The sequence below is a fragment of the Anomalospiza imberbis genome, unplaced genomic scaffold (assembly GCF_031753505.1).
Source record: "Anomalospiza imberbis isolate Cuckoo-Finch-1a 21T00152 unplaced genomic scaffold, ASM3175350v1 scaffold_50, whole genome shotgun sequence".
Classification (NCBI taxonomy): domain Eukaryota; kingdom Metazoa; phylum Chordata; class Aves; order Passeriformes; family Viduidae; genus Anomalospiza; species Anomalospiza imberbis.
The window spans coordinates 18,330-162,508 of record NW_027100109.1 but is presented as its reverse complement, the minus strand read 5'-3'; the positions used below and the strand labels follow the sequence as shown (position 1 = coordinate 162,508).

At 40.6% G+C, this 144,179-nt stretch overlaps 4 protein-coding genes and 2 long non-coding RNA genes across 11 annotated transcripts; 4 read left to right on the top strand and 2 right to left on the bottom strand.

Moving 5' to 3' along the window:
• Nucleotides 1-49,936: 49,936 nt before the first annotated feature.
• LOC137466999 (3'-5' RNA helicase YTHDC2-like) lies at nt 49,937-74,240 on the top strand. The gene is given in 26 exon segments (XM_068178576.1): nt 49,937-50,135; nt 50,883-50,973; nt 51,347-51,540; nt 53,148-53,347; nt 53,947-54,113; nt 56,549-56,651; nt 57,869-58,025; nt 60,161-60,268; nt 61,366-61,514; nt 61,900-62,035; nt 62,389-62,515; nt 63,486-63,551; nt 64,309-64,487; nt 64,646-64,742; nt 64,818-64,905; nt 65,006-65,086; nt 66,027-66,109; nt 66,976-67,081; nt 67,218-67,337; nt 67,690-67,962; nt 68,463-68,589; nt 69,036-69,241; nt 69,928-70,123; nt 71,716-71,813; nt 73,263-73,552; nt 73,955-74,240. Coding segments are annotated over 26 exon segments (3,888 nt in total). The 5' UTR covers nt 49,937-49,960; the 3' UTR covers nt 74,226-74,240.
• An 11,305-nt stretch (nt 74,241-85,545) lies between these two features.
• LOC137467018 (uncharacterized) lies at nt 85,546-102,363 on the bottom strand. Of its 3 annotated transcripts, XR_010995374.1 has the most exons (4): nt 101,473-102,363; nt 99,996-100,136; nt 94,991-95,087; nt 85,546-85,771 (listed from the first exon to the last, which is right to left on the bottom strand). It is a non-coding gene; the product is annotated as an uncharacterized lncRNA (long non-coding RNA). The 3 variants fall into 3 exon arrangements; XR_010995373.1 differs by lacking the exon at nt 94,991-95,087; XR_010995372.1 differs by lacking the exon at nt 85,546-85,771 and having other exon boundaries at nt 94,571-95,087.
• LOC137467016 (large ribosomal subunit protein mL50-like) lies at nt 91,385-110,888 on the top strand. Of its 4 annotated transcripts, none has more exons than XM_068178589.1 (2): nt 91,385-91,551; nt 110,002-110,888. In XM_068178589.1, exons 1-2 carry the CDS (start codon nt 91,400-91,402, stop codon nt 110,396-110,398), a joined length of 549 nt encoding a protein of 182 aa, XP_068034690.1. In that variant the 5' UTR covers nt 91,385-91,399; the 3' UTR covers nt 110,399-110,888. The 4 variants fall into 4 exon arrangements, with proteins under 4 accessions (XP_068034690.1, XP_068034689.1, XP_068034692.1 ...); XM_068178588.1 differs by having other exon boundaries at nt 109,999-110,888; XM_068178591.1 differs by lacking the exon at nt 91,385-91,551 and adding an exon at nt 109,092-109,231.
• On the top strand, nt 97,845-100,313 carry LOC137467015 (post-GPI attachment to proteins factor 4-like). The gene has a single exon (XM_068178587.1). The coding sequence runs from the start codon at nt 98,119-98,121 to the stop codon at nt 99,139-99,141; it is 1,023 nt and encodes a 340-aa protein (XP_068034688.1). The 5' UTR covers nt 97,845-98,118; the 3' UTR covers nt 99,142-100,313.
• Nucleotides 110,889-113,926: 3,038 nt separating the features above from the next.
• On the top strand, nt 113,927-124,453 carry RIOK2 (RIO kinase 2). Its single transcript, XM_068178586.1, has 10 exons — nt 113,927-114,132; nt 114,704-114,842; nt 115,536-115,652; nt 116,477-116,652; nt 118,178-118,266; nt 119,402-119,593; nt 119,975-120,067; nt 121,080-121,616; nt 122,490-122,586; nt 124,144-124,453. The coding sequence occupies exons 1-10, from the start codon at nt 114,067-114,069 to the stop codon at nt 124,303-124,305; spliced, it is 1,668 nt and encodes a 555-aa protein (XP_068034687.1). The 5' UTR covers nt 113,927-114,066; the 3' UTR covers nt 124,306-124,453.
• A 9,618-nt stretch (nt 124,454-134,071) lies between these two features.
• LOC137467010 (uncharacterized) lies at nt 134,072-139,117 on the bottom strand. Its single transcript, XR_010995368.1, has 4 exons — nt 138,370-139,117; nt 136,884-136,967; nt 135,798-136,403; nt 134,072-135,098 (listed from the first exon to the last, which is right to left on the bottom strand). It is a non-coding gene; the product is annotated as an uncharacterized lncRNA (long non-coding RNA).
• Between the last annotated feature and the right edge of the window lie 5,062 nt (nt 139,118-144,179).

The window sequence follows — 144,179 nt, the reverse complement described above, 5'->3', positions numbered from 1 at the left end:
TACTTTAAGAAATTATTTGCTTATTGTTTCTAGTGTTTACTTTCAGATAAGGCTCTATCAACCAACTAAACCAAGTAAAATAAACAACCCCATGTCTCATACAAAAATAAGTCTTGTTTGTTCTGCCTTCACAATTCAAAATCCTGGCACAAGATAATTCATGATTATGAAAAAACACCTACCACCCATGTGGGTGCTACAGAAACAAAGACTTTTCCCTCCTTTTCTATAATGTATATCAGAAAATCAGTATTTATGTAAAAATTAGATTCAAACAATAATATGCATTTATAATCTCTTAAAAATTCAGAGAATAGAAAGATTCAATGTCTTTTTCTCCAGTCACATTCCTAAAATTATAGCTTCAAGCAGGTAAATGAATAAAAAACTCAGTGCAGGAAATTACAGATGGCTATTTGGCTTAAAGGCATGAACCTCACTTGAGTATCTCAGTGAGGTGAACTTAGTTAATTATGAACTCTTCACAGAACAGACAATGCCCTTCCTGAAAAAGCAAAATTTACTTTGGTTGCTTCATATCAGAAAGAAAAGTGGAGTTGGAGTTTACTAATTCACTGCAACACAGCTACAGTCATAAACTGTCTCTCAGATGAGAAGTGATAATGTAGATTTCTAGCCCAAAATGGAGCGATCATGCTGAAACAATTTTTAACATAAAGTAAGAACAGTATTTACAAAGAGCACCTGTGTATAAGTACTCCCCTCCCATTTTCACAGTACTAGAACCAAAACAGTTCCCCAAAACAGCTGTGCTGACACCCACACAGTCATTTAAAAAACATCACAACACAAAGAGGAGTGGGGTGTTTTAACAGTGGCAGCATCTTGCACAGCCTCAGGTCAGTGTCTCAGGCCTGACAGTGGCAGAGAAACAACTCCAAGGAACAGGAGGATCTTGATGAATTTTACTGTGTCACTGACAGGTTTCTATGGGAACTCTGCCTTGCCTCTCTGGGTTGGCAGGATAACAGCTGATTACTCCGTTATAACTAAACTAGCACTGAATTGCAAAAGTACTTAAGAGAGTCCATTTTCAACTGTGCACTGCAATGAAGATTTTCACTTTATTACCGAAATCCTGTATTACATGTAACCAGAACACAAGGGGCTAGTGTATGTGTAAGAAAAAGGACAATGAGTCATCTCCCCATCTTTTTAAAAAATGAGGACTCACCAAAGTCCAGCATTGCCAACTTAAACTAAAGTCAGCAGCTCGCACTCAGAGAGCAAGCAGAAAATCTGGTGAAAATAAAAAAACCCTGTGACAAGAGGTAGGTGGTAATCTTTCTGGCACACCAGAAGGCAGGAGGGTAATCTTGCTCCACCAGACTAACCCTGGCCCTCAGACTCAGCTTGCCACTGCTAATAATAACAATATTAACGCTATATTCTGTATAGCTGTGTGCAATGATGCTGGCCCATTGTACCAGGTGAATTGCTCTTCATCTCAGACAACTGGATTTGGAAAAGCAAAAATATCTGAACACCTGCACTAGAAGTAGAGCTTCCTTGAGTACAGCAAAGAAAATTGGATACATAAGGGCATTTTCTGAGCAATGAGGGAAAAAATACGAAGTCCTTGCAACTAAGTTAAATCAGAAGTTTTGAAACCTTCAAAACATCTACTTAAACACCCTTGTTAAGACCCTCTTTCCTACAGTGCCTGATTGCCATATGCCATTTCACATCACCCAAACTAGGTCAAAACCCATCACTCTCTGCACTTCATCTCTGTCATATGCTTGTAAGAGACTGTTCGACTGTCATGTAAAAGAGCCAATTAAAAGCCTCAGTCAAAAAAGATTAAGTCTGCCTGAAAAAATGTGACCTGTGGTGACATCCATCACACTGTGCTATGATTGTCTGCAGATGGTAATAGTAACAGAATTTTAAATATATATATATATATATTTATATATATATATATAATTTGCCATTTGCTCACCTCTATCTCTGTTATAATGTTGGAAATTCAAAAGACAGCAAAACGACACTTCATATAAAATAGGTGAGTCCTGGCAGACCTAATCCAGAACATCCATTTTAAGAGAAAAACTAAAAATTGACAATGATTTTAGAGGGCTATAGAAGCCAGGCCTCTACAAACAAAATGCATAATCCCATTACAGCTGATGCCTGCTTGAGACAAACAAGGTCCATTACAATGCTGGCTTGAGATCAAGGTGCTAACAGCTTCCCACACCCCTAAACATAAAGTCTGTCAGACAAAACTGCCTTTGTGCCTGCTTTTGGACAAGCCAAACCTCCTGAATCTATATTCCGATAATCAGTTCTTGCTTTAATGGAATTCTTGGATTCTGTTTTTAGCCTGGCAGAAAGGAAACTATGCTTGGTTTGGAAGCACATACACAGAAGGCAAGATTATCCTGGGCACAAAGCTTTTGTCGAAGGCTCAACTGTCCACGCCACTAGAATCTTCAATTTCAGTTCTTTCTACCTATTTCAGTAGACTGAAGGCATGATTAGACTACATTTCTGTAGCGATGATTTTTATTGACATGAAAAAGAAATTGCATACAGAATATGGGAAAAGCATGGCTGCAAGGGGAGAAGAGGAAGAGTGGAAGCTCTTGTGGTTTATTGTATGTACTAGTTCCCAAATATGGAACAGAGACCCCAGATATGCTCCAAATATGGAACATAACTCATGAAAAAGCAGTCTCTACACAAGCAACCAAATTCCAACACATCCCACAAAGTGCCTATGTACTGGATAAATTCCTCAAAATACATAAAATCTAAGTATTTCCTATCCACAGTAGGCTCATGCAGAGGGCTAGAAAGACATTACTTTGTCCCATTCAAAAATAAGTGCCTTGAGAGCATGGGATATCTGATGCTTTGGGGCCCATTTTCCTGACTTGCAAGGGAAGGGGTGGGGAAGCTGAAGGAGCAGAGCTTCCCACACTAAGGCAAAAATAAAATTATTTTAAAACAGAGTAGATTTGGAGAGAAGGGTTGGGATAAAAGGGGCAGACTTTGCCAGAAAAGGACAAAGCAATATTAATGAGTTCTAAAACCATAAAAGTGTCAGAAATTAAATGAGAAATTTTGAAGTAGATTCTCATAACAGCTACACCAAACAAAAGTAGCCTACAAACCAACCACGGAATTCCCTTTCTCACAGTACAATTTTATTTTCAGACTTCTTGCTACTTTCCCTTAAAAGATCACTTCCCAAAATAATTTCCACAGGATTGCCATTTAATTTACAACTAGTGCCTGTAAATTAGCAAAAGAGAAAATGGTTCACATTTAGGAGAGATACAAGAGTATCCATAGACTGCCACAAATCTCTAGGAATCCCTTTTTCCCTCATCCCCTGCAAAAGTAACTTTGCTTTCTTATGTAACCAGACAATCCTTCCTGTTTCTAAGGAGTCAATTTTAAAATCCACATTTACTTGCTTAGTTAAAATGAGCCCAAAATGTAGTCTAAAAAAAAAAAATCACACTACACAGACGAGGTGTACATCTTTTTGGAGGGTGAATGATACCATGTTTTTAAGCAGTATAATTTTTAACCTCTAAACACATTAATATTACACTGACTTGTGCCACATAAAAGTTTGCATATATAAGATGAACATGCAGACATCCTTTACCATCAGGTAATGTGAACTTCAGTCTTTGTAATGAAAGTCTGTTGGTCATGTAGGCACATGCCCTGATAGTCACACAGCAAAGGACAGTAGAAATATCAGCTGGCTATCTAACAGTCAAGGTAGGAGGTAAGGTAAGAAGTAACAGAACAATTGATGTATTGTCAAATTGCCTGATGTGCTGGAGAAAGGACCAGACAAAGACATTAAATTCAGTGCTTTGAATTTCATCACAGAATATCACATATGAGCATACGCCATATACCAAGCACCTCTGAGATATTCTACTTCTAAAGTACTAAGTACATTTTTTAACATTAAGGAATTACAAGAAACTATTATATGCTCAATAACATGACAGCAATATGGAATTTACATGTAAATCACTTAATTTACACTTACATGTACTTCAGAGCACATAAATGCTTATTGTGACTCAGGATGAAGCAGGGCATAGATAATGTTTGAAGCAATTATCCAGAACAAGCCTCACTACAGCCTGACATAAATGTAAACACAATGATAATATTAAGTGTGCTCTTTTATACACAAAAGCTATTAATATAAGTAGACCACAGCACATTAGGTTTGCCTGATTAAGGAGCAGATCCAGGTAGGAAAGGAAAAGTCATGTGTTCCCGAAAAATGCAATCGAGACTTTCAGAATACTATTGCTCAGTATAAACTATGTCAACTAAAAAGAATAGCCTTCTCAAAACAGTGGTTCTGTCTGTCATAACTTGCAGCTCAATGCTCTCCAGGAAGAAAAATTAGCAAGGCAGACATTCACTGAGTCTGACTAATAAAGAGGTATTGCAGTAAGGATATCTATTGTCAGATAACATGACGCTTCCTAAAACAAAGACATTGAGTTCTCAACTGCTAGTGATCATGCTGAGAAGCTAATGCTAACACAACTGTATGTTGCTTTGTTACATGTATTTTCAGTTTAACTTTGTACTTTACAAACTTCTGGGCTATGTACACAATAGAGATGGTATCTGCATTTGATAGAGTCCATAGCTAGAACTAAATCCAGTTTAGTTGCTTTAATTCTGCTGTACATAAAGCATACTTTGTCACAAATATGCAAATTAACAGTCCATTCTCAACCCCAGTGCTGTCTTTAGTATCTCCAGATGAGATTCAAACACATGCAAATCAGACAGGGGGAGATATGTAAGGGCATATACCAGAGCAGTTACAGGAAGATGCATTAAGAACATTTTTGTACTAGTTTGCTGTTTGTACTTGATAGACACATTCCAAAAACCAGCTCCTCTTGAGATGAGAAGTGCAGATTTGGCAGGTGGAGCAGTCTGCACCAACACCCTCCCACCTAGACACATCCATCTTGCATTGACAGCCCTGCACAAGATAAAAAGCAGGATTATGCACACTTTGTGGTTGGCCAGAAGAGTGAGATGTTGCAGGAAGTAATTCTGGCAACTCTGTAAATAAGCTCTTCTCTCTAAGAATAACCACATATGTGGCATGGCTGCATTGAGGAGGAAATAGCAACACAGCCTCCGAAAACATGGTCATAACGAAATTCTACCACACTCTGTTCTCAAAAATACAGCTGTACCCTTCCCCTCTGTAAGACAACCATATTCTCATCAAATCTTTTCCAGGTAAAAAAGCTCTGGCAAGGAAGGTGCTGTCCAAGAGGTTCTAGCACAGCGGGAGTGTCTTTGGATGGAAAAATCAAAGTGTTCTGAATCTCACCAGACCAGGGAATGGATAGTTAAAAAAATACCACATATCAACATACTTGGGGTCACATTTTAAAGACTTTTCTCGGCAGACCAGATGTATTTCCAGCTAAAATAATAGAGATCTTATCATTGAGGCAAATGAAACAGACCCAATGGGTTTTTATTTATGTAAATGAAGTTACCTTCTGACAATAAATACATTCATCTTCAAACCTCATTTAGGCAACAGAAACCAGCCTTAGGCACACATACATGCATTACCATTTATATGCACACATTCTATTAAAAAAAGTGTATTCTAATCACATGCAAAGAGAATATGAAAAGGGAATTAAGCAAATCTTATTTCTTCTGCTTATTAAACTTCAGTGGAATTTTAATGTGAAATATGCCTATTATATTGAGATATTGCCTGTGTGATGTTGTCATAGAACAGCAATACTGCATTTGCTGGATCAGAATTCCATCCCTTCTTGTGGCACTGTAGGGTGCACACTGAGATCCCATGGCTGCTCCCAAACATCCACATGCACCAACAAATCCTTCGAAACGCTTGCATTCTTTTCTGTCCATGAAGATTTAATTTATTTACAGCTCCCAAACACACACACACATGAGGACACTTATTGGCACAAATAGGTACATCACCAGTAAATAGTGACAAGTCATGTGAAAGGTTAATATTTTAGTCATAAATGTTGGTACCAAGGGGAAAGAGTTATAAAGAGGAATGAGTTCTTAATATTTAAGTTTAATAATGCAAATCTGGAAAATGCTGAAAGGGATTAACACCCTATAAAGATTACAGAATAATTTATTTAGGTAAAACAAAAGCTGAATTTGAACACGGCTTAATAAATCAAATTATAGCAAAATGATACAAAATTAACAATGATAGAGAGACATAATGTCCAAGATTGAGAAGCAGGGTGTTTTCTATTTCCATCTGTGCAGCAGCTGTCTTTTGGACAGTTTTCCTTATCTCTTGTTAGTAGACCCATCAATGTCTTACCACATGACTCAAAGATAGCTCCCTCAAAAGCCATTTCTGTTTAACAGGTGATCAATGACCCACCTCATGACTCAGAATGATATCAGCCCATTGTGAGATGCTCCGCCCAGGGGGGAGGAGCCAAGCATTCCCGCCTAGATATATTCTGGGATTTTCAGACAGGCAGGCAGTCTGTCTTCCCACAGGTTTCCAAGAGGACACAGCTAGGGTTTCCACTGGACGACTACACCTTTTCTACAGGACCACTGCTCCAACAGAAACCACATCTGCCACTCCAGGAGGACTGCAGCCACTCCAATTTGGACTGTGACCAACAGTCTGGCCAAAGGGGTGTCAGGTTGTATTCTGACTTTGTCAGTGGTCTTCCTTTTGTATTATTGCATGTATTTTGTTTCTTTTCCCTTTTCCCAATAAATTGTATTTCTGACTTAGAGTCTCTCACTTGTTTTGCTTTCAAACCAGAACACATATGAATGAGTATAAATGGCTAAATTTCAAATAGCACTGTTTAAAAAATTGCATCACTCCTGTGATGAAGAATAATGCTTCAGGGCAGGCATTATGTTTTCATAAAATGCTGTAGAGCTGCATGTTCCCAAAAATATAAAAATGCATTTTTAAAAAAGTTTCCCTTATAAAATTATTTTCTTTCCTATGCATAGTGGACTGGTGTTCATTTAGCTTTTGCAAATGGAAAAATCCTAAATGTTAAGGACAGCATGGACACCTTCTGTCTTGACTGAGGGATATATAAGCTATGCTGTAGGAGTACATTATCACCACAAGGGATGTCTTTAGCCTGACTGCACAGTTTAAAATCAAAATGAGGCTAAAAAAAACTTGCCAGAAAGTAAACCAGGACATTAGTAACAAGAATTGACACTTGACTAATTAACTGAATTCAACTTTTAAGAATGGGAAAGCTGAGATCTGTAATATCTGAGAATGAATGCTAGGGAGCAGCTTGCTTCCAGTGTGGCAAACACAGCTCAGTAAAAAATCTGAGAAAGAAACAGAGAAGGAAGAACCTATATTAAATCTCAGCTCTGTGAAGGCTATGTTTATCTCTTTGAAGAGCCTAAATTTAGACTGCAGAAAGCATGCCCTATAGTATTAAATTTTGCGGAAAGATTAATAAATACTGAAACCCAAAGTAAACAATCTCTCAATTTTCTCCCACTCCTTTCTCTCTCCATTTTAATAAAGCCAAAGCAAAAATTTACATATGACCCATGACACCAGTGCTCAGCAGGAGTCAAATGAAAATGTTCTTGTATTCATCTACATATAAACGAGAAACTGATGACTCTAGTGTGGTTTTGAAAAGCACAGAAGAAATACTCTAAAGCAGAAGTGTAACAGATTAAAACAAAGATCAGGCATCTTTCATGACACCAAGCATAGAAGCAATACAGAGATCACTGAATCATGGAATATCTTGAGCTGGCAGGGACCCAGTCAGGATCATCGAGTCCAATTCCTGGCCCTGTACAAAACACTCCAGGAGTCAAACCATGTGCCTAAGAGCATTGTCCAAACAGTTCTTGAACTCTGTCAGGCTGGTGCTGTGACCACTGCTCAGGGAAGCTTTTCCAGTGCTCAACCACCCTGGGGGTAAAAAGACTTTTCCTGATGTCCTCCTCTGACTCAGAAAGCTATGAAACCTGGGAATCTGTATTTTTTATAAGCCTCCTGCATTTTTATTTTTTAAATTTCTAAGTGTCGTAGTAATGCAGTAGCCATCACATTGTGCGTTCTTGAGTAATACTGCGTACTGCAGCTTTGTATCCTATCTCTGTAAATGTGTGACAGCACAAAACCTCAGAATCATCATTGCACAACCATCAATAGTTACACTTAAATTATGTTTCTTGCCTCAATGATGAGAGCATCACTCAAGGCAGGGTCAGATGTTTTACCAGAGAAACACAATGTGTATTGTTTGTCTTCCATCTCCTCTTAAAGGAGGTATTATATTGGATGGACTTGATTATTCTTTTACAAATCTGCATGTTCTCTGCTCTCACTTAAAACTGCTTTTATTTCCCCACAAGTAATGGAACTAAATGGCCTATAATCTCTCAATCCACCCATATTATTCTCTTTATAATACATGTGTGCCTGCTTGTTTTCTGCTCCATATGCTTCTGAGTGAGCTCATGATTGAACCACAGCTGATCTCTTATTATACTCCCTAGGAAAAATGAGGACACAATTCCTTTCAGAAAATATCAATTTTCTTAAACTCTTTTCCCTCTTAAGGAATTTTTAATATCTACCTTTTTTTACTCTGCATATGTAAACAGGTCCTATATCAGCTCATGTTTAGGAACTTGGGTAAAACAAGAAAGCTTTTGCAAGCATTGTCAAGATACTTTTAATCTTTTTCTTTTTAAATAATGTGGCTGGAATACATTGATTTTCCTCTGTTGTCAGCAATCACTTCCATTTTGAGTAGGATGTTGGACCAGACAACCTCCTAAGGCTTCCCTTACAGCTTAAATTATTTTATGATATCATGAACTAGAAGTCTATTTCATCAAGGTCAAGCATGCCAATGGAGAGTAATTTTTTTAATTACAAATTTTTCACTTTCATTTTAGCAACTTTTACTTCTCCACCTAAGCTTCTGGGCAACATAAACCAGAAACATGCTATGAAATAGGTGGTCATTTATTAGATGCCTGGGTTAAAATTAAAATACAAACATAGTCTCAATACAAATGGGGAGGAAGCAGAAAATAATATCTTATTCCTCCAAAAGTGTTCTCCAAATCACAGTTGGTCGCTGTGAAGAAAATTCACCTTTCTCCAGTCAAAACCAGCACACACAGTTATGTGGGCTTTTTAAAATGGAAAATAGTTATTTGCCTGTAGAAATAAAAAAGCACACCAAGGGCTTAAAGGAAGTAACAAATAATTTAGTGGGTAGTAATGAAATAACATGTGAAGAATTCTGCTGCACAACACTTTTGAGCAATCTGACACACTTAAGATTAATTGGGAGGACATTTTTATAAACAAATCTTCTGTTAAATTGTATCAGTTAGGAACTTCAGTTTGACCACTCAGAGATTCCCAGCTTTTTTGACACAATTTAGTTATCAAGCTTTGGAAACACCATACACTACGTTATTGCTAAAATCACATTGGTTTTCTGAAAAATAAAGTAAAAATTACTTCAATAAGGGCTCTAAGAGTGGAATAAATATGCTTCTTCAAAAATAAAAACAAAACAAAACAAACCACCAGTCCTCCTACAAAACTTAAAAGCAAACTTAAATATAAAATGCACTTACAGCGTCAGCAAGTTCTAAGTAGCTTCCTCCACCCGAGTTGCTAAAATTTGAGGCCTGAGCTAGAAGTCTTTGCAGAGCAGCCTGCTGAGTCACATTGCTTCTACCATACTCCAACACCTTTTGTAGCGCAAAATGACTGTGGAGGTCTGGACTCTGAAGGTCTCTCATTTCTGAATCATACTCCCAGCTTTCTCTGGCTCCTGACAAGGCACCTAAAATGCAGAAAAGGAAAAACATTCTAGTATGGAATGTCTAGTTCTGTGAATAAAGAAAATACAGAATCTCTCAAGTTGGAAGGCACCCATTAGGATCACTGAGTTCAACTCTCTGCTCCTCACAGGGCTGCCTAAACCTAAACCACATGACCAAGAGCATAATCCAGGTGGTCCTTGAATTCTGCCAGGTTTAGTGCTGAGACCACCTCCCTGGGGAGCCTGTTCCAGTGACAAGCCATCATTCCAGAATGGAACCATTCCCTAACACCCAGTCTGAACTCTTCCTGATGCAGCTTCATTCCCTTTCCTTATGTCCTGTCACAGCTCACCAGAGAGAGGAAATCAGCACCTCTGGGGTCACCCCTCAGCCTTCTCTTCTCCAATCTGAGCAAACCCAGTGACCTCAGCTGCTCCTTGAGATCTTTCACCATCTTGAGCTCCCTCCTGTGGACATATTCCCATAGTTTGATGCCTTTCACATACTGAGAAAATACCCAAAAATGCACACGGTAGTCAAGGTGGGGCAGCAACAACACAGTGCAGATTAGGACCACCACCTTCTTTGACTGGCTAATGATGCTGATATACGCCAGGACACAGCCCTTTTGGCTGCCAGGGCACTCTGCTGACATAGGAATAACCCTGACCATCATTCCAGAAAGAAGGAAAAAAAAAAAAAACTCCACTGCCATTACTGCCCATCTTGCATATGCTGATAATATCAGGGAAAAAAGCAGTAAAATTTCCAGTGCATAGGTGAATTACTAAAGTACAAGATTCAGAAGGAAAACTAAAAGCATTTGCATATGTTATTTAGTACACTGCAAAACTAGTGTCGTTTAGAACAGCTAAGGACCAAGAAATGAGTACCAGTAACTTACATCAGATTGAAAAGCAGCGGAGATCAAAGAGCAAAAGAGGAAAAACGTAATTCCTTTAACTTTTTGTTTACTGAATGCCAACAAATAAGTGTATCTTTTAGCTGTATAGTTATAGTTTTCTATGTTACCACTGCCTTTTTTATTATCTCAGCATTGCTTGTTTCAATTCAAATTATAGACGTTTCATTACAAATCAATATAAGGATATGATCTTGTGGCAAGTGACAAACAATGAATGCTTTCAGAAAGTTTCTGTACTGTGAAGCTGTAGGGTTCCTGTTTCTTCATGAACAATCCTTCCAATTCCCTATGCACAGAGTTGGGGTTAAACCATAAAACAAGTAGAAGAAAAATTTCTAATTTTGTCAGTAACTATTTCATCCCTGGCTGCTTCTGATTCCCTTATGAATATCCCACTCCTATTAAAATCTTGTCAAGTTTTAGATTCAACCATTTCCTATGGCAAAACAATCCAGAGCAGGCACTAGATTATTTAATAACCCTGGGCAGTACTGTAAAATTTCATCTATAGTATAATGAAGATTAAAAACAAATTACTGACTTGTCCAGGCATACACTCTGGTTATAGAGGAAAGTCAGAATAGAATCCAGAGCTACATACTAGATTAAAACTCTAAATCAAACATGCAATCATCAAACCGTAAGTAGTTACCTGCAAGGCCATCCTATTATTTTGAAAGCTTTTCCTTTTTTGGACTAGATTTCTCTCCCAAGTATTAACCAGTATTCTATGCAAGTGTCTACTAATCAGTGGTTATTACTTACTCAGTACATTACCAGGCAAAACCAATAAACTACATAATGGACTATTAGGAGAATGTCTCCCCCTTGACAAGAAAAGTTTGAGATGCAAAAGTACAAGTGGAAAACCAGCCAGAAGGGCTGCAAGACAGCAACTGATCTGTTGTTTCAGGTTGTTATAAATGAATGCTCCAATTTATTAATTAAAGAAAATTTATTAAATGGTCCAAATATAAATTCAGAGAATAACAACGAAAAGCCACTATCAAAAAAGGGTCAGTGCCGAGCCCGGGATCAGCGCTGGGTGATACACAGGTTTGACCACTACAGCATAGGGTCCCCTGTGTTCACCCCGACTGTTCTGTCCATCGACTGTTCTGTCCGAGCGATTCTGATACGGTTTTTCTTGCCTGAAGCAAAGTCCCTTCCTTCTTTTCTGGGCTGCACCTATTCATGGAGTTCCTTCACTGCGGCAAGTTGAACAGAACCCGTCAGATCGTGTTTCCGCAGTTCGGTATTCAGATGGATCTCCCTGATGGTTCTGGTTATCTCACTCTCGGCTACTTACCGCGTGTTCGTCGCTGGGCCTTGCTCGGACCACCTTGGAGAAGCACCCATCTCCGAGCCGGCCACGTCCATTCGTTTGCAAATTAGATCCTTTTCTCCCTGCTGCCAGCTGCGGCTTTGAAATACCGTGAAGCAACCTTCCCATCCCTGGCTTGAGTGCTTAAAAAAACGTACCGGAATATTTCTTACCAATATAACATATTTCATACATCTATTTCTCACAAGCAGGAATTATCTAAAATACACATAACAAGGTCAACACCCTAACACCCTGTGAAGCTGTTATGCATGAAAAGCAGACTTATGAAACCTGGAGTTGGTTTCCTTGTCTTAGTGCAATATTCTAGTCTTCAAACATTGAAGTAGAGAATAATGCATAATAATTACATTTTATACCAATATAATTACCAGGATTCCTTACCATTGGTAGAGGGAGATTAATTAAAGATTAATTCAATGACTTTCACACCAAGAGCATGCACCACTGTACTTCATCTAGCTACATGCTGCAAGCTTTCCAACAGACTTGCACTGAGATACTGGTACCAGCAATATTTTATACAGCAGGCAGGGCACTGTGGCTGCACACAACATTGGGTGTCTCTGCCCTCGTGTGGCTACAGAACTACAGAACACCACAGAGCAAAAAAATCAGCAGCTCACAGACCTGAAGCCACTGAAATGTCTCAGGCATCCAAGGGCAGCAGAGGATCGGTTCTGCCACTTCCTAGGCCTGCCAAGAGCAGGAGAAACAACCCTCTCTGGGCAAGCAGAGCCACAGAATTAAGAGAGCTCGTTGTATCATACAGATACACCTCTTTCCACAGAGCTAAATATGGCACATGTTTCTACAGAGAATATGTACTACATTTCTATTACTCAAAAAACATTGTTCTGCAAAAGAGCTGCTACATTCATGCAATTAAGAACAGCAGTTCTGTTTGCAGGACCCAAGTGGCCTTCATAGATTGCACCATCTGCTATCAGACTGAACACTCAGCTGGCACAGAAGTCACCGGTCAGTCATAGATGGATCAGGAAACACTGGGGTTTCATTATTATATTATGACTGTATCTTTAACCCAAGTTTTCTTAAAAGTTCCTGTCAATACTCCTAATTTAAGACATACATACCAAAAATGGAAGGAAAGATGACTGGAAGTAATTTCCAATATTTTATTTTGGGCTTAACTCTAATCCCTAAATTTGCCCACTGTTTTCCCAACAGATTCCAGAACGCTGGCTCTTACAATGCTGTCCTGGATCATGCACCTCTCAAATCTCAGCTTTGCAGGGAAACTCTGGCGTCAAAACTGAGATTTCACTGGTAACTAAAAATTCAACCAGGAATTACCAGACAACTCTTGTATCTTGCTGTAATTAACATATAATTCCTTCTCTTACAATACTAATCAAAAATAAGGAAACATTAGGTATGATGGCTGATAGCTGACCGAGTAATTAGAAACCTGTAGTTAATCAATCTGTGTTTAAGATTAGTCTTTGCAGAACAACATAGAACCCATGGTAGCTTTTCCCTGTGCAGTTGCACTTAGAATAACAAGAAGCATGAAATTTCTGTATCAAGTGAAACAAAATTATCATGAAAATTCCCAGGTAATAAGCATGATGGGAAGTTGGTGTTACTACAATGATTAGACAGAAAGAAAACATAAATAAATTCATTGCACAATACTTGTATTAGACTAGTAATATAAGAGCACGTAATTGTTTTCAAATTATGTAAATAACACTTTAATTCCAGAGTAAGAAAGTTAAAACAACACTTTCTAGAGCGAATGAATACATACAGTATTAAAGAATAACAAAGGACAGTTTAGTTTGATGGTACATGAAAGATTCCATAATTACATAAAATTTCAGTTTGTGAATTGTACCAAAGCTGCTTAAAACAACTTTAGTCAATTCAGTCGACTGAAGTTAAGGTGGTTCACAAACACTACTCTGAACAGTATACCATTCCCACCTGCACTGAGAATTCTTGCTGTCTAAATCTTCCTTTACGACCTGCAAAGCTCTCTGGTCTGTGTTCTGGTATTGGTGCCACCCTGCCACTCTGATCTAAAAGAAAATGGTGTTTCATCTTATGTTCCAGCAGTTAACCTTCTGCCCAGGAGGCTTGTATTCTGCAACACATGCCTGCCAAAAATACAAGTCTGCCCATACAGCCAAGATTTTTGTTTGATAAAGGCTATTTTTACCAGGCTATGCTGGTGAACCAAGCATAATGTGATTTCTTCATTGCTCACATAGTAGAAAAGATAAACCACCAGAATGCTACGACACTAAAGATGTATTTGTTTCTGAGAGGACCTGGGGTATCAGGAAAAGTGAGGTACTGTAAAATTAGCCCTGCATCAAGTTCTAAAATGAGTCTGACTTGTCAGTGGTGAACATGAAGACAACTGACAACGTAAGTACACAACCAGCTCATTGGTCACACAGATTCACCTCACACAGTGAGGAGTCTGATCACTGTTTCCCATAAGGTAGCCATGACATTTAGCTACTTAAATTTATATGCATCATATTATCAAAAGAATGGCTATTTTTCAGCTTTTTTTTTTTTTTTTTTGCTCATCTTTCATTCAAGGTAAATTGTGATAACCTATCACAAAGAGTTGGAAATTTGAATTGTTATTATTCAGTGAAGGCAACAGGGAGATTAGTGAAAAGCACTAGCCATTTCAGAGCTCCCTGCCAACTTCAGTAATAATAGTTTTGGAGGTAAGTGCACTGAATGAAGGGGGAAATGTACAAAATTAACACTAATTTTGCACTTGCTAGTCAAGTCAGGACTTTGAGGAGAAGGTCTAGCTATAAAAAATGAAGGCTGTTCAGGAAGTCAAGAAAAACAAAGAGTAAATCTTTGGACATTCAGACAATTCAAGTCTCACAAGCTGATGCAAACATTACAAAACCCAAATGAACTTTAAAGAAAATTTAGGAACAGAATAGAGGTCCAGTTGCTCAAGCAACATACCAAGTACAGTAAATCAAAACAACTGGAAAGAAGCTATATTCTGTAAAGGGATCAACTTTATACTAATCCAACCTGATTAGGAAAGTGAAAATAATAGTCATGTTTGGAGCTTATCACAATTGTTTCCACTGTTTTCTACAAAACACTTCCATACAGGGATCAAAGGTCAAAGGTTCTGGCTTCAGCTGGTAGCCTGACAGCTAATGTAACACTTTCCTATTTAACAGGAATCACTCTTTAAAACTTATTTATTATTTTGCATTAGATGATAAGACAATATGAATGACACCTATAAATGGCACAGCAGCAGAGTGATGATGATAATACCTGATCCTCACAACCACAGCTGGGTGAGAGTGTTTATTAAATACAGAAAGCTATCTCTACATCCATTACAAGCTCTAGGAGAATTCTGGAGGGGAAGAAATGTTCTCAACTCAGCATTCAGTCCTTGAGACACTTCACATTAGAATTTTTTGCAACACTTGACCAGAGACCGAGAAGGAAGTAATTGATGTGAGCAAAGCAATTATGGGAAATGGGGAATCTCAAGGCAAGAGTCTGTGGGATCTCTGTCTACATTTTTTTTCTCCCATCATAGTTTTTTTCCAGTTTGATGAACACTGCACACAACATACAATGTTAGGCCGTGTTATTTCAGTCCTTTTCTCATTAGTCTTGGGAGTGAGGATAACAAGCTCCAAGAGAAGGAAACCACAGCTACACCTCACACTAACTAACACAACTTATTCATGGGAGAAATCTCTTTTATTAAATTAGGTCTTAGAGGAAAACTGAACCACAATGATAATTTCTGCTCTAAAAGACTGCTGTCAGCTCACATGTCATCTTCCTTTTGTCCCTGAACTATAAGTTCACACATTAGCACTTTCTACTGGTATATTTTGCAAAATCATCATAAAACCTCAACTATATTTCGGGTTCAGTGAAGTATCCCCAACATTGGTACATTCAGAATTCAGGAATTCTCCAATTTTGTGCTGCCTGCCTGACTCACTACAGGGTATCATTATGGCATCAATTTCAGAAACACTTAAATGCACATTAAAGAAATTGAAACAGTCTGCAATATAACCACCACTCTTACTTACCAGAGTAATACTATCTCTTTTTTTTAGGCTTTTGGATTTTAACTTTTTACATTCCATGACATATTTTTTCTAAGCGGATTTTTATCACTTACAAAAACTATGTCAAATCTTAAGAAAAAGAAATCAAACGGCTACATGAAAATTAGGATAGATAAGTGAGTAAGCTTGCCAAGAGCAAAACCATAAAGTAGACAAGATAATTCATAAAACCTTGAGAAAGTAAAACACAGAGACATATCTAGTTAATGATGAAGTTTCTCTCATTACAATTTCCCAGTTACTCAACATAGCTTTTGGATGAAGAAGCTGGGTTTGTTAAACCAGTAGTTCAAAGCATATATATTAAAAAATGTTTGTGGAATTTCCATCAATTTACCTTCTTCAAATTTATTTCAGTTACTGGAGAAATGCATCTATGTAAACTATCATGGGTTCAGTACTTTCCAGCACACTGGCATTGGCCATATAGGAAATAGTTACATAGAAAGCAAAATAAAAGCAACACTATCCATAATACCTTCAGACACTTGTCCTTAATTCTGAAATTATTTAAGACTATCCTTGAGACCAGATAACTCTGGTCCATTTGCTCTATTCACACATAAGAAACAGAGGATGGGGATGACTTCTCAGCAGTCTAGAAACCAAGGTCTCCTAGTACCAGTATTGTTTAGGCACCTAAGCTAAATTTTGCCTGAACGCTGCTGGCTAACAACTGCATTGTGTTCAGGAACTCAATCTAGAATTTAATTTGAAGCTTCTATTAAGGAAGAAAACAATCATTTTTTCCCCTTAAAATTAATAATCTCTAGTAAAGAGGGGAGTATACAGTATTTAGGAAAAAGAGTACATAAAACCTGAAGTCATGCAGAAGCTATACAAAGTTCCTACATACCTTTCAAGTACAGTATTTGTAATGTATGCACTGCATTTCTAAAAACAGTTGGCTTTCTTTACATGGAAATTCATAGGTGAATAATCAGCTCCCTCCCCGATTACTTTCCACTGAAGACAACCTCACTTTAGATCTGACTTTAATACACATGTATCCAAGCAAACAAATGAAACATCCAGAGTTTGTTGCCTGTCACTTTCATTTTGTTCCTGTTTCATGAACCATAGTATGTCACAGCCACATTAGAAGGAGGCGGGTGAAGAGCACATCATATAAGTCAGGAGAGATAAAGCACAAATGTGCTGAGAGGCAGGCCTTGATTTACAAAAGCTGAAGTGTAGGATGTGTGACAGTGCTCGTCTTGTGGCAAATGAAGCATGCTTTCTATGGAAACCCCAGCGGCCTTTCAGTTTCTCAAGCTGATCACAGTTTGCATGGGAAGCATAAACTGGGACAAAACTCAGGGAGTGAGGTTGTAATCCAGTTCCAAACCATATGGCGAACCCAAACCACAGCTACATGTGTAACCACTGGAGCTGACCAGGAGGCACAGACAGCAGTGCCCTGACACAAGCCTGACCTGTGGTGCTCTGCAGAGCTGCTCTGGGCCAGCCCTTCTATCAACTCTGGGTAGCAGCAGCTCTCAGGAACAGCAGCTTTCTGTTTCCCACAGCTCTATCCACTCAGCTGTCTGTTCTTACTCTCTCCTCTCAAAATTTTAAGGTAATTGCTTATTTCAAGGGCATATGGTGTCAAATACACTGAATTTCTGTAACTTTTATGGAAGGCACTCTGTTAGTGCTTCTACTGAGGAAGGTAACACAGCTCAGTGCAATGCTCAACCTTGACTAGATACACTGGTGGGGGGGGGCAGGGAGGGGAAGAGAGGAAAAACCCCTGTAAACACGTGGGAGGAAGGAAACTTCAGGAAAGCAGGAAGAGTTTCTTCCTCATACAATGGAAGGGCAACGTGTGCTACTCCTGGTGGCAGACCACGGTGAACATTAAAGACTTGCAGGTGTTCAGACGCTCAGTCCTGCAAGACAGGGCTAGAAGGAGGAAAGCCACGTGTGTGAACAAGTGCAACTATCTCTAATTTAAAGTCGCTGAGCTGAAATTTAATGTGCAAGCATTGTTACATGATCACTCAATCCCTACTACCTTCTCTAATCATTTTCTTCTCACCATGCTAAGGGACAGAATTAACATTTGAGAATAAAGTCTGGTCTAATACAGATTAGCTGTTCTTACATTTTAAAAATATTCAAACCAGAAGAAAGCTTCAACCAAGTTTGTTTTTCTATTAGACACCAGAGATCCCTGCAGGGATCACTTACATCTTGTATAGATTCACTGGTGTTTATCGCATACTATATATTATGATTTTAGTAAGAGTCATCAGCTGTCAATTATAAACCTCCAGAAATTCATGTTAATTTATAAGGACGCTCACAGAACTTAAATTCTCTGTTTATTAAAGAAAAGAAAAATTACCTATATTCTGCTGCTTTGCACAAAGACAATGATATCAAACGATTATTTAAATGTAATAAACTAAACCACTACAGTTAACAGGAGTTTGTACGTAATTAAATTTGGCCTAGCAGAAACTCAAAGCTTTTCTAGTTAAACATATCTAAGGGTGAAACTTTGCTCATAAATCTCAAGAAAATCTGCAGCATGCCTTTTGAGTCCATATGAGCTCTGTAGTTTTTAATTAAATACAGCATAAATAAATGTAATCACTGCATCAGTTTCTCAAGAGCAATTTATTTGCAGTAAGATCAAACATGGAATTAATGTAAAGCAAAAAGAATGATTTTTCAACCCCACTGGTCTGCCTCTCCTGTTTACCCATAAACTTAATTTAAGGCTGAATTCCTACCATTCCTTTGATTATTTCTCATGCTTGATCTACTATGCAAATAAATTATCATAGCAAGTTTTCAGGGGACTTATTTTCAGTAAAGAAAGGGGAATTGGCTACGAATTAATTACTAAGCACTAACCTACAGACAAAAATTGTTGAAGGACTCTTGTATTCGTGATTGTTTATCTAGAATATGAAATCAGATCAATAAATACGTGCAGTTACAGGAACCAAGAATTTACTCATAAATAGTGCCATTTCTTGTTCATCCACCAAGTCAATGGGTGCTAGAAATAGGCTATTTTTTATCAAGGGGAACAAATGGCAATTTGCTCCTTGTAAAGAGCTAGACCAATCTATACAATGCATAATATAAATAATTCTAATGCTAGCTTCTATAAAAGATATACAAACTATACAACACTGAAAAAGCTAACAGAAGCCACAACTGTTCAGGTAACTCCCTGCTTTAAATATTAGAGATGTAGTTCTGCTGCATTAAAGTTTTCATGTGCCAAGCAATCCACCTCCATCACTCACTACATTAGTCACACAAATTTACTGTACCCATCATAGCTCTCATTCTTCATAGCCAGACAGATCAATCCACAGATTTGATCAGTAACTGACATTATTCCTGCATTTCCTACTGAAATTATATAATAAAGAGTCAGGTCACATTTGGTAACTGCAAGACTCCAGCAACACTTTCGGAAGTTGTTTTATTATTTTTTTTCAACTAGATTTTAAAATGCAAGAATGTTAACAGAGTTTACATTCCATTTCACTTATAGAAAAGTAACTGGTTGTTACTTGCAAATTATTGTCAAAGCTCCTGCTGACATTAATAGCGCAGGATAAGAACGAAAACACATTTAACAGCTTTGAATTGCTGATTAATAAACATCAAAAAGCCTAATTCTAGTAACTTACAAAACTTCCTTTTTTGTGCACTTGAATAAAACATGAAACTTTTAAATCCATATACTTATTTGCTCATCAGGATTGTAGATAGGGATACAGGTTTGGCTTACTGAGGACATAAATGAGTGAGTATTAATAAACTTAAGTCCTGTACCTTGATTAAAAGAGTCTACCAATTTCCTCTCTTCTGCATCCCACCTGGAAACACAGGCATGAACATTTGTGGGGCAAAGTAGGGTAAAATTATTTGAATAACCTTATCAATGATAAAAAAGATGGATGAGATGAAGTTCAATAATAAATTAGATGCAATTATGTCTTGCAACTTTTTTTCCAAGTTATTTTCTTCATAATGAAAAGCAAAACTTATAGACAGCAACAGTAATGTTATACTTAGATAAAGGTTTTGCCTTTTTTTTTTTTTTTAGGAATTTGGAACAGTTCCAAGAAAAGGCAGCACAAAATGCTGCCTGACTGGTAATCTCTGGACAATTACATACAAACTTGCAGTGTAAAAACATTCATGTCAGAGGCTCGATTCCTTTGTTTCAGATCATCCAGACCCCTGCTACTCAACACCAGTCAAATGAGTTTTGAAATTCTGTCATTTATATGCCCCACATCAATACATTATACCAGCTTTAAATATTATCAGCAGCTCATAACCTATGTAGAAATTAGTCTTGAAAAAAAGGCCTGTAAACTATCTTTGAAAATAAAGTTCAATTAAAAGTGTTTTGACCAGAAAAAAAAAAAATGGTAACACAAGAAAAGTACATCCACCAAGCTCATATTTGAATTTGTACATGATGTCTCTTGTCTCAAGCAATTCTTAGAAAGCAACAGCAAAGACTCAATAACATAATCTATTCTTTGATCACTAATGAGTATATAAATGAGCCCTCAAAGATATGAAAGGCACAGAAATATCTGAAACGCACAGAAAGGCACAGATCATAATTCAAGCTTGACTGCAAGTATAATTCCTCAGCTGTCATTATGTTCATACTACAGGCTGGGTTTATATCTTAGAAATATATTGCAGTGCTGTTTCCTTGACTCTTTGAAAATAAAGCTGTGTAGAATGTTTTGAACAGTGCTGTCAAAATGGTTTTCATTTACAACCAAATAAAAACCAGTTGCATCCTAAATGCTCATCTTTAGCATTTCCTCCCATCCTTTTTTTGGGTGGGAGCATCTCTGTATGTTCTCTAAGAATTAATGTAAGAGTTGAGGCAGGACAAGGACAAATCCCACAATTCCCATAATTAGAAGTACAGAGCACTAAGACAGTCCCACTTGATCAGCAGAGCAAAATATATCAAGGCAGGAAATTCAAACGTCTTCTGGACTTAACTTTTGGGAAAAAAAAGGGTTCACTTACCAACTTAAAAATGCATTAAATTATTCTTGTAAAACTAATAGAAACTGGGGAATGAGGGGAAAAGTAGTTGAGATTTAATTCTATACACTAATAAATTTGGAAGTTCATCTATGAATACTTTTTGGCAGCAATTAGTAAGATTCTTTGTGGGAAAAATTTTGAGACTATTATGTTGGCCTTTCTCTTATCAAGTTTCTGTCTTTCACTTCTGATTATTACAAATCATAATTACTTGGCTGTTTTGTCTAAGAAAGAAGATTTCAAACCCCAGAAATCTGGTCAGCAAACAGGGAAAATTTGTATAGCCATCTGAGCACAGAACAACAACCGTGTTTTGCAGAAAAATATAACTGTGTCAGCACCGAAAAAGCAGGCAATGGAAGATAATTATATGAGCAAGGGAATACACAATATCCTTAAAGCAAAAAAAAAAAAAAAAAAAAAAAAAAAAAAAAAAAAAAAAGCAAAATCTTGGCTTTGAAATATTGTCTGACAGCTCCAGAAAGAGATTCACAGGCTGGAAATGAATTGAGCACAAGGCTTACGAAAATTTCAATACAGAAAGTGATGGGAGAAATGGGCACGGAAACTACAGTGTTTTTCAATTCAAGAATATATATGAAAGAAGCATAAACAGAAGAAATGCTAAAAACGAACTACCTCTATAATAAAATATGACTGTGAAGCTATAAAATATGAGATGGAAGACAAACAGAGCTATGAAACAGATTTGCTGTGCTGAGAAGCCAAAATGAAAAGCCAAGGAACATGAGATAATAGGATGATAAAGGAGTGGTACAGTCCATCTAAAAAGCAAAAAGATAAGGAGTTCACCAAGGATACAAAGTAAACAAGGAAAATTTGAATTTCTGAGATGACTAGCCAAAAACATGCGCAAAGTGACTATAAGACAGAACACGCTAATCTCATACCTAAAAAGCTATTAAGTAAATGGATAGATAGACCAAACCACCAAAATCAACAAATGCCCAGTTTTACTTTCTATGAAGCTGACTACTGAGGAGATAAAGACAGGTGTGACTAATCAGTAAAGCCCTACTATGGGAGCAGGATCAGAGATGGGCCAGGGTGATGTGCCCATGAAGCTCAGGGAAGGATGTGGGCTAGGACTGATCACAGCTGTTGCAAAAAAGCTGGCTTGATCTCAACACCAAGAGGACTTGAGGGTGGGTTTTGCTTTAGATAAACTATAAACAGCTGAGAGAATCAACTGGTGCTGTATTTCTCCCTGAGTTCAGTAAGAGTGTAAATGTCTCCCCGAGTTAGCCAAGCTAGTATACACAGCTCAGCCTCAGCGGTATTGTGACTGAGCTGTACCCTGCAATTGCTTTCCTCTGTTATGTGTGATTTATGTCTGCATTGTGCTTTCAGTATGCTTTGCATCCTCGCTGCTAAAACAGAAATCTCATTTACCATCAACTACCTTCAAATAAATAAATAGATCTGATGCTAAACATTATACCTGGCAACAAGTCAACAACATGACCTTGACATAACCCTGACATAATGTGAGAAACTGGAATAACACAACTCTCCAGAAGATGTATGAAGCACATCCAACAGTAAAAAATATTCCTAAATTAATTTAAGACACTTCAAAGAAAAACTATTGGGAAGACTAATGGAAGATTCGCAGTTTAAACAGTGTTTTAAAACATGCAGGCTCTTATAACCCAAAGAAAAGGCTGAGGAGACATAGCTCCAACTAAACACCATCAGAGGCTGATGCCATTTTTGTGAAGAATAGACACAGGTCAGTTCCATGGTCACCAGCTCAGCAGTCATGCTTAGCCAGCATGCACCTGCTGTAGGGAAGTGGGGAATGGACAGCATCCTCAGCTTTTTCCACAGAACACCACAGTTTGCCATTTTTGACCCCAGAATCTGTCGTTTAGTCTCTTCCATTTTTCACAGGGTGACAGGAAGCATTGTGCAGGTGTTAACATTTCTGACCTAATGCTGACTGGTCACAGTGCTATCAAGGACTGGGCTCAATGACACAGATAATCCCTTCCTACATACAGTTTTCCTGTGGATGGAAGAGCACTTTTTCTTTTTTTTTGTTCTTTGGTTTGAGTTTTTTGAGGGGGGTTGTGGTTTGTTTTTGTTGGTGGTGGTGGTTTATTTTGGTTTGGTTGGTTCTGGTTTTTGATTTTGGTTTTTTTGGTTTGGTTTTCAACCAGATAGAGAAGTATTTTTGTATTCTCTAAACCATAGGACTCTTTCAGCATTCAAATCTCCCCCTAAGTGGAACAATTTTTAAAGCATCCAAGAAACATTAGTTCCTACAGTGTATTATGACTGGAACCAAGATTAAGTCTCCCCTCATTTTTCAGTTTTACCTACATGTTGGGGTATGGCTGCAAGAATAGCGTCATGGATCGATGAACAATTATTCCATCAATCCTCTGTTTGAGACCCCAGACCTGAGCTCTGTGCCCAGGAAGAGCTCTGGCCTGGGAAACAGCACTGTGTCTAAGCCTGTGAACAGTACACTGTGCATGTACACATAGCAAAAAGCAGCATATCCTTGAGATATGAGTTGTACAAGAACAAGATGTAAAACAAGATGTACTTAGCAAAGTAAAATATATCAAGCTAGAAGATGAAAACCTTAGCTGCAGCTGAAACCACACGTAGAAGAACATGTAACAATGAACCTTTATGAATTGACCAATGAGAGCTTGTTCTTGACATTGCTTGCAAAAGATTATATAAACTGACTAGATCCTTGAATAAACTGGAGCTTGCTTATCAATCATATTGGCTGCGTGCTTGTCTTCCCTCACCACCCGCGGCAATACCTACATACCTACCTGGGCTTTATGGAGAACTGCCTGGATCTTCAGTTACCAGCCCATATCCTTCCAAGGGAGTCTGTTCTCTCGTGCAATTTGCATTTTTAGAAGAGTATGCTCTGCACACATTCTAGTTTACATTCTGATGACAAGTCTGCATCCATTGCAACAGCACTCTAGTTAGTATATGATGAAATTATGCAAAGGCAGATTCACAAAGCCCTTTAGGGACAACCCTAATGCCAGTGAAATCAGTCACAAACACCCCACAGTTTACCTTTTGTTAAATTACATCCACAGGATATTTAAGTCATACCTACCTAAATTGTTATTGCTGCTAGTTGGCCAGGAAGCTACTCTATCTCTTAACTTTTTATTTTTACAAGAGTAATCCGATTTCACAGAAAGCTCCACTTCCTCCTTCTTGATTTCCTGTACCAGTTCCATGCGGCACTGACTAAAATCCTGGAAGGAAATTTTTCCATTTTCATCTGCTCCCAGCTGGTGCATGATCTCTGCAACAGACGCCTCCATATTCAGCTGGCGGCACACCATCAGCAAGTCATTCCTAAAGATATTTTTAAGGGAAAATGGGGGTGGGGGAAGATTGGAAAAGTGGGAACAGAGAAAACAAAAAAAAACAAAAGCTTAGTTTAGAAGAAAAGGAATACTAGCCCTGTCTAATCTGGATATGCATTAATGCACAGGCATTTAAAACCAATAAGCCAACTACTGAAGGAAACAAAATCTTAAAACAATTTCTCCACCATCTGAATGATGACAGATGCATATTTATCAAATGACAAATAATCTCATTCTAAATAAAATGTGGGCAAACCAATTCAGCCAGATCTGAAGCAACAGCTGCTCTATGCTACCAAATCTCCTGGGTGCCCTATTCTCTCCAATTAGATTTTTTTTTAAAAAAACTACCACTACTTTGCTATTCTCACATTTCACTGCTTCTTTCCTGCCATCCTCTTCTTAAACACTTTTTGAACTGGATTGCACAGCACTACCATACCAATTTATACCACAAATAGCATGAGTGTGTTTCTATGTTATGGCTTTTTTAAAAAAGCTTAAAAACATATCACTTTTTTCTGTGTTGTACAAAATCTTTCAGTAGAAGGAAGGCAAAGGAAATGTGTAATACTGCTATTATGTGAACTATTAGCAGATTTAATAGTATTATTATTATTATTTCATTACTAGTATCAGGGCATCATTCAGAAGGTTTCTGTGAAAGCATGATACATTGAAATACTCAAAGTTCTTGCATGAAGAGCTTCAATGAAGTAATTTATTATCAGAATCAAGGCCCATTCTATTCTACAGAAAGAAGTTGTACATTGGATGGAGGTCTGTAAGTCTCTTCTGTGCAGAAATTCCACAGCTGCAGAAACAGAATTCTTGTTGGAGTAGTTTACAATAAAATTGGATAATAATGATCATAGTAACAAAACTGATAGTAATGATGACGAGAATGATGAAATAATGACAATAATAACAACATGAGGCATGTAGTTTAAAAAGAAGCAAACAAAACCCCAACAAAAATAGCAGAATGCAATCAAATCTCTACTTATGACAAGAAATAACTTCATTACAGAAGAATTCACCACATAGGCCAAACACAAGCTATGCTTACCCGCAGTTCAATTTTTACTCAGAGTTTTGCTCTTAGATTTGAATCTGATCAATTAATAAATAATCTCCATGGCTTAGTTCCTTGTTTTTAAAAATTAAAACAACACAAATACAATCTCACAAGGGCATTGCAAAGAAAAATAAGGATGACAGCATATTTAAATTTTTACATGGGGAGTGACAGATACAATTCAGCTATGTCTGTTTCTGTTCTCTTGGAACAGATCAGACATAGCCTCAGATTGAGGGACTCTGCAGAGATGTGCTAATTTTGAAATGAGTACCAGGAGAAGCAGTGCAGGGTGATTTTGCCATGGGATTCCAGGACACAGGTCTGTTGCCCTGGCTCCAGAATTAATCTGCTATACTGGGGCAGAAGGAGGCTGTAGCACTGGTAGCACACCTTACACCGCCCTGCTCATGACAATTGTAAAGCTTCTATTCCACTACAGCCCACAGAGACATGTCCAAACCCAGTTCTGGTTCCCTACAATCTAAAGGTGTTACACAAATGCAAACTGATTTATAAAGGAAATCTCACAAAGATTGTTCCACTACATAACACCAATGAGAAACCATATTATTTTCTTAAAACAATTTAAAATTTCAGACAGTAAAAAGTTATCATCATTTTGCCAGGAAACATTTAATCTTTGCTAATGCAACTTGCAGTCTAGGCACACAAACACCTTTTGAAGAGGAAATTCAAAATTATAAATGCAGCCAAGCTCCCTAGAGGCAAACAGAGTAAATAAACAATGTAGGAAAACCTGTTCCATGCAGTTGTATCGTGACTCACTTCCAGACCAATACTGTAGATAAACAGTAATCTAGTTGAAACATTAATTTTGAAATGACTAATCAAAACAGGACTGACTACCAGAGCACTCAGAGGCAATAAGAAGTTGCTGCTCTAAAAGATGCACTAAAATTACTCCAGATCACTTCCTGTTTTTGGTAGTTGGCTGTTTAGTTTAGGTCCCTGGTACAGCCACCAATCTCCACAGCATCCTGGACACACTGCTCCATTTGCTCTGACTTTCACAGCAAGTCAAGCCCCTGACTACTTAAACCACAGAATCACATCAACTCTACAGCTTTGACATTTCTATGAGCAACTGCAGGCAAACAGCCCTGGCAGCAATCTCAGAACTACACTCGTCTGCAGTCAGAAGTCCTCCAAAAAACTCACAGAATGACACCTTGTGTTCTGAATAAACTTCTAACAGAGTTTTAGATGGTTAAAGAAATTATAAGGTAAGAGGTTCCAAGCATCACAAGGCAGGCTGTATCAAAATGCTTATTTCTTAATCTAGATGAACAGAGGTAATGCACAGTAATTCCAAAGTCATCTGAAATGCCAAGAATGCAGAAACCACGGTGAGTGTGTATCGCAGAAGCCCTATATAACACTATAATCTTTGGCAAAAAAAGCATCTCCAGGTTAGCACCCAGCTACAGAGAGCACTTCAGAAGGTTACCAGACCAAAAGATAATGCTCACTGCTGTCTGCAAAACATGAATAAAAACAATGTCCTCACCTACAGGGGGTGCTGGATGGATATGTAGTTTTGTGATCCACCCAAGGCCTGCTACATGTTTTGACTTTACACAGGAGAAGAAAACTGTTCAAGAAGTTCACTAGCAGATGGAACTAGGCAGCAAGTAAGACTAGTAAAGAGGACAAACACTTTCAGCAGTTCTTAGTGTGTTTTCTTAAAGAAATTATTTCTTCAAGAACCAGCAACAATCACAAAAAAGTCTAATGAATTTAGACTCGGAAAACAATTTCATTACCTTTGTCATTATCTAAACAACTACATCTCCAGAGACCTTCTCACACAGAAATACTTTAAGAGGTTATTTTTTGCTCTCCAATTTCCTCAACTATTACCAATTTTGATGGTTTAACAATACAGAAGCTACTACTTTATCAGGTACGGATCATCCTGATAAGACTAAGTCAGCATTTCCACATTACCTTTTAAAGGAAATAGTAAGGCGAGACTGAAGTTACAGCTTCTGAAGGAATAATGAGGACAGCTTCAGAATTACTGGAATTTTCCACCTGCTGCAACCTGGATGTCCTTACAAAAGGACAAAGAATGAAGAACCACAAGTTTCCTGCAACAATACATCTGCCTAAAAGTTATTCTTAGGAGAAAAGGCCTTAAGTTCCCATCTCAGCTTAATAAACTGCATTCATGACCATCACTGCTATTCATACAACAAACAACTGATAAACTGATGTGTAAAAAATTTTTACATGTATATTTGGAATACTCTCTGCATTGATAAACAAAATGCATTTTGTTTCAAAAATATTTTTTTTGTTTTACTTCCTAGTGCCAGATCATGTAGTAGTAGTATTGAGCAACCCTTTTTTAAAATGAGAGTATAAAATACACAGTAACACCCATTTTTTTCATTTTTAATGTAAAGCTCCATTTCCTTATGGCTGTCCCAATGCTCCCTATTTTCTGTGTATCAAACACACTCTCGGCCCAGGGCAGTTGTCATGGTTTGACACTGGCGCGATGCCAGCGCCCCCATGAAAATATACTTTTTAAAATAATTGCTGTGAGATGTGATCAGGAACAGAGCAGAGCAGGCCCAAACTTAGTAACTAAGGAAAGAACTTTATTAAACTACTACTACTAGGAAAACTACAAACACTAAATCCTGGATGAAGACTTCCCAAAACACCCCTCCTCCTCCCACTTAATTTCTAAACAAACTTAACAGTGAGACACCACCCAGGATCTTAATCAAGTTGCCACCCTTCAGATATTCAAACACTCAATCTTTCAAGGGAGACAGGAGTCTCTCCTGTGCCACAGACCCCCCCCAGGAAACACAATTGCCACCCTTGTGTTTCCATGTCACACATGGCAACCGCCCGGAGAAAATCTGCCATGGTGACACTCTCCTTTCCATGTCACAGTGCTCTCACCGCTGTGCATGGACAGACTGCTCATAGGGTTCCTTTAAGGATGCTTTGCCATGAACCAAAAGAGACAACAGTTCAGTTTCTCATTTTGGGACTACAGTCCCCCCCCATTTTCCCCTGGGGCTGAGGGTCCAAGAACAGAGGTCCTCTTCTCCTCTTCTTCTTCCTTGAAGATAGAGGGCTTCTCCACACCTTCTCTTTACTCCTCTGCTGGTGATCACTGAAACAGGTCTCCTGGCACACCAACGCACCACCCTAAGTGCAGCTTCTGTTAGGAGAATTTGGTTCAGTCTATGGCTAACAAGAGAAGTCCAGCCACAAGCCACTCCATCATCTCCTTCCAACTCGAGAATTTCTTTTTCCATCATCTCGGATCCCAGACTGTCTCTCTTTTACTTCAAATCAAGGAGGAGTAATATTTTACAAAGCCTTCGTTTCTCAGGAAAGGGTTAAAAGCTCAGACTCCTTGGACGGCTGATATCTCTGCCCAGCAGCCGATCCCCAAGGCCAAGGCTGGGCGCCTTCCCCCCCCTCCTTCTCCTCCACGCCGGCAAAGTTACAGGTGCCGTCCGGACTCTCTATCTCTTCCCTCTGGGGGGGGGGAATGACAAAGACATCTCCGCTTCTCTCCACCCTTCCGTCCACAGGAGCTGGCTCGGTTCCAGTCCTTCTACCCCTCGGCTCACCTCGACCAGACCGCATGGCTTCCCCTCCCCCACCCAGCCCCATGGCTGGGCAGGGGAGGTCCGCATAGCACCTTGACTGGAACCAAAAAGAGCGAGCTCTTGGGAGTTCTTGCTTTTAACCCCCTGTGTTCTCAGAGGCATATCCCTATCTTCAGTGGTCACTTCAGGTGCCAATATCCAAACTTGACTACTGATTGGTTTGACCCAACTTCCTGAAGAAAAAAAAAATCACTTCCATGTCAAACCACGACAGCAGCTGTTGTAAATGAGACATTTCAGTGAAGATGATGTGTTTGGCAAGGCATGAATAATGTAAGGCATGAATAATGTAAGGCAAGATGGGATGGAGAACAGGCACATCAACTGGACATGCTTGTCAAAATGCTGAGCAGTAATACTGTTGATACTGGGATCTGAGAACTTACGCTGAAGCTTCAGATTTAACATCTCATTGTGATCTGGAAGGGAATTCATACAGATGGGTTTTTTCGTGCTACATGAAAACTAAGGATGATGTAAAAGCATTGACTGACATTTGCTAGTTTTATGGGACTTTTTTTCTTTTAAGAAGCTCTGGACTGTGTATTAAAAATCAAAGCAACTGAAGACGAGAGCCCCGGGTAAGCCTGAGGCCCAAGCAGCAAGTCAGAGATACAAGTACCAAATCTCAGGCACCACAGAGCGCTTCCTCGGACACTGGACCCACAGCGCTGGGCTCCCAGGGGATTTAAAGTCTCTTAATGCTGTCTGGCTGGTGCGCCCTTGATCCTTCCGCTGACTGGCCCTTTTCCCGGTCACTGGTTGGTCCAATTTGCGGTGCATTCCCGGCCAATCATTCTGGGACGCTTCGATTTCACGGCTGGCTCATTGTCCGATTACAGTGCGGGCTGCTGTCATCAGGCCGTGAGGTCGCCTTCTGGAAAGTTCCGCTGCTGAACTCACTGGGTTCTCACCACCCCCCTCTAGTGGGCACACTCTCACACTACAGTACATTTAACTTCATAACTCACTGCATTAATTGGGCGTAAGAATTCATTACATTAATCAACAATTCATAACAACATGACATCATTAACAATTTATAACCCCACCTACAAAAGCCAATTTTATTCATAACAATAAAGTTGAAAGAAACAGGGGGAAAAAGGTCTCTAGACCAGACTACGGTCCCACAAGGGGCTATTGTGGAAAACACCAATCACTGGTTTTTTAAAATCTTAAAAGTTTATTAGTAATAAAATAGTTATAGAATTAGTAATAAAATTAGAGTAATAAGAATTTGGACAATGAGGATTAGGACACTATGAGACAATAAAAAGCAAAGAATTACAGACATTTGGATGTTTTTGGACACTAAGTTGTCAAAAACATGCCTTGCGAACAAAGGAATAACCCTTAAAAGCAATAGCCTATTGCATATTCATATATCTCATACATGATGCATAAATTCTTTGCAAATTAAGAATTTTTCTGGCTTTTGTCAACTTCTTCCCCTTAATCCTGGTAGTTCCATAAAGACGGAGAGAAGGTTGAAGAATGTTTGTCTTTTCTGATAAGGAGGCAGTAACTCATTAGGTGTCCTGTTGCTGTTATCTCTGTGCGAAGAGTTTCTTGATTATTTTATCTCTTTCTTGAGCTAGTAAAAAATATCTTACATCACACAGTTTCTATTTTACCATTATGTTGTAACCTAAAACTATATTTAACACACTACTTAGTGTGTTAAAAAGGATTCATACAGTATTACAAAATAACAGTATTACAAATTTAATATTTGCGAAGAGCCAATTATAAAATACGCATTTTTCACAGATATTTACTCTGTAACCACCGAGTTCTGTATAATGGAAGTCTATACAGCACTATATGGGATCTTGCACATTTGCCTGACTATAAGCACAAGAGACAAATTGTGTAACTCAGCAGACAAACTCTTAAACAGAGGAAGACAGCCAAGTAAGTCCTACCAGTGTAGAAAATATACCAGACTCAAAAAAGTGTCATCCCTCATGGATAGGTGTCTAAGCTGCTTTTTAAGAATGCCACAACCTCCACAGGTGCTCTGTCCTAGCATTTCACTGTTCTCTGCTGCAAGTTTCCTAATTTCAATTTTCCCAGATACAATTCGGGTTGCCACTTCAAAAAGGAAGTTAACACACTGTTTTCTGCCATTACAGTGGGTAAGAAAAACAGTCTTTACATATTTAAAGCCCATAATCAGATGTTCCACCTTCTTTTGAGTAAAGAATCCCATTTTTTGTATCTCCAATCATCCAATCATAAGCTGCTCTTGTCTTTCTCTAAATGATCCACCAACTGAATGGACGACAGCACACAGAACAGACACCAGTTTAAAGCATACACTGAAAAGAGACTAGAAGGCAAAAGCTGAAGTCCTGTTCTGCAACAGCACAGTTCTGTTAATTCAAGTTTAACTTGAGAACCACTATAAATCTCATAAAGTTTTTCATCCAGCACACATCCTGTATGTGTACCACCAAATATGCTAATGTCTGCTTATCCCTACTTTATGTCACTTGATTTTTTTCAAGCAATAGCTTCATCTGTCAGCACCAATTGTGACTCTTATCCCACAGCAAGCCTCCAATTTTCCTTAGCTTGATGTTATCACAGATTTAAGAAAGTTTACCCATTATTATGTCAGCCAGATCATTAATCCTTAATAATGCTGATCTAGTCCAGGCCATCCTTCTGATTTCAATTTGATACAGTATTTCATTTGTCAAACAAAGCACAGGTGTCTAATGAGCTTCAAGTATAGCTTGGAAAAAAACCTGAATAAACTAAAGTCTCTCAGCCTAGTTCCTTGGCTTGCCTACAAGTGTCATAAAACAACATCAAAAGCCTTAAAATAGACAAGACAAAGGGCATCTCTTGTTTCACTCCCCCCACAAACTGCTGACACTAGATCTAGATTAGATGAGTTCAACCTTTTTCTTAACAAATCCATATTCAGCAAGTTGTCTGTCGACTGACCACCATCTCAACACACTTTTAAAGAAAAGCAGCATATTTTATCTTTCCCCATTTTCTGTTCTTCTGTCTTTTAGAAGAGCTCAGGGAAAAATAATGGAAATAACTCTGAGCTTGTCTTTAGGATTATTATACCAAAATCTCCAAGTACAACTAATTAAAACAAATCCAAGCACTCTTCAACTTATTTCTTCCCTCTCCATCCAATGTATTTGTTACCAGTCCTATTTGCAAGAACAATCTCACTACATGTATTATTTTCAATGTAGATAGCAAAACAAAACCAAAAATCTCACATGTCTTAGCATCATCAGCACTCACTGACTCCCTCTCTTGGGTACTCTTTCTCTATTTTTTCTGTCACTTTTTCAGAACTGTTTCTATATTGTGGAACAATTTTACACTTGAAATTCCCTGCTAGTTTCAATTTCTGCATATTCCAGTGCCTGTTCACAACTACTTGCAACTTGATCCAGATCCACAACACTGAGCATCATCAGGAAAAAGATAGGGTTAGCAATCAGCCAGCCCCAAAACCCCGATGTCATGCTTTATTCATAATTCAACCATCTGAGCTTCTGCTTCACAGCTCTGTCCTGCCTTGGCTGCCTCTCAAGATACTATTCCAAGCATGCTGCCTACACCACCACCCCTTCCTCTGGGGAAGCAGGGGACGGTTCCCTTCCCACCTCCCTACCTCAGCGTGTCTGTGTGTGTCTCTCCCACACTTCACATTAGATACGGACAAGACAGCCAGCCTGCAATAGGTACCTCTCAGAACAGAGATGTATTTTACAGACGACACAAGAAATGCATATTCGACTCAGTAGAAATTGCTTAAACTTTGTGCTCTGATGACCGACTCTGTACTGATAGCACAAACTGCAGCTCTCAACCTGCAAGGACAGGGTGTCCTCTTTTTGGCTAAGGGTCTTCTCTCTGGAGAAAGAACTGTTGCAGGCAAACAAAGGTCCATCTGTCAAAGGAGAAACAGTTTGTCAACAGAATCTCTGCCATTCTACACTTTCTTTTGTGCGGTTCACTGTTTTCAAATATACTGCTAATACACAGTAACAATTCAACCTACAGACTCTTCCACGTGATTAGAAATTATCAGGAGCACAGCTCTCATTCAGAGATGATCTGGTTTACCTGGCTTACCCTCAAAAATTACATATGGGATTTCACTGAATAATCACTAATACTACAAAAATATTGATCTTTTTTGACAAATATTAAAATGTACTGCTGCAGAAAAACTCTCAGAAGAACGGGAGACATTAAATTTGCTGATTACCAATTTAGCATTATGGTGACATTAACACAGTTCAACTAATGCAAAACTCACCGCACTAGGATGAATTCCACATATGTACTATTTATTCTAAAATATGCATATGAACATTCACAGTAAAAAAAAGTGGATTTGAAAAGCCATGTATCCAAAGCATAACTTTTCCTTCAGATGCCATTTGAAGCCCATCCTTTGGACAACACTCAATTAGGCACAACACAAGCCTTGTTAATTAATGCCTTTCATCTACCACCTGAGACACCAGAGTCTCAGTAAAATCTCTGTTGTCCTTTTACACTTCTGAAAATGAAATAACTTTTAGTGAGATTTCTTAGTTCAGATCATTTGGATTGAAGCATGTTTTAAAAATCAAGAGGACATAACCAGAGGGATCACAACTACCCCCCAAGCTCATTTCTTACCCCCCTCCACCATCTTGTGCCAACATTAAAAGTCACACAGCCAGATAAAAAGTCACAACTATAAACTGGCCATGCAGCAAAGAAATATTTCTTACCAAACTAGTGTACAGCTAAGGTAACTCTTTGAACAAATTCTTGTGCAGACATAGTGAAACTTCAGGACCATGCACAGCAGATCATCACCTGGCAGAAAAGGCTGACTTAAAAAAATCATGAGACCCTCCACTAGAAATTCACAATTCATTGTGTAAAGTGTGCAGGTGCACAGATTAGGGGTGTATATTTGCAAGAAAGGCCAGGTGCCCAAGTATTTTGTGAGGTTCCTTACTCCCAGTCAAAACATGTATGACCTGCTGCTTCAGTCAATGTCAGGTAATCTCTAGCCTACCCCAGCAATCAGAGACAAAGAAATTTAGAAAAAATCTTAGAATCCATCCACAACTACCAGCAAAGTATTTGCACATGGCACCCTCAAACAATAAACACAAAGGAGTTATCTGGAAGAATGTTTTTCTCATTCAAGTGCCTCCCAACACTGTCAACCAGTCAACACATCCTTGAATTTCAAACTATAGGTCTTGGCAAATTAGTTCTAAAAACATACGGAAAGTTGCTCCCTAGGAACATGAGCTAACCAACCGTGATTATGGAGAGTACTAACTGCCTTGTCTGCTGCAATGGAAGATGCAATCACACATGAGCTGAACAAAACCATAGTCCAGTGATACTGCTAGAACAACCACCATTGGTTCCTGTGTAATAAATGCAGGGCTGTGGACTTGCTAGAAAGACCAAGCACCAAAGCATCGTATGAGGGCTCGAGCTCCCTACCACCCTTAGGAAGAAAGTAACAGAGTGTATTTGTGAAGTTGATCTTTCAGAATTGCCAACAAGAAAACCAAGAAAACACAAAGCCAAAAAATTCCCAGTTTAAAAATTACTTGTTTTTTCATCACAAAAGGGAAATTACTGACTTAAAAATTACTGACTTTAAAGAGTGATTAACTTCTCTTACAGTAATAACCCAACTAGCATGGTATTTTCAAGAATCTAAATTTAAAAAAAAATCAGTAACAAAATTAATAAATATAACAAATAACTTCACTGCTTAGAAGCCAGCTGGATGGTAACTTTCAACAGGATTGAAAAAATTGACATTTGTATTTTCAAGTGAATTACTCTTTGGTCAGTTTTTCCACAGTACAACCTATCTGGACAACAAGGTCCTAACAAAGAAAATACAGTAGTACCATGTAACAACAAGCCTGAGATAAATACTTTAGTCCCTCTTACCAGACTAATAATGCCGATGAGGAAAGGAAAAAAGCAATATATCAAACACACCAAGTAACTCCACTAACTTTAAAACGTTAACAGCTCCAGCTAAAACACCCTTAAGCTGTCTGATGTTTACATAAGAACTGGAGTGCTAACCAATTAAAAAATATATTATGTTCAGACAATTCAAGTTTGAATACATTCCTTTGACTGTGTGCCAGTTGTAAGAAATACAAACTTTGAAATACATACTCCCTTAATGAATGTTGATTCTTGGTGTATTTTCTAGACACTGTATTTAACAAAGGGGATACCTTTTTCTTCATCCTAAACTAAGTATGTCTCCTTGGCTTCACATCCACCCTTCAGGTTTTCCCTGTAACTTATTCCTTTTTTGGTTATGATGCTCCAAGAGGACCCAGAGAAGACAAAGTTGGACTAAAAACCCCACAAAATGCTATACAACTCTGGAATCATTGACTAAGGCAAGTCCCAGGAGAAACAGAAAAAACAGACTATAATCATGTGAGAAACGTCACAGTGCTTCCAGTCACCGTTTTACTCGGCATATATCTACCATACAGTAAGTATTGTGCTGTGTCCATATAAAAACCATCCTTCAGTTACATGGATTCCAAACCCTGTGACAGCCTCTTAATGGAGATGGATGAAGACTAAAATTAAGCCTAGGAACAGAATCTGGGAGCTGAAACTAAAGCAGCAGTGCAAGGACAAAGTACATTTTACCAAGGTTTGGGGGGGTGGCTTGGGAGTTTTGGAGATTTGGGACTTTTACCCCCTGGAATTTCTAAAACTGAGCTGGTTTAAAGAAAACACAGAGCAAATAGTCCAGACCTCAAGTGAGAATAAAATCCTGTATTGAGGTCTTTTTTAGCTTCAAGGTAAGAAGAGCCCAGCTATATGAAGAGCCAGACTGAAGGCAAGGACTATGCAAAGCTTTGTCCCAATCTTACTGACATTTTGCAGACTGCTTCTAAATGATGTCTCCTTGTCAGATAGCTGGATTGAGACCAGACTTAGGACTGTACAGTACTGGGATCAAACGTCTTTTGAAATTTGAAATCCCAATAGCTGCAAAACTAGCAGAATAAATACTACTTCTCTCACAAGACTTCAAAGGCAGTTTTTTATTTCCACCTGTTCTGTTAGAGTTGACCTTTTATAAACCTCTTGCTTGTAGGATAAACAGCTTTATCACTGCCTAGCCTGCTGACATTTGAGCACTCACAACAGCATGTTCCTGATAAAACTTTCAACCAGCACAAAATACCCTGCAGAGATTAGATGCATAATATTAACTTATGCCCAAAGTAAGTATTCAGACATCCTGACTGCACATGTTCACATGACTTCATAAATGGTCATTTTATGGATTTAACACGTGTTTTACCAACAGTGGTAACCTGACTGGTCACAGACAACCCACACCGATTTTGCTGCTTCATTTTATCGGTCCTTAAGTGCTTCAATAGGTATCTCTTTAAATGTTAAGCACAGAAGTTGAAGTACATTAGCAAAATCAAACACTTCAAAAGAAAGTTACATTAAGTGGTAACGGAGAGTAACAGAGATCGTAGAAGACTAAATCCCCTCCCTTAAAAAGTCAATGAATAGATTAATACTTTGTCTTCTTGAAAATACTGGGTTTTCTCCTTTAACAGCATACAGCCAGTAGATGCAGAAACAATGGGGGTGGGGGGGACAGAGGTGCCAAAACACACTCAGCAAGAAAGCAGTGAATGTCCTCCTACTGTGACAACCCATTAAAAACGGAAGGACCAGCTGTACTTGCAGAAGTTTTGAGCTCCCAAAGCCATGTAACACTGAAACCACTCAGGTAACAAATCAAATCCAACTAGCTCCTTTTAACTGCTTCTGTGCAGGGCTAGAGAAGGCACATTCAGCATGTCCTTTTAACAGGCTGTATAAGCTCATTACAAAGTTAGCAGGTTTACTGGGGTTTTAACATCTTACTCTATTGTAGTGGTACTCCACTTTTACCAAGACTTTCTGTAAGACATTGACAAGTGTAAACAAAAAAAATAGTGTACACAGACAACACCGTTTTCAAACAAACTCTACCAACAAAACTTAATTCCATTATTGTTAATAGAATGACAAAGTTCTAGCTGAACTAAACACTAGCTTTACGTTTTTTCTTCACAATCTTAAAATTATTTATCCATGCTTAAAAGTTAAAATTGGAAATCTAGCGTATTTGTAGCTTAATAATGAAACTAATTCTTTCTTCACCCATCATTTCCACAGCTCATACTTTCAATTTTTAAAGCAAAAGTATTTCCTGCAGATTCAAAGTTATCTTTACATTTTGCAGTGTTACAATAGAGTAATCCAAAACTGATTTAGTGACTTCTGCAGTGAAAATGAAATTCATTGTGAGCTAAATGGAATTTCAATACAATCCACATATAATAAAGCTACAAGGCAATTAAGTTTCTGAAGAAGACATTAATCTAGCCTGTCACCCATAAAAACCCAGCATTCGAGGCTATATATGCAGACAGCATCAAAAAGAAAAAAAGGAAAAAAGCACACACGTCCTCAACAATTCACCAACCCTCTGAAATGGAAAATGTTTTTAACTGTAATATCAGACTCTGAAACTTTTCAAAGCAAACAGAATTAAACAAAGGAAAGCAATTACTGTTTTTTTCAGTTAACAGTTTTTTGTTAATAGCAACACAATCCAGCTACAGCTGCAAAACTAAAGTTCTGCTCTAAACAATGTTTAAGGCTGCCTTCTGCTCTCAGCAATGCTCATCCAGCTGATCTCAAGCATTAAGAATCCAGCCTTAATTGCGGAGTGCTTTGCAACTGAGTTGGGGTGGTACTTTTTGGTTGCTTGCTTGGTTGGTTAGTTCGTTTTTGTGAAATTACTTCTTGTTGCAGAAGTACCGTAAGACTGCCAAACATTTGCAAGATGTTAAAATAATAAAGTAACAAATATTAACCCCAAAAGAATCAAAAGCCATTTCAGTACAAGAGAACAAGTTAAAACTCTGTTATATTCTTAGTACTTTTCTCTAGCTAGATGCTGCAAAATTTCAATATGCACATGTCAATGCAAGGCTCAGAGACACTGATTTAGCATTTCATATCCCATAGCTCAGTGTCTTCTGGATTCTAACCAACAATAGCACATCCTTAATTATGTTTTATTGCTTTAATATCATCCTATTTAGAGTCTGAAATTTAATCAGTATCTCAGGTGAGAGCCTAAAAATTAATCAGTATCCCAAGGCATGCTCCTCCTCTCCATCTGTGCCTGTACTTCCCTTCTACTATTTAAAGAGATTTATTACAGTTTGATGCACGACAAAGGATTTCCACAGCTGAGATAACATGTTATTTCATTAGGAATGCAAACATCTCTTTTCCCCATGCAATATGAACTAAATAAATATATACAAAATGTCTGCCTTTGCTGCAAATATAAAGATCTTCTTTTCCTTAACAGCTCTGGAGCTGGAAAAAAAGAAACCTTATAAACAAACTGCTGCATGTGCTAGGCAAAGAAATGACTGACCAAGCTTCTGGCCTGCAAATAGGAGGGATACTAATTTTCAAAGATAAAATTTATACTCAGTAGCACCTGCAAAGCAGCAATTTTCAGTCCCATTGCATTGAAAATAAACTAGTGTTTAAAAAGAAGCTCATGCTAATAATAGGTTATAGATCACAGCCAAGTCTAGTCCTAATACACAAGGAAGGAGATGATTTTAAAATGCTAGCTTCTGTGTTTTCAGCTCTTTATACAGATGCCTGGGCATTTATTGCCATGTTTAACCTGCTGTGAAAGATATTGTGAGGTGCAGAATTTAGCCTCCAATCTCCACTGGGGCTGCAAGAAAGGCAAAAAAATTGTTGGCCACGAGGATGAGCAAAGAGAAGTCCAAAGAAGCAGGGCAAGAACAGGAAAACCAAGCAACTGGCCCATATGAAACAAAACAAAACAAAAAAGCCCTACAAAGAAACAAACACAGAAACCAGACAAACAGTATGCAGAAATTGGCAAGATGAAATTTAGTATAAAAGCAGACATAACTTTTTTGCCTTTCTTTTAATTGATTACATTAAAAAGGATGCAATAACCGAAACACTAGGGCTCTAAACAACAAACCCACTCTCCTATACTTTCAACAGGGACACTTGAGTCCATAAACCTGACAGAGTTGTCTATAATACTATGGTGGTACATACTATATAAAAACATCCAAATCCAACTGGACAAGTCTCCTCCTGCATAAGCCACAGCCTTAAAACACAGTAGAAGCAAAATTGAGTAACTACAGAAAGCAAGAAAGGCATTCCATTTATACAACTCATCACCCAGGCTACCTAATGAAGTGAAGTCATGTAAAAAATAATTTCTTAAATATTCCTTCGCTATTTTCTCACACATACAGAGATGTAAAGGAAGACAGTAATTTATAACATCATGTTCTCTGATAAAGGCCACACCAGTTCTGCCTTGAATGCACAACTCCCTTCTGAAGCAAAGTATTAGCAACCTTCAACAATGACCCCACCACCTCCTGAAAGATTTTCAACCACCACCCAAGCCCTGGGCTTTATTGCCATTTCATCATGAAATTCAATGTCTCTACTCAGACATATCCTGGCGTTTTCAACACTCTCGTTCAAGCAAGACTCTGAAACACCCACTTTGAAGAAATCAGAATACAAATTTGGGACAAAACTTAGGGAATGTGGATTAGTCGATCAGAAATGAGTAGTTTGTGTCACAGTAACATCTCTCAACTGTCTGTATGAAACACTAAAACATTAATATTCCCCGAGTAAGGTCTTTAGATTATAAATACACAGAGAGTTTACATTGCAGGAACACATGACAGTACAGAAAAGCAAGTGTGCTCTGAGGAGACAGTGCACATTTTACGTGAACATCACAAGCTTTCAGACATCAGAATAAATTCTGTGAAGACCATAAAAAAATGGAAAGAGAAGCAGTCTTAGCACACTCGTTGGAAAGAACACATTTTCAAAGTGTGAAAAACAACTGTTCACTTTGAAAATTTAAAAGGTTTATTAAACCTTAACAAAAACATAATAAAAGGACTACATAAGGAAAAATTTGCAGGGCTGGTTTTGCATTTCAAAACCACAACTGTCAAAATAATCATTAGACTGAGTGGGGAAAAAAGAGTGTTCAGGGAGCTGTTTAGATAAGAAATATCACAACCCTTGAACTTTATTTTGAAAGTGACTGCCAGTTGTTACAGATTATCAACAACTTTCTGGCTCCAAAGAGATGGCAGTGGGAATTCAATTAGCCTTTCTTTGGGGTCATAGTCTCAGGTTACAGGTTAAATGGCAAACTAAAGAAATTCCCTCACTGTCCCAGTTCTCTAGAGGCACGTACTAATAGCAAGCAATAGCATAAGTTTCAATTTGAAATGCAAGTTTCCACGACCTCTGGTATATCCCGCCTTTTGAAATTCAGTATTTTTTAAATTATGGTGTGAGAGCTCAGAAATACCACTGCCACAAAACCAACTCCTGACCAAAACACACTGCCAGTGCTTCCAGACACATAAACATTCCACTATGGCTTATTTCCAAGTCTCTACTGCAAATGTACAAGCCCACCCTTCACCACAATCCATCAGCCTGCATGACACTCCTCGAACTCTCTGAGGACCAGCAGAGGAATTTAAACGAAACTGCGTAATAAGAATATTGATTAAACCGTACTGACGAAACAAAATCATAGGATCCGGAAGAACAGTATGAGTTTTCCCCTAGATTGCCCACGACCGGCTTTTTTTGTGTTTACTTGCAAAAACCACCTGCCCAGGGCACGAGGTGATAAAATCCAGGATCGGAGGCGTCACCTTTCAGCCCCGGCAGACGTGGAAGTGCTGCGGGCAGCGTTCGCCCGCTATCCCGGGGAGCTCTCGGTGCCGAGGCCCCGCTGGAGCCCCTGGCGCCGGTGCCGGCGGCAGCGGGGCGGGAGCCGCGGAGCTCCCACCACTGCTCCAGCTCGCCCACAAGTTGAGCTCCGGAGAACGCGGGGCGAGAGGAGCGACGGGACGGCTCCGTACCAGCAAAGAGCCGCCTCCCGCTGTCGCTGCCTGCTGATGAAGCCATCCCCATCGCCGGCGCAGGTCTGGAAGAGGCGCCTCATCCTCTCCTCCTCACCCGTGCTGGAGGTATCAGCGCTGCTGCTGCTGCCGGTGCTGTTCATCTCCGCTACGGCGGCTGCCGCCATCATGCGCCCCGCTCCGGAGGAGGAGGAGGAGGCGGGGAAGGAGGAGGAGGCGAGGCCGCCTCGGGCGCCCGGGATTCCCAGTCCCGCCGCGCCTGCAAAGTGCGAGCTGCTGCACAAAGCCGGGGCGGGGGCCCTGCCGGCCCCGCATCCACCGCCCGCGGAGGGACACCCGGGGCGGGACCCCGTGGGGGCTCGGCTTGGAGCTCCTGCCGGCGCGTGGCATTGTCCCGCGCCGGGATCACGGCTGGAGCCACCGGGAGCGAGCGAGCGGGCGGCGTCGCCAGCCCGGGTGCGGCTGCTTTCTCTGTTGGGGGCCGCCGAGTGCAGGGCGACCCGAACCCGCCCCGAGCGTCGCTTGTTCTCCTTGGGCTGGGCAGGGCCGGCCCCTTGCTCCGGAGGTGCTGCTTTGGCCGGTCTGTGGAAACCAAGGAAACCCAGCGTTTTCTGTAGCCCTTCGTTTTCGCTCCAGGCTGTTTGATGGGGTACTGCTCAGGCAAAAGGATTCTGAAGTGCAGAGCACCAGCCTCTCTTGACTCATCCAGTTCGTTTCTGTTATAAACGCCAATCACTTGGTTTTTAAAATTTTTAAAAGTTTAATAATAATAAAATAGTTATAAAAATAGCAATACAATTAGAGTAATGAAAATTTAGAGTTAGGACAATTACAAGACAATAAAAAGCAAAGAATTACGGACGTCCGGATGCTCTCGGGCACTTAAGCCCGATAAGCATGCCTTGTGAACAAAGGAATAATCTTTAAAAGCAGTAGCCCGTTGCATATTCATACATCTCATACATGATGCATAAATTCCTTGCAAATTAAGAACTTTTCTGGTTTTTGTCAACTTCTTCCCCTTAATCCTGGTGGTTCCATAAAGACGGAGAGAAGGTGGAAGAATGTTTGTCTTTTCCGATAAGGAGGCAGTAATTCTTTATGGGCCCCCATCATTGTCATCTCTGTGTGAAGAGTTTCTTCATTATCTCATCTCTTGCTTGAGTTAGTAAAAAAAACCCCACATACATAGGTTCTATTTTAACTACAAAACTACATTTACCATACTATTAAAATGTTAATACAGCACTTCTAATCAATATAACATAATACATATAGTATTCAATTTAATATTTGCGAAAAGCCAATCATAAAAACATGCATTTTTTCACAGTTTCCACTGATCAATTTTTACCTGCAAAGTCAACAATTCGTTTTCGTGTCCCTGAACATGTTTGTGGCCTATACCCTTCCCTGTCTCTTGGTCTCTTTTTCATTTAAAGAAAAATAGTTTTCTTTGCAGTCATCATGTGGCCAGATGAAAAAACCAAAATCGTGCCTGTATAGTACAGCTGCTTCATTTCCTTTGGTATCTTTGCCACCCTACTCACTATCTAATTAAGTTTTGTTCAGTGCTTTTTTTTCTTATTCCTGTGAAAAGAAGTGATACAGCACCAGCACCAATCTGTTTTATCTCTAACTGGAAGCAGGTATTCTGAAACGGTCTACAACAGCATTTCAGTTTACATAACACATTATGTTTCTTACTCCATCACGTCACATGATTAATTTGGGTGAACTAAGTTTTTTCCTAACCTATTTCTTTTGAAAAAAAAGACCTTGTTATTAAGGACATACATTTCCCTCATAGCATCAGGTATTATTCCTTTCCTATTAATTAAGTCTTTGAAGATACCCAGTTCACACTACAAAACATTTTGATCTTCCTTGTTGCTGTCAGGGATTAATGAATATATAAATTCAGCAAAGTTATCACACTTGTTGCACAGTGCCTTTAAAGTACATTAACTGATGGCAAGAGTTCTAATTGTTAATATTTATTGTACCTTGATTACATAAGTCATTACAAGGTAAAGAGTTCCTCTGGCATTTTATTAACTAAAACTGCTTGCAAGTGTAAGCATGCATACACCCACTCTCATATGGTCTCGGTCTCTGCAGATTTCCAAATTACATCGCTCACATTAGTTCTTGCTGGATGACCAGGGCACTGGTAGTATGGAGGCAACACACTTCCATACTCTTTCAAGGCATTTAAACCAGAAAGTATTCCAACTACCCTTTCAGATGTTCCATCTCCTGACCTACAGTGGTCTGACTCTAAGTCTTTTGGATCCAAAATACAGCAATGAGAATCTCCAAGAACACTCTCCATCCTGATGCTATCTGCCAAGCCTCACAGTTGGCCAGTTCTCAAAATTTTTAAACTAATCTCCCACTTCTCGTCTAATCTAGATAACACTTTATCTTTTGTTCACATCTTAGACGCATGCTTCACACACCAGCTTTCTTTGTGGATCAGAAATTCACCCATTCCTTATCTTCTCCCTGCTCATTGTGAACAATTTTTGGGTTGGTTGAACTGAATTTTTCCTGCTATCTCTTCCTTCTGGGGATCAGCTGTAGTTAACTTTTTTAACTACATTTGTAGTTAAAAAATTTGTACCAGTCCCAAGATTGGGACTTTCCCTGATAACAAAGCAAAAAATGTGAATTTCAGATGGCAAAACCCCCACATTTAAAACACAAACTATGCTGTGCAACAGAAAGTACAATTCTGCCTGAAGCATCCCTGGTGTGAGAGGTATGTGGTGCCTAGAAAGCTGTGAAGAGAACAAGGAAGGAGGGAAAGGAGTGAGAGTTCTGAACTGCTGTGAGTAGCAAAATAGGTTTGATATTTCTCAAAAGAAATATTTTAAAAGTTTGTATGTTTTCTGCTTAAGACTGTGGGTTTTAACTGTCAATCCGTTGGGTATTTATCTTCTTATGTAAGTTAAATAAATCTTTCATTTTTCAATATAATTTATACTGTACAATATAAATTTTCCATAATGCCCTGATTTCTAAATTCAAATAAGCATATACAAGACAGTCAATGCAAATGTTAATAACAATGCTGTAGCACTACTAGCTGCACTTAATCACCAACATTTTTATACCCAAAATCAGACATCTCTGAAAGATGAGAAGGAGACACTTGATTTCCAGAGATGCTGGACTTTTCAGAGTTTTCACCAAATCAACAGGACACCTAAGTTCATGTGATCCCTGAAAGTCAAGTCTACCTCAAATCAGATGTTGAACAATAGAAAAAGAAAAGCACTGTAAACCTCCCCAAATTTACCTATAAGTGGTTTTGCAGTAGAAAACAGCTTAAGTCACTGCATAGAAAGCTGCCAAATGACCAAAATCAACTGACAAAAAAAGATAAGAACTTCCTTCTAGATAACATTCAGCCATAGCATTTTCAATTAACCTCTTTCAAAACCCACTAACAAAACATTAAGTTAATTTGCAAGCAGGAAGTTTTAATTTAGTAATAGTCCTTTGAGAAAGGTAGCCAGGGTGTGCAATGCAGAACTTTCTCAGCACCCAGAGTACAACTGTCCAGAATACCATCTCTTTCAATCTCCTAAATACTACATCCAGCCCTTTTCACACACTTGCTAAAAAGTTCCCTGTTGCTCCATGAGGTTCTCGGTTAATAGACATGTCAGGGTTATCCAAGTGACACTGTCACCCACAACACAGGTGGGCTCTCTTGGGGATATTGGCAGGGTGAGGATGGCACTAAACCATAGGTACAATTAAAACTTTGTTTTCTTAACAGGATGTTATGGTTGATATAGAAGAGAATTTATTATTAGAATGGCATAGGATTTCTACAAGTAGAGTTAACCTAGTACAATCTGTAACTAGCATGGTAGGGAATTCATAATACAATTTAACTTATAATTTCTCATCACCTGAATCTCTGCAGCTCAGGTCAGATCACAATCCATGGTTTGTTGTATCAGTATTACAATCAAAATCTCGAGGGGCTGGGGAGCCAGAAGTTGCAGGGGCTGCCTGGGAAGGCACAACAGGGCCTGGCAGCCAGGACCACCCAGCCATCACAGCCAGGTCAGCCCAGGGTATCAGACAATTCCCTGGAACAACAAAGGGCAGGCTAGGACATGGGACCAGGGTGGAGCTGGCTTGGCCACCAGGCACTCACATAATGTGACTATGCACATGTATACCAAGCTACTAAGATGTAAGTATGCTCAGATCTAAATCTGTGCCTAGCCTAAATAAACCATGCCCAGGTAATATAAGGGCTAAATAGAAGTAATTTCCTATGTAAACCTACCTTTTTTTTTTTTTTTTAGGGAAATGAAATTAAAAACATAATTTATTTTCTATAATGTAACTTACAAAATGCATATTTTTGATGTTGCTGTAAGATAGATGGGAGAGTTAGCTATTCTAATTGCTGCCAATGCTTAGGTATTCAGACTGAAAATTTTTATGTACACTATGATCAAAAGCAATACCTAGTGGTGTCAAAGGAGAGATTATACCATGTTTCAGTCGGCTTCAGATAAAGACCATCTTTGTTTACTGACTTTCACTGTAAAAAGATTTTAAATAACAGACATATAATGTGAGTTCAAATTAATGTTATTTAAAACATCATTGTGTACAGCAAACTGCATCTGCTGCTAGCAGAGCAATGGTTTAGCTAGGAAATTGCTAAGTTAAAGTCTCATCAAAATCTTGTGTCTGAAGTTACTGTATTACCTTCTTTGTTTAGATCCACTTCTCATCACAGACCTATGCTTTCAAGATCCATCTAGAAATATAAGTCTTGTGCAGCCTTTACTGTGGAATTCTTAGCAAGTAGAGCTGTTTGAAAACTCTTACAACAGTATATTCAAAATTTTATTTTTTTTTTTGTGAGGCTGATTTTTCTGATTTTTCTCCTCCTGCTCTCAAGAGTGGTCTGCAAAACTGAGATATTTTATCTAGGATTAAAGATACTTTAGAGAGAATATTCATTTTTAGCTAGAATATTAATGCCTCTTTTGAGAAGCCTCCTAATAATTTTTTGCCTTTATAAATGCTCAACCACTTTGTAAAACTGTTCTGAAAAGTGTACTTTTTATGATGATGATGATTAATAGAAATGAGAACAGGTTTGCCCCTTTTTTCAAAAATATTCTAAACTGCTCTCCTACTCAGACAGGTTCCTATTCCTGGATCTTACATCAGGATCCACATTTTGGATACAGAAAGTTAGAAATTCATTTCCTCATTTCGTGTATATACATGTAAACAAAGATATTGAATATTCCCACTATTTTTTTGTCAAAGTAGGTTATTTGAAGCTATATCTCGGTTAACAAAATACTACTTTGGTCCAAAAAAGTGGGGGCACATGTAAAGATAAATGGTCTTTTTGTAAACTGTGACTAGGAAGTAACCTCAAAATCTTTTCCTGCAAGCTGCTCATGACTGCAATAGTTAAATGTGTTCTGTGCTCCAGAAAATTTCTGCAACATAGGTTTTATTTTCGTCAAAATATTTCGGCGAAACAGCATTCTAATAGGAAATTACATTCTGGATGAATTAATCTCTCCTGGGAGCGCATCAGTTCCTGTTTCAGCAAAGACACAAGCACATGAATCACAGGTATGAAATCCTACTGCCTTCAGTCTACTCCTAAGCTCACAAGACATGGGATCCCTGCAGTTTTCATGCTGCCTTTATAACATGTTGTAGACACAGAAAGATCTGTTAGCACAGGATCATTCGACTCTCCCTCCTGTCCTCTGTCATTTGCTCACCCTGGAAACTAGAGTTTCTCAATTTAGGAGTGAGGAGTAGAAAAAGCTGTGGGAAGAACTGGGGCATATCTGACCCTGTTGGGAATCATGCTCTTCCCAGTCTTCGTTCTGGATTCATTGCTGAACTCTGTGGATGCCTTGAGGGCACTGAAGCTTTGCAGTTCAGTTCAGTTCCACAGTGATGTGGGAAATGGATTTGTAGAGACAAAGACCAAGTTCTGGACTGTGGCAAGTGAGGACCTGAGAGAGATTGTTTTACAAGGACAGAACTGATCAAAAGGCTTTTTCCTTGATGTCTCAAAAATAAATAAAAACTGAAGTAAGGGAAGTGAAAAAGACAGATAAGTAAGAAATGATGCATCAGTAGATGATAGGAGAGGTTACAGAAATGGGGCAGAGGCAATCACCCGGATCAGCAGCCAAAGGTCTGGGGAACTGTCAGTGTATCGGTGTATCCAGCAGTGTGCAGTAAAGCAAGAAATGCCCATTTTCACTGCAGTTAATTTATTAAACAAATATCTCTCAATATAATTTGACATCAGTCTTACTTCCCTAAATGTGTATAAATACATAACTTACTTCATGGGATCATTAATGATCACAGCAGCCAACAGCTGTCTGGTTACAAATTTACTATAATGCTTAAACCCCTACATACTGGAATTCCTTTTTTTTTTTTTTTTTTTTTAGTAATCAAGGAACTGAAAAGAGAAGTAAATCTTGTGCTCTTTCATTAACTTGATCTTGAAGAATTGGCTCACTAGTGATCCTTGCATCACATTTCAACAGCTAATAAGTCTTATAACACTTAAAATCTTTAAAAAACTCCCAACCAGAAAGACTAATTATTTTGCAGTCAAACCTGACACAATCTAACACAGTACAGAATAGATAATACTGTTTCACCAACTTGCTTTGCAGTTCTTTTTCTCGTAGAACAGCATCTTTTGTGGAACGTAAGAGTGTTTACAAGAGAGAAAATATTCTGCAAACTGAAAAGAAGTCAGAAAAAGTGCCTCTTGGGAGGGTAAAATAAGAATACCTAATTGTATTTAAACACGCAGATGTATTTTTGCATAAAACTGTGCTGCTTCTTAATTCTTCTTATAAAAAAAAAATACATGGGCATTTGGACATATGTTAATACAAGGAAATAATTCTTATTCCAGGGGCTATTTGTTTTGAGTAAACATTAGCCAGAAGGTATTTCTGAGGCCAATCATAAAAATGGAATTTTTAAATACTTACAGATTGTTATTTCTAATATGAAAATCCACAGCTAGTAATTTTTGTTAAGAGAATACGTATAAAGAATAAAACCTCCATGTCTAAGAGCTTGGGTAAGCACAATTCTTTGCTTATTCATATGCTGAGTGCAGACTGCAACTCAGTATTTAGCAGGGCTGCAGCAGGCAGTGTATGCCTGACCACACTCTCCTATTTTTTTCACCCTTCTAATAGCATTGGACAGTCAAAAAAGCAGTGAAAGAAGAAAGGCATGTATTAAGGAATTCGTTGTGCAGGATGCACTCAGGCTTCATGCCAGTCTTAGCCATATAGATGAGACTTAATCCAACAGTTAATTTTCTCTGTGCGCTGCTGTATTTACAGGATTGCAAACTGAGAGCAGAATTGAGCCTGAGGAATAATTTTTCAGAATCATGGGCCTTTTTGTCTATAGGAAGGCAAGATGATGCTGTTAAGAGGCAGAAACTGTTAAGAGATCTGGGTTCATGATTAAGGATTTCTGATGTGACACTTTCAATCAAATTAGTTATGAACTCTCATTTTGTACTGTTGATACCGAGGATGATAAGAGGAATGCTCATCTTACTCAGCTGAAGCGTTTAATTTTCCATAATAACTGTGATGTGCTTTGAGGTGGCAGTACTGAATGTCACAGGAACAGCTATGAGGAACTTAGCATTATGTACTTTGATTAAGATACATAGTCAGATACTTGAACTGAAAAACTAAAAAAAATTTTGAAGTAACCTTAGAAAAGATCAATTGTTCTGCTCCAGTGTGATCTCTCAGTGCAGAATTATGCTGAAGTTAGCCTTGTAAAAGCTTTGGTAGAAGTCGCTTAAGAGCTATTTTTTCAGCCAGCTACATCAGACAGTGAGTGTTTATCTTCTATTTATTTAATTGCCCACTTCAGTTCACAACTAAGGATGTTTGTTCAAACTGAGGAATAGTTTGTTCTTCCTCCAAGTATTCTCCTTCTGACCTATGATGTTTCCGAAGCAGCAGCCTTCAATACCGAGCCCTGTGTCAAGCCCAAGAGGATTTGGTTTAGTTTCTACCTCGCGTCCTCAGCGTGGAGTCCAAGGACAGCAGGAAAAGACGATCCAAAATCAAGGGCAAGTAACACTTTACAGAGTGAGGAGGCTGAGGGCCGAGATGACCCTCGCCACAGCTACGTTGAATACCATGCAATGAAAGCACGCAGTTTATGACCGGACACGGCAGCAGTGCCACGTTTTGGTCACAGCCATGCACGCATCTCGGTACTAGGCAGGCTTGCCCCCTGCCGGCGGGAAAAGAGCCAATTTCCTTCCGTTCGGTTCGCGCCCAGTGGGCTGCGGGTGACTCTACGCAGGCCCCGCCCGCCGCCAGCGTCGTCCCTCGGGCCGAGCAGCTGCGACACCCGATCCGTGTCGGTGTCGGGGCCGTGTCGGGGCCATGTGGCGACACAGGCGGGTCCCGCGGCGGGAGCCCGGCGAGGCTGCGGGGGACTGGGTTGCCGGCGCCGCGATGGGCGCCCGGGCCGGGGTCGTCAGGGTGGTCGGCGTGGACGAGGAGGTGAAAATGGCGGTGCAGCTCGCCCTGGAGCGGTTCCAGAGCGGGGACGAGGCGGGTACGCGGAACAGCCCGGCCCGGGCACGGCCTGCGGGTGTTGTGAGGGCGCTGGCAGCGGGTCAGGGAGGGGATCCTGCCCCTCTGCCCGGCCCTAGTGAGGCGCAGCTGGGGTGCTGTGTCCAGCTCCGGGCTCCCCAGCACCGGGACAGGGAGCTACTGCAGGGGGTCCGGCAGAGAGATGAGGTGAGGTGAGGTGAGGTGAGGTGAGGTGAGGTGAGGTGAGGTGAGGTGAGATGAGATGAGATGAGATGAGATGAGATGAGATGAGATGAGATGAGATGAGATGAGATGAGATGTCTGGAGCATCTCTTAGCAGGAGAGGTGTGGGAGTTGGTCCTTTTAAGCCTAGAGGAGAATGAGAGGGGATCTCACTAATGCATCTGAATATCTTCAAGATGAGTCCCAGGAAGGCGGTGCAAACTTTTTGGTGACAGGATGAGGAGCAAAGGCCATAAATTAAAACACAAGAAGCTCCACCTGAACATGAGGGAGAATTTCTTTCCTTTGAGAGCAGCAGAGCACTGAAACTGCTGCCCAGGGAAAGCATTGAGTTTCCCCCTCTGGAGACATCCCAAGCCCTGGATGTGTTCCTCTGTCACCTGCTCCAGGTGACCCCCCTGCAGGGGGGTTGCAGTGGGTGGTCGCCCTTCCAATCCTAGCAATTCTGTGGTTCTGTAACATTAAGATGTCAAGATTACTGCCTGTTGCATCATTACTGTTTTCTCAATATTATTTATCATTCTAGAGATGGAATTTCCTTCTAGTTTCACTAGTGCTGAAAGAGCATTTGTTCACCGGCTCTGTCAGTCTCTTGGACTGGTATCTATAAGCAAAGGGTGAGTCGGGGTACAATTTTCAGTTTTTTGGTGCACACAAATAGTATTTCAAGGCTAATGATAACCTGATTGATGTTTTCAACATACTCAACTGTGTTGCAAGGAGTAGTATTAGAGAAAAAAGTGTAAAAGTAGCTACAGAAATGAGCATCTTTGTTCATTGCTGTACGCATGTTTGGAAAAACTTGTGATGTGTTTTGGGACAGCTTGCTTTTATACTTTGTGGATTTAATGGCTCCATTAAAAACGCTTCTCTCTGCGATTTCTGGTTTTTTCCCAAATATTTTGCATAGTGTCTCATACCTTGACAGATAAAAGTCAACTTAGAGTACGTTCCTTTTTCCTAAAATATGTTTACTTCTCCCCCCGGCAGAAAAGGAGCCAATCGATACCTCACTGTAAGGAAGAAGGATGCATCAGAGGCACGCGCAGTCATGACTTGTGACTTGGCTCTCTATACGAAACACACCATTTGGAGTCTAATTCAGCGCTTTCCTGTCACAAATAAGGAAAGCACGGAACTCCTGCCAAGGACAGATCAAGGAAATGCCTGTGCTGTTGAATCTGGTATGTTCGGCGTGTGTTCTGATTTGGACTTGTCCATCGACACCACTTGAAAAAACCACCTGCAACCCAGTGACAAAACAAACCTCCTTCTGTTCTGTCCCCTCTCATGTCCTAACAAACACCTTCAAACAAACACATTCATTTTCCTTACTTTTAAGGTCTTTTATAACTGGTGCTGTGAGGAATTGGGAAGTCATATCATGCACATTGTGATGTCCACCTTGTGTTGTGTTAATTTAGACTCTTTGAGCCAGTTCCAGCCAAATCTTTTTGGAAGCACATTTTGAAATGTGGCTTCATACAAGTACTATGAGGTGGGATTGAAGAGTCAATGTTACCCTGATGCCGTAAGAACACCTGTATGAGAAAATAATATTGTCTGTTCTGTTTATAGAAATTAATGTCCTTGATAAAGAATTTTAATTTTTATTTCTTCATCTCTACAAAAAAATATATTTGTTCCTTAAGAGACTACTGTCCAGACTTCTTGATTTCTTGAATATGGAAGAGTTCACTGAAAGACAAACTTCTGATAAAATGTTGGGTTTTTTTTTTCAAAAGCAAGGCTTTAATCTAGATTATTGCTTTATCAGCTACAAGTGGAAGTTACACTGTGTTTCTGTGTGCAGAGATGGGTGTAGTGAGCAGAAAACACTTGTGTCAATATACCTTGTTTAATTGCATGGTTCTGATACATGGAGTCTGTTCTTGAAGTGCTTCCTTTTCTGTTATTTTCAAGTGTTTCAGTTGTTTTATAGGATTGTTTAATGAACAGAGGGAAGCTATAATGAAAGTACTGAAAGGCAATGTCTTAGGAATGTAAGGATAAGTTCATGAACAGTCCAATAGTTGCCTTTCTCTGCATCTCAAGAATGTATTTTTAGTTCTCCCGATCTCTTAGTCTGTGTTTGTCTTGGTACAACAGAGCTTGAAATTTAGTGTATGAATCTATTAATGACATTAAATATGTATAACTGAGTTTACAGCAAGCTTTTCATTCTTCTGGAAAATAATTCGGAAGGAATTACAGAGTAGCACTTGCAATGATGGATGTGAAGTAGCTCCCTCAGAAGATGTGCCCCTTTTTTGGCTACTTCTGCACTGCTTTCTAACACGTCACACTGCTGTGTGGGGGCCAGGATTCTTGATATAGCATGCTTGCATTAGTATGATTTCAGGCAAAGGTGTGGAATAGCTTCAAGGTTTAACTATGTGAGTGTGTGTTTCTAGGGAGAACTGCAGGTGTGAAATGTGGGCACAGATACAAAGGCCACCAAAATACACCAGGCTGGTTTTCTCTGGTTTGGTTTCTGTTTCTCCTTTTGTTCTTTGTAGGCTTTTTTGACTTGGAGCAATGCTCTGGAAGAGTCTGGTTTTGTTCAAAATACCTATGAAAGTAATAACTGTTTTGAAAAATGCCTATTTCAAGCACTGCAGCAGGACATGTTGCTATAAATATGACTTCTAAATGTGTGATGTGCTTGTCACTCTACCCACAGGGATGCATAAAAAGTCAGCAGTGTTAATTTTTCAGTACAATTTTTGAGCAGTGTTTTTGTGACCTTCCTCTGAATCTGCATAAATAACCTTTTAACTTGTCTTCACAGAAAACAAAGAAGTAAACAAGATAAGTTTTCGACTTAGTGATGGTGTCCCCCAGGTGCCAGTGAAAAGGGGGGAATCAGAGTTTGATTCCTTCAGGCAGTCACTACCAGTTCTTGAAAAACAGGAAGAAATTGTCCAAATAATAAAGGACAATAAAATTGTTCTGATTATCGGAGAGACTGGATCAGGAAAAACCACGCAAGTATGTTTCTTCAATGAAATAAAAAAGATAACAGTATTTATTCTAAACTAATGCTAATTGTGTAACATTTGTGATATGGGATATTTTTATGCTATTTTAAGGCTTTTCTTTTCCTGTATGATTGAAAATCTTGTTCCAATTCACTTTCTTGCTTTTGAAACACTAAGCCAGTAGATAGGTGCTAAAAGCATAAATGATTCCTCACAATTTTCTGGTAGATACAATTTTTTCATTAAAATAATACAAAATATTGAAGAAAAAGTAGCTGTGATGTTTGTATAGCCCTTTTTCTTCTAAGGCTAGTTCTGTTCTTAGTACCCAGAGTATTTTTTGTGTTAAAATGAGAGATTATCTACAGGACTTTTTTTTTTTTAGATTTCTCTGAAGCAGGTGGGAGGCACTGCAAGTTTTTTCTTTAAAAAAAACCCAAATAGGTTATACTTAGAAATTTATTTTCCGCTGGTTCAGGTATGTATGCCATGATAATCTAATGAAAAGTATTTTGCAATGTGTAATTCTGAGATGCAGTTAAATTGTTTAACTTGTGCTAACAAGGCTGTGACTTTCTCAAAGAGTAAATTTGAACCACTTCTTTACAGATCCCTCAATTTATCCTTGATGACTGCTACAAGAATGGAACTCCCTGTCGTGTGCTCTGTACTCAGATGAGACGTTTAGCAGCTGTTGCTGTGGCTGAAAGAGTGGCAGCAGAAAGAAGAGAGAAGATTGGCCAGACAATTGGTTACCAGATCCAGTTAGAAAGCAGGTACTAATGGTATTTCTGAGTGTCAGTTGATCTTGTGTTGGTCTTGTGAATCTTGTGTACGTGTAAACTGCAGTATGTTTGGGTTGCAGCCTTACAGGTGGGATATGTTACTGCAGGTGAGGAATATGTAAGAGTGAAAAGGATGGCTTTCTTCCTGTGTTTTGGAATTTTCATGTGGTAGGTTGTCTTATAGCACTGAATCTCAGGTATTTTCTGTTGACTGCTTCTGCAGAGTGTATGCATGGAAATCCTTGTCTGATTTTCAGATCAAGTCTACACTTTCTTTTTTTTTCCTTTTTTTTTTTTTTTTCTCTCTACTTTCAACATCCAAAAGTTCTGCAAGCTTTGAAGGTAGGTGTGAACACCGGCATGCTGTAACATATGACATAGGAGTCATAAAAGGGAAAACAACAAAATTGGAAAGTGACTGATGAAGCTGAGCATTATTTATCAGTCTCGTTTGGGCTAAATTTACTCTTCTTCAGCTTCTGTGTTTAAAACATGAAGTGTAAAAGTGGACATTTCAGTATCACTTGATGAATTTGTCTGTAAAGCAGCGCATGAATGGATTGTGTGCAGTTTTTACATCTTTGCACTGTGTAGCCAATGACATTTCAGGGAAGGGGCAGCAGTTGGGATGAGTGACCAGAAGATGGCAAAAGGTTGTGTTGCTTGAGTGAACGAAGACGACACATAGCTGATGAAAATGAATGTGCTTGAACAACAAAGCCACAAGAAGAATTCAAATGTGTTTATGAAAGCTCACAAGGATATTAAGAGATTAGAAGAGCTAGTGAAGATGTATCACAAATAAACTGGGTGATTAATATATGGAAGTACTATGCTGGCAGAAGAAGAGCAAAGTCAAGTGAAAATGGAAGCATTACTGGAAGCAGTGGAGAAAATCCTGCTTGAGAAGAATCAATACAATTACTCCAGAGAAACCCTAAAAGGGGGAGATAACAATATTTTGACCTGTGGACAAAAATATTCTGGAGTGGAGATGTTTAGAGGTGTTTATAGTAACGCAGAAGTATAATTTTTAAAGTTTCTTAACTGTCTTCCAGAGAAGAGCTGTAGAGTACAGTACAAAGGAACTTTTCAGCTCCTTTAGGATGACAGTACCAGAGAGAGGAGTGACAATTGCTGCTTTTATTGGAACAGCTAACTCTGCCCCAGGTATAGAACTGTAACATTTCAGTATTTTGACCTCCTGAAGAACCAGAGGATCGAGCAGATGATTTTGTGATTTAGTCAGCTGTAATGTTTTGTGTCCTCAAGGCAAGGCTTTGGGAGCTGTGGGGAGGCTTCTGTGAGGAGGTGCCAGAAGCCTCTCCTGTGTGTGACAGAGCCAGTGCCAGCCAAGAGCTGCCTCTGGCCGAGGCTGAGCCCATCTGTGATGGTGGTAGTGCCTCTGGGACAGTGGGGAACGGGAGAGGAAAACCTGCACAACAGAGGCAGCAGTTCAAGAAGAGCAGTGAGAGCATGTGAGAGAAGCAGCTCTGCAGACAGAAAGGTCAGTGCAGGAGGGGAAGAGGTTCTCCAGGTGCCAGACCAGCCCATGGTGCAGCCCATGGTGAGGCAGCTGTGGCCCGGCAGGCCATGGAGGCCCATGGTGCAGGAGGGATCCTCCTGTGAAGGATTCTGCGTTGGTGCAGGTGGATGCTTGAAGGAGGCTGTGATCCTCTGGGAAGTCCGTTCTGAAACAGGCTCCTGGCAGAGCCTGTGGCTCCGTGGAGGGAGGCCACACAGAAGCAGGTTTGCTGTCAGGCTTGTGACCCTTGGGGGGTCCCACACTTGAGCAAGCTGTTCCTGAAGCACTGCACCCTGTGGAAAGGGACCCATGCTGCAGCAGTTCATGGAGAACTGCAGCCCATGGGAAGGACTCATTTTGGAGAAGCTCATGGAGGACTGTCGCCCATGGGAGAGACCCACGTTCTCCTTGTCCTTCTCTTGAGCCTGTGAGTCTTTTGTTGTGTTTCCTCTCCCCTGCCCACGGAGAGGACAGATAGAGTGGCTTGGGTAGGCACCTGGCATCAGGCAGGCTCATCCCACCGTGTGTAGACAAATACAAAGGCTATATCCAAGCATAGGCTGAGGAATTGGAACCTGGTTTTCCACATGGAATTTTCTAGTAAATTGAATGACATGCAGAGTTTCTTCACGGTTCTCTTTTACTTCCTCATTTATTAAAATTTGAATCTTATTTTTTCATTTAATCCGTTGTCCAAAGTTTTGGGGTGCAAGTACTACAAATTGTTAGGAAATGTCTGGGAAAAGGCATAGTCTAAAAACAAGTGGTGTGCAGGAGTCTTTTGAAGAAAAAACTGTAATTCCTCTTCTGGTCAGCAGCTGCTTTAATTTTTGATCCATGGAAAGCTAGCTGCCTTTAAATGGCGCAAACCCCCTGAGTTGTCTCTGTGTGTGTTCTATAGGGTTTCTCCAAAGACACTGGTAACATTCTGCACTAATGACATGCTCCTTGGCATGCTGATGGCAGGAGACAGCACCTTCTCCACTGTGACCCATGTTATTGTGGTGAGCATCCTGTGGTCTTTCATGTGGGGTGGAGCAATATGTATTGCCCTGGAAAATGAGGTCCTCATTTGTTTTATTTAGATTTGCTGAGCACTTTAGGTGTTTTTGTTTGGTAGAAGCTGAATCAACTTTAAAGACTTTCTGAGTCCTTAGAGCAGCATGCATGTTTTGCGGATTTTGGTGGTTTTCTATGTGTTTGTGTATTTTCCTGTAAAAATATCTTATTTTATTTTCATGACAATGATTAATTGTGGAATCAGGAGGAGTGGAGAAGGATGAAAGTATAAATTTTTCTGAACTTCCCCTGTTAGCAGAATATCCTTAGGGGAGGCTTACATTGATGTGGTTCAATGTAATCGTGTCAGAATTTCTGTTATCATTAGCTTTAGCAATACCAAGTTTTCAGTCCATTTGTTTGCCCAGAGTTTTCAAGATAATGTGGAATCTAATGGCTAGCAAATTATTCAGATGTGTTCATTTATGAGTATGTTAATATTCCTATTGTGGAATTTAATAAGGGGAATTAGAATGTTTATGGCAAGATTTAAGTCCTAAAGATTAAAAGGTAAGTTTAGGTGCCTGCCTGTTTATCAAAGTTAAAAAGGCTTGAGAATGATCTGTACATTCTTGATGTCAGCCTACAAACCTTGTATTTTGAGTCCTTGTTTCCTTCATTCATAAGACAAATCAAAACAGAAGAATGACAAAGATGATTAATCAGTTATGTGCCTTAATTTATAAGCTTTGTGTATGACTTGTCTAAGCAATCTGTCTGTTTTTCTGATTATGTGGTGTCATACATTTCTTTAAATGCTCATCAGTGGTGAAGTGAGAATTTATGAAAATAAGATTTGTAGGATTTGTGGTTTGTGGAGTTTTCTTGAAATTTGGCTTCAAATACAAAATCAGAGAGGTTTCAGATATTCACTTTAGCCTCTAAAGTTAAGGTGCGTACAGCTTCAGCATTACAATGCTTTCAGCGCTGATAAAAAGTTTTTGAAGTACTTCTTTTATTATGGATAATAGTACTATTTTTATTATGGATAATTTAAAAAAAATCCTATTACTTAAATTAGACTTACACATTTTAAGGCCTCTGTAATATGCCACCAAATCATCATAAAATTATTTGTTTTAGAAAAGTTTTTTTTTTGACAGAAGTTGTGATCCTGAATCTGTGATGGTTTTTATTCTCTTTTTTTTTCCTTTTGCTACAGGATGAAGTACATGAGAGGGATAGGTTCAGCGACTTCTTGCTAATAAAACTGAGAGATGTGCTGCAAAACCAGAATAATTTAAAATTAATTCTTTCTAGTGCTGCTCTAGATACAAATCTCTTTATTAGGTATTTTGGAAGCTGCCCAGTAATACATAGTAAGTCTTGATCTTATCTCTTAAATCTGAGTATACTTGCCCTGAGACTCACTGATCTTACTAAACTGGAGAAAACTATTCTGAGTGAAGGCACTGAGAGTTACAGGAATCCTTGTTCTTCGTGTATTCAGGTTTCTTGTTTCTTGACTATTTGTACCTCATTCAGAGTGAAGTGTTTTAGTCACTGGGAGTTCTGTAAATGCAGGTTCATCCTGCCCTCCTCCACCATTAATTGAAGAAGTAGGAAGGTTATTGAAGTGCTATCTTCATGCTGATACAGGACTTAGGAGCTACATGAGAGTGATATATATCAATATATTCCAGTAGAATCTCACTCTTCAGGCTTTGTGAAGGTTGTTACTGGTTACTGGATGAAACACAGATAACTGTACCTGTTCAGTTCAGAAATACAGGCTCAGGCAGATCGGGTTTCACAGGAAAAAAGAATCACACGATTCTTCGATTTAAAGAAAATCTGTAGCTGTTCATCTAGGTAAATATTCAGAAATGGCATCTATTTTCTCTTAGTTTGTGTTCAGACTCAGTTACCTGCGGTTAGATTGCTCTCAAATGCAAAGAAAAGTTACCATTATTGCTGTTTTAATTTCATGTGACTGATCTTTAGTAGAGGCAACATATAAATGCGTGGGAGATGGGGGGTTTTTTTGGGTTTGTGTTTTTTTCCCCATGCTCCTGGCTTGCAGGTTTTCTGCATGGGCGACCTTCTCTGGCACCTTGCAATCCTCTTACTTTTTCAACAATAATGTCCAAGTTGAATGTGTTTTGAAAAGTAGCTTTTAAGATAAATGCTTTATTTGACAATCAGGTAGACTCTCTGCATGTCAGCCTTTTTTGTTTTTAATCTCAACAGTTTTAGGAAACAGGATTGCTTGCTGGTTTATTTTAGCAAATGTTTGTGAGAAGGAAACCTCTTTTTCCTTTCTTTTTTTGCAGATGGAAGTGTTTATTTCTAGTTCCCAGTTTTGAATTTCTGCCTAGTAAAATAAGGCTTGCAACTTGTTGGAGACAGGAATCTGGAAATTACACATGATTTCATGTTCTCTGAATTTTCTTTGCAAGCGAGAGCCTCAGTTGTGATTGTTATGTGGCTTTCCAGTTTACTCTTTTTGCAACTTCCTGTTCTTTCCGATCGGTCAATTTGTGTTGGAAATTCCAATGGCAGTCTCTCCAGTTGACCACAGTGCTTGTGCTGGTTATGTAACGGGCCAATAACAATTGAAAAGATGGTTTTTTCCCTTTTTTTTTTTTTTTTTTTTTTTTTTTTTTTTGAGAATTTAAGAACTAAAAGAAGCATCTTTGTCTGTTAATGTAATGTAAAAGGTTTGATTCTCCTCCTGACCACAGAAACCAACATTTTGTAGCTGTGAATTGCTGTAGTACACAGAGTTTGTGATCAGTGCTGGAAGGCTTCCTCTTTGACAGCTTCTAAAAGTATGTGAATTGTGGATTGTTCTCTCTGAAGGAAAATCCTGAGTGATCTATAGTCAGTTTAAGGGACAAGAAATCAAAATGCAGAGATTTTAATTCTTCATGCAAAAAGCATCCTTTAATGTTCACAGATAAGGTCTAGAAAATAGTCATGTTGAAAAAGAAATCAGGATAAATTACTAGAAGGTAAAGGCCACTGGGATGTCTCATCGGTCAAGAAGCATTCAGTAAAGAAAGCTATGCTGAATTAGTTGAGGACACGGAGATAAGTCTGTCTTCTCACATGCTTCTCATGAAAAGAAAGTAGATCAGTACATCTTTGTACTGATCCATGTGGAACCTAGCAAAAAGCTGTATTAATTGCTTATTAATTAAATTTAAAATCCAGGTGGCAGACTTACATGGCGAGTTCTTGTTTGTAACCTGAAACAAAAATGGCTGTTTTCTTTTTCTCATTTAAAAAAATTATAGTTAATAACTGTCAATCTTATGAACATCTCTTGCTATAACACTTGATAAAATTGAGGAGGTTGAGGAGAAACAAGGTGGCATTTAACTTTGGAAATGTTTTGTTTTGTATAATTTTGAGAAAAATAAACTCCAGTGAAGATTGTTTTTGAAAAAATGAATGCTGTAACTGAAGCTAGTGGCTTCAGCTAATCTTATATGGGTTTTTTCTATTTTAGTCCAAGGGAGACCTTTTGAAGTTAAAGAGATGTTTCTGGAGGACATTTTACGAAGCACTGGGTATACAAACAAAGAGATGGTGAAGTACAAAGAAGAAAAGCAGCAAGGTCGGTGGACTTGTTAATTGTAAGGGCTGGCAATGAGAATCACTGATTGATTGAACAAACAATTAACAGGATTATTTTCTGCTAAAATTCCAAAGTCAGGAGATTAAATGAGATGTGATTAGATGACATGAAGTATCTTTAAGCTCTCAGGATTTACATTACTGAAATAGTTTATGCAGTTAAAGAAGAAAAGATCACCTTTATTCAGTGGTTGCTTTCTTTTATCTTTCAGTTGATAAATGTAATCTGTTTTCTAATTATTATGCTGTAGAGTTATATATTACTGGGGGCTCTGCCCACATGAATACTAAAGAAGCATAGGATGCTCTGTACCTTTGGGTTCAAATTAAAGTGCAGCTATTAAAGCAGGCAGGATTTTGTACATCTTGCACAAAATGGACAAGTTGTTCCCTTTAGTAACATTTTTCACTGCTTTCTTCAGGCATGGATGTATTTTTTGTAAGTGTTAACACTCTTGAGCTAAACATCATTGGTTTTCAGTTGATTAAGTAGATACTGCTTCAGAAGTTTTCCTGGCACCTGAAAGTAATGATCCCAGTGATTATTTAAAGAAAAATTTAAAAAAAAATGCAAACCCCAAAGCTATAACGTGCAATCTTAACAGGATATTTATCACAATGCTCATCTCTGATCACTGGGGACAGAAAAGTTCAGTTAAGACACTGGTGTTTTCTAATGTTTCTTCCACTTGTGTACAAAAATAAGTTGTTACATGCAGGGACTGTATCACTTGTCTTCAGCATTCCATTTCTGGAAAAAGATCTGGGCTGAGATTGTGTGGAAGGTGATTACTCAAGGAAGACCCTTTAAATGCAGTAGTTTGGAATAATGGAGGCTTGGGGGGTTAAACACCAAAGTGGTGGGTTTTACCTCGTTCTTATAGCCCTTGTTTGCAGTGGTGCACTTTGGGTACTCTTAAACATGTCATTTACGTTGGACTGGTAGTAGCATTCTAGATTAAATAAAAGAGGTTGAATAGGTAAAACTTGGACCTGCTGTAACTATCTTTTTTAGTACAAAACAATGGATAATAAAGATGACTCTAAAACTTTCCTGGGGAATATTTTGCATTCTAGAAGAGAAACAGAAGAACACGCTTGCTGAGTGGTGTTCAGCTCAAGGTAACAGTAACAAAGGGACATATCAGAGACAAAAATCGGTTCCAAGGGCAAATGAGAAGTGCGAATGGTTGGATGATGGTGGTTGCACAGTATTTAATCAACTGGTAAGATTTTTCTTTTGTTGGAAGAGACATTCATATTTGTGTTGTATTACTAGCCATTTAAAATCTGTTTTCTAAAGGTAGTTCTGTAGAGGCTTTCAGGATATTAACATATTTTAAAGATTACTTAATTAGGATGAACTGCTCTTGCTGAAGTGTGCTCTTCAGTTAGGGTGGTTGTACCCAGCTTTTCCTCAGATCAAATGGCTCCACTGCCATTACTTTAGTACTTGCATATGACAAAATCAATGCGTTAACTGATACCTGAGTGCTGGATTTCTGGTTGCTGCTGGGAAAAATAACCATTCAAATTCTTTGTGGGTAATGTATGAGAATAAAGACAGCTCTTGGAAGAGATTAATTTTTCAGTATTGTTTTTTATCTTCAGACTGAAAAAGATGTGAATTGCCTTGAAACGTGGAGAGTAAAAGAAATGGATTCCTGTCTTTCTGACATCTGGTTGCATAAAGATACTGATTCATTTGCTCAGGTGTTAAATCTTATTTTCACTGAAAATGTCAGTGGTAAGTTTCTTGTACTATTACATAAGAAAAAAAAACCCTCAAATTTACTTTGATTTTTATGGCTACTTTTATCTCCAGTTTCAAATGTTGTTACCTTTGCATTCTGATGCCTACTGAAAAAATGGATAGGGCTAGCAGAATTAATAAGTTGTTTAGTTAGTAGTTGTTGTTGTTTTGATGTATTGACAAGTGTGTTTCTAAAACAGTGTGGAATTCACATGAACTGACTGCACATATAAAGTGAGGAAACAAATTCTCTTTGGGCTGGAATTTGAAAGCAATATTTGTACTATATTTAGATGAAGAAATAACATTTCTATTGGGTTTGCTGGATTTTTTTTTTTACTTCTCAATTGATTATAGGCACAGTGAAACTGGTGTGACTGCTCTGATGATTTCTTCAGGAAGAGGCTTTTTGAGTCAAGTAGAACAGTTGATCAGCATGGGAGCAAGTATCCACTGCAAATCACCTAATGGCTGGTAAAAACAGAGAAACCAAAAGACAGATTTATTTGTCAATATAGAAGAGAGAAAGAAAATTCTTTAACATCTAAATTAATTTGCTAACTTATCACACTGCTGTAAGAACTATAGATTTTGACAGCCTCAACAGTTTCTAACTCCTTTTAATCACATTGTTTTCTGTAAATTCTAAATCAAATTCTTAATTACATGGTCTTGATTATGAGCTATAAACTTTGCTTCAGTAGGTCTTTTTTAAGATACTGGTTAGCAGGACAACTGTAATCTACTGAATTGGACCAAAATGTTTCTCAATTCTTATTTTCATGGAGTTACCTATATCAGAAGATCTTTCTGTGATGTTTCTGAATATGTTGTAGCATGTAAAAATATTTGTGAATCTGGAAAAACTCAAGTTTTGTGGTCATGGAGTATGTCTTCATCTAAACAGGGAAGGACAGTAAATAATTGTCGTATGGCATGATAAGAATCAGGATTGCAGGGGTCTGATATTTGGTACTAACATTTGAAAAACTTGGGAAGAAATGCAGTTTAAAGGTAAAACAGTGAACTGCATTTTGAGGAGGACAGCTTCTGAAAGGCATGCAATAGCTGAATGTTACGCCTGGGGTGTGACTTTTGGAGATGACTTAAAAGGTACTGCAAACAGGCAGGTCTGATCTATGCACGTTGTTGTGGGCTTTTGAAAGGAATGGCACCTCCTTCCTCCTCATTTCCTCGTGCATGTTTGCAGGTGCTCCTGTGTAAAAGTGACATTCTTTTGTGGTAAAGAGCTGTAGTTACCTAAAAGTCAGATAGCTGTTAACACCTATTTCAAATGGGAAGTTGAAGATCCAGCAATAACAGTACTGATAACAATACAGAAATGGGTACAAAAGTCTGGTGTCAATTACCTCGCCTGATGTGCTCTTCATACTCATCTTTTGAAGTGAAAAATATAATAAAAATACATGTGCAACTCTTTCAGGATGGCTGTGGACTGGGCTAGGCACTTTGGACAGACAGAGGTTGTCGATCTGTTGGAATCCTACAGGTAAGCTGTAACTGTTTTGCAGAACGAGTTGTATATGATAGTGATGGGGAATTTGAGGTTTGTGTTCTTTTAATCAGAACAGGTTTTAGCTTTTCATGCTGTAAAATCTGGACTGAATAGCAATACTTTTTTTTTACGAATAGGAATATTTCAAAACCAAAATAGTTTGTACTCAGTATCTTTTTATTTATGTTTGCACTAATTCTATACTATGTACCATTTTCACATGCTTACTTTGGAATCAAATCTGCCATGTGTTTTTATCTGTATATTTTTATATGCAATAAGCATATTAAAGAAAATTTACAGAAGTAATGTGTACACTAGGCCATTCACAAATGATTTTCTGATTAACTTACAGTTATCATAGTTGAGGTAGTGTTTTCTAAAGATTATATGTATTATAATTTCTCTTAGTGTAGTTTCTGCTAGTGGGAAATTTTTGGAGAATACATATCTCTTAAATAGTTTTCCTTGAACAGATAAACGAGAAGTATCTTTACACTTTCATTTGCTTATGGTTGTGTTTCAATGAAGTTGAAGAAAACTAAAGTTAACACTAATAAATGAAGTGGCATCCTTTGTTGGGTTAACATTGAAATCAGTGAACAGCAATAGTATGGTGATTCCCTTCTGCTATACTTAAACATTAGAATTCAAGACCAATAGTCATGTTGGTCTTGGTCTAAGTTTGAGTTGATGGCTCAATGCAAACCTGAAGGGGCAGCCTTGACTCTGGTGTATTTTTCTGTTACAGCGCTTCATTCGAATTTGGAAATCTGGATGAAAGTTCCCTGGTCCAGAATAGTGGTAGTGACCTTAGTGCAGAGGACAGAGAACTACTGACAGCTTATCATCACAGTTTTGATGATGAAAAAGTGGATCTGGATCTGATAATGCACTTACTTCACAGCATCTGTCATAGTTCTGATGCAGGTAAATGCCTAACCAGTTGTTGTGGCTTCAGCTTCTGATGAATGAATCGTGCTCTTTTTTCAGCAATCCCCAAACGTTAAAACCTTCTGAGTGCTAATCGACATGTCGACATGTATTTGAATTTTCTGTTTAACTTTGCAAACCCACTTCCTTTTTAGGAGCAATCTTAATATTTCTTCCTGGGTATGATGAGATAATGAGCCTGAGGGACCGCATTCTTTTGGATGACAAGAGATTTGCTGATAATGCTGACAGGTAAAACCTTTAGTTACTGTGGCTTTTCATTGCTTCTTTTAGGATCCTTAAAATGTTCATTTTGTCTTACATTAGATACCAAGTTTTCATGCTTCATTCAAGTTTGCAGACTTTGGATCAGAAGAAAGTGCTTGAAACTCCACCTTTTGGCATCCGCAAAATTGCAAGTATTAGAGGACTTTGCCTGAGGCTACAATGTTCTATTTTGCCGTTGCTTTTACAGTTACTATAATTTTGGTGGTTTGGGTTTTTTTTCTTTGCAGATTCTTTCTACTAATATTGCAGAAACCAGCATAACAGTCAATGATGTGGTGTTTGCCATTGACTCAGGCAAGGTGAAAGAGGTATGACTGACTTAAATTTTCCTGGTACGATTCTAAAACACACAGTGCATAAATTTTGGAGAACTTTTTTTGTTTTTACTTTACAGTAAAGTGAAAAAAAGCTTTTACTAAGAGCGAAGTGCCTGTCAGGCAACAGTCCTCGCTGAAAAGTTTCAACATCCATTTGTTTTAAGACAATACTGTAAATAGCTAGCTGTCTAAAAAACCTTGTAAAAGTTAATCTAGGTTGATGTATTAATGGATCTTTCTCTTTCTCAATTTAGTATTTCTGTTGGATTTTTAAAACAAGTCCTCAGTTTAGACCACCACCTTCCTGAGACTTAGAGAGCACTGGGAGTTCCTTTTGTTCTACTATTGTATCAAGTCCAAAAATAATCCAGTAAGTTCTTAGCAGTTTTTTTGGTGTGTTCAGTGCCCATTTCTAATTACTTGTTCAAGAAAACTGAGAACACATAATGAGGCAATTTGAGACCTCGTGTGCGGCTTTGAAAATGAAACTGGATTTCAGAGGCGATATGCACACCAAATTTCTGAAGTTCTCATAAAACAAACTTTTTTTTTTGTAATTTCACATCAGTCTAAGAAAATAAGTAGATAATTTCCAAGTGAGATAAAAAGAAAAACTTTATTTGGTATAATAATGTATTTTTACTTGCTTTGTGATATCTCAGAACACAGATTTAACATACCTTTTACTGACTTGCAATTACCTATTGACTAGAAAACATTGAATTTCAAAACCTGTGGAGCATTAAGATACTACAAAGGCGATACCCTCATAAATTCACTAAAACTGAGAAGGTACCTTTGTTGCAGAAGCTGCTGTATATATTACTGTTTCATACTTTTTAGAAAACTTCTGTTGGTAATCTAAACAACTAGTAACTTTTATTTCATGTACCTTTTTGAGTTTTCATTTTATATTAATTTGTTTTTCTAGAAGTCTTTTGATGCACTGAGTCGTGTTACAATGCTAAAAATGGGGTGGATTTCAAAAGCCAGTGCTGTCCAGAGAAAAGGCAGGTAATAAATGCCTCATACCAGTTTCCATTTTGCAGAAATCCACAGTCCTTTACGTTTAGAAAAAAGCACACAACATAGTAACTATTTCTAGCCTAGTCCAGTGTGTAGGGTCAGTATGTATTTCCTTGGAAGAATTTCCCAAGTTGTAGAAAAGTGATGCTCAGGCATTTCCAAAAGGTCTGGGTTGTTTTCCCCCCATTAACTTGTTCTCCTTCCTCTTTCTCCCATGTAGCACCAGCAGTCACAGTGTCCAATGGGGTGTTTTCACATCTTGGCTGTGGGCAGGGGACTGCCTATTTCACTTTCTCCAACCTATCCATGACTTAACAGGCCATAATTATATTCTTCCCAACACTGTGGGCGAGGGCTCAGAAGTTTATGTAGCAACAAATGCCTGTTTAATCAATCATACTGGCATTAAGCTGCATGTATGCAGAATTTGCTGTCTCTCATTCACTCACAAGTTATTTAATCTTTATTCTACCTTTTACTCCAAGCATCACTTGTGTTTGGGGGATGTGAGGGGAAGCAATAAAGTTTGCAACTGATTCCTTACAACAAAGGATGATTGAGATTTGGACTGGTCTTAGGTTAGCGAAAAACTAACAGCACTTTACATTAGATAAGCCTTATTTTTCTTTTTCCAGATTTCTCAGTGTTGGGTTAAAATTACAGTAAAAAATAGCCACACTCTCAAAAATTATTCATGATTGGAAAACTCTCATTTTGCGTGTGACTTACAACACTTTCTTCATAGTACTGCCTCTTCTTTTCCATTCTGAGTTTCTGTGTCTGTTTGTTGGCTTTTGGTTTTGTTTTTAGACAGAAATCCTCATTTTCACAACTTCCTCTATTTTACTTTCAAGGGCTGGGCGCTGTCAGCCTGGAGTCTGCTTTCGTCTCTTCAGCAGGCTCCGATTTCAGAATATGTTGGAATTTCAATCTCCAGAACTTCTAAGAATGCCGCTTCAGGTGCATGTTCAGTTAGAAATTATAACTTTAAAAAATATAATGTCATCAAACCATACTATTAATTGCAACAAGTCATGTGTTAGGAGGTTGTTTCCAAATCTTGGTAATCTTCTTTGTTCTGCCTTTTACGTTGCAGGATATTTGTTTGTACACAAAAATTCTGGCTCCAATTAATTGTCCAGTTGTAGACTTTCTTATGAAAGCTCCTGATCCTCCGCCTGCTGTGACTGTGATAAATGCTGTGCATATGCTTAAGGTCAGAAAAGGAATAGGTTTAGATGGTAATTGTGTTTGATCCCAAATTTGTGGTATAGCAGTCTGTCTTACTGACTTCAGTTTGTACTGAAGCTGGTTTTAATTACTTTAGGATGTTTTGAATTTTTGTTTATTGTCTGTTTTCATTTTGTGTGTGGGGATGTGTTTTTCCATGTCGAGGGAAGAGAGTGCTTCAAAGTCTTGTCTCTGTTAATAGTCTGACTTGCTTTTTTAATGTTTGGAAACAAATCTAGTTAATGTCCAGTATTCACATCCTTTCTGCTTTCACTCTGATTTGATTTTGTCCACTGTACCCCTCCCTCTCCTTTGTTTGTTTGTTTGTTTATAAACAGACCATAGATGCCATGGACCCTTGTGAAGATCTCACTGAGCTTGGTTATCACCTCACTGAATTATCTGTAGAGCCACACCTCGGTAAAATGGTGTTGTATGCTGTAGTTCTGCAGTGCCTGGATCCTGTTCTGACCATTGCCTGTGCTCTTGCCTACCAAGACCCTTTTGTGCTGCCCACGCTGGCCTCCCAAAAGTGTGCAGCCATGCTGTGCAAGAAGCGTTTTGCTGCTGGGACGTTCAGTGACCACATGACCCTGCTCAGGGCTTTCCAGGTAGTATTTCATTTCACAGAGTACTAATCACAGCACATCACCCAAGCAATGCAAATGTACCAATCCACTTGGATGTAGAGTGGCGGACTGTGATTAAGTCCTCGGAGAAGACTTTCTTTTTGCTTAGCGGCTTTCCTGGGTATTGGACTCATAAATTTGTGAGGGAACCCTTTTTATAGTATGTTTTGTTGATATTTTTAAACCTTATAAAATTCTAAATGTTCTAACAATGTGCCTCTTTATATCCTGCTACACTGAATTTCAAATCATGATCTTAATGTAATGATCTTTATTTATTGTTTTAACTTGACATAATCATCATTCTAGTGAACACGTAAGGAGAATCTAATTCTTGAACAGAAAAAAGTATCTGGTTTGATACATTAACTTTTAGAGTGGGTTTTGCATTTATTTTATTGACATAAATGTAATCTTTAAAAAAAAGTGCAGTTTTAGTTTAAGCCCTTCAAATTAACAGGCAAATGTAAAAATGTTTTCAGGCATGGCAGAAGGCACGCAGTGATGGCTGGGAGAGAGCCTTCTGTGAAAAGAACTTCCTGTCCCGAGCCACAATGGAAATCATTGCAGGAATGAGAACACAGTTGCTTGGCCAACTTAGAGCCTCAGGTAAAGAAATTGGAAACTATTTTAACATTGTTTTAAAGTCAAGCATGTAGAAATTGTAACAAAATCATGTTCACTGCTGTAATTTTCCTTACTTAATTTGAAATACACCTTCATGCACACATTCATGCAGGGTATGGTGTAGATGAGGAAGTGTGGCTGATCTAACTGAAAGCACCCTCATCTTCACATGCCACTGCATTTCATGTTTTAATAAATCATTTCCATAGGAAATGTCTTTAAATTTTAGGAAATAGTAATATTCTGTGTTAGTATAAAACCCCTTATCAGGAAGGATTTCAGTGTAATGGTTTCTTCTTGGTGCTGTTAAGGTTGGCAGTGGTGAAAAATGCAACAAATAAGTCGTTTATTTCACCTTTAGTTTCTAACTCCTTTTGAGAACCAAACACAAGCTAACATGGCCGTGTTTTGTCTTTTTCATTTGTCAGGTTTTGTGAGAGCCAGAGGAGGAGGTGATATTAGAGATGTTAATGCTAACTCTGAGAACTGGGCTGTAATTAAAGCTGCCTTAGTGGCCGGGATGTATCCCAATCTTGTGCATGTAGACAGAGAAAGCCTGCGGTTGACTGATGCAAAGGAGCAGAAAGTGCAATTTCATCCTACCTCTGTTCTTGTTGAGTCTCAGTATAAAAAGGTAAAATCATTTGGATCTCATAGTTCAAAAAAAAGGGCCCTAAAATCTATCATGTGTTTTAGAAATGTCTTTTCCTAGTTGTCAGTACTTTGAAAGCACTATGGGCATTTTACACTACAGCTTTAGAAAATACTGTTCTACCCAGCTGATAGAATTGGACGTGATTAATTTTCCATTGTTTCAATTAGTCCTTTCTCTAGATGGAACAAGGCAAAATGGCAGAAAAACGTCCCCAGTTATAAAATTGTTTTAAAGATACAATGATCCCTACTCTTAAAAGCAAGTTTTTCTCTCAAACTTTTTTTTGACATTTCTTTTTAAAGCAAAATATTTTGTTTTATCATGGTAGGATAATTTGTGAATGTGGTTGAATTCTCTCATGCTTTTTTATTTGCATGTATATTTTTATATGTATCTAATTATACATGTATTTATTTCTCAAAATACACAATTACAGAACGGTTTGGCTTGGAAGGGACCTTAAAGCTTATCTCATTTCAACCCCCTGCCATGGGCAGGGACACCTTCCACTAGTCCAGGTTGCTCAGAGCCCCACCCAGCCTGGCCTTGAACACTATCAGGTTGAGGCATCCACAATGTCTCTGGATAAAATGAGAAATACTTTCAAATTTATATTAATTACAGGTAGAGGGTATAATAGCCTGGTCTTACCTGCTCTTGTACAGATTGCCTCAGCAAAAGGACAAGCTGCAGCCATCCAGGCCCTCCCTACAGACTGGCTTATATATAATGAAATGACGAGAGCTCACAAGACAGCAAACATCAGGTGCTGCTCTGTTGTGACACCTGTCACCGTGTGTCTCTTCAGTGGACCAGCCAGACTGCCAAGTAATGCCTTGCAGGCATCTTCATCCTTTTGAGGTACACTGCAGTCTGGATTTGGAATGTTTTCTTTGGTATACATCAGTGTGTGACATGGAAAGCTTATTTTTCAGTAATATTTAATACATATATTGGCTGATTCTGAAAACAGCGCTGTCATAATTCCTGTAGCTAATCAGGAAGAGTTTGTCAGTTCTGTAAGAAATCTCTCGGTTTTGGGATTCCTTGCATATTCAAGTCCGTAAATTACACAGTTCTAGGGTCTCAGAAATTGCAGTATACTTTGTAAGGAAAAAATGCAGCCACAATGTCTCATGATCATACTGGTACTGAGAAGTGCAGTATGTATGTTCTTTTTCTACAGACTACTTTATTTGATACATTGAACCATATTATTCAAACGGAATAATTTAGAAACAATCAATATGGCAAACAAGTCATGTTGCTTCTAGCTGACACATACATTTTCAAGATATGTTCTATTAATAATTTTTAATGTCAGTTAACTGTACTATTAACTGTAAGTAATGAATTGTGTTGAAAAATCAAGACCCCGCAATTTCGATAGATTTGTAAGGCATGGTATGTTTATTTCCACACTGGATGCATGTGAGGGATCTTTTCCCTTCAAAGGACATGCACGCCCCTGAAAACTCCTGATCCTTTTATATTACTCTACCTAATTTACATATTCGTAGAATTTCACAGTAGGTTCATGCATATTCATTCTGATTTCACGTTACATTTAGAGCTAGTTACACTTGTACTCAGTTTTTGTCAGAAAGTACAGAGAGAACTCCTGAGTCACTCTGCGCTGTTTGCTTCAAGGTCTGAGGAGTCTTTCTTATCTCTTTAGTTGGAAATTTGCATTCTTTCTCCTTAGCTGGGGCAGTTTCGCTAGTGCTGCTGTTACAGACTAAACAGCATATTTTACTTACGTTAGGTAGCTCAAAGAGGCACATTTCACCTAAATCCAAATGGATTTCTACCCTGTTAAATTTTTACTCTGTCTCATTAATAGAGAATATATACAAATTTCCTTTTTTTTTTCTCATTTAAATTGAGTCCTGTTGGAATGGAAGCAAAAATAACTGCTGGTAGTTGTTATAGTTTGAATCAAACTAAAAGTCCAACTTATTTCTGAAGCTTTCCTGTCTTGCTTTTAAACTGTGAACCTTAGAGTAGTGTTCATGCTGATTGAATTGCATTTTAGAAAAATCAGGAATCCTAATTAATAGCCATATGTATATATATTTTTTTCTTAGGAGGTCTTTAAATCTGCTGTTTTACTAGGAAATAGAGCTGCGTGTGGTTTTGCAAACAGCTTTAGGCAAAAGTTGGTTAGTGGCCTGTGAATGCTGGTGAAGGTACATGAGTTGAGTCACATCATATCAGTACAGGTTTTTACATAGTAGGACCTTCACCAGGTCTGGCTACTTGATTGCTGCTATCTGGAACAAAGACTTTTCAGTGTATTTGCAGAAAAGAAGAGGTAGTTTTACAAATGTTTACATTTTAAAGTCAATTTTAGAAGGAAAAATATTATTGCTGGTAACACAGTAGTATGCGGATTTTTGTATGTAAGTAGAAATAATACAGAGATGCTAATGCATCTTTTGTCTTTAATTCAGGGGGAGGGGTATCTAATGATAGCAGTGACAGTGAGATGGAGGACAAAACTGCACAGCTGAAGCTGGATGAATGGCTCCATCTCAAACTGGACCCTGAAGTAAGTAAGAAATTACTCCTGGGTTTGCTTAATGTAGAGGAATTGTAAAAAGATGTGAAAATGTTTTTGTAACATTTGAGCAGCCCAGAATTTTCTCCAAGAACGTGATGGTCCATTTGGGTCTCTAAACTGTGTACTCTGTGATTTAACCTTTATTTCATGAGCTCATCAGGAATTAAAGGGCTTCAATCCCCTTTGGCACAGAGTTGTCTGTTGTGTGAATTCGTATATTCAACATCCAAGTTGCAATGCTTCATCACCTATCACCCATACCTTTCTATTCTTTTGCCTGTGAGCAAAAAGAAAGAAAATAATTGGTCACCTAAGTCAACAGTGAGAGTGCTCATCCCTCTTCCTCCATCTTGGTGTGGGTCTCCTGTCTCTTACACAAGGGAGCAGGAAAGCCTCAGCAGTCCAGATGCTGTTGGATCTGCTTCACAAACTTTCTGGGCAGTAAGATGTTTTATATGTCTGAGCTTGGCAGTTTTGTCCCTTTCCACAAGTCAGCAAATTCTGAAGAGACTGCCAGACAAAAGATAATGGCTGCAAGGGACAGCAAGCTGCAGGTGACAGTGGCTGCATAAGGGCCCTTCTGCTCCTTCTGGCCTCCTGTCCTGCCTGCATGGTGCTCCATCAGGCCATAGCATGAGCTGGGATAGCCAAAATCTGAACAAGAGCTGAGAGAACAGTCACATTGGCATATTGTATTCTTCTTTCTCTGAGACGATAAACAAAATTGGATCAAAAAAGGAGCACTTGAAGCTGGAGTTGCTGAAAGAAAGTTGCTGTCGGATTTTGGAAGGATAAATTTCAAAACCTCTTTGAAATAGAAGTCTTTATGTCATTGAGGAGCTGTGGCGATGGTAGGAGGTAGTTTATGGGTCATGAAACATACAGCTTTACCAGCTCTAATAATAACACAGTCTCTCCTAGACATGTCCAAAAGAGTGTTTTTTTAAAATTTATTTTAATGGAAGCATTTCTGATAACATGGGAATTAGACTATAGTCTTCTGAATTTAGTCATCACATTTCAGCAGATGTCTCTGTAAGAAAAATGTCACTTAGAGCTCTTTTCCCTCAAGTATGACTGAAGAGTGCATGAGTTGAGACTGATTTGAGAGGAAGGGCATAAAGCGTGAAAGGATTGGGTTTTCTTGAAAGATAAAAAGGAAAAAAAAGTCTGTGGTTTTACAATACAAAGCTAAGTTTAGTACAGAGCTAAACAAAATGTTTCAAAAATTACCTTGCACCCAAGGAAAAGAAAGCAAATTAATATCTTAGTTTAAATATGGATTATTCCCCTTCCCCAAGACCTTAGTCTTGCCTTTCATTGTGGACCCTGTTTATATTGGAATGCCAGGTGCTGCCTGATACGAAAAAGACAGGGTCCTCTTACCTGCGTGATAAAATTTTCATCAGTGTTTAACAGAATTAGAACTCATTGCAGGCTGCTGGTATGCTGCTGCAATTCAGGCAGAAGTGGCACAGCTTGTTCCTGCGTCGTATGCGAGCTCCTGCTAAGCCATGGTCTCAGGCTGATGAAACAACTTTAAGAGCAATTACAGCTGCTCTGAGTGCTGAAGAACAGTCTGCAGGTCTGCAGCAGCCTTCAGGAATTGGCCAGAGACCAAGACCTGTGACTTGTGAAGAACTTCCTTTGACATCTACATGGAAGTCAACCAACAGCAGAAAAAGCTCAACAGAAACTGAATTGTCTGAGTCCTCTCATGCTGAAAAGTAAGATGTTGAAGTCTTCTGCTCTTGCTGTAGGTTGCAACTGATGTGTACAAGCTTCACTTAAATTTCTGCTAGTAATAGGAGGTGGAAACAGTGGAAATACAGATGAAAAGTGTTATACTGTTGTATGCTGCTTTCTAATCGCATAAAGAAGTATTTCATACCTGGCCCTGCTGTTAGAGAGAGCAGTCAGGAATATTGTCCATGAATTGTGATGTTTGAGAAGTAGCAGAAGAGGTTTAACAGTAGCATTAAAAAGCAGTGCATGATCAGTATGGGTTTTTTAGTTAGGGTTTAATAGATTTTGTAGTTGCTGTAATACATGTGGTCATGCAGTAGGCTGACAGGTCGATGTAAAATGTTCAGTGACTGTTTGTGAAACTCAAGGTATGTCCTTTTTAGGGTTTCAGTGAAATCTACTACTCCTGCACTCCACCAGCCAAAGAAGTACAAAGAAAAAGACATTTTGCTCTCCAAACGATCCTCACATGACAGATCAGCTCAGTCCTCAGTGAAGCCTGCAGACAGCAGTAGCTATTCCAGCCCCTGTGCTAGTCCTTCTTCTCCAGTGTCTGGAAAGGTAGAGTTCTCTAACATATCACCCTGCTCTTCCAAAGTAATAGAATTTCTTGTTGATATCATTCTGCAGTTAGGTATTTTACTGATAAATTAGGAACCTAACTTAACTTTTCATTTATAACAGCTGCATAATACTTCCTTCTGGAATTTACAATCTAGACTAAATATCCTTGTTTCACTAGTTCAATACAGCAAAAATAATCTGTGGACTGCTGAGGTAAAGCTATGCAAAGTAGAAAAAATTAGATTAAAAAAAAACTTGTTCTAAGAAACGAGTATTATTTTTTTTCAACTAAATGATTATATTATATGCACATTTCTGAAGTTTTTGGATTCTGCCTTTCTCTGTTTCTGTAATAGATTTTCAGTATTGATATACTGATTCTGTTTTATCTGCCTTTCTATGACTGATTGGAGTTTTTGTGATGGTTATTTTAACAAAGCACACATTGTTAATGAGATTATTGTGACAGTTTTCCCTATATACTTGAACAGTAGACTGCAGTAGCACTAAAGAGATCATTGAGAGGAAACTTTATGGACTCACTGGAGGATTTAGTAATTCCTCTTGAATCTTTCAGCTTTTAAATTAAGACAGTGTAAAAGGAAGAAAATATGTTTCCTGAATGTAGAAATACAAGTAGTGGGGCTGTAGGCTGCACTCTAGGATGATTCATTTTGGTGTCATCTCAAGGTGTGTCAGACCTAAACCAATTCTAATTAATCACTAGACTTTTTAATCCTGTTCTGCTCTACGTGTTTTCTGCCCCTCATGGACGAATTACTGCAGAAGGGGCTAACAGCGGGCCTGTCAGCTAAAGGAGCGAAAAGAAGCTGAGAAGCAGGAAGAAGCTGATAAGGAGCTCTCTCCAAGGCTGTTACCAAGAAGACTAAGAGAAGAGAGGAATTGAAGAAAGAAAAGGAGAGAACTTTGCAGCTGGACAACGTATTTTTAGAAAGTTAGCTGAAGTCAGTGTTACTTTTCACAAGTGGTGTTATGTTGATTTATTGTGGCCAATAGTTGGGGTAGAAGAAGGATAAACAATTAGAAAGTGTATAAAAGGTCAGCCATTTTCGATAATAAAGAGTTGCCATCTGTGACTGTATGTGGTCTCTGCTTTGTGTCGCGACCGCCTCGACAGTGACATTTGGTGATCACCGAGTAGAACAACCCAGTGTATATGCTCAATCGAATCATCCATTTACAAGCAGTACTTGAAATAATGTCAAATCAAACAACTCTGACCACTGATCTCTTGAACACCAGCAACAACAAACACCAGTGATTTACCAGATTCGATTGGCAGTAGACTACCTCCTTGCAGAGGAAGGAGGGATCTGTGGAAAATTTAATACTTCAGAATGCTGCCTAGAGATCGATGACCTCAGTCATGTAATTAAAAACATTACTCAAAATATTAGAAAACTAACCTATGTTGGAACACTTGTTTGGAGAATCTGATTGGTGGGACAACTTGTTCACCTGGAATGGTAAATGGTGGAAGAAATTGGTCGTCATTGTGGTGTGTGCACTAGCAAATGTAATATTTCTACTATGTGCAATTCCATGTCTAGTCCAGATAGTAACCAGCATTGTCCAAAGCAGCATCACGCTGCAAGGTAAAGTAGAAGGGAAAAGTGGTGAAAAAGTAACCTTAATAAAAGAACAGAGTGATCAGAATGCCAGAGATATGCTTGAACATCTCATTGTCCACAAGAAACTGAGAAAAGTAGAAGTTGAACTTTAAAAGGTTGATGCAGGCTAGAAGCCTGATCAAATACTTAGAGGGGAGAATTGTTAAAAATAGGTTAGAAAGGGTTGCAAAATAGTTAATAATTGTTAAGCAGGTACTGTTAGTTTGGTTATGGTAAAAGGGGTTAAAAGGGTATTTATAAGAAATATGGAACTCAAAATACTGTATTACACCTGTGTGAAAAACGCCAATCACTTGTGTTAAAATTTTAGAAGTTTAATAGGGAAAAAATGGTAATAAAAACAGGACAATAAGAATTTGGACAATCAAAGTTAGGACAATAAAAGACAATAAAAAGAAAAGAATTACGGACATCTGTATGCTCTTGGGCACTAAGCCACAAAAGCATACCTCGCTAACAAAGGATTAACCCTTCAAAGCAATAGCCTGTTGCATATTTACATATCATACATTATTCAAAAATTCTTTCCAAACAAAGGGTGTTTTCTGGTTATTGTCAATTCCCCCCCTCATCTTGTAAATCAATGTTTTGGCTCCTTGAAGTCTGGAAGAAGTCTTGTTCTTTCTGAGAAGGAGGCAATAATTCTTCTTTTGAAATTTTGGTGTCTTATTGCTGTTATCTCTATGCAAAGAATTTCTTGATGACCTTATCCACTCCTTGAGCTAGTTAAAAAAGGTATCTTACATTGCATAGTTTCTATTTTAATATTATCTTACAGCCTAAAACTATATTTACCACACTACTTAAAATGATTCATACAGCACTACAAAAAATTAATACAAAATTAATAAGTTAATTCACATAACTTTCCAACATAACATGTATAGTATTCACTTTAATATTTGTGAAAAGCCAATCACATAATATGCATTTTTCACACACCTAAGTGCACCACCCCCCAGGTGAAACGAGCCAGCCAGGACTGAACTGTAATGGGCCAATGAAACACCTTAAACTTTCATACAAATGAAGGATCCAAAAGAAACCAATCCAAAGGGACAAAAAACAGGATAAAAAGGGGCATCTGACCCACTGAATTCGTGTTGCTCCACCTGGAACATCGAGGACATCGTTGTTCAAGAAGACCCAGCGCCAGCAGTGCAGCATCCTCAATGGGAATGCTCCTGCTTGGCCTGTGGGCCCCCTTGCTTTAGGCCTTTTTATTATAATAAATGCTGAAATAACTTTTAGCACCAGGAGTGTGGTCCCATTTTTAACTGTACCATATCAAAATAATTTACTAAAGCCAGTAATAGTGAAAGCCAATAACTACATAAATTATTCATAACAATCAGTTAACAAATGGTTTCTGAATATGGGACTGTGAAGGCAGTGGACTTGGATGCATGTCCTGGTTTGGAATGGGAGGAAATTCAGGAAAGTGATGCAAAGCTTGTTTGTAACTGACAGTCTGTTGAATCCCTGAGAAGCTGGACACACCTCTGTGAAACACACATGTTAAAGACAAAAAAATGTGGGGCCACCTACAAAAAAAGCCGGGAACTGTCTCTTCCGATTGGTGAGGAGGTGGAGGGCCCTGGTCCCCCGTCTCGGCCAGGCCGGGCCGGGCGGTCCTGCCGCGGGCCAGGCCCCTTCACCCCTCCCCGGCCACCCGCCGGTCCCCTCATCGGCTCCGGTCTGGCCAGGCCAGGTCCCAGCAGCTGCCGGGCAGGAAGACAGGGGAGGCTGCAGAGCCCTGGCCGGAGCAGGGCTGGCCGCGGCTGTGAAGATCTTCCGGCAGATCCCCTTCCCCCAGCACGGCTGAAAGCAGAGCCCCCTGCAGCCCGTGCAAAAAACCAAAGAGCAACCATGAGGCCGATCCTGACTCATCCCAACCGCAGCTCCCCGCCACAAGTTGCCGGCGGGTCAGGCAGGCCTCAGGCGTGATGTTAACCCTCTCAGTGCTTCAGTCCTCCCTCGAGCGAGAGAAAAGAACAAGAGGCAAGCATGAAGACATCAAGGTCAGCGAGGAAGGAGCTAAGTCCCAGATGGGAGGGAGGAGGAGATGCCTTGTTTTTGGAGCTGAAATCCTCTTGTAAGCTATGGAAAAAAGACTCCTTTTTTCCTTGTAATGCATGAAACTATGGGGAGATGAAAGTGTTCAAACTGATATCAAGCGAAGGCCTCCATGCTAAGATAAGCAGATGTTGAAATAGCTGTGATCCTGACACGCGGAGCTAGACTCTAAAACTCAGAGACAAGAGTGAGTTTTAAAGTAGGTATGTTTATTCGGCCGGACGCATGTGGGACATTTCCCCGAATACATGCATGCCCCTTGCTTACACACGTGTTCTTTTATCCCCTGGAGTGTTACATATGCATTAAGTTTCCCCATGGGTCATTTCCTGGCTCCCCTCCCTCTCTGCTCTGTTTGCTAATCAGCTTGTCAGTCCTCTGCGCCTGCGCAGCTGTCTCTGGTGGTCGTCCCAGGCTTCGGGGGTCGTAAAAGGGATGAAGTAAGAATGGTCTTCTTCAGGCTGACTTTTCGACCCCACCGCTTTGCACATGCCCATTGATTCTTTGGCCATGGTCCAAGCCAGGGGCCAGGATCCATCTGTTTCCAGAACATAAGGGGCCCCATTTTCAGTTGTCTTTACACCCTGTATCCTGTTTTCCATATACATTCCTTCTCCTTGTCAGGTCTCTCCTTGCTGCTCTGCACGTAGTCTCTTCCTTTCCCATAGGCCAGGATACGGTATATTCTCACGTAACATAAGGATGTGGCCCTAAGCAATATCCATTATTTTATATGCCTATTACTATCCAATACCTTCTAATTTCTATGATTAATATCTTCTAGTTCTAACCCCATGTTTCAATCCCATGAGAAGGTTGAACAGAGAAAGAGAATAGTCTTGTAATAAACGCCAATCACTTGTTTTAAAAATTTATAAAAGTTTACTAAAAATAAAATGGAAAAAAATTAATACAAGTATAGTAATAAAGATTAAACAATTAGAGTTAGGACAATTAAAGAGACAATAACAGCAAAAAGTTACAGCCCGGGCTGGGTACCCCTCTCTGGACAAAAGTGAGCCAGGGGAAGGACCCCGATAAAAGAGAATTCCCTCCTTAAGAGGGGTAACCTGTTGCATACACAAATCACTTCATGAATATGCATATTTTTATTTAAAACAAGAAATTCGTCCGGTACTTGTTGAGGAATTCCTGTTAATCCCAGGCGCCTTGAAGTCTAAGTCGAGTTTGGAGAAGTTCGGTTTTTTTGTTGATAAAGAAAGCCATAAATTCCTCTCCTCTGGAAGATTTAGGGGTTTTTGTAATTTCAATTACAAAACTACATTTACTATATTATTAAAATGTTACTACAGCATAACTTTCCAACCTAGCATAATACATATAGTAAATATCTGCGTAGAGCCATATAATATGCATTTTTCACAGTCTGGTGCTTCCCAGGGAAGAAGATGATTTCTGTTCCCAGGGATGAAAATGATTTTAGAGATAGATAATGAGAACTTTTGCCTTTGAACAGCTCATATTTAAAACAATACCCCATAAGTTGACATGGCCCATCGACAAGCTGTGTGAAGGCTTGTGGAATTGGGAAGGATTTCACAATGGCAGGGCTCCCCGGGCAGCTGTTACTCATGATGAAATTGAAAGCCACCAGAGAACTGTTTTTTCCTCTTGTGAAGAAGTCTCCATAACATTAACAAGAGGGACTTGTCTCCCTCAGTGAACTGAAGAAAGACTATTGTAGAGATTGTAAACAGACTGGAAATTTTAGGTTTGGTTTCTGTTATGAACAAGTTCAATATGGTTGGAGCTTTTAAAGCATTTATTGTTTAGGTTAATAAATGTTACACCCTTGTTACTGAAATAAATTAAGGCAGGAGATTGTACTCCTTTAAAGTGCCTTTATTAAAAAGTGACCAGCTTGGGTGGGGGCCCGACGGGTCACACGCACGCCGCCACTGCTTCCCGGAGTGGCACAGAGGAGGAGGAGTGCAGCTTTGTCCACTTTGCACACGGGCAGAGCCAGGGATTCCGTCCTCACGGGAGCAGCACGATTCCACTGTCCAACTCATAGTCAGGGGTCCTCATGCTAGCCGATGTCTCTGCTGGTTAGAGTGAGACATTAGAAAGGTTCCTGCAGAAACTAGGATTAATTGCTCACCCTTTACAGTGGCTGGAGACCTTCAATTTCATTGTGGCTCGCTGTTTCGGGGGTTTTCGGTGTTGAATTTGACGCCTTCTTCCATTTGCATACTGCTTCTGATGTCACTTCCTGGGAGCCATTTTCTAGGAAGCAGCGACAGTGAAACCCAACCCGACAGAAAGAGAATTTCTAACAGGAGATGAGCAGTGAGTGATCAACAGGAGATGAACAAGGGGTAATTAACAAGGGATGAACAAGGGGTAATTAACAATTCCTTAGCAACCCGTCATAATGTGACACTTCATAACCTTTGAGAAATAAACAATTTTTATTACTCATAGCAGTTACAACCCCCCCTCACTGTTAACTCCCTTGCATACGCCCTTTTTACACGCCCCATGTAAACTCCCTTACATCTGCACTTGTTATACTCCCTCACTGTTATCTCCCTTACATACACCCCGGTTGTACCCCCTGGTACCCCACCCTTCCTTGTTAAATTCCCTTACACATACCCTGATTGTACCCCCCCTTACCTGTCCCCTTATAGAACCCTTCGGGTATTGCTGCTGCTGCTTCCTAAAATGGTGGCCGGAAACTGTCCCAGGAATATGCAAATCAAGAAAAGCTCAAGAAAACCCCACAAAAGACCCTGGAAACAACGAGCCAACTTAAAATTTGGAAAACCAAGTGACTGGACCTACTGGGGAGAAGTTCCTCTACCCTTCCAATGGGGTTTCAGAAGTCACCATAACCTAAGTGGAACCAGACTAGAATGAGGACCCCAGCCAACAAGCCAGAAATTGTCTTCCTAAGCACGCTTGTGAGAACAGAAGCCCCAGCTCTGCTGTAAAGCAGGACTGAACACCTCCTTCTCTGCGTCGCCAAAGGGAGCAGTGGTGGTGTGTGCAACCCTTCGGGCCCCCACCCAGAGCTGATCACTTTAATAAAAGCATCAAAGGGAGCTGGTCTCCTGACCCAACTGATTTCAGTTTCTTTACATTGTCAGTGGGAAAGAAAAGATTGTGAGGGAAGGAGGTGTCCTGAAGGGTTTGTTTTGATTCTTAATTTTTTTCCCTCTAGTTACTTTTAATAAAATTTTCTTTATACCCTTTTAAAGTTTTGAGCCTGCTATGCCTTTCTCCTAATCCTGTCTCACAGCAGGAAGTGAGTGTGTTGGTGATTGGCCAGCACCGAACCCACCACATTCTTTGGTGCATTGGCCAGAAAAATCTCAAAATTTGGGAAATCTTATATTGGTGAACCAAAACTACTACAACGGGGGAACTCATTTTCCAGGGGGATCCTTCAAGGGATTATGGCTGCTTTGAGATTTCAGTGGGACCTCCATACCCCCTGGCACCCTGAGAATTCAGGTCAAGTAGAAAGGATGAATGGAGGAATAAACACCCTTTGAAGCCGGTGACAGAAACTAAGATGCTTTGGCAAGAATAAGAGCCAAAGCTGTGGGAATATTCAATGTTATAGACAAATAATGAGGTGATTGGCTCTTGCAATTAAGGGATGACTATTGTGTGAATATTAAAGCTTTAGTGACGCATAGTTATGTTATTATAGTTTAGATGTTCTCTGTTCTCTCCATAGTTCCCTTTCCCCCTGCTCTGTATTGTTGCCATCAGACAGCCTGGGTTGTCTAGGACAGGTAGAAAGACGGCATGCACATGTGCCCCTTCCATGGGACAGCTGGGAATGGAAAAGCTTGTTGCTTAGGGGGTTGTGGCATGGCAACACCTGACCTCCAATCAAGTTACAAGAAAGCAGTCTCCACCAATAAACAGCAAAGAAGAGCTGTCTGACAGACTTTGGGAGGAGCCAGGGGTGGCTGATGCAATCCTGAGGGGTATAAAAGACTGAGCATCCATCCTGAAGATGAACCCTCCACGTAGTACCCACGAGAGCTGTTCCCAGTGCTGTGAAATTTTCCTTATGTAGTCCTTTTGTTGTATTTTTGTTAAGGTTTAATAAACCTTTTAAATTTTCAAAGTGAACTGTTGTTTTTCACAGTGAGCCAGTGAGCTGTTGCAGCTTTGTGAGCAAGTGTGAGAGCAGCTGGGACAGTGTGTCGCTATTGGACACAAAATGAGTACACAGAAACTTGGTAAGTTCAGAAGAGAAAAAGACTCCGTTTTTTTCAAACATCTGGTATTTAGAATTCCAAAGGTGACCGTGGATTGGAGGATGGAATTACCACCTCTTCAACGACACTGGTCCAAAGATTAATCAATCATTTCTTTCCACCCACAGAGAAATATGTAACCTATTCTATTTATAAATGAAATTGTTTGGGAACTCTGACTCTCAAATATGTAAACATTATCAGAAGGCTAAATAAATTTTATGAGAACTTTAAAACTTTCAAATAACTATAAAAGAAAGTGCTTATAAAAATCAGGGCAACAACAGAGAAGCTGACCAACTTGGCTGAAATCTGTTTTTACACAATACTGTCTAAAAATAATAAATAAAATAAAATAAAACTTGTGTAACAGGACTGGAAAGCTGAATACCTTGGGGATTTCTTAAAAGGTTGTATTTAGACCTCCAGTAGTTAAAAATCAAAAGCCACAACGAATTACAAAACATTTGCTAATATGTTTTCCACCTACAGCATTTCTTTACAGCTGAGGTATCGATTTCTTAAGGTCGGGATTGAAGGCACTTGAGATGGTATTTCATGTTCAGACTCAGGTGTTTGTTATTTCTTATCTATATTACATTCTCACTACCGTGAGTTTGTCAGCTTTTTCATTAGCGAGGCACAAAATGGCTAACTAACTTGTTACAAGGTCTTTTAAAACTAAACTATCCAATTAAGAAATGACACCTAGATTATTTTCCCTTTTAACCCAATAACTGATCTCCCAAAGCCTGCAACGCAGACTTTTCTGTCCAATCACAAAACATCACCCAAACCCATGAAGAAGAAGGAATAAGAAGGTAAAGAAGAACAACCTGCCTCTGCCCTAAAACTTCCATCTTGCTTCATATTTATTTCCATATTCTAAAATCCCAAACTCTTAAGATTTCCACCCTGTGATATTACACACTTCTAACCAACTATACACCCATAATCCCAATGCTATTAATCAATTTTGGAAGCCTGTTCCATGACCTCAGGTCAAATGCAGTGTTCTCTTCTGGGTCTGTGCCTTTAAGCACAGAAAGTTTAAAATTCTCAGCATCCAGGATTCCAACACTGGGGAGCACTTACCTAAGTCAGAAATGGTTAATAAGTGATTGATTCTTAGTGCAGTCAGTTGTTCACCAAAATGTTTGAAACCAAAAGGTGCTTTTATGCTTCATAAAATGGGCTCCAAAAGAGGGTTTCCAGTCAGCACACCTTTCAGCTCTTGTGTTTTTCTTGCCCTTTCTTTATATTTGTTTTTTCTGTCCTCTGCATATTTTTTTGTCAGGTGTAGAACCCATGAAGAATAAATTTATGTCTGCTCTGCAAAGCTCTAACTGAAATGGGGACAGCCACAACATTTTATTTAATTTCATGCTGGTGTCTTTTATCTCTGTGCACCTTGGCATTTCCTCTATTTCCTGCAGAGCACTCCTACCCTCGTACATTCAGTTCCATATGTGTCTTAATCACCACGCTCTAGATAAGCATTCAAACCGACTTTGAAAACACTTCTTTATACAGCACATACCACAGACCAAAGTGTTTGGAGAGGCCCTAAAATGGGACTTAAAAGGGCAAGTTCTATCTGCCAGCTGGATTGCAATGCTAAAAAAGAAATGGCTATCCTGCAGGTTATATGTGGATTTTCCACACAGCCTGCAGACTCAAGACTGAAGCTCTTTTTTCCCTCCAGTAGCAAAAATGTTCTGCTTTCCTCAGTGTTGTTTGTAGATTAACTGTCACCCTCTTGTGAATTGTTGTGCAGAGACAACACAGCAGATGAGAGAAAAAAATACAAGAAAAAATCAGAGCATTAAGGAGTGAAAGAGAAGGATTAATAATACTGGTATTAATACGTGAGATACTGTTGTGAGGAACACTTAAGATACTTTTGTGAAGAAATTGGGAGAGCCAAGGAATCTAAAGCCAGTGCAGAGGCTTTAGAGAAAGTCTTGCAGCAATTTGCAGTTACTTAGTCTACCAGGAATGTGACAAATACGGCTGCTTTTTCCTGAACCTTGCAGTCCTTCACTTGCAGTTGCTACAGGAGAGAGCTGAGCACTTTAAAAATTTACAGTTGGTTAAGAATTGGAGTGACTGAAGCAGAGTGTTTCTTGGAAAGGATGTGCACATGTTCTTAGCATAAGCAGAGGGGAGCCTGGTATGAAGAAACCACCAGAGACCTGGACATGAACTGAATAAAAAGTTGTGTAAGAAACAGCCTAGAAAGGAGACAATTTTGAGCTTGCAGTGTTGGTATGCTCAGGCTGTGGCCACAAAAGGAGACTTGGATGGACTGAATCTCCTGTAAACAAGAAATGCACAGCCTTGTGACCAGGGCTGTGCCAAGCATCACCCATTACCTGTTCCAAACCTCTATTCTTCCAAACCACCTGTTACTCACCATTAGTGGAATATACTTCCAAATAAAAGTACCAGACCTGTCATATGTGTGTACAGGTCTTTGACTTAAAAGCAAATGTAGCTTTTTTTCTTAAAAACAATTACAATAGATAAATAAATAGGATGAAAGGCTTGTACTGAACTTCTTAACCCCCTTAATTTCCTCATACACTGGCTACAGGCAGGGTGATTCTATCTTGTTCTGCTATTTTGATCATTGGTGCTTTGAAGCAAAAATAGAAACACCAGTGTCTTAAAAGGCATCCCTTTCTTAATGGCAAGAGTCTAATTGTGCAAGAGGCGCTTTCATGTTACCAAATTGCGATAAGCAGTAACAAGATTAATTTTAAAAGCTGAGCTTTGAAGCACAAAGCTTCAGCCCCTGCTCAAAATTTTGTCCTTGAGGTTGTTCTGGTATCCCCTCCTCTAGCATGACTTTATCCTTACCTCATTGCAAGGTAAGGATAAAGCACATCATTGTAGCTGAGATTGTGCTCTGAAAATAGGATAATTTTTGGTTTTCCTCTCAGGTGTTGTGAAGTAGCCTATGTTGTTGCTGTGGGCATGAAATGGAATGAAGGGTGCTGCAAGGTGCTGTGCTAGGTACACATTAATTGGTCCCAACAGTGGAACTGTATTTGATAAGATCAGGCACTTTACCTAATGATATCCACCCAGTGCAGTGTACATCAGATCACACAGAAATGTATCACTCCACAGAATCCTTGATCTAGCCAACAATTGCTGTTTATGTTATTTAGGATGTTGTAATTCTCTCAACAGACAAGCTGACTAAAGAAAATGAACACACATAAAGCTGTAGCCAATGCAGGTGAACTGAGTTCTTGCTTTTCCATTGAAAGAAATGGCACTACTTTTTTTCTATTAGTGTTATTGTTATTAATATTATTCTTATTAGAATTTGATAGTTATTCTTTCCTAAGTAGCATAATAGGATACTTATGACTCACATCTGAGAAGAAAGACACTGATCATATTTTGCCCATATTTTTCTTTTCTTAGAAAAGAAATTCCATTGTCACCTGACCAGAATGGACTTGGATAGAAATGTTTCAGTTGCTTATATATGCTGCACAAAAATTCTCACTTACTTTTGTTTTATTGTGTTCCTTTCCTAGTTGTCTTCTCCTGTAGAGAAACACTTGATGCTAAATGGAGAATATATGTGAGAATATGTGAATTGAAGGAGCTCTCTCACTCCACCGACACCCAGAACATCCTGGCAGGCAATCTAAAAAGACAGAATGAAAGATTCCAGTCAGTGAGAAACCCAGGCTGGGAAGTCTCAGCAGGGATTATTAGCAATTGCCTTGCTGCCTCACTGCCCAGCTGCCATAGTGATCAGGAGAAATGAAAATCCAGGAAATGGAGCACTGTCTTCTTTGCTTTCCTTCACTCACTCTCACTTTTTTTTTTTCCCCTGGCATTACACCTGGTGGTGCTGGAACCACCTTAATTTGCTGTCTATGCAGAGGATTCCTGTGTGCAAATGGTTCTAGAAATAGTGATATGAAGAGTTTCCTGAAAAGGAGCTTATCTCTACTATCCATAGTTAGTTTAATTGAAGTAGATGCACTTCAGTTTTAAAGAGATAGTCTTCAGAAATTACTTTGTAACCTAGTAAGCTCTTTACTGGCACATTAAGAGACCAGAAAAAGAAAGTGAACTTGTTTTTGTGAGCTTTTTTTTTCAGTGAGCTGAAAATATTAATTACTCATCAGCAGTGAAAATTACAGAATTTGCAGAATAAATTCTAGAGAAATCACTTGCATCTTTATACTAGCCAACGTAGCTCCTGTCATTATAGCAGATTTTCCTTCTAGATCCTGGACTAGTCACGGACTTCTATGTCTTTCTTCAAGTAAGGCAGGTGCCCCTTCTTGGTTTCCCAGGACTTGCCTAAACTTATATATTAAAAGAAAAATAAATTAACCTGAATGAATTAAAAATCTAAACTAGGAGTAAACTATTTTAGTCTCTGTGTTATGTTCACTATTACATGGAATGAAAAAAAGTTAACAAAACACCATTCAGCTAAACTGAATTTAAAAACCTCTTAAATGTCAAATAGTGCTGCCCCTTAGAGATTTGAAGCTGTTTTAAAATAGTTACATTTGATACAATTTTCCTGAGAGTCTTTGTGTAGTTAAAACCTTGTACAAATGGTACTTAGATTTTCCTAAACAGGCCACGTCTCTCATGCCAGCATCTGACCTCTAGTTCCAGAAGTGCTCACCTAAAATTTGCAGTGAGAGAGAGCAGAGAAATTGCTAACACTCTGTGCCTCTGACAGAGTGCAGAGTTTATTAGTGAAAAGTGCCTGGTGACCATACAAAATAACTTTACTCCATTTTGCAAGAGAAAGTAAAAGTGTTCCAGCAGTCCCTGGGGGATAATTCCTCCTGACTCTCAGTTTGGAAATTCTGGTTTGCCTTTTCACCTCATTCTCATTTTTTAGCATCAGCATCTTTTTTTAGCACAAAGTACACTGTTCCAGGCCATTCTTCTATGTTGCAAGACAAAGCAAGTAACTGAGAGCCAATGTATTTTAACAGATATTTTGAAGAGGCACTAGATTTTATGTCTAAATTAAAATGTTTGTCCCTTTCTTAGAAATACTCTGTGGTCTGCAAGAGTCAGAAGATTGGAGCAAGATGGGAAGGAGGCTGGATCACCAGAGCATATGCCACTAAACTTGCCGAGGTACATCCACTTCTCTGAGTGTCACCAGGTTTGCAGTATTTCTGCAGTTCCATCATCATTTAACACATTTCTGTGTTGGCTCACTCTGGTGTTCTTTTAGCTATGAACAGCCTTTTCTAATGGTTTGATTGGAGAAGCTAAAGACGCATAGAAAAAGGGCGTGTGTGGTGGGGAGGGGTGCTCAGTAGTCTCTAAAGTGAACTGGACTACAGTTGAGTGTGTTTCTGTCATCTTCAGATGTGTGCAGCTTGGGTAGAAGAGATTACAGGAACAGGATTTAATAACTCATCTGCAAGATGAATTAGCTATTGGTAAGAGCCTGAAATGTCTGGCTGTGGTTGTATGTAGGAGACTTTGTAGAGGGAAGACTTGGGGAATATATGAAGGGTGGTTAGTCCTGAAAAGAACCAAAACCAAATGCACAGACCAGGATGAAAATGAGATTAAAATACTTCAGCCTTTTTAGAGAATACTAATGTACCCTAGACAGCCAAGCCAGCATGAATCCATTCCTGCTGGAGCTGTGTTTCCTCTGAATATTGCTGTCTAAAGTGGCCCTGACATATAAGCTCATTATGTCTCCAGTAAATGGCAAAGGACTTTGAACACTTTTTGTCCCAGTGATCAATATTGAGTCTGAAAGAAAACAAAGAGAAAGCCACTGCCACTCTATGTAATTTGGTTATCCTCGATATTGTATTTATATTCAAAATAGCTATCAGAAATGTCTGCTGCTTCTTACAAAAGCAGAATGCAAACAGGAAATATTAATTGGAGTTTTTACCCCTATAAATAATTAGCAGGGGAAGAAAATGATTTTAAAAGTTAGCCTTTGAGGTGAACAGCAGATACCTACAAGGAGAACATACCCATTGTGCAGCTGACAGTACAGGAATAACCAGGCAATCATCTGGTATCTGTATGTAAAGGAATAGTGCTGTCACTAAAGAACTTCTCAGTGTTTGTGGAAGAGGTGCAGCCTTTGCAGGGTATGTACATACTAGCACAACAAGTTATGCTTAACACATTATTCATTCCTCCTGCTGGAATGCAATGGCTTTGGATTTTTTCCTAAGGAGACCAACCTTACAAAACCTCTTTTCCTATGTATCTTTTTTTTTTCCTTTTCTGTCTTTTCACAGCTTCCTCCTTGTCCCTAGTAAGTGTTGTACTCACTTCTCAAATTGCATTGCAACTGGCTGAAGGAGGCCCCAAATATGTGTTTGCTGCTACTTCAGGCAGTGCCTTGCAGAGCAGAGCTGAGTGTGTCCATCCTGCTGAGCAGACCCTTAACACACCCCGAACAGGAAGCTGTTTGTTTGATTTGTTGGCTGAATAATCAGCACAAGCAGCTCAAAGTCAACTGGAGCGTGCATACTCTCGCGCCCTTGCCTTCTGGTAAAAAACATGAGGCAGTAGGAGGAAAGCAAGGAATCAGGAGGGGACAGGGAACACAAGGCAGGAGTAAAGATAATTTGACAGTGATGCATAGGGCACAAATAACACAACTCAGAGGACACTAGGCTTCTCAGTTCAGCTCCCCCAAGACCATGAATGTCTGCCCTGCCTGCACATTGAGCAAGTATCAAAACACCACCTGCCTGCCTTGTCCTGCCTCTGACACTCATGCCTATGAAAAGCAGGAGCTGTACCTGATCTCAGGCAAAGCAAAAGAAAATATTATTCCCATTTCCCTGCACAAATACTCAGTGCCATCAGAGCTGTTACAGTGGATGGCAGAGGGGAAAGGTGCTTTGGCAATGGAAAACACTGGGATCTGAATGATTGGGCTGAACCTTCACTACCTGGATAAATTCTCATCCCAAGATTTTTTCTGATCATAGTTTTAAAGTCCTGTCCTGTTATTGTTCAGGCTGAATAATTTCATAAGTAATTATTTCTTCTGAGCATTTCAGGTTGCAGTTAGGTTACTGCAGGAGCAGTTGAGTCCCCAGATGTTCATCTCTGCTTTCCAAAGCCCTCCCAGCTGTGCTGACAATGCCATTTGGTGTGGGAAACTGAAGGGACAAAGTGATCCAACTAAGACAAAACCCACTAGAAGAAAAACTTCATTTTTCAGCTACATCAATTTCCCTTATGCTCGTGCACAGTGGGAAACAGCACCATGACAAGAGTGGATGGGTAGTCAGGAATGACAGGCTTCCACTGTCTTTCTCTGCCACTGCCCCAAAATCACTTCAGACTCTTCTCCCTCAGTCTTTTGGGTCTACCAGAAGCTGTTTTAAAGAAATAATTTTTTAAGGATGAAAGTCAAGTGTGTCCTGAAAAGCATGCACGTAAGCAGAGAGGAAGTTGGGAAGATTTACACAGAAGTCATACAAAATTACAATGACCTAAATACTTATTCCTAAAGATAAGGCCTTCAGGCCCATTTTTTTTTCTTTTAAATTTATTACCCCTAGTAATAAATTCTGCTGGCTAAAACATCCAAAATGTAATCCTGCTCAATAGTCACTCTCCCACATGCACACTGACACAGAAGTGGGGAAAAAAAAACATTTTTTGTTTCTTAAAATTTCTGCAACTCTTATCCTGGAAAGAACATAATAACGGACCTCCTAGGAATGTACTCCAGTACTCTTACATACCCTATTTTCTCTGCTCTGTTCCAGAATCCTGCTGTGTTTTCAGTGCATCAACTTTTGGATGCATGAGAGCATTTAAGTGGAAGGTAGAGTCTAAATCACTGTCATTAAAAACAGAAAAAGAGGCAGATGTGGTCAGCAAAGAGAGATTTGGGAAAGCAAATCACATGAGAAACTATGATTTATTTTTTTGAGAGAGTAACATGGATCTTAGTAAGCTGAAGCTTCCAGCATACCTAATCCATTTCTTGGAAGTCACTACAGGAACCCAACTGTGGTGCTTGAATGTGTTGTTTATTTTGGGCATTACTGTTCCTGTGGCTTTCCCTCCTTCTTCCATGTTATCTCTGCAATAAAAAGCCCTAGATGTGGGACAGCTTTTGCCAGGAGGAAGAATAAGGATCACAGGCATGCAAAGCTGATTTCATTTGTTCATCATGCTTATAAGAGGGAATAATAGAAATTGCTATGTTCAAATTATAAACATATATCATGCTAGAAGCTTCTGATTACAGGACTGGACACTAGCAAAATTCTAGCTGTGCTTAACAGAACATGGTATTTTATTGAAAGGGCCTAAGGGATTTTTTTTCTTGGTAGGTTTTTTTTTTCTTTCCCCAAGATTCTTCTAAGATGTAAGAGAAGTCTGAGCCTGAAAACAGTTTAGTCCAAATACATGCACTTGCGTTTTCTGGACCTGCAGGCACAAACCCAAGGAGTTCCTACAATAACAGACAGTAAACTTTCCCTGAAGCATCTTTCAGGTAACCAGTTCATTAGATATTATGGTCACAGGGCTGAAGGGTGTGGGTGTATAAGAACAGGGAAGTGGAACACAGAGAAAAGCACTGGTGGGTGGGAGGGAGGGGGAGTGAACCGGTCAGAGGCAAGTCTTGGGGCACTTTGATGAAATGTCTGAATCCTGAACAGCGTGATATAAATCTTTGTGTAGCTAATGAGCCTCCCCACTTCAGCCAATACACCTGTGAAGATTTCGCCGCAGACTGAGAAAGCTTTTACCTGTCAGGGGTGACACGCACATACAGAACCTGCTGGTGACTCTTGGCACTTTGTGCTCGAGTTTGCGGGGCCCCGGTGATCCTCTCCCCTCCTGGGAGTGAGGCGAGGGGTCCGGGGCGTCCAGCAGATCCCAGTGGGGGAGGGCAGTGCCCCAGAGGGGCGGGAGCTGGCGGGGACACCCGGCAAAAGGGACACCCGCCAGAAGTGACATCCACGAAAGGTGACACGCGGCCGTAGTGACACCGGGCAGATGTGACACCCTGACTGGGGAGGGCTGGGGGATCTGCGCTGTCCCTGCGGTTGTCCTGCGGCTCCTGAAGGAGCGTTCGGTGACCGCAGAGCAGGAATGAGTTGCTCCGGCTGCGCAGCCGCCTCGCCCCGGGCGTCCCCCTGGGGCTCGGGATTTACTCCTGAACCTGATTCCAGGGACAGGTCTCCTCCCCGGTGTGCGGTGACCCCCTCCGGCCATCTCCCCTTCCCCTCCTTCCTCGAGCATCCCTGTGCTGGCGGAGTCACACGTTTGGTCTCTGATGCCTTTAATCCCACCCTCAGCGCCCGAGAGGGAGGAGGGAAATTCGCGGAAGAGAAGTGAGCCACACACCGAGAGCAGGATCCTGGCCGGAGCGGAGCTGCGGGCGGGAGGGAGGCAGGAGCGGCCGTGCGGGGCTGCCCAGCGGATCGGGTAAATCTCCCGCTCGGATCGGGTAAATGGCCCGCTGGGATCGGGCCGTCCCGGAGGGATGCTTCTCCTTTCCCTGTGGGAGATAAGGGGACGGGAGGCGCACCGAGGCTGGGGGAACGGGGAAGGGGGGCCACGAAGTTATGGCCGATGAGCAGCCACAACTGCTCATCAGAGCTGGGCTTGGCTGCTGTGGCTGCGGCACCCGAGCCAGCAGGGAGGTGGAAACCCTCCAGGGATCGAGGAGATGTTTCTGTGCTTGCTCCGGGGATGTGCCTGTACACGGTGACGAGCTAGGACAAGTAGCCGGAGCCTGGCCGCGCCTCAAGAAACGGCCCCTCCCTTAGGGGAGCTGAGTGGAACTCTTAAGGGAACGGGGAGAAGCCAGCCAGCTTCTGCCCTGTGCTTGGTGCCACCCAGAGGAGCCCTCGCCCGAGGTAGAAGCGTGGCCAGAATCTCTCTAGTCGTAAACCCGGGCAAGGAGCTGAGGATTGGGCACACTGAAATGCCCTCCGTGCGTGTCCTGCAAGGAGGGCAGGGAGTGGAGCTGGGATCAGCTTTTCTAATCTAACGCCTTCTCCTCTTTGACCATCCCCACTGAGGTAACTGCTGTTAATCCCGGTGCTTTACGGGTCACCTTGTGCTACCTGGCAGCTCTCCCGAGGGGAACAAGGAGCAGCTAAGAAACCCAGTAGCCAAAGTCGCTGACATTTAAAATCAAAGGCTGCTGAGGAAATCTGCAGTTGTGCTGTGATGCAGTAAAACATGAGACGATGCTGATGTACACTACAGGTTCCTGGGCTGGCTTCTCTCTTGCAGTCACTGAGAAAACAATTTATGTACAACCATTAGGGCACATCAAGTTCAGCAAGCATTTGCAAGCACAAAAGCCAGGAGGAACACCCTCCTGCACATGTGAAATCTGCTGCTTTCTTATTTGTCCAACAAGGGCATTACTAATTGTACCACAGATTATTTTTCAGCTCCTGCATTTACCTCATTTTCTCCCCTTGGGGCTCAAGCAGATCACCAGGATCCCCCAGAACCAGGGCACTCCATTCACCACGCCTTCCTGTGCAGGATAAACACTCTGGTTCATGCGTTGTGGGGGGAGGGGAGGAAGAGGGTGGATATTCCTCAGGCACAAGTGGTGAATACAGAGAAATCAGTAGTTTAACAAAAGTAGAGTCTCTTCAAAAAGGAATGCTTTTTATCAATATGACAAAACATTTTTGTTTCAGAAGTTTGAATCACAATACTCTGGTTGTTGTCTTGTACAGTTTTGCATTTCGATTGTTACATAGACGTGTCCCAACTGGAAATTTACAGCTTTGTCATCAAAGGCCTTTGTTCACAAATATTCTATTTCCTTATTCCTGTACTTTATTCTTCACAGTCATAAACAACAGTAAAGCTACAACATCTGCAGTGTTAGCAGCCATCACCGCATTTGTTTCCTTTTCTCTCCCTCTCCCCCCATTCTTACACCCACAACTCTACTGGCACAGGTGAATTTTTAAGAGAATTCATCATTGTGGGGATAACAAAAAGGGTTTATTAATGATTAGATGATAATCAAATTATATTTAATGATTAAAAAATTGCAAATTGTGATTAAGGAATAATTCAGTTATAATTTAACAGTGATTTAACAATGATTTAACAATAATTAATAATTAAGCTGTAATGAATGGTAATTAATTGAACCATGTTTTAGTTTCTGATTTCAACAGTGATTTAAACCATGATTAAACTCTGCTACTTACTACACTTCTACACCTAAAGCTATAGCTGGATATACAAATGTCATGAACATACAATATATACTTATGCTAAATGTAAAATGTGTTACCTCACTGTAGATATCAGGTGCTGGGTAAGGTCTTAGCCTGCAGGAGTGTCCTTGAGCAATGTCCCAGCTCATGGGCAGGTCTCCACCCGGCCTCACAGGAGAGCTCTTTGGGCTCACAGGGGCCACAGGAATCTACAGCCCACAGGGACTGACTGAGGTAGCCAACACCTCTTTTGTATAGGTGCAGGGGTGTAGCTGTAGCAGCTCCAGTTTTGTCTAATACTGGCTTAGGCTGGTACTTTTAGCTTCTGTAAAACATGGCCTAGACACCTGAATTCCTGGGAAGACAGGCCTGGCACAGTCACAGAATGGGACAGCTTGGAAGGGACCACAGTGGGTCATCTGGTCCCACCTCCCTTCTCCAGCAGGGTCATTCCAGGGCCCCTTGCATAGGATTGTGCCCAGGTTCTGAAATGTCTTCAGTGAGGGAGACTCCACAGCCTCGCTGGGCAATCTGTTCAGTGCCCAGTCATTGCACAGGGAAGATGTTCTTCCTTACATTCAGGTGGAGCTTCCCAGACATCAGCTCCTGTCTGTTCCTCTTGTCCCACTGCTGGATCCCATGTCCATCCCCCATCCATCCTCCAGACCCCTCCCCCACCTTCTCCCTGGAGACACTGACAGACATGGATCTGGTCCCCTCTCAGCCATCTCTTCTCCAGGCTGAGCAGCCCTAGGTCCCTCAGCCTTTCCTCATATGAGAGATGCTTAGATCCCTTCATCATCATCTGGAGCACAGGCAGCTTTTTCTCCAGGCTTTCCAGTCAAACGAAAGGGGGTTTGAAATCTGGCAAACCAACAAATGGTCACAGGATTGGTGCCACAGCCAGGAGTGCAGCTTGGACTGTAGGATGAACTTGGAGAAACCTGTTGGGACTGCTGGGGTCCTTCTGAGGACAGAGAGGGAATTTCAGTGACAAGCTCACCAAGTTGGTGAGGGTTTTAATTTAAACTTGCTGTGGGAGGGGAATTTCAGGCCTTTCAGTGTGAAGCCAGGGCTAGCAAAAGAGGTCCAGAACATGGGGAGGGATCACAGATCAGCAGGAGAGCACCTGAATGGTAGGACAAAGGAATTCCAGCCACTCCAGCCACTCCTTTGCCTTCAGAGTCCAACTTACCTGCCTCTGTGCAAAGGCATGGGGAATGAACACAGGGAGCTGGAGTCATGGGCACACCTGCAGGGCTGCCAGCTCCTTGGCATCATGGCAGTGAGCTGGGGTGGCTCCTGTGACTGCACTGGTGGAATGGAAGGATACACAGTCTTTAGCAAGGGCAAGTGGGGGAGGTGAGGAGGGGTCACCCTCTATGTCAGTGACCAGCTGGAATGAATGGAGCTCTGCCCAGGGATGGATGAGGAGCTGTCCAACAGATGATGAATCAGGATTAAGGGAGGACAGGGACAGGTGACTTTATTGTGGGGGTTTGCTACAGGCCACTGCACCAGGGTGGATGAGTCCCTCTATAGACAGATTGACTCTTGTGATCACAAGTCTTGGTTCTCTTGGGGCACCTCAACCCCCTGTCACACCTATCAAAATCACAGACAGCTCTTCAAAGTCATTGCCTTAAGTCTCTGTGTTTAGCTATTACCTTGCAGAACTCTACTCAGGCTGCTCTCCACTCACACTTCATCTGATCTGACTGCTGGGTAGCAACAGAGGGAGCATTGCTTTCCCATGGGACTGCCCTGCAGGGAGGCAGCCAGGTGAAATGGGCTCCGTTCAGGTTTATGTGACAGAGGAAAATTAATATACATGAGAAACAAGACAGAAGTTGGGGAACTAAGTGAAATTAATATATATTGAGTTCATAGCCTCTTTCACTGGTGGCATAGTCTTATCCTCTTAGTTCAAACAAAATGGGCAAAGTGTCATTCACCTGCCACAGCTATGTTCCTTGTTTCTTAGTTCAGTAGCTTTCAAACTGTGCATCATGGATTTCAAGGGATTTATGAACAACCTGTAAAAGTTAACTACAGTCTAATGAGAATAGCAAGCCAGCCTATGATGAAATTTACATTCATGTTTTAACTCTGCAGTTTCTGGTGTTACCTAATTGGTCACGGTTACACCCAGCATCTTTGTGCATTTTTACTGTTCCAATAGTGCTTAAATTCCATCTCCTTGGACTGAAGAGGACTGTACATTCACTGACAGGCCCTGAGGAATGGCAGATCAAAACAGACACCACCCCTTTCAATTTCTATCTCATGCACAACATAACTTTTCCTAAGGGCCAAGTCCTCTGCCCCTCTCTAGCCACTTCTCTTATACTTCAAGCTGTCATTAATCTGTTAACTGTGAGAGTGTTACATCTTTAGTACACAGACCATAAGAAACGAAAGTTCTAAGGGAGCTGAGAGCGTAAGTGCAGCAGCCCTGATCTTTACCTGGCTTATCTGATGATAAGATGATAGATGCTACTCATCATTTATGAACAACAAAAGAACAATTGCTTTCAGCAGTGCTTGAGGAGGTGAGAGATATATTTGGTACCTGCCAGTAAAATGCAATCAAATAACAACTACTGGTCTCCTACCATTAAGGCTCCTCTGAATTTTTTTACCAGCACAGCTCTTGCTGGGATGGTTTGTATTTTCTAGGGAGCCCAACTCCCACTTTGGCATGGAAGTGCAACAATCAGATCTATGGGTGCTTGGCTTCTGCTGTTGTCAAGGGGGGCCTGACACATTACAGAAATACTATTTGGCACCTGACCTACTAAAAGCTGTCAGAAAACAAGAGGAATTGCAGATGAGAAAAGCTGGCCATCTGGCCCAGTAATAGGGATCAGCTCATGGCAGAGACCTCAGGTTTTGGATTTTGAGGATATGTGTACATTCCCCATCAGCATGCCTTTATGTTACAGGAGATCTCTATGGTTCCTTAGGAAGCTTCCATCAGCTTCCTCAGATTCAAGCAGGATGTTTGTCACAGCACCACAAAGGCCCTGTCTCTGCCAGAGAGGATTCATCAGCAGAGGAACTGGTCCTGAGCTGGCAGCTCTTCTCCATGGTGTTAGGCTGGGGTGTAGAAAAGCTTTTAACACAAAGGTTTCAGCTTGGGTGCTGCTATAGGATCAAAAGTGTAAAGGACCACTTGTGTGAGCACCATTGCTCCCACCACTGCTATGGCCCTGTTGGGACTGTGACAGCCCATGACACTTCCATGACATTTTCCAAGAGCCTGCCTTTGTTTCCCTCTTTCGTCCTTTTGTAGAGAGATGACTCTATGGCTCTGACCAAATGACTTCATCCAGCTGTTTTTATGTTAGGAAAGAAATGGCTTTTCCCACTGACACTGAGAAGAAGTGTAGATAGGCCAAAAGGAGTAATTAAATATTGTAAATGTACAGGAATAATTGTGTCTTTGTCTCATGGTCCAGGAAGGAGAAGGCAGATAGTCTCTCTTATATTCTTATTTAGGAATCTAAAATTTAGCAGTTTTGAAACAGGTAGGAAATGGTTTTTCCAGGAACAATCCAGCAGATTAAAAGCAAGATTAGTGACATAAGAGAGTTCATGCGAACAGTCTAATTGCCCTGATTTTTGTATAAGCTTCTGAAAGCCAGGCTGTGAGGTGTTCAGGGCAGCCAGAGAAACAGAACGGAAAAGGCAAATATGGCAAAATTTAATTTGTATGAAGGTGAATGTTTGCTTAAAATGAGTGTGTGTGTATGTGTGTACAAAAATATTATATATTTATAGGAATGTTTCAGTTTAAAATTCAAGGCATAAACTTCTAAATTGCATTCTTTTAAATAAGAAGTAGGAGTCAGTGGCTTGATTACAACATGTTAATATTGCTGTGCCCATGTATTTCACAGGGTCTAGTAAGGAAGAGACATCTGAGAGAAACAGACACAGACATTATCTTTAGCATACACAGGCCCATGCTTCACACTCTAGGGGAGTGAAAAAAACCACATTTGGAAGTGTGTGAGCAGCAGGAGGGAAGCATGTGTGTGTGCCTCCAAAGAGGTAAAAGTTTGTCTCTCTAACATGTGCTAGACTAAGATACAAGAGATCTGGCTTTGCTTCATGTCTGTGATCTAAACATTATTATGTCACTGTCACCAGAAAGGAGTACCTAAGTTCTATGCCTTTAACAGAAAGGGATTTCCACACATCCTGCATCCACCTTGCCTGTTAATACATGTTTGAAGCACGGTAACAAACACACAAAGTCCTTTTGAACTTGGTTAGATCAGAGCTCCTATGTGCTAAAAAGGCCTTAGAGGTCTTTTGCTGGAAACTTAAGTTTTGCTTATCTGTCCTCAATGTCCCAGGACTCTTCTGTGATGCCTCCACCATAAGGGTTCCACAGAGGCCTTGCATTTTAGCTTACTCAGAGACTAGTCCCCTGCTTTCTGTTTTCTCTGTCAGTTCCTATTTCAGTAACCATCCTTTTTTCTTCCTTTCTAGGCTTGGACAACCTCTGCAAGTTTGGCAGCAATGGCCCCAGTGGTATCCTGCAGTCCAGGGAGAAGGGTGCATTGGAAGTGAAGGATTGAGGGCATGAGCAGTGCAGGAGTGCCCTCTTTCTGCAGCAGTTACGTTACACCGAGCCTGGCAGCTCTGTGGGAAGTGGTGCCATTGGTCCAGCCCTTTCATCCATCTCCTCACCCTGACTGTGGTGACTTTTGGTGTGCTGGCACCTTTGATCTGCCACCGGTTCCTCCACTCTTATTTCTACCTGCGGCGCTGGCACCTGAACCTCATGAGCCGGGAGTTCCTGGAGCAGAACCAGCAGGAGGGCCAGGATGCCCTCCATTACTTTGAGAAGATGCAGATGCCAAATGCCTCTGAGGCCTCTGGCAGTGACACCTTCCAGCCCTTGCTGCTGATCACCATTATCACTGTGCAGAGGCGGAATGATTTCCACTACGTCTTGCAAGTGGCCTCCCACTTCCACCGCTTCCTCCAGAAATGTGGGGTGCGTTGCCAGAGCCACCGCATGCTCCTCTGTAATGTGGAGTCAGACCCCAGCAGCCATCAGGATGTCAGGCTGCTGAGCAGACTCTTTCCTATGGTCAGTCGTGACAGAACTGGAGAGAATCCTGACCCCAGCCTGAACCAGTTTGAGAAGGAGAAGCAGGACTACGTCTTCTGCCTGGAGCAGTCACTGTTGGTGTACAACCCAGAGTACATCCTCCTCGTGGAAGATGATGCTGTGCCAGAGGAGGAGATATTTTCTGTCTTGCAGCACCTCTTCTCAGCTCGGTTCTCCAAGCCCTACCTCAGAGATGCTCTCTACTTCAAGCTGTACCATCCCGAGAGGCTCCAGCGCTACTTCAACCCCGAGTCCATGAGGATCCTGGAGTGGCTGGGCCTGGGCATGTTCCTGGGGCCGGTGCTGAGCTGTGTGTACTGCCGGGCCGCGGGGCGGGCAGGCCCCAGCTGGTGCCTGGTGGTGTTCTTTGCCCTGTACAGCATGGCCCTGTCAGAGCTGGTGGGGCGGCACTACGGGCTGGAGCTGCGCTGCCTGCACCCGGCGCTCTACAACGTGGTGCCAGCCAGCGAGTGCTGCACGCCCGCCATGCTCTTCCCCACTGCCTCCGCCCACCAGGCCTCGGGATGCCTGCGGGGGCTGCGCTGCCGCCGGGGCTTCGCCAAGGACACGGCCCTCTACTCGCTGCTGCAGGGCAAAGGTGAGAATGCCTTCGTGGTGGAGCCCAACCTGGTGCGGCACGTGGGCATGTACTCCAGCCTCCGACTGAACAGCGACCCAAAACTGCTGTGAGCTTCTCCTGCCTTGCCGCACAAAAAACGCCCAGGGCACTCGTCATGGGGCAGAGGGACAGTGTGCAAAATCGGATTCTGTGCTGCTTGCACTGGCCATCCCATGTCTCCACGCGGGCAAAGAATAACTCTCTCTAAAAGTACAAGTTTTCTTAAAAAATCAGCTTTTGTTCATGGAGACCCTGTTTAATAACAACTTGGAACTAATCACCATGCACCACCTGGGAGGGGAGTGGAGGATTCCAGCTCACTTTCCTTAGCCATTCCCAAAGAAATGCTCTCACACCAACATGCACAGCTTTCCTGCCTACTCTCGTGGACAGTGGTTACAAAAATCCTCACCTTAGGGCAGCAGAAATGTTGGACAAAGTGAATGTTTCAAGTTTAAGCTAATGAAGAGGGGAAGGCCTTACTTCCCCATCCTTCCTGACGTCTCATCTCTGACCTGTCTCTGTTCCAAAGCTGTGGTTTTGAGCAGACCCTTCAAAAGCAGAAGTGGTTTGCAGGAACTTCCCCACACATTCTGCCTAGATACTTCAAAATTATGAAGTGTCTCTAATTACTGACTCCCTATCTGCATCTCCACCATTCCCACTTCTTTTGCTTTGACCACAAGCTCTTAAAAACAAAACCTCTGCTGCTTCATTAAAGGTCATCTCTCAGAGTAGGGATAGGAAAACAGAATTACAGCCACTGGTGTCGCACAGATGGGTCACAAATGCACATTTTCATTGATACACAACACACATTGTACACAATGATTGCTGTGTTGGTTGGGATCATCACTCGTACTGGATCCATTAAAAGAGGTCTTGTCAGCCACTGAGTGAACTTAGACATTGAACATGAATTTACCCTGATTTTCCCTCATCACAGAGGCAAAGGAAAGATTAGATCAGGTGCTGTTGTTGTGCAGGATCCTTGCTCATTCTGGAGCTGTAATTCACAGCTCAGCTGAAGTGGTTCATTCACTGCTCCTGGCAGAAAGCAAAATACCTGTGGGAAACAACAGCTGTTCACATGAACAAGCAACAATAGCACAGCACATCGAGGGGCCACTCTGACCGTGACTATGTCTCCTGGTTGTTAGGCATCTGGGATAAGTACTTTGCACCAGGGCTGTGGGCACAGTTCGATAAAACCTTTCAGATGACAAGAGACCTCATACTGAATGATACCAGGCAAAAATTGGGTATATCTGATGAAAAGCCCACTTTAGCTTTAGTTAGCTTTGAATCAAATTCACTTTGAGGTGGCATTTGGTTGAACTATTTTAAAAAACATATTCCTTGCTTTGGAATGAACCAAGAAAATATTTTCTGTTGAGTTTAATCAGTGGGAGTTGTTTGGATTTTCTTTTTGGTAATGGATGGGCTCTGCTTTGAATTTTCTTCTTCCAGCTCTCTCCCAGGAGATTTATGCCTTAAGCTCTTAACAAGTCTGATTGTAGGTGAGAAATACCTAAAGCTCTTGAGAGATGAAACCAAAGAAAATGGCAACCCTCCCTTTGTCAGCACAGTGGGTATCAGTTACACAACACAGATGCACGGTGCACGTTAGCTGAGAAACAGAATCACAGCAGTGCTTTTCTCTCCAGTAATCAGCTGGATACCTTCAGAACATCTTTGGAAATTAGAGTGAGTAAAATCTGCTTGTGGGTTCCATGACATTCCAAAGGCAAGGCCTAGAAGGAGAAGGAGAAGGAGAAGGAGAAGGAGAAGGAGAAAAGGAAAGAAGAGAAAGAAAGAAGGAGAAAGAAAGAAAAAATAAAGAAAGAAAGAAAAAATAAAGAAAAGGAAAAAAAAAGAAAAGGAAAAGAAAATAAAAAAGAAAAGGAAAAGAAAAGAAAAGAAAAGAAAATAAAAGAAAAGAAAAGAAAATAAAAGAAAAGAAAAGAGAAAAGAAAAGAAAAGAAAAGAAAAGAAAAGAAAAGGAAAAGAAACAAAAGAAAGAAGCTGTATCCAGTTAATAAATGTTTTGATCTGAGGAAATTATTTATCCATTTGTCTCAGTTATTTTCCTGTTTGTTCAGTAGTACTTAATTTGACATTTCCAAAGTCCAGGAGAGGTCAATAATTTCACTGAGCCTTGTAGCTGAAAATTGAGAACGTGATTTTGAGGCATCCTTTCTAAACTAGAAGACAATTTTCATGGCATAAGAGGTGACAGAATTTGACTGTGAGACCAAACAATGTGTAGAGGGCCCAGGGCTTGAACTTGCCAGTGTGAGAGTTTCAGATAAACCAGCTAAGCACAAACTCCTTTGTGCAAGAAGCAGGTTAATAAATTTGTTATGTCCTTCTGGGACAATTTCCTGAAGTGCTCAACTCACCTTCACAACAGAGGTGCTGTTTTGCTGAGCTGGCAGGGAGCTGTTCTGAGTTACTCAGGTACTTGCACAGTGCCCACCCTGCCAAAGGGGCATCCCAGGAAGGGGCTCCTGCTGCTGCCTTCCAATCTTCCAGAAGCAGATTGAGTCTTGTTTCTCTTTTCTGTGCTCCATGTTTTAGTAGAAATTAGAAGTCAGAGAAGTGCACATCACCCTCAGAACAGAGAATGGGAGGCTACACGACTTAATTCCTGGTGGATTTTGTTCTGCGGTTCAGGCTAAAAAAGCAGTATTCAAACACCCAAAAGTCTTTCCCCTCTCTTTTCTCTGAGGGGAGTGGCGCTGAGTTGCTCCATCTCAGACTACAGAAGTTCAAAGCATGGTATTAGGTCCCTGAAATGTGGTCTTAAGAGTTTGTCTTCTTTCAGTTTAAAACAAGCTTAGTGACTATTTTTGAAACAAATAGTATGGATTTGCTTGGGTGTTGGTTCATTCCCAATAGTTTGGAGACTTCTTCAATGCAGCAGCTGCTGCTTGCACAAGAGGAGTCTTTCTTGATGGGCCATCAGCAGGACCCAAGGCTTTATTGTCCAAGACAGTTTGGGAGGGGTTATTAACATAAACACAAACTACATTTGTTTCCAAAGCATGTCCAACGCAAGCATGATGCAGGCAGAACACAGGGCATAACCTGACAGGTCTCTACTAGATTAGCAGCCCATGAGGATTTTCTAACTCCAGTAGGCATCAATGTCTTACTGAGAAGGCACTGCATTGGAAGAGAGAAAAGCCTTCCTTCCTGTGGTGAGGAGCTGTGAGTCACCAGATTGGGTATTTCAGCAGCAATTTGTCTGGATACAGGCTGAATTGTTTGGTGGGTTTTTTTGTTTTTTTTGATTTGGTGTTTTTTGGTTGGTTTTTGGTTTTTTTAAAACTAAATTTATTTACAAGCAAACTTTCTACAAAATAAACAACCTTTCTATAAGGACTCAATATATTAATAGTCTCTTCTTCCTGTGTTTGCTGTTTGTTTTCCTGATTGGCAGATCCGTCTTTCCTTACTGTATTTGACAAATAAAGATACTTCCATGTTCATGCACTGGGACAGATGTTATAATTTTGATCCACCCCCACTCAAAGCAGGTCTTATTAGACTAGGTTTCTCAGGCCCTTCTCCAATCAAAATCGATGTATTTTAACAGGGACCTGAGGTAAAATCAAGCTCTGAGTGGTGGAATTTAACCTTGGCTTACTTTTGTATAGAGAGGGTACATATTTCACAAAATAAAAAAGGTAATTTTCTGTAACAGACAGTTGTAGTTACAAAGGCATTGGCAGTTTCTCTCCCGAAGTCAGAGTTTAATTTTCTGTATTTTCACACCAGCTTTACAGACATCGTATCCAAATTCAGCAGATGGCAGGGCCCAACATGTGGTTCTGAATAATCTTCAGTAAAACACAAACCTGCCAAAAATGCATAGAGAATTAGGTACTCCATGGTCTGTGCTTCTTCACTGCATGTCTCCATTCTGGAATAACTTTATTTCCACTGATTATCTGTCCTGACAGCTTTGGGAGAACCCACCCCACCAGCCAGTTTATCCATGTACCAACAGGCTGAGGGTCAGTGTCCCTTCCTACGACTTTGTTCTTCATGGCAAGCTAGGAATGACATGTTGGTGGCTAGGAAGCTAGGAACGACAGTGATTTTTAAATGTTGATGAAGAGTTACATTTTATTGTTCTGTTTGTAAGTCTCTGGGCAGCTGTGCCTATTTTCTCTTCGAATTTCTGCCTTGGTGTCCAGTGTTCCTGGACAGAAACCACATCTACAAATGGTCCTTTTGGCAAGCTTGTCCAATTCAGACATCTGCTGTGGTTTGTATTTTGCAAACTTCATGCAAATATTATCATGCAGCACCTAGTTGCACTTTTTTGGGGTACCATGTGCTGCTCAGATAAACAGGTAATAAACAGTTAAATATCTGCCTTTATAGAACCTAGGTGTTTGCCTTCTTGCTTTATTTAAAAACAAAATGTCAACAGAAAGCCACAGAGACCAGTGCCGTTACAGCATTTACCTTCATGTCCTGTTACAGCTGTTTCTCACAGCCCAGGAAAGTTGCCACAGGCAGCTCAGTTTAAAGTTGTATCCTTGTTCGCTATACCCACTATAGAAATTAGTGCAAAGATCTGTGTTCTGATAACAGCAGTATTGCGTGCTTGCCTATTTTTCATTCCAGGTCATGACGCTTATTGCAGCCCAGCTTTAAGTTGCACAGAATGCAGAACAAAGTAAACCCTTCCTTGTGCAATCTCCTTGGTGGTCTGAGTCTCTTCTGCCCAACATCCCTCAGCCCACCCAATGTACTTGTCTGCAGACTCTGCTGTGGAGCCAAAAATACAGGGGCATTTCTTCCAGTGGGATTAAACAGCCAGGCTCTTCATATTGGGGGTGAGGGCTGTAGTTGACTGGGGAAAACAAACTACTTAATAAACTATACCTCTGATTAGATAGGGATGAATAAACTGGACTTTGAGATGGTTAAGCAAGACTGCAGAGTACATAAAACAGGAAACATCCAGCACAGCATGGAGAGGTGGGTAGGAGGCAGACTCCACTCTGCTCGAGCCTGCTCAGATTAGACTTTAACCCCATCACGCAGGCAGCAGCCTCATGGGGCACCAGAGCCAGGTGTTTTTCATGTCGATGCATGTTATTCTTGGACATCTTTCCAACTCCAAGTGTTCTTTTTCATTCCATTTCAATCCATTTTACAGGTCTGACCGCATCCAAAAGTACTCTTTAATTTACTTTAGTGCCAGAGAGAAGCTGTACATTTGTAATTTTTCGTGTGGTGACCATATAATCTCTGAAGTTGCTTCATCTATTTGTTTTCCATTATTCTTTCTGAGGTGTACTACAATTTATCTCTCTCCAATTTACTTATTTTTTTATTTAAGGTGCTAGGTCATTCGAGTAGTTAAGGGCAAAACATTATCAGAATTATACTGCTAGAAGCAGACAATAAGAATCACAATCTGGAAAATCATAAGCAATTACAATATTTCCATCTGTCTTTAAAACAAGCTTTCTGTTGATTTTAATATATTTTATCCAACAAGACTTCACCTAAAACTTAAGTGCAGAACTGTCAGATTCTTTGACAGCAAGGCTGGATATAACAAAGACAGCAATTAAATTGTCAAATTCCAAAAAGTAAACCCACAAATTAAGACCTAAGTAATAACCCATGCCACATGTGAATAGAGTTTTCAATGGTCCTTAATATTTTTAAATGCATACTTCTCTCAACTTCTTTATGGGAATTTCAGATGAGAAAGTTGACACCAACAAAGCCTCCTAGCCATTCAAATAGAAAATTCACTTATGTTGTAACACATTTCTTGTGTTTTAACATAAGCAATCTCTTTTATAGCTAACTACTGTTTTCTGTTTCTATGCTATAAAAGGCAGGACAATGAACATTTAAGCTCTGTAACTAGTTATGCATCTTGTTTACAGTGATGTTTCAAACACAGCTGTAAAGTTTTTATATTGGAAGACTATTTATATCAACTCTTTCATGAACACATTAAAAGCCAAAATATGTGCAGAACCCTGCCCTGTATTTAGTTAGATATGTATTTAAGCAATCAATTCTCAGACATCCAAAACCAGGGAGTAATCCTTTCTCTAATAAATGAGTATACTCTTCACTAAAAAAATGTATCAGCAATCACTGCAATAGTCTGCATAACCATTTTTAAGAATACAAAAAATTGAGAGTAGCTGTTCTTTAGTGCAACTGACCTCCCTTCTTGTTCACCCTATCCTTATCCTTGACTGGGATCTTTGTCCTGTGTCCTTCTTCTCATGCCAGAGGCTGAAGGGGATGAGGAAACCCAGGGATGCGGAAGACAGATGGTTCTGCCTCTGAAACTGAACTCCCACTGGAAGCCCTGCCTTCATGGCCACTGGAAAGGTGTGAGAGTTGCCAGGTCCGAGTTCAAACACTACCTCCATGAGACAGAATTACAGCTTGAATAATACACCAATTTTGGCATGGAATAGTTAGTGCAGGCAGTGATTTGGTGCTTTTTATGGACCAGGTTAGTTGTTTGGTAAATGCAAGTACACTGCATACCACTCATGATGCAAGCTTTTCCCTCTTATTATTATTATTGAAGAAACCATACTACTATAGCCTCATTTTAAGAGGCCCAAGTACCCCCAAAGTATGATTACGTGTGATGGAAGTATGTACTCTTTTCCACTGTAATTTTAATATCACTGTTATTTCTGCACAGTGTGGTCAGTGTGATGGGTCTGCATACTAACACCTTACAGTGACATCATCTGCTATGATTCTTCATTCCATTTTCTGACCTGAAAAAGCTCCCATTCCTAAATTAAGTGAAAAAGATAAGCATCATATCCATTCACCTTTTTATCTCTGTGTCCTCAAAATATCTGTGTGGACCTGTAATCCTGTGCTTGGAGTGCTGGATCAAAGTGTTAGAAGGCCTGGAAAGGATCACACCAGCAATTATTCATCTGGAAATACATTTATATACTTCTGAAGAGTTAAGAATGCAAGGTGGGCTGCAGGGGATTATTTAAAGTGTATCTAAATGTCTGACACTGCTTTTTTTCAAGAAGACTCCCACAGATTTTTTCTAATAGCCTGTGAGACCATATCACAGATGAGACTGAGAATAAAACACTTTCAAGAACTTCCCTCCCGTGTCAGCTTCTAGCCAAATCAGGAACAACAGGATTCCGACTCTGACTTTGAGGAAGAAGACCACCATTATGGCACCTTCTTGGTCTCAAGAGAGTCTTAGATAAGATATTTAATGAAAAATATTTTTAATCTATATTAGATGCTTCTGTTGTGGTGGAGAAACTTTAATACACCATGAGGTGTGTCTTTCTGCTAGGATGGGAGAAACGGAATGTAAAGCAAACACTGTAAAGCAGGGAAGGCTTTATGTCCATGTTATGTGCCACAGCTTCCTTCAGCAAAAAACACGGATCAGGAAGGGCAACGTGGAGGAAAACAGAGGAACACAAGCACAAGGCCTTTGACTGGACTGCGCTGTCAGCTCCTTCAGAGGTTTCTCTGCTGACTGGCAGCCTGGCAGTCTTCTAAGGTTTCCTACAAGCACTGACTTTGGCATGCAGCTGCCCAAGAGAGGCTCAAGGAGGAAGACAGTGTTGTGGAGAGAGAAATCGGGGTCTCACCTGTCCATGTAAAGGCCAAAGGGTCACTGCAGCAGCCAAACAAATGGAGAAACGACGTCATTCTTCAGGCAAACACTGGGTCTCTGTGGTAAAAACGTGCCAATGTCCAAGGTTGCAGAGGGTGATGTTCCTGAGGGCATGATGTTTGTCCAGCAGTCCTTGTGCTCACTTCCCTCCAGGAGTACTGGCCTTCAGGATGGGGAGAAAGAAATTAAAGCAAATAATCAAACCTATAGGCCTAGAGTTGGTGAATGACTGTAGAGTGGATTCATATAAACTGCAATGCTGATACACCATTTATACAGCATCAGTGTTTTTCACTGAAAAATTCTGCTAAGCAACTGATGCCTATGTAACTTGCATCAAAATTACAAGGTGCTTATATAGCTTGAGTTATAAGATACCAATATAACCTGATGTATCTATATAACCTGATATCAATATAACCTAAATCATGACTTTTTATATATCTGTATAACCTGATACTTATATATCCTGAATCACAGCTTTTTATACCTATATAACCTGAGTCATAAGCTTTATATTGATATAACCTGATATAAATAACTTTTTGTACTATGTAATGGCTAGTATATAGTTAACTAGTTGCTTAATGCTGAATAGACAAAAGAAAAAGAAAACTCACCAGGTGGATAGTTTTAGAGATAGATAAGTATAGTACTAATGAAAAATTGGCAAGTGCAAAGCCAGTTAGCCACAAAACAAATTATTTAGGCCAGTTAAGACCAGACAGACCAAGGAACAGCGTAACTGCACATGCTCCAAAGACAAAGTTGAAAATTTCAGATGCAAAGAAGACTTTGGAAGCTTTCATCAAAGTTCCTTAATGACTCCCAAACTGGGGAGGCGCAAGCAGAGTGCAAACCGACTATTTATAACCATGAGATCACCCTATGTAAATTAGTTCAGGCATGTATATGATGATGTTTTAGTGACTAAGTGACTTAGTGACTAAGCAATACTTATTGTATAAATATACCACAGCCTTTACAAAGGTGGGTGAGTTAGGAGGAGAAATCCCCCTCACCTCCAGCACTGCAATAAACAAATACCTGCTCTGTAGACACCAGTCTATGTGCTTTTATTTCCAGCCTATCTTTCGGGCATCACAACAGAGAAGTTTGCATGTCATTGCAATATGGGTGGCTATGTGGGATTTTGGGGAGAAGATTTGGCTTGCAGCTGTGCACCTCAATGTGGGCACATTTGGTCTGACAACCATGATTTTCACATGTACATTGTGTTACAGGACATTAGAACTTGGTTCTTCATTAAACCTGATACTGTAGCATCACATTTTGCCTTTCCATATACCATCTGGAAAATGTTTCCATGCTAGATTTTCCAGTGAGGAAAAGCAGTGTAACACTTAGGAAGTCAGTGAAATGGCACTAGCCCGACAGAGCTTAAGAAGCATTTGGACGATACCCTCGGGCACATGGTGTGACTTTTGGGAATGGTGCTGTGCAGGTCCAGGAGTGGGACTCGATGGTCCTGACAGGTCCCTTACAATTCAGCATATTCTGTGGTTCTGCCAGTTTTCAACACCTGGACCTCACTTACAGCTTGTTGCCTGTTATGAACAAAAATAAAATTTAAACTTTTGGGGAATGTAGCTAACAATGGTTAAATGTTGTTAATACAAGTTAAATGTTGTTAATACAAGTAGCAAATTGTGATTAGTTGTATTAAAACCCAGTGCTGTTGTTCATGTATAAATGGGGAGTGGAACCGGGGAGGAGATGGGGCACCAATCTTTGTGGAGGGGCAGAGAAACTTTCAGGAGTATTACATCACAAAACACAACCACAAGTTACATCAAGATTGGAAGAGAGACCAACCAATGGGAGGTGAGAATTCCAAAAGGATTGGCCAAGACCGCGCCAACTTATAAGGCAATCAGCAACGGAGAAATAGACCTGTCACAGCCCGGCTCCTGAGCGCCCCCATCAGGAGACGAGAGGGAGACTTTAAAAGGCCTGGGGTGTGTGGCTCCCGCGTCTTTCCTCGGAGCCGGTTTCTCTGGAAGCACTCCTAGGTTGCAGTTACTAAATTGTTGAAACAGTCTCCGGCCTAGCCGGAGGCTTTTGCTTCCAGTTGTTCCTTTAATAATAAACAGGCTTACTTTATTTAATTAGCCTACCTCCTTTTTGTTAAAGTTTATTTCTAAGCCTGTTCACAACATTGCCTGCTTGATTAAACCTCCTTTCCTGTCGATTAGGCCTGAAAGCACACAAAGGCCAGACATCACAGAAGCCTTTTCCGAAGGAAATTTTCCCACATTCCTCCTCCCAGGGAGGGGGCGGGCTTGAGGGGACGGACTACATTTCCCATGCGGCTGTGCGGGGCGCTGCGGAAATGCGTCACCCGCGGTGGCCGCGGAAGGCGCCCGGCGCGCCCCCAGCATGGCGGCGGTGCGGGCGCTACGGGTAGCGGCGCGGCGGAGGCCGGAGCTCGGCCCCGCGGGGCTCAGGGCGCTCTGGGGCGGCCGCAGGTACCCGCAGGGCACAGGGTGGAGGTGGATTCTGGCCTTCTCGTCATGCTGGGCCTTCACCGGGCCGTGGCCCTCTGGAGGTCATTTAGCTTGGCACCCCCTGAGCAAGTCCCTCGGGGTTTGTCCAGGCGGCTTTGGAATGATCTTAGGGAAGGAGGCTCCACAGGTTCACTGGGCAACCAGCGCCCACCGAGGTGCACTACTGGCGGGGGCGCAGCGCTGCAGGGTTGGAGCCTTTAGAGCTGTTACTGCTTTTGTTAGGAGTGGCAAGAAAGGGATTTCGCGGGAATGAAAAACTGTTTCTCTGTAACATTTTGCGCGAAACCACGCATGGGTTGTTGACTAGATTGGGGCATATGAGAAGGTAAAATTGTTTCTTAAAATCTATTAATGATTTATTTTTTACATATGGGCACTGATTTTCTTCTGTAATAGTGGTTATTTCTGAAATGCTTTTTATTCACGGCAATTTAGAAAATGGAGCTGTAACAGAAAATGGAGCTGTAACAGAAAACAAGTGACTAATCTTGTTAAAATGCAGCTTTCACTCAGACCAATGAATTAAGGTGCGGGGTGATTGCTCTGCAGAGGCAGCCTGTGTGGGGAGCAGCACTTGGGAAAAGCCTGTGCACTTCTGGCTGACAGACTTGATGAGTCCGTGGGATGTGTGGAGTGTCTGGATTGAGTGGTTTAAAACACCACAAATACAAAAATGCTCTGACTCTGTCTTGTGTAGCCCAGGGGCTGAACTTGTGTTCTGGTGCCAGCAGGAAGGAGGGAAGAGAAGTGGAAGCAGGCCGAGCAGTTCCTGAGAAGGAGGAGAGGAGCGAGCCCAGCCTGATCCACCCCCCACCACGCCGCCGGAGCTACGTCCCTCCCGAGGACCTGCAGAGCTGCCTCGAGTCCCACGTCAGGGAGGTCTTCGGGCCCTCTGTTCCCCAGGACTGGCAGCAGGCTCCCCTGCAGGAGAACAGGCTGAAGCATCGCCTGCTGGCCCGGCTGGCGGCAGAGCTGGGACACGCTGTCCCCAACTCGCAGCTGCACCGCATGCGCCACGCTGGGGACGTGCTGGGCTTCTACCGCAGCCCCGTGAAGGACGGCACCAAGATCGATGAACTCGCGGCCGCAGAGCTGCCCCCGAACCTGAAAATCATCTGGCAACAGTGAGTCCCTCCATGCAGCGTTCCTGCGCATGGCTGGTGCTGTAGGGCAGCAGCAGAGCCCTCTGCTGCGGTGAAATCTGTGAATTCCAGTAATAAAGGTACATTGAGCTGTGCTCGGGTTTGGCTGTTCCTGTTCTGTTCTTTTTTCCCTGCAGACCAGTTCTTGTGAGGCACTGGTGCAGTGAGGGCACGCCAGCTGCCCCCTGCCCTTTCCCTGCTGCCGGAAACTGACAGGATCCAGTGAGGATAAACAAGGGGGCCATCTCCACAGTTTCTACTCTGCACCCCTGTGTTGGTTTTGGCTGGGGTAGAGTTAATTTTGTTCCTAGGCACTGTTATGGGGCTGTATTTTTGACCTGTGCTGAACTCAGGGCTGATAATACAGAGATGTTTTTGCTACTGCTGAGCAGGGCTTGCACAAAGCCAAGGCCTTTCCTGTTATTCTTACTGCCACACTGGTGAGGGGATTGGAGGTACATGGGAGGGGACACAGCCAGGACAGGTGACCCAAACTGACCCAAGGGGTAATCCAGACTGTCGCCCTGATTTCTTAGGATTTTCTAAAGCCTTCTGAGTTTACATCCTTGTAGAGAACTTTCTCACACAACTTTCTGTAAACAAGCTATTGTTTTGCATTCTTTCATAGAGGCGGAGAAATTTGATGTACTGGTAGCTTGTCCAGTGTCGTTGGAGAGGTGGCACGTTCACCCTCCAAACCACTGGCACCTTTTGAGAACTATAAATGATTGGAGTCAGAAGAAATAAATTAGTCTCTTCATTGTGACCAGAGCTGTGGTGAGTCATTTTTTCTTGTGTCCTCTGGTGACACAGACGACATGGCATCAGGCTCTGTGTAAAATGGGGGAAGAAGGATGTAGGGGACATGTAGAGTGATGGCATTTGTCTTCCCAAGTCACTGTGATATGCGATGGGACCCTGCTCTGCTGGAGGTGCTGAACACCAGCCCAGCCATGGGAAGCAGGGTATTAATTCCTTATTTTGCTTTGCTTGTGTGTGCAGCCTTTGCTTCCCCTATTAAACTGTCCTTATCCCAATGCATGAGTTTCCCAGCTTTTACTTTTCTGATTCTCAGGACCGTGGCAGTGTGCTCTCCCACTGTTCACACTGTGGCTCACAGAGATCTCCTGCTTTCCTTCTGTTTCACTGCTGTGAAAGCCAATGCCTATGTGGCCACTCTGGGGATGAGCTTGGCAAGCACTGGAGCATGGATGCCAAGCTCCGGAATACTTTTTTCCAGGACTGATGAATGGCACTGTAGCTGTCTGCCTGGCTGGATTTCTTTGTACCGTTCCTGGTTGGCCCAGATCTGGCTGTCAAAACAATTGAAGGAGTTGCCAACAGGAATGGTGTGAGGATTAGTTTGTGGTAGCTTTCAGGATGCTGTGATCTTTGCGTTTCCCTTTCTCAAAAGGAAAAAAAAAACAAAATATGAAAATTTGTTCAATTGACCTGTTTCATGTCTTACCATATGTCAACAAGAGCTCTGATGGAATGAAACACTCAACATGGTCAAAATTTATGATTTCTTTCCAGAAAATGAAATGGTGGGTTTTATAACACACAGTTCAGTTGAGTGAATTTTTACTCTGCTTTTCCTTATATTTACTTTCACTTGAAAACATCAGAACACAGCATAATTGCAGTACAGTGTGGCCTAAGTAATTCCATGAATTTGTGGACCATGCCACCAGACTTTACAACTTTAAATCCCTGAGCTGTGGATCAGATGGGATACATTCTCCTTAAGCTTCCAGACAGTTTCTATTTAAAAGAAAAAGTAACTATTTAATTCTTGTCTCTGGAGATCAGCTGTCTGCTTTTTTGGTGTTTGGTTATTTTTTTCATGAGGTCACACAGAAATTCCTGTACATGAAAGAGCAGTTTATATTGTAATCTTTCCAAAAGTACAGTCACAGAAAGCAAAACAAATCTTTATGAAATTCTGAAGGAGAAAAATGTAGGTATTTTGCATAGCATTTTCTATTTCTAGAATGCTGTCAATAAGTCTGACTGTAATAATTGGATCTCCTCTTCCTGGAGATTTCACACCCTTAGAAAAAGATCCCTGCAGAATAATTTTTATCTACACAATTGTGGATTCTTTGGGGCTCTTTTTACTTCTATTGGCAAATGGAATAGTGATATATCAGGAACACAGAATTTACGAACTGGTTCTTCAGGCAGTCAGATTACAAAGGAAAATATAGAGAAAGGTCATAAATTCATAATGGAAAGCTGGACAAGGACACCAAGCCTCTTGTCTTCATTTCCCTGTCTCCTGAAGCTGGAAGTTTCTCTTCTTTCTTCCCCTGCTAACCAGGTGGCAAAATCTGTTCCAGAATAAGTGACAAGATCTTCTCGGTTCACGGCTCTAGAATCAGAGCAAGGCAGGAAAGACAAGGGTTCTTAAAAGAATTTAAAAAACAGTATAAAGTAGGAAAAAATGGTCTTAATTTGCTACTAGATATGCCTGGAAAAGGGGAATGCTTGTTTTGTGTTAGCTCGATGAGGAATTGGGCCAAAATCAAAGTACTTAGGAGGATGCAGCTCAGCCTGTTTCCTGTTGTGTGTCTATGAAATGGACTCATCTGAGAGTACTGACCATGGCATTAGCAGGTAGATGAAAACAAAGACAGACAGATTAAAATTGCCTGTAATCTGTAACAATTGCAGAGTCTCTAAAATTTACAAACCACAATAAAGGATGGAAATTTAATGAGCAAACATACAGTCTACAAGGGATGTAAGAGTCAGAGATCGCAGATAGTAAATATGGGACTTTGTTCACAATATGTGCACCTGGTGGGGCTGTCTTCTGCTCTTTGGATTGTTTTTATTGTTTTTTTCTTTTTTTTCTTTTTTCAAGATAGCTGAATAGACAGCTGAACACAGATGACTGGCTGAGAGAAATGAAAATTATCTTGCCTTCTTATTTTCAAACCTACAACGGACAGTGGGGAAAAAAGGAGAAAAAAAAAAAGGCAGAGCAAGAAATATGCCAGACTACGTTCTAATATGTTAACGTGAAGGAAACTGCAACAAGTATTAACATTTTGGCATTCAAAACTTGCTTTTACGGGGGTCTAAGTGGTGGAACGTGAACGTTCCTTACTTTCTCCTAGTGAAATATTCGCTATGTAACGTAAATGAAGATCAAAGAGTTTTTCTCTACATTAGCTTGCCAAAACGTCTGGATTTGTGTTGAAACAGGTTGGCAACACCGGGTTATCCTTCGGAGACGAGAGCTCTTTCCCAGCCACACTACCGCACCGTTCCCTGACATTCCACACAGTCCCACAGCGGCACGTGCCGAACGGGAAGGACTCCTTAGGGGAACAGCTCCTGGCAGCTGCACGGGCGTCCCAAAAAACTCCCCCGCAGCAGGGAGGCATGGAAGAGGGTCCCGCCGAGCTCGGAGCAGAGTTTCGCTGCGTTTCGGTTCGGGTTCCCGGCTCGGTGGCGGGCGGGGCGCAGCGGGACCCGGCGGAGCGCGGCAGCGCACGCAGCTGCCAGGACCTAGCCAGGGCGCTGCTGCGCATGCGCGGCATGCGCTCCTTCTCCTCTTCCGCCACATCTTTCTCCTCATCCTTTTCCTGATCTTTTTCCTTCTTTTCCTATTTTTCCCGTGCCTGCTCCTCTGCCGCTGCGGTAATGGGGAAGCTGAACGTGGTGATGCTGCGGTACCTGTCCCGGGAGCACTTCAGGGTGCTGACCGCGGTGAGCGGGCACGGGCAGCCGGGCCGGGCCGGGCCGGGCGAGCGGTGTCGCAGCCGCGGCGGGAGGGACCCGCCTGTGGTGCCGCTGCCTCCCCTGGGCCTCCGTGCTGGCCTCTTCTGGGGAAGACCGGGTTCGGGCCGGTATCTTCTTCGCCTGCTCGGCTGGGGGGAATGAGGAGGGACATGGAGTTCTTGGGGTTGCTTGGGGGTTCTCTGGGGATGCCAGGGAAGTCCCTGGGGATGCCCGGGTAGTCGCAGACCCATCACGGCGAGGCAGCATCCCCAGCGTCTCTGCTCTCTCTGCTCCCCGGGACTGGGACTGAAATCTAATTAGTTACTCGTGTCGTGGCTGGCACTGAAGAACTTCCCTGGGTGGGTTGTACATAAACTGCCAAGGAGCAGTGAAGGAAATGGAAAGGTTTGTTAAGGCTTAAAATGTAGAAACTTAAGTCTTAAAATCTGTAGTCTTTAAAAATTGCCTATTTGAAAAGGGATTTTACTCTTGGGCAGAATCTGTACTTCATTGTACTTCAACATAGGAGTGACAAATCCGTTTTTAATTACTCTTTTAGGTGGAAATGGGCATGAAGAACCATGAAATAGTTCCTGCTAGCTTAATTGCTTCCATTGCCAGCCTTAAACATGGTGGCTGTAATAAAATTTTGAGAGAGTTGGCGAAGCACAAACTTCTGGCTTACGAACGAACTAAAAGTGAGTTTGAATTTTGTGTTGGACTCCCTTTCTTATCCTGTCCCCAGTGCCTCGTAGTGGTACCTGCCCAACAGGTTAGGATGTAGGAGTGCCCAGAGTGGTTGTTTTTCCTCCTCTTGGACTCAGCCTGGAAATGTGGGTTTGTGCAGCACCAGGTGCTGTGTGTCTGCTTGTGTCTTTAGAAGTGAGAGACAGAAAAAAGATGAACAGTTAACTTTCTTTTTTGCTAGAAAAAGGTAAAAAAAAATCATCACTTGAAGCAGTGTTCCAGTGCATGTAGGAATCAACCCAAGTGAGTGATATCGTCACAGTTCTGGAACAGACTGCACAATCCTTGGGCATTTAATTGCCTCAGGAACAGCTGGTAAAGCAGTATTTATTATCTGCCATATTACAAGGTTGTGCAGGCCTTTTCCCATTCCCTCCAGCCTTTTAGTTGGATCTGGCCTTGCAAACACAGCAGGGATGTCTATGGGAAATACCTCTCCCTTTTGTCCCAGTTCTTCAGAGGACTGAGGGTTGCTCCAATCCAATTTAAATATCTTCACCATTCAGTCACATGGGGCTGCTAAGAGCCAGGGGCTGAAATATTACTTGGGTGTTACGTACCACAAGAAACAAGACTAAACTGAGATTTTTTTAAAATGTGATGTATGCATAACAAGGAATGAAATGTATTTTATTTTTACCCAGCTGTCCAGGGTTATCGGTTAACTAATGCAGGATATGACTACCTGGCTCTGAAAACGCTCTCTTCCCGACAAGTCATCAATTCTGTGGGGAACCAGATGGGTGTTGGCAAAGAATCAGGTAAAATAAAATGACATTTAAAATAATTTTTTAAAACAAACACATCTGTAATACTGCAGATATTTTGCTAGAAACTAGGGGAGTTTTCCTCTGGACAGGCAGATAAATTAATCTGTCAAACACCAAGATGTGTTTAAACATAGCATGTTGAAGTGCCTTGTGAGGCTTCTGGCTACACTTGAGTATTTTTTTACAACACTGTTATTGCATTTTGCCCAGTTTGTTAGTTTCTTAGTTCATTATTTAAAGAAGGTACTTTGCAGGCAGGTGCTGCTTTTGTTGTGCTTTGTGAAGAGTTTCAAACCATTTAGCAAAAAGATAATTTCAGCTTTTTCATCCCACTTAAAAATAAGGTAGTAAAGTCAAATAGGTTCAAAACTATCGGAACACTATCTTGGTTCCTGTTATGTTCATGTAGTTTGACACAGAATGTGACTTCTGTAATTGGAGACCGCGATTATTTGGGACAAACGCTAGAAATTAAGTTTAGGGTATTTGTTAACACTAAATTAAGAGTCTGTCCCTTGAGTTATCTGGCCATTCATCAGGAAGGAGAAGCTGTTCCAGGACGTGGTTAAGAACATCAGAGCACTGAAAGATACTTCGGATCCATCTCCATTTCTTCTGTTGGAGTACTATGAACTCTTTAAAAGTAATTTCTTCAAGTTCAAACCTCTAATACACACTATGTAATCAGCTGCCTTTGCTAAAACTTGCGGATCAGAAAGGTTGAGGAGTGAGGTAACAAACTTTCACTGCACTTTTTCATCTGTCTTGTTAGATGTGGTTAATTTCTTGGATCTGTGCTGTTATGTATTTTCTAGATATTTACATTGTTGCCAATGAAGAGGAGCAACAGTTTGCACTGAAGTTACACCGGCTGGGGAGAACCTCCTTCCGAAACCTGAAAAACAAACGTGACTACCATAACCACAGGCACAAAATGTCCTGGCTGTACTTGTCCCGGATAGCAGCAATGAAGGAGTTTGCCTACATGAAGGTAGGTGGCCACTCACACAGAGCCAGCAATGGTGGGACAGGTTGGAAGATGCCTCTCGGGCTGTCTTTTGATCACTTTGTGTTCACAGTACTGGTAGGATTTATGCTTCATTTTTTCTCTCCCCTCATGGACTTAAAGTATACATTTCAGAAAGTTTCAATACAACATGCTTTGTACACTTCCCAGTGCCAAAATTAAGCTTTGCCATTGAAATCACATGGAACAGATTCAGGTATCATGAGAGAATTTCAAATTAATGATGTTATTTATGGATAGACAGTTCTATATCACCAGTTTTGCAGTTTTTCTTTCAAATTGTGTTGCATAAATTAGGAAGCAGTTGTCATTTCTTAAAATGAACCTGTTTTTTATTTTACCAAGCTTTCACTTGTTGCTGTGCTGTTGGGGGAAATCTTTCAGATCAAAACTGGTGTTTTGATCTAAAAAGGCACACTTAGTTCTGTGCTGTGAGAAAAGATTTCATTATACTGCTAACCTTGAATTCTGTGGTTTCCTACCTGCTTCAAAAAACCACAAATATTGTATAGGGATGAAAGATGATATCTGAAAACTAATTATTAATAAAAACCTAGTGTTTGTTTCTCCTTTTGTGTTATTCAGGAGTAATATATATGAAATTATTTTCTTGTTCTTGTAAAAAAAGAACCACGATGAATTGTCTCAGTGACCTTTACAGAGAGAGAAAGAACTAACACCATCATTTAGAACCTCTGTCCAGGTGGTCCTGCTGGTTAAGCCTTATGTGGTCAGAACTTGTAGGAATGTAATTGTGGGGGTCAGTTTCCCTGAGCAGTGGATTGAGGGAGGTTTAATTGAGTGCTGAAAAGCAGTAATACTTAAGTAACAAAACCTGCATTTATGTTGCTATAACTTAGGAGTCTTTAGAAAAGTTCACTGGTAACAACAGAATGAACCCATTAAAAAGTTGAGTGAATCCAGTGAATGACTAAATTTGTGCTAGAAAATGCAAACAGGATTGCTTCAAAATATTATGACCTAATAATCTTAATCTTCAGTGTGGTATAAAGCTGATTATTACTGTTTAGGAATGAACTTGTGTTCACACACACGAACAAGCACATACTTGTGTTCACAGCAACTGAGCATAGGTTGACTAATCAGACAGGAGTGTATTGGCAGCAGCTTAGTGTAGAATTCTTTTCTAATGCCAAACACCCCATTTCCTATTTCTATTACTGATTCCACGGGATAATGTATCAGGTAAGGTTCTGTCATTTCTCCAGTCTGTTGTGATTTTCTTCCAGTTGCACGATAATTAAACTGTAGGCAGTGCACTCATTGTCTAAACTTCTGAATTTTATTGTCTTTGCAGTGAGAGTTCCAGTGGCTGGAAGGCTGTTTTCCTTCCTAGGCATGTGATTTGGGCAATATATGCTGCTATCGCAGTGATATGTACTGCTTATCTTATGTGTGGGTTTGTCAATGTGTGTAATGTTTCCTTAACTATTTAATTTTAATTTTTCAATGTGTTGTCTCTTTCCAGGCTTTGCATGACAGAGAATTTTCTGTTCCAAAGCCCATAGACTACAACAGGCATGCAGTTGTTATGGAACTTGTTGATGGATATCCTTTGTAAGTAGTGAAGCTTGAATTCTCTGTGTTACAGAGACCCTGGCAACCTTAGAAAAAGTAACAGGGTTATGATTTTTCCTTGTTTTCTACACAGAAATTGCACATTCTATATGTTACTTCGCATATAGAATATTAATATTGCTCATGTTCTGAGCTCCACTTTGTGATCCTTGCTCTGTTAATACATGTGAGTTTGTAACTCACTTCTGCACTGTTTATATAGACTACCACATATAATCTGGTTTTGCACCTTTGAGAAAGATTATTTTGCTTGAGTTTTCCAACCTCTAGAAACATTAAATATTTTTGAGGTTTGTAGGTGAAGGATTGGTTTGGTTTTGAAGGCAAAAGGCCTGTCTCTTTCATACAATAACACAGGTCTAATCCAGAGATTTAAAGTGTCTATTTATAGAACAAACTGATCCATTCTCTTGTATAGGAGTCAACATATTAAGTTTAATCAAAAGGGAATTAATTCTAGAGTAAAACAGTTGAAGAATAATGTGGAAAAGACTTCCCACCCTCATTTGTTAAATAATTCCACATCCATTGTGTAAACAGAACACTTCAAGTTCCTTGTGGCAGTGGAAGTTTAGTTTTTCTTCTTTTCCTAACATAATCTAGAAAATCTGATTTTGTAAACGAAAATGCCACAGGCCATTTGAATTTCAGCATAAGAAGATTTAGCTCCTAATGATACGATAAGATTACCTAAAACAGGAGAACCATAAAAGTTTGCTGCTCCATTATTTACATAATGCATTATGACATCAGTGCTCAACGGGATACAGTGAGTGAGTTCAGGTGAGGTTTAGCCTGGATAGGAGGTTCAGCCTGGAAGGAGATATTTTCTCCTCTTGAGGACAGAGAGGCAGTAGCACAAGTTGGTTGGGAAGGTTTCACTGTCTCTCTCCATTCCCAGAAGTTTTCTATCCCAACTAGACAGGAGACCTGGGCGCTCTGGTCTGGTCTCAGATTTGACTCAGCTTTCAAGAGGATACTGGACCAGAGATCTGAGGGCCCTTTTAATTTGAATTACTCTGGCATTCTGTCAGGTGTATTTTATATCCTTTATCTGTATTTTTAAATCAAGCATTTCAAGGTTCTGATTATTTAATTTTACTTAACTTTTCAGGTGCCAGGTGCGCCAAGTGGAAGATCCTGCTGCTGTCTACAGTGAATTAATGGACCTGATTGTAAAACTTGCCAATCATGGTCTGATACATGGGGATTTCAATGAGTTTAATCTCATCTTGGATAATAATGACCATGTCACTTTGATTGATTTTCCTCAGATGATGTCAACATCACATGCAAATGCAGAATGGTAGGTTTAGATCTAAAGGTGTTTTCCAGGTGAATCTGACAAATGCTGATGACAGCAAACAGTCAACCATGACTTGTTTCCATAAGTCTTCTCCTGAATCTTTTTCTGCCATTGTTGTGATGCAGCACAAGTAATGTTCCAAACAAAGAATGAGTAGAAATGTCTCTGCAGAATAAATATGTGATTAATTGCTTCTGAGAGATAATAATATTGTTTGATTAAGAAACACTCAGAAATTAACTGTATCCGCTTTCCCTTCCTAGCCTTTTGGCTTGAGATCACTCATCGAAATAATTTTCAAATAAAACCTTGCAGCGTAAATGCTTCTTATTGCAATAGACTTCACTGATTTTTTATTTGTACACTTCTGTACTTTTACAGGTATTTTAACAGAGATGTTAACTGTATTAAGGAGTTCTTCAAGAAACGCTTCAACTATGAGAGTGAGCTCTTCCCAACCTTCAAAGACATCAGGTAGAAATGACCAGATGAATTTGCATTCTACTTACAGCACTAATGTTGGTTTTCTGAGAAAAGTGGATTCCTGTGAGAGATGCCTGTGGGAGAAATAAAAAAATAGGCCTATTTTTATTTTTAATGTAATTTTAAGTTACATTTTTCTCATTTCTACTGTGTTTTCTTCAAAGTTACTGTAAGTGGTTTTCAAGTGTGCTTTAAAGCCCTCTGCTGCCTTCTTTGGCTTCTTGCAACCAAGGAAGAGAGGTCAACATGAAAGCTTGATCCAAATGGTGAATGTCCAGGAAATTTTAACAGTGATGCAGAATCAGCCTGTTGGATTTTAATTAACAGTTTTAACAGTTCTAATATATTGAGGATTAATTTGGGTTTCTGTTTTAAAATTATTTTTAATTGCTTGTAAGTACAGTGACTGCCTCCTTAGGGATTGTTACATTTAAATTTTTCTTCCTAAAGTCTTTTGCTCCTTCTGAAAAGTAAACTTAATTTTCACTCATTTTAAGAACAAAACTTACACTGAAACTGTGTAAAGAGGCTGAAACTCTTAAAATGAAAACAGTTTTATTTCATCCTGAGCACTTTTCCGTAGGAGATCCACACTTTAAACAGCCTTTGTGTGGTCCGCACTTTAAACAGCCTTTCTGTTTGCTTAAGCATGATTTGAACTTAAACCAAAATGTTATTCCTGCTAAAGTAGAACAATTTCCTGGGAAAAAAAAAAAAAAAAAAAAAAAAAAAACCAAAACCAACTAAACCAACTATAAATGCAGGTTATGGAGATAAAATCGTCTTCTGGAGGAGTTTTCTTCTCTTGCATTATATTCTGAATTATTATTTCACCTAAAGCTCAGCACCATCATGTATTTTTTGTGTTTCAACAGTGTATCTATTTTATTACTAGTGGTAATTTTAGTCTAGCTTGGTTAGCATTTTAAACCCAAAATATAGTTTATTGGTAACTTGGCTTATTAAATTTAGCATATTAAAAGAAAACACTCCTTTTTCACAGGAGAGAGTGTTCTCTTGATAAAGAGATTGCTGCCAGTGGCTATGCAAAGGAGATGCAGGAAGATGGTGAACTGCTTTACCCCCCAGGTTCTGATGAGGATGACAATACAGAAGTGTTAGAACTTGCAGAGGATGCTGAGAAAGAGTTCAGCTTCTTCAGCAAAAATGAACAGAACAGTGAAGACTTCACATTTGAAGTGGGTGATTTCTCTGAAAGCAGAGCTTCTGACAATGCTGCAAGCAGCAGTGAGGAAGAGGCTGATACAGCTGAAAGCAGTGAAAATACACAAAGACTAAATATGGCAGAGTTGAGTTCAGCCTTGGAAGAAGCTGAAGGGCCAGCTGTGCCTTGGAAGCCCAGTGAAGATGCAGAGAGTTCTGCAATTACTTCTTTTAAGGGCAAAAGAGTAACTGAAAATGCTGCTGAACTGGAAGGTCAGGCAGGTCAAGGAGGGTGCTGTGAGGGTAAGGAGAATGAGGACGAGTGCCCTGAGCTGGTCAACGCATCAGCTTTAAATGAGGAATTCAGTCATTACAGGTAAAGATTCACATTTACTGTCTAGAAGTCTGGCCCTTTTCTTGCTTCCAAGAATGTAAATGTGTCAAGTAGCTCAAGAAGGACTGCTCTTCAGCTACCCTTGCTTAAATTGAAGACTAAAAATTCAATTTATTTTGAAAATATACCAGTAAATACCCTTCCTATTGGTTGTATGGTTGTCCAGCCCTGTTGTATTATCTAATGAGAAAACATGTTTTGCACTTCAAAGACCAATCTATTTTCTGTGCCGGAATTTTCCCCTTTTTCTTCATTTGAGCTAAGATTGATAATAAAGTAGTTCTTGATGTTAAAATACTACTTCTAAATAACTTCCATGAGGAAGTTTATAATTCAGATATTTTGTGTCAAAGGCAAATGTTCTGCTACTCACTCAGCTGAATTATCAAGAACAAGCTCCTTGAAGTGTTTTATTCTTGTATGTTGTTCTGGCTTTTAATTTCTTTGCTGACATACTTAAAATTCCTGCTTGCCTTCAGACTAACCCCTTGCATGTGAAATTATATTTCTTGAGTTTGCCAGCCCAGCATGTATGTGGATGCAGAGATCTTACTCCTCCTCATTTGCTTTTGCTTTTCTGTTAAATATTGTCAAAACCTTGTGCGGGATCTGAAGTGTTTTAGTACCCTGAGGTTTCTGTTCTTGTGCTTGATATTTACATGGCTGTTGTGCAACAAATTCTTCTATTCGCAAAGTGCCTGTCTTGAACATCCAGTGTTAATGTTTAAAACTTGCATGTTCTCTTGTGAGTTTTCAGGTTGTAGCCCAGAAAGTGAAGACTCAAACAGGGTGCTCATAAAGGCAAAGGTGTGTTTATCTTGCTAGTGGGATAATACATTGATTTATGTGTTTCAGTAATGAAGAGTGTATTGTTCCTGTTGCTGGGCACAGAACAAGAACTAAGAGCATCACATCAGTCAGAAGTGTTGGGAGCTGTTCAACCATTCCTCCGGTAAATATTACTTTGTTATGTTGTCATCTAGTTTACCCTCAGACCACCTTAAATTGCACATAGCTGTTAGCACCTGTTTCTGAAGTTCTTCTCTGGCTTGAATCAGCTTTAAAAACAGTTACCATCTCCAGTGTGTATTTCCATTCCCACAGAAAAGTAGGACTGATATTGCTGTAACTGCTTACAGGAAGTGCTTTCCAGCACTCTCCTTCATATTTTGCTTTTTAGTCTCTCACTGAAGCTCTGTATTAACACCAACAACTCTCATTTACCCAATACCTGATTTATGGTAATGCACTAACAGCATCAGGTCATCCATTTCTGTTGCCAGCACAATTAATATTTTTATTTCTAATGTGGATACTTGAGTCTAGATTTAATTTTGCCTTTCTCACCTCTCTTCTTAGAGATTTCTTCACATTCTTTTCTGAAAGATTTCTGTGAACTCGCCTTCAACAGCAATCTCTTTGGCAATTTGAATTTGACCTTCTGAATTACATAAATCAGGACTTTTTCAGCAGAATTTAATGTGCTTTTGTTCAACCCCAGAGCAGGCAGTAGGTGTAATGTCTACTTGGTATCAGGAATTTTGGAACACATGTAGGTTGTGATGGTGGAAAGACTGATGAGTCTTTAAACCAAGTGCTGCAGTTGAGCAGTAGAATTTGGTGAACTTACATTAGATTACATGTCATAATGGTATGTGCCTTGCAGAGTTTATTCTAGCAGATTTCCAGCAAGATATGACTCCTTCATGATGAAATGGATGAAAATAATTTGATTTCTCTTTTTCTTCCAAGAAAAAATATGCAAGTGTGCACTTGGCAATGTGGCAATCGAGCTGGGACCATGCCACAATCTACAAAAGCATGGCTTTATTTTTGTGGTGGGCAGATACTGCCATCACAATGGAGAGCAGAGCTCAGAATGAGCCACAGGTGCAAGTAACAGATGAGATTTCATATAACTACTCCAGTTTGATGGAATGGGAAAACCTTGGGGAAGAATTATAAATCACTAATTCCTCGTCTCTCTTAGCCACACTTGTGTTACAGAGTTGTTGTTTTCTGTTAGAATCAGTCATATTTTTGTAATCTAAACTTCAGAATAACCAGGGTGCTAAAAAAAGAGCACAAACCAATAATTGCTGCTGGGCATGAAATGTTCTGCAGTATAATCAGTTTTTACATTTTTGTGTTAGGCCTGTATTCTGCACTGAAAGGTGTGGCATTTAGCATCTCAGTAGGGAACACACTTGAAGTTTAACTTCAGAATTATAAAAATATTTAAAATGCTATTTATTATAATGAAGACTATCAGAGATCACATACACAGCACTCCATGCAGACCTTGTCCATAGCAGAGAATCTCCTCTTTCAGCTGAACTGTTTTATGTTTTTCTTACAAGGAAAGAGCTCTGTTCATTTCTACAGTCAAGGTGAACATCATGAATCATGAATGTTCATGCTGGTCATGAAAAAATTCTGATGTCATGTCATGTTGCGTTGCTAAATGATTTAAAGAAGTTTTGATGACAAATTGTGGGCTTGTTTCTAGGAGCTGGTGAAACAGAAGATAAAGCGTCAGCTGACGAAGCAGCAAAAATCTGCTCTGAAGCAACGGCTGCAAAAAGGGGAGGCAAATATTTACACCAAACAACGTCGAGAAAATATGCACAACATTAAGTCAAGCTTGGATGCAGCCAGTTTCTGGGGATAATTTATTAAGGGTGCTGTGGAACATGAGGAATGTATACAGCTAAAAGGATCGTGCTAATTTACCAATAATCCTTTTATGTAAAGGAGCAATCTCTGCTGTGCAAACCAAATGTTTTTGTGGGAGTTAATAAATCTCATTCTCATTTGTGACTTTGACTAGGAGGTTGTGTTTTGCATTTCTAGTCAAAACTGTTGACTATAATTTATACTGTAATTGTATCAGTTGACTGTAATTTATACTGCTGTAATGATATCAGTAGTATTGATTAAGATTCTGACAGGAATTTCCAGCAGTGTTTTGTCGTAACTGAATTGTGGTGTGTTTGTTGTGCAGAAACACAAAAAGCCTTTTTCTTCAGTTGTAGATGCACAATTATTTGCATAAATGTAAAATGGAAATAGTTTTTGCTAAGTTAGTGAGAGGTGACATTAATTTCTCTTTTCTTCCAAAACATGGGGACTTAGTCAGATGTAACAAAACCTGATTTCATTGGCTGAAATAATCATTTAGTGCACAATGTGCCTTGTTTACAACTGTTTACAAACTGTTTACAGTACGCAGTAGGCAGGAAAACATTAAACAAACATTAAAAACCCCTAGAATACAACCCATACAGACACAGTGCTCATTCTTACACCAGGAGCCCTTCACAAACACCAGAGCATTTTCTTCCTAGTCACCATAAGCAGACACTGCTGCTGTTTTACAAGAAGTAACAGGAAGTGATGTAACTGGTGGTTTGGGGTGTTAAATGTAAAAAAATCCATCTTCTCATTTTCACTGGCACTCACTGGCTCTGGATATTCTCACCTGTTGCTCCCAGTTCCTTTCACTCTACCCATGACCAGGGTGCAGCAGCGGCTGTCTGCAAGAGGGATGCTGACACAGCTGCGTGGTTATCAAAGCTCACAGCCCACGGTGCCGTGCAGAGTAAGGTCGGGCCGTCGCTGATATCGCCGTGTCCCCTGCGGCGGCCGGACGGACAGGGAGAGCAGAAGGAGGAGTTTCCGCGGCTGAAGCTTTTCCCCGGCAGCAGCCGACCCGTGCCCCTCCCCGGCTGCCCGCCTGCCGCCCCTTCCCGCCGGGATGGCCGCAGGGTGCGAAGGCGGCGGTGGCTCTGGGCTGTCTGGTGCTGCCCGGCAGGGCCACAGCAGCCGCATCCGCTGGCGCTCCGCGTTCCGGGAGGAGCGGGTGGCACCTTCGCCGCCGCCGCGCACCGGGAACGCGGGGCCGGGAGCGCCGCCGACCGGCTCCGCAGGCGAGGGCAGCAGGATGCGCTCCGCGGGTAAGGACGAGCCGCGCTCGCAGCCTGAAATTCCTTCCCTGCCTCCTTTTCGGTCCCCCGGGCATCTCTCCACCCAGAGCCCCTTCCCCGCTGCCGCCCGCCCCTTCCCGCACCGGGGGTCTTCGTGCGTGCCCCCGGTGCATCTTCCCTTCCCCCGCTCCTTTGTATGGCTAAGGAGGGATGTTTGACAAGACATAACATTGGGAGAGGCTCCTCTATCTTCTTCCTTCCTCCGAAGTTGCATCCTCAGGCTTGTTTGCTCCGTAGTTCAAAGAGGCAGTGTTTTAGCGATCTCTGTTTTCTGGGGGTTCTAAATGCCAGGAAGGGAGGATGAAAAGTTTGTAAATGATATATAGGCACAGATGACAGATATTTGTCTTCCCATACAGTGGAAAGCAAAATGCTAGTAGAACTCTAAAATAGCTTTATTTATTACTATATGATTTAATTGTAATAGATATTTAGATTATTAGATCAATATTAAATACATTCCTAGTACAGTTATGACTTTTGATGGTCTTTTGAAGATAAAAGAAAACCATGATGTTTTTAAGGAAATACCTCCTTCACAACACTGGTTTCAAAAGCCAGTTGCTGACTGTTTTTCAGAATGGTCTTTATAGGGAAGATTTTTTGTTATTTAACCGCTACCTTAAATTATCCACTAATATCTTATGAAGGAATCTTTCAGGTGTCTTTTTCTATGGCCATAAATCTCTGACTTCAGAGAAGCAATTCCTTTCTAAAAACATCCATCTCTCTGCTGTCACAATATGCAGCCCTGTAGCCTGAATTTTCCTCTCTGCGCTGACTCTCCCTCCTAAGTAATCCTGTCATGTTGGGTTGAGATGCAGAGGAACCTGCTCCTGCTATCCTCACTATACCTTCGGTGCAGGTGTGTATTTCCAGAGTGCATCATCCCCCAAGGTCTGACTCTGTGTTACTCTGGATCTGAAGTTTTCTTCATAGGACTGACAGTAAGTGACCTTTTTGAGTGAGCTAAAATTTTGCCTTTCATCTGCTTCCAGACTTTTGAGTTGTTCCTCCTCTTTTGCACCTGAAATATAAAACCTCATATATTTTGCTAGGTATAGACAGACTTTTGAGTTTGTTTCACCCTTTATGCCTTGTAACATAAATGACAGAAAGAATATAAAAGAATAATCCTTGTCATTTTTTACCTCATTTTAGTTAAACTGATGGATATTTTAATGTGACTTTTTAGATATCATACTACCAGAGCTATCATGTACCTAACTTACACTTAGCAATCTGAAGCCCATACAGTTTCCTGGCTTCTGAATATTTGTAGGATGCAAATATCCACAGTAAATTGAAAGCTTAAGGGAGGCCTCCCAGCTAAACCAAAGAGACATGAAAACAACAAAAGGTAACAATAGATACTTTCAGGTGATACTTTCTAGTATCTAGTGACAGATACTTTCTAGTATTGAAATTGTATCATCATATCAGAAGCTGTAACATTTTCTTTATTGAAAAACTTTTTTTTTTTAAATCCTGGTTGATTGAAAGCTGGAGCTCATGAACATAAAATTAGTTCTCAGATGGTGCAATTTAGAATTTAATCTTTGATTCACAAAGTGGAGAATTCCTGTCATTATTTGACTGCTGTGAGCACATATGACATGCAAACATAGGCATGTGTGTGAAAAGATGTTCCCTCTCCATGTTAGAGTTAAATATAACGCATCATAAGCAGAGTAAAGCTATCTTTTTATCTCCTTTAAAAAACAGTGTGAGTGTGGCACTAAGAATAAGCGGATTTTGTGGTTCTTTCTGCCTAGAGAATAATTATACTTAATTTATATTAACATATATTATTGGGGTTCCCAATATTCCGACAGAGACCTGCCCGGGCTTGCCTTGCTGCTGAGTCCAATGGCGGCAGCTGGGATGTTTCCTCCCCAGTGACACCCTTGGGTTACTCAGAGGCTGCGAGCGATATTCCTCAGTGGAGAGGCTTCAGGCGATGGTGAAGAAAGGAGGCACTTCTGCTAGAGCTTGATCCAGAGTCTTTATTTCAGCTACAGAGTTGTGGACCTGGTGGCAGCTCCAACAGAAGGCGCGGCCACGTGGCTGGATTGTCCTTTTAACCCGGGGGTAAGGGGAGGGGCAGGGACAGGTAGCCACCAACCAGGTGAGGGGGAGGGGTGCCAGGGGAGAAGGGGCACTTAGGTCTACCAATAGCCACAGGGGGCAGGGGGTATCTTTCAAATCTGCCAATCACTCGACCCCCTGGACCCCCTGTCTCACAGCCAGGGCTCATGGGGGTTGGGGCGGGGGGAGAGGGTTACCTTTGGGAGGGAGGAGACACACCGCAACAATATATTAGCTAATTAAAATTTTTGTACTGTTATTATCTTACAATATAAAGCAATAAAATGGTTTTTAAACTACAGATTTTCACATTAGTTTAACAGGAATAACTTTCTTTTGTTTCATTTTCTGAAACAATAACTTTTAAAAGAGTAGTTTTTCTCTGCTGTAATTGTCAGTAATTTTTTTTTTTTTAATATTTATGGGATTGTACCCTGAAGGTGTAATTTTATTCCTCGATAGTGTTATGCTTTTGCAATACCCTTCTGGCTGCATTGCCAGTCCTCCATCTGAAGTTACTCTTCTCATTGTCTAAATCAAACCTATAACTAACCCAAAGCCACAGTGACTTGTGATACAAGCCTATTTCTAAAATACAACATAATAATAACAGGCAATATTTTTTTTAGTATTTTCTGTTGAGATTTTGTTGGTATTTTAAAAATATAACTCTGTGATGTCTTTAATTCTATCTCTTCCCACACTTTACACTTCCAGAATTTAAAAAAAGAAAAATATAGGAAAATGTATAGAATGTATTGGGAGAGAAAGGGGTGGGACTTGCCTATAAAGAAGTAAAAGAAATCTAACATGGACACTTGTAACAAATCCAGTTTTATTGATACCTCATGGAACAATTTCTGTTTATTTCAGTGGGATTAATTAAGGCCTCCCATGGAAGAAAGGAAAAGCTCCTGAATGTATGGGACATACTTTTTGCTTCAGTATTTTATTTTTAGTAATACATGCAGGATTTTGCTATAGCTTGGTATGAAAATTTTAGGAAAAAAGCAATACAGGAGTATCACATGGGGTCAAAAAACTCTGCAACAATCAGTTAAAATAAAAAGTTGAGGAGGGAGCTATACTGAACAGACAAATTGGGACTGAGGTACTCACTACCTGCAAGAAAATATAAAATCTTAATATTTCTATGTCAAACTGATTCTGGTTGAAAAAGGTTGGGTGGAGAGTTTAATTCCAACAGAAGGAGAAAAGCATGGTAGATCTGTGAGTTGTATGTAGACAGAAGCTGCAACAATGCTAGAAAGCATGACTGTAGAGAGGGAAACTGCAGGACAAAATAAAGGGTTTGTGATGGATCTCAGGCAGGGGCAGGGGGGATGCTAAAAAAAAATTTGACAAGTGAGGATTCTTAGGAATTCAATAAATAGTTGTTCTTTTGTCATATTCAATGCCTAAAGACAAGCTAATTCTATAACAGTTCCCACCTGCTCTGTTAAAACAGCCCCACAGCAGTTTAAATCACCAGATCTGTTTTGGACAGCACTGAAGATGAAAAGTACATGGAAAACCAGTACTGGAGTGCAGTATTTGTATCTGCAGGCAGTTTTTGCAGGAGGCAGCAGTCCTTAGCAATGAAAAGAGAAATGACACTTGAATTACTGAAATGACACTGAAATGCTGGGCATGCAGGAACTGTAATCAATTCAACAGGAAGGCAGGTCCTTGCAGAGAGGTGTATGCACAAAAATGACAGTAAAGCCCAGAGGTCATGCAGACTCCATTCTTGGAGGCTTACAAGACCAGGTAAAGACCTGAGCGACCTGGCCTGTCCTTGTAGCTCATCCTCCTCTAACAAGATTGAAGTAAGTGACCTTCTGAGGTCTGTCCCAACCCGAATTTTCCTAAGATTCTTCCCATTGAGTTCTGATTTCCAGGTTTCTCTTCTCCTGACTTCTCTCCAAGGCAGAAACTGATGTTACTCAAATTATGCATAATCATATCCCAATCCACCATATAAATCCCTAAGGAATTAATTTCAAAATTTAGTTTAAATTATCCATGTGGTGTGATACATCTTGAGAAAAGTCTTGAACTATTATTTAGAGGACATTATAATTACTTATAACATATAATACAAATATACTGTGTATTCCAGAAAAACACAAAGCAGTGGTTTGTTTGTTAGGGTTTTTTACCTTTTTTCCTTGTCCAAACAAAAATGGAAAGTCAGTAGAATTATAGAGAACCAGGACATACAGAATGAGAGCATGGATACAAGGACATGTGCTCATCAGACTGTAAGAACTTACAGAGGGAGCCAAAACAGAGGAATAGGTAAGAAGCAGGACACAATCTTCAAACTGTGAGAGAAAAAGATTAATACTAACAAAGGCATGCCTAGAACACTTAAGGCAACAAACTGACCTCAGGAGAAAGAATTCTAAGAGCATTGCAGAACTACACAAAATGTATTTAAAAACCCCAATTGACTTGTAGAATTGCAGTATCTTTTTGAGAAACCACCAGCACTCTGCCATAAGGAGAGATTTCGTTCCCTTCTCCATCCCCAGATTCAACTGCTGCCTAGAAGGGTTCAAAGACAAGGGATCCCTGGAAAAGGGGAGCTTGCTGTTACATACCATTTGTCTGCCTCTTTATACCCCATCCAAATTTAATGACAGTACAAAACAGCTTTGAAAAAATAAGCATAATATCCCTTAAATTAACATTGTAAATACAACTGTTTAATTTGTGAAACTTGGAAATAACACAATTTTTCTTCAATGACAAAAATACTTTGATTCAGTTCTGTTAGGAAAAGGTCACCTCTGAAGATTTACTTTTTATCAGTGAGTTTATTTCACATCTTAGCCTGCCAGAAAATCCACTTTCATATTTATTTTGCCCTGCTAATAATAAAAGGTATTTGGTATTTTAGAAAAATCAACATCTTTGTGGAAGATTTGTAAAGAGAATGACCTTCTTAAGTAGCTTCTAAGTTTATTATGCAGGAAGATGGATCAATTAAGAGATCTATCATGGTTTGACACTGGCGCAATGCCAGTGCCCCCATGAAAATGCACCTTCCCAAATAATTGCTGTGAGATGCGATCAGGAACAGAACAGAGCATGCCCAAGCTTAATCACAAAGGGAAAAACTTTATTAAGCTACTACTACTATAAAAGACACACATTAAATCCAGAATGAAAACCTTCCAAAACACTCCTCCTTCCCCCCGCCAATTTCCACCAAAACCACAGTGAGACACCACCCAGGATTCCTAATGAAGTTGCCACCCTTTAGATAATCAACACTCAGAACCTCAAAGGAGAGAGAAGTCTCTCTTGCACCACAGACTCCCCCAGGAAACACAGTTGCCACCCTTGTGTCTCCATGTCACATGTGGCAACCGCCTGGAGAAAATCTGCCATGGTGACACTCTCCTTTCCATGTCACAGTGCTCTCACCATCGTACATGGCCAGACTGCTCATAGGGCTCCTTTAAGGATGCTTTGCCAAGGACCAAAAGAACAACAGTTCAGCATCTCATTTTGGGACCACAGTCCCCCCCCATTTTTCTCCCCTGGGGCCGAGGGTCTCAAGAAAAGAGATCATCTTCTTCCTGAAGATAGAGGGCATCACCACACCCTCCTCAGCTTTTCTCTGTTCACTCCATTCCTGTGCTGGTAGTCGCTGAAGCAGGTCTCTTGGCTCACCATTGCATCACCCTAAAAATGCAGTCTCTGTTGCAGGAGAAATTGGTTCAGTCTATGGCTAACAAGAAAAGTCCAGCCACAAGCCACTCCATCATCTCCTCCCACCTAAAAATTTCCTCTTCCAACATCCCAGATCCCAGACTGTCTCTCTTCTACTTCAAATCAAGGAGGAGTAATATTTTACAAAGCCTTCATTTCCCAGGAAAGGGTTAAAAGTTCAGACTCCCCGGACGCTGAAATCTCTGCCCAGAACTCCAGCTCCCACAGCTGGGCACCTTCCCCTCACTTCTCCTTCTCCTCTGCTGGCAAATTCCAGGTGCCGCCAGGCTCTCTGTCTCTTTCCCTCTGTGGGTGGGGGGGAACAAAGACATCTCAGTTTCTCTCCACCCTTCTGTCCACAGGGGCCAGCCCGATTCCAGTCCCTTCACATCCTGGCCTACCTCTCCCAGGCTGCATGGCTTCCCCTCTCCCACCCAGCCCGTGGCTGGGCAGGGGAGCTCTGCACTGCACTCTGACAGGAACCAAAGGGACAGCTCCACTTGGAGTTCTTGCTTTTAACCCCTTGTGTTCTCAGAGGCGTGTCCATACCTTCAGTGGCCACTCCAGGTGCCAATATCCAAACCTGACCACTGATTGGTTTGACCCAACTTCCTGAGAAACTTCACTTCCATGTCAAACCAGGACAGGATCTAACCAGGCTGACTGCTGGCTAAAGCTCCACAGCATTTTCTCAATCAACTGGACTAAATTTGGGTGAATGGAATGAGCAACAAGGTAGAGACAGAACATTTTATCATCAGCATCCACTGGTGATTTTGCACACTGGTAAAATACATAAAAATCTGAGGGCAGAGTAGGTCCTTAAATTGCACTGTAATGAACAACACGTACATTTTCTTCAGTGACACACTGCTCCAGACCAGTCCATGACTATGCATATTCCCATAAACACCTCTGATGACCATAACTCTCTCACATAATAGTGACTTTTAGCAGGTCAGAGCAAGCAGCTCCCCAAGAATAAACTCAAGATGTAAGGCTTTAATTTAGGAAACAGAAACAACCATAATCAACTGGAAAACTTTTTTTTAAGCAACCTATTTTACCAAGCCAACTTTCTGCAGGAATAGTCAAATAGCCAGTGAGAAAAATAGCAGAATTAAGGAATAAAAATTGTAGGAAGTGATAGCCTTCTCCAAACCTTGCTTCCACTTTGTGTAACTGCAAAACCAGCACCCAAAAAAACCCCTCAGTAATATGCCAATCTCCACTGCAAACCCATTTTTATTAATAAAAGTAATTCCCCAACACTCAAAGTGCATGTTAGATATCATGAATCTCTCTAACCTACCTGGTATGCTTGCACAGAAGCACCAGTACTAGCCTACATCAAGAAGAGAACAATTTCAGTATTAACACCTTGGAGGCAAAAGCCATAGTCTGTGGAACTATCATCAAGGACTTCTGACACTGGTGAGGTGCTGTCCTCTGAATTACATATTTATTTTTTTTGGTTTCATGTCTCACCACTAGAGCTACAGCACATGCACTCAGTGGGGACTCTGATGTAAAAATGTAGGAAACTTTCTTTCCAGGTTATCCAAGGATGTTCTGGACCCAGAGGTGTCTACCTCTTCCCCTCCTTTGTCTGAGTCCCTGTGACACCTTCACAGATAATATTTTAGAGTGAACATGTCTATGTCTGCATTAGAACTCTCAGGAACACAGATGCACAAAAGGTGCAGCATTAAGAGTGGTCACATTCCCAATTTCAGAGGCATTAACAGTATGGTTTACTTATCATTGTGACAGAATAAGGGTCATAAACTATCCTTGATAAGTACACTGATATGAGAAAGCACAAGCAGTAGAATCCTCTTGGAATAAAGGTTACCTGAGAGGCACCCCCTGTGGAGAAGCACCATGGTACAGCCCATCAGCCATCCCAGGATACACAGGGAAAGTCTCCTCTGACCCCCTCCCCTCCTATGTTGTATTTATAGTTTTCTTTGGGGGTGGGGAAAAGACAAAGTTCCAGCTGATGCCATTTCATGATTACATGGAGATTGAGTGATTTTAGTTCACACATGTAAAGCAGGTAGAGGTTTTACTTCATTAGCATATGCAGGTATGAAAAGTTTTATGCATTTTCAAGCCAATAAAACAAAATTCTTTCAGTGACTGGTTGACCCCTTCCTTGGCTTAGCTCCCATTGACTGCATTGCTTTAAACAGAGCATGGCCACAACACCTCTGTGCCACTCCATCCTTTGTTTTTCTGCCTCTCTCAGGGCAGCACACCAAGCTCCCTCAGTGCCCCTGCTCCTGGGGCTGCAGACTTCTTGTCTCCAGTGAACTACTGCCACCATGGACTTCTCTTTGCTCAGACTTGTCTTTTAATATTTCTCCATAAGGACTGAAATAAAATGGTAGCTTATGGCACCGGAACTCTAAAGCTACAGAAAATGTACGTTGTTTTGTGGGCAGTGACAACAGTCAAAAAGCATCTTCTGTTTGCAGTGATGAGAGAATACACCTCCACAAGATGTGTACATCTTACCCTACACATGTGTGTAAGTGTCTTACCTGGAGAGTTCTCTAATGCACACTCTCTATTCAACATAAACATAATCAAAAAAAAAAAAAAAAGAAAAGAAAAAAAGAAAATAACTAGTTCTGACCAGAAAGCACAGAACAGCCTACAAGCATGCTAGGAGGCACCAAAATTTCACTCCACTTTATAAGAGAATAGTCTCCATCCAAAAGAATCACATTAGCAACACACTGGAGGTCTTTAAAAGCCTCTGGACACAACCTTGAGTAATGTGCTCTACAGGACTCTGCTTAAAGCAGGGAGGCTGGAGTTAATGACATCCAGTGATTCCTTCCAACCTCACCCATTCTGTGATAATAAATGGCAAATCCAAACCCCTTCTCACAGTTCCTGTTACATTATTTTCCTGTTGGCTTTCAAACCATGTTGTTAACATTGCTCTCATGCTCACAACTGCATTAGAAAGAGGGGGGAAGACAAAGCAAAACACAAGGAGCAACTTTTTAGCCATCTCCTCAGTATTTATTTGTATTACTTTGAATAATCTCAAGTGCTTTCAGGATGCTGAGATTAGTTTATTCACTATGCAAATGAAGAAGCTCCTTCTGCATGTGTTTCCATGATAAAGCTATTCCCAACAATCCTAAAAAGTACCTACTTGGTACTCAGCAGGACTCACTAATTCTAAGTTCTTCAGCTGAGCTAGAAGGTCAAGGATCTCACAGGGGTTTTTTAACATCACTACACCTTCAGCTGCACCAGCAAGTCTGAGATTTTCCAAACAGCACAAAAAGTACTTGGCTTAAGCTGCAACTTACTTTACAAGGATTCTCATAATGTTTATAGAAGACCCTCTGTACCCTGAACCAAAATGGTTCCAGTGGTTCATGTAGTGGAACAGCTGATAAAGCTTCAGGTGTTTCTCAAACCCTGCAGCTCTGGGGATTTTACTGTGATAAGCAGAATAAAAAGAACTGCTGAAGCCACCAAACGTCCCAGCTATTGCAAGATCATACTCTGAATGGCCGTAGAAAGAAGCTGGATCAAAGATAATCAGACCAGAATCATCCTCAGCTACATTCCCTCCCCAGAGATCCCCATGCAGGAGAGAAGGAACGATTTCCACATCACACACAAAACTGGGTATCTTCAGCTGCAGGGGGGAAAAGCAAGACATGTAAATTACTACAGTCATTCACCTTAAAATGTAGAGGTTTATCTGCATACTTTAAAAGTCAGTTAAATCCGTAACTTCAAAAAGGACCAAGTTAACAGAGATGCTGAGCAAATCCAGAGGATTCCTGTTTTTCATAAAAGCTAGCAGCAGAACAGTCAACCAAATCTCTTTCAGGAAGACAGTAAAGAATTTAAAACGGCATTTGGTGCTGAAATATTGATCAGATTTAATAACAACAACTACCACCATATTGGCATTTGGAGGCTCAGGTATCTTTGAGCAACCTTGAGGAAGTACCCAAAGAGCCAAAACTGCAGTCACTTAACCAGATGCAAACACAAAATCAACAATATGCAGAACAGTACTGCTTATGTACATTTCTCATTATAGAAGTGTTCCAGGGAGTGAGAAATATGATCTCCATCTGTAAGATTTCCCAAACATTAAGGCAAAGTGCTGGCACTTTGGAATTCACTCTGGAATGTTAGCATAGGGTGATGTGGCAAAAGCCATTACACCTTAGAATAAAGGGCATTTTGATCCCTAAAAACTGGAGTCTTCTACCAACAGAACCTGGTGCACACCAACAAACAGGAACTTTATTTTAAGAAAATAAAATCTAGATAACTGATACCCAGCTGTCACTCTAATGAGAACTGAGAAAACTGCTTGTACCTGAAGCTGTGCCCTAAGTTCCCTTGCTTTCCTGTCTCCTGAGCTCCTTTCGATCCAGTCCATCTGGGGCTGAATCCTTCATCTGGCAAAGAAACTCACCCAGTAACTGCATCAGTTGTTCACCTGAAGGACCAGGATTGCAGATGTCAGTTGTACACCACACAAAAGGCAGATTTGCTTGTTTTTCAAATAAACCTTTTGAGGATCACACAGCCTTTGTGCTGGTACCACCCAGGACAGTAAGTGCTACCATTTAATTGAATGTTACTTTAAAATGTTAAATTGGGGGAATAAATAATTTTCCCTCAGTGATTTAAACCTAAAAAATTGAAGAGCCATCAGTGTCCAATGCAGCTATAAGTGCTGTGCAAAGCACTACTTTTCTTAGCAGGATAAACCATGCTTTTTCTTATTCATGGCACCACAAACATTCATTTATTTACATTATGATAATTTTAACTCTTTATTGTCACCAAAGGAAAAATTAGGTAAACTTAAAATTCTATCAGTCTGATGAAATACAACCTACCTGTGGAAGATTACCACAGCAGGTAACTGTATGAAAATCAAACTGATCCACAAACTGGACTTCCACTTGCCCTTGTCCTTTACCTTTCAAACCAAAGACAAAAATTCAACACCAATGACAAAGTACTGAGCATCACAATGCAAACAAACCTTAAAAACTATGCAAGGGTACAATGCTGCTTCCACTGAGAATAAAAAAAGTTGCACTTTAATGTTCTTTTTGTTACAGTGGTTGCTGCTGCTGGCTTTTAAATTTAAAGCTCAATGTAAAGGAGCCATATTATACTCTTTATTTTTGCATTTTGAGGTACTGTATCTCTTGTGATATCAGGTACTTGTGGAGACTGTGGTTCAGGCTCCAAATTGAATTGATCACAGAGATCCAAACAGGGCAAACAAAAGCAAAAAAGAACCCCCACACCTGTGTGTTTTATCCCAACCTATTCTCATACTATCTATGGAAGAAGATGAACCTGTCCTGAAGTGGCAAAAGCTATTTTAATTATTTTGTAAATTATTATTCATTAGGTTAAATTTGCAAACAGCTGTGTACTGTACCAACTGTGCTCCCTTCTTTCTTCATTTTCTCTCTAAGTTGCTGTTTATGAAGGTGAAGATCAGCCAGCTGAGTTCCAAGCAGTGCTAAATGTCTAAGAAACAAATATAATGTTAGCAACTCTGACACATGAACGAATCTAGACCTTGGTACTCCAGGAGTTACTTGAAAACATTCATCAAGCAAGTAGCAGCTCTTCACCTCTAACAAAATAGCTTCCCAGAAAATTCCAGTATTATAAACACTTTGTCTTCCTATCAAGACTGCATATTAATATAGACAAAATGTACTTACTTGGTTGTTTCTGATACCACTATTGAAAGTGAAATCATAAATTTACTAACAATAATGAATTATCAATTCTAATTCCTGTGTGATATCACTTCCCTAAGCATTTTCAGTAAGGCATGTGTAAGAAAGCACACACATAATGTGGAACATGTTATGCCTTTTTTTTTTTAATTTCCTCTGGCAAACTGTCTCTGGAAAATAGAACCAAACAAAGCTGATCCTCTTCATTCTATCACTGTCCCGGCTGCTCTTCTCTAAAAGGCCTCAAAGATGGTGTCAAGTAGGCCTAGTTTATTATCTATTTTTAATAAAAGCTGAGCCTCTACAAAGTTCAGAAAAGTCTTGTAGTAATTGCAAACAACCCTTACAGCCAGTTGCCCCCCATGTTAACAAAATTACGCTCCTTTTCCTTTTCTTGACCTTTCTGAACTTTCTCTATTCTAAAGGCACTGTCAGTTAAAGCAAATTTAGTTCTTAATTTTGTTCCTGTTAATACAGATTGTCAAGAAAAGGATTGTATCCCCCAAAATTTGCACCCCAAAGGTCCCATTTGAAATCCAAACCAGCAAGATCTCTGCCCTTTCTCTTGGGACTCACTGAGAGCTCTTCATGAATCAAACCCTGGCAATGAGCAGGATGAGGGACAAGACTTAAAACTGGCTACAGAAGTTATGAAAATGAGAAAAGAAATTGGTCATGATCCCAGTGGAATCTGATGGGATTCATCATATTAAGTGCTAGTCACAGAGAAGGGTCAAAAGTTTGAAACTATCAAAATGAAGTTTAACAGTTGCAAAAATATTGAAATCAAGATTAATTTATTTGGGAAAGTGTCTCTGCATACTCATGGCAAACATTATAGCACTGGTTCTTACATCAAAGGCAAGTACACAAAACAAGCAATCGGGTTGGTCATTTTCCTTACCGTAAAAAGGAACCTTATTTTAAAAACTACTAATTAACTAAACAAACAACCCGAAAGTAACTAAACCCCAGAATCACTTCTTGATGTATTATCAGTTTGCTAGGTGAGGCATTATAAAGTATTTTATACAGTTCTCTGCTATATAACTTCTCATGTGTCCCTTGACATACTTTATAAAAAATTTATACAAATTCCTCCTATGAAAACAAGTCATTTAATTGTAATAATAGCCAAAATTTCTTTGTCAAAGGAGGCAAAAATAACTGTTTTACCTGTTTAAGCTCTTCATTTCCAAATGTTCCATCACCAGCACAGTATTGTCCCTAGGCAGTTCTACAACCTTGATGGGTTTAGACACTCTTACTCTCTGTGTTTTCAGGATGGCTTCCAAACTTGCCATTTCTCCCAGAAACATTCTTCTGGCCTGCCAGATATTAAAGAAAAACTTTAGTGTCTATAAGCATCAGTCACAGGTAAAATAAAATAAAATAAAATAAAATAAAATAAAATAAAATATAAATAAAAAATTTGGAGCAAATGTTTATTGGTGCACAAGATACAGACAGAATTGTACCATCAGGCTGATGATAATTTTACAGTTGCAGAAATTACAATTTGTAGAACAAAGTGAAAATCAACTTAGTTTCTAGCATTCTCTGTAACTTAGAAACTCTGTTTATAGTTGAATGAGTGCAAATTGCATACACAGAAAATGTGTGCAATATTCTATTAGTACAGCAAATGTCTAGGAAGCTGTGGACAATATACACCATCAGTTGGGAGGCTAAAAGAATGGTGCTGACATTCACACACACCATGACTTTCCAGACCAAGTAATAGAGTCAAGCTTCAAAAACAGCTATATTTGCAGCCACAGAATCACAGAACCATACCATTGTTAAGGTTGAAAAAGCCCTCTAAGATCCCTGAGTCTAACCACTAACCCAGCACTGCCCTGGCACTCTGTCAGTGCCTGACAACCTTGTGTGTGAAGAAATTTTCTCCAACATCCAATCTAAACCTCCCGACACAACTTGAGGTTGCTTCTTCTTACTTGTTCCCCGGCAGCAGAGCCTGACCCTGCACCCTCCTATCAGGGAGTTGTGCAGATACACAAGGTCCCTCCTGAGCCTCCTCTTGTCCACGCTGAGCCCCTTTCCCAGCTCCGTTCCCTTCTCTTGACATCCTCCAGTCCCTCAATGCCTTTCTTGTCATAAGACGCCCAAAACTGCCCCCATGATTCGAGGTGCGGCCTCAGCAGCGCCCAGCACAGAGGGCAGTCACCGCCCTGGTCCCGCTGCCACACCCGGACCGCCACAACGCAGGGATGCCGCTCCCCGCCGCGGCGCCCGCCCAGCCCCGGCACCCCCGATCCCCACGCTGCCGCACCTCGCCCTCGCAGTTGCCCTTGACGAACACCCGGCCGAGTTCCGTGTCGTAGCTCCGGCCCTGGCTGATGCAGCCGCCGCCCGAGCGCCCGGTCGGCCGCAGCACCGCGGTGCCCAGAGCTCGCTTCAGCGCGTCCTCCACGGCTTCCGCTGTGAGGGGAGCCACGGCCGGGAAAGGACTTAAAGGCACGGGGAAAGGCGGGGCGAGAAGGGGCGGTCAAGGGGCAGCTGGGGCGGAGAAAGAGCGTTTGAGGGGGCAGCGGGAGTCGGAAGGGGGAGCAAAGGGCGGCTTAACACAGCGAAAGGGCGGCAGAAGCGGCTGAGGCGGCTAAAGGAGCCGGGCTGATGACCCAGGCGCTGCTGTCAAAGGGCTCTCTCGCTCCTCGTGTACCGGTTTGCTCGCGTGTTCAGTTTTGTTCCTGTGTTCAAGACAGAACCAGTTACAGAATCGCTGAACATTCTAAGTTGGAAAGGGCCCACTGGGTTCGTCGAGTCCGACTCCTGCCCCTACAGAGGACATGCCAACAATCACATCTTGTGCCTGAGAGCATTGTCCAATTGTGCACCTTGAGCTCTGTCAGGTTGGTGTTGTGACCACTTCCCTGGGGAGCCTGTCCCAGTGCACGAACACCTTCTGAAGGAAGACGCTTTTCCAAATATCCAACCTAAACCTCCCCTGATACAATTTCAGGTCCGCTTGGGTCCGGTTGCTGGGCACCACAAAGTAGAGATCAGTGTCTGTCCCTTCACTTCCCACACAAAGTTGAATACAGCAATGAGGTTTCTCCACTGACAAATTGGGAAAGAGCTCTGAGATCATCAAGTCCAGCCAGTGACCAGACACCACCCTGTCAACCAGACTATGGCTTTGGTGTGCCACTTTCCTTAAAGACTTCCAGGGACACTGACTCCAGCATCTCCCTGGGCAGCCCCTTCCAGTGTTTAATCATTCTTTCTGCAAAGAAATACCTCATTCTGCAAAGAAATACCTTTGCTGGTGCTGCTTAAGACTGTGTCCTCTCATCCTGTCCCTTGTAGAGCAGAGCCTGACCCCCACCTGGCTGCACCCTCCTGTCAGAGAGCTGTGGAGAGCCAGAAAGTCCCCCTGAGCCTCGTTTTCTCCAGGCTAAGCCCCCCCAGCTCCCTCAGCTGCTCCTCATCGAACTTGTGCTCCAGCCCTTCACCCATCTGTTGAGTTGGTGGGTTTCTTGGGTTGGTGGCCATGAGTTGCTAATCACAATTTTCCCTGCCACAATTACACTTTACCCAGTTTGATGAGTTGGCCTTATTTTGTTCCTCATAATCTAACCTTTTCTTGGCTGTTTGGCCATGTGTCCTTGATTTGAAGATGTCAGCATTCTGTTATGTCTCGTTTTAGTTTACCTCAATTTACTTGCTTTTATTATTTTTCTATAGCTTTTGCAATTGCTGAGACATGTTAAACATATTTTTTCTATCTGGAAACCTGATGGTTCATCACAATCAAGTACTTGATTTCTGCCTTGAGATTTAGTTTAATTAGTCTGATCCCAAGGATGGAGCTCCTCTGCAATGGAGACAGGTGGCGAAAGCTGGGGGGGCTCAGCCTGGAGAAGGGAAAGCTCCAGGGAGACCTTTGAGCCCCTTTCAGAGCCTAGAGGGACTCCAAGAGTGCCGGAGAGAGACTTTGGACAAAGTCTGGAGTGACTGGACAAGGTGATATCTTCAGGCTGGAAGAGGGCAGGGTTAAATTGGATATTAGGAAGAAATTCTTCTCTGTGAGGGTGGTGAGGCCCTGAAACAGGGTGCCCAGAGAATCTGTGGCTGCCTCATCCCTGGAAGTGTCCAAGGCCAAGCTGGACAGGGCTTGAAGCAATCTGGTATAGCGGAAGCTGTCCCTGCCCATGGCAGGGGGATGGAATGAGGTGGTGTTTAGTGCTCTTTCAACCCAAACTATTCATTGATTCAATGAAAACAAAGATCCACAGAGAGCTCTGCCTGGCACTGCCATTCCTTGTGTCTCCTTTGAAAGCTTTCAGGCATTGCAAGTCTTTTCATTTTGTGTTTTGAGGACAAGTCCCACTCCATCCTTCTGTTGTGTTGGTGAGGATGGAGGAGCAAGAGTGGGAAAAAGTGATGGGACCAGTAATTGGCAATGATGATGTGTACTCGAGAAAAGAAAGAAACCATCAATAAAAGGTTTTTAAAAGTTTTTTAGAAGGTTTTTTTAAAGATCCATGCTCTATGCAAATGAGATATATACCTTCTGCAAATGAGGTATAACCTTCTGTTTATACTCATTTGCCTCCCATTTTATTTTCCACAGTATTGCTGAAACTGGCAGAAGTTTTAGATTCTCCTAGTTTATACTTCAAAACACAAGATGTTCAAAGCCTATTTTGATTTTTCAGGCAAGTGATGCAGTTAAGGTGTATCCCATCATTGAGCAGAACTGCATACCAGAAAGACCAAAGCCTGGTTTCCTACTAATCATGTGGAATGTCATGAGCTGGATTCAGTTGTCTGCACTGGCTTGATAGTGGAGAAAAAAGAGCAGAGTGTTGCTGTTTGATCACTGCTAGATACCAGCATGAGGATTAACAGCAGCCAGGATCATGGATTAGTGAGATCCCATGCGGAGCTCACCTGTCTACAGCACATGACAGCAGCACTCTTGCACACTTTAACAGCCACCCCAGCCAGCATGCCACCACAGGCAATGTTTGTGTTTCTGTGTGAACAGGTCAGGTCTACAGGGCAGGCAATAACACCATCACAAGCCCTGCTTCAGCAGGCTCCCAGCAGTTGCTGAACAGCAGTGTCCACTCCAGGTACACAAGAGAGATGCAGATTCACAGTACTGTTTTGCAGCACACAGGCTGTTGTGGACACTCACAAGACTTCAGAGATGCTCAGTGCAAGTGGATCAAAACCTCCCATTAAAGCTCAGTCAGGTCCAACAATGAACTGCAGAGCTAGACCTCTGCAGCAGCACTGACCTCCAGCTGCAGTATAGGCACAGCCTGTAACCCAGAGGTGCAGGCAAGTACAGGTCAGTGCTATGAAAGAGGGGTGAAGAAAATAATCTATCAGCCGCGCTGGGTCTCAGTGACATGGGCACAGGGCTGTGAATGGTCACACACACTGACACACTGTGTCCCAAGTGGCAGCTCATGTCAGACCCAGGCACATGGCTTAGATACAGGGCACAGAACCGCCAGAATAAATCCCAGTATGAAGAACTCCACAGCATTTTAAGGTGAGCAGCCACATTGTTTATCAGGTGGGAGCTCCCCAGTCCGTGGTGCTGCAGCAGGACCACAGTCAGTTCAACAGCCCCTGTATAAGCCCTGGGCACTTGGGCATGGATGTGCTCAGGATACAGGGCAGACACACCCAGGAGAATGCAGCTCTGCATGGGAGGGCTTCTCTTCCTTTGCCACTTAAGGGTAGAGCTGAAAACAACTGCACCTAGGCACCCAGGGCCACCATGATCTCAAGTAGGAAACACAAATGTCCCATCCATGCAACAGAAAGGGATACACCTTGTTTGCCTTTACACTTCCAGGAATGCAGTGCCTTTGCAACCAAAAATTGAGGAACAAAAATCACACTGATCCCAGTTACCTGAATGCCTGTTTTCTGGAAGAGAAACCTTTTCTGGTTCACAATGACACACAACAGGGTAATTTGATGCTGGAGATGAAGTCTGCTAGCCATACTACCAAAGTCTTGTCAAAAGCACACACACACAAAAGATTTGAAAACATAATCCTTCCCTTTTCACTTGGAAGCATTTTGAAATGACAAATGCAGTGAGACGCTCAAAGATTTTTGACCAAATAATCTGTGCTTTCTCAGAATAAAGTAAGCAATGATTTACATTAAAATAAACCAAAAAGCTGCATAAAATGAAAGTTTCTGCTATTTGGTAATCACAGTAGTTTATCATTATAGACATGTCATCTTTGTTACATTTATGGCACCCAGGGCAAAAATCTTTCAATAAATATTTCATGTAAACAATACTTCTTTGCCTCTCTCTTTTCAAAAAATATTTGATAGTAGCATATAAATAGATACTAACATGTTTAAGTTATAATCTTTCCCAAAACATAGACATGGTTCATTTTTGTAAACCATTCATTTTCCCAATATTACTAAAGCTGAGGAACTACTAGATTGTTAAATGCTCTTATCTTCCACAATGGAAGTAGCAATTTCATAGGAAAAACCTACATCTACAAGCAAATACTTTTAGCCATCACTGCAGTGGGGGCTGAAGTTGCAGGGGTGAGTTTCTGCCTCTTTAACCCTCCAAAACAAGGTGATTTCTTGTTCTTTTCTGCAAATTTCTAGTCCTTCTATCACTCCAGGCAAATAGTTTGCATTAACAAGAAAGAAGAGAAAATAGACTTAGACTTAGACTTATCCTAAAATATTTCAATTTCCTACAATATTTTTCTTAAAATGTGCACAACTTTACAGGAGAATTACTGTGACTCCAGTGTCTACTGATAAATTTATTTCAATGCACAAAACCTAACCTACCTTGAAAAAGGAAAAGACAAGAAAAAAGCAGTTTCAAATATGGTATAAGCAATAACAACAGAAGTAGTTACAATACTGAAACTTCTTTAATACTAAAGTTTGACACTAATTTACATAATCTTAAATAATTAAGTTACAATTCAATAATGGCATACATAATCTTA

Bases quoted from the DNA above. Each gene is read 5' to 3' on its own strand.
- RIOK2 (XM_068178586.1), top strand. From the start codon at position 114,067: ATGGGGAAGCTGAACGTGGTGATGCTGCGGTACCTGTCCCGGGAGCAC. The intron at 114,843-115,535 runs GTGAGTTTGAAT...ATTTTTACCCAG, and splicing joins GGCTTACGAACGAACTAAAA to CTGTCCAGGGTTATCGGTTA. The intron at 120,068-121,079 runs GTAGAAATGACC...CCTTTTTCACAG, and splicing joins CCAACCTTCAAAGACATCAG to GAGAGAGTGTTCTCTTGATA.
- LOC137467015 (XM_068178587.1), top strand. From the start codon at position 98,119: ATGAGCCGGGAGTTCCTGGAGCAGAACCAGCAGGAGGGCCAGGATGCC.
- LOC137467016 (XM_068178588.1), top strand. From the start codon at position 91,400: ATGCCTTTAATCCCACCCTCAGCGCCCGAGAGGGAGGAGGGAAATTCG. The intron at 91,552-109,998 runs GTAAATCTCCCG...TTCTGGTGCCAG, and splicing joins GGGGCTGCCCAGCGGATCGG to CAGGAAGGAGGGAAGAGAAG.